The sequence below is a fragment of the Suncus etruscus genome, chromosome 1 (genome assembly GCF_024139225.1).
Source record: "Suncus etruscus isolate mSunEtr1 chromosome 1, mSunEtr1.pri.cur, whole genome shotgun sequence".
NCBI lineage: Eukaryota > Metazoa > Chordata > Mammalia > Eulipotyphla > Soricidae > Suncus > Suncus etruscus.
In genome coordinates this window covers 13,190,943-13,296,326 of record NC_064848.1, presented here as the reverse complement: position 1 = coordinate 13,296,326, position 105,384 = coordinate 13,190,943, and the positions used below count along the sequence as shown (strand labels likewise).

General features: G+C 46.9%; 1 protein-coding gene, 1 non-coding gene and 1 pseudogene across 2 annotated transcripts; 2 read left to right on the top strand and 1 right to left on the bottom strand.

Moving 5' to 3' along the window:
* Positions 1-17,688: 17,688 nt before the first annotated feature.
* On the bottom strand, positions 17,689-76,030 carry ARID3B (AT-rich interaction domain 3B). The gene is made up of 9 exons (XM_049777878.1): positions 75,409-76,030; positions 50,199-50,270; positions 49,856-49,928; positions 27,633-27,816; positions 24,847-25,127; positions 24,279-24,527; positions 22,604-22,702; positions 19,023-19,661; positions 17,689-18,977 (listed from the first exon to the last, which is right to left on the bottom strand). Exons 1-8 carry the CDS (start codon positions 75,964-75,966, stop codon positions 19,501-19,503), a joined length of 1,677 nt encoding a protein of 558 aa, XP_049633835.1. The 5' UTR covers positions 75,967-76,030; the 3' UTR covers positions 17,689-18,977; positions 19,023-19,500.
* Positions 20,869-21,072, top strand: LOC125995300 (small nucleolar RNA U3). The gene has a single exon (XR_007490850.1). It is a non-coding gene; the product is annotated as a small nucleolar RNA U3 (small nucleolar RNA).
* On the top strand, positions 42,821-42,931 carry LOC125995367 (uncharacterized; annotated as a pseudogene).
* Positions 76,031-105,384: the final 29,354 nt, after the last annotated feature.

Genomic DNA, 105,384 nt, shown 5'->3' with positions numbered 1-105,384 from the left:
TCCTGGCTCTGTGCATAGAAGTCGCTCCTGGCAGGCTCCGGGGACCCATATGGGATGCTGGAATTCGAACCAGGTCCGTCCTGTGTTGGCCCCGTGCAAGGCAAAATCCTTACCACTGTGCTATTGCTCCGGCCCTACCTCTTTGAACTCTTAAGTAAAACAACAACAACAACAACAACAACGCTTGCCACTTGAACAGACAGGCTCCTAGGCCTCTTGCAAATCAAGTGCACAGATGTAAGTGAGCGTGAGTGACCCCAGAGGCCGGCAGGGGGCCCCTAATCCTTCCCCGAGGGATTTTACCTTGAGGCCAAAAATTCTCAGTGGATGCTCTTGTGGTCCCGAGGTTTCATCTCCCAGATGTATTGGGAGGATTCTGTGTGGTCTGCTGGACGTTTCCATGACTTAAGGAAACCAGAACCTAGTGGGGAGCCCCTGGTAAAGGAGCTCCAAGGCTCTGATCCCAGACCATGCAATCAGCACCAGGCTTCAGGGGTAAGTGGGGTCCTTTTCTCCTGCCCAAGAGTCCCACACAGACCCTGCACTGCAAGGAACCAAGCAGTGCTTTTCTTTTTCTTTTTTTTTTCTTTTTGTTTTGGGCAACACCAAAATAAAACTCAGGTTACTCCTGATTCTGTACTCAGGAATTATAATTGGCAGGCTGGGGTAATTATTTGAGATGTCAGATGTCAGAGATGTCAGAGATCGAACCCATGTCAGTCACGTGCAAAGGAAACTCTGCCCTCTACTACTGCTCCAACCCCTTGCTTTTTCTGAAAGGGACTGGATAACACAGGAGTGATCCCTGGGATCACTAGGAGTAAGCCCTGAACACAGCCAAATGTGGCCCAAAATATAAAATAAATGAAAAATTTACAACTAAGACTGGAGAGATACAGCAAATAGGGTGCTTGGTTGCCTTGTATATGGTTCACCCCAGTTAGATCCCAGCACTACTTAATGGTTCCCTGAGCACCACTAGAAGTGACCCCCTGAGCACAGTCCAAGTATGGCCCTCTGCGCTCAGACAGATGAAAAATGGGGCAACAATTTCCTTTATTAAGGGGGTAAGGCATTTGTCTTGTATGCAACTCACCCTAGTTGAATTCCCAGCACCATATAGTTCTCCCAAGTACTTCCCAGAAATAATCCCTGACTACAGATCCAGGAATAAACCCCAAATACTGCCAGCCCTCCCCAGTAAAATAAAATAAAATTCATACCTAGAAGGATACAGAATATCACATTGGCACTTTGAAAAAGCTCTGAGTTGAACTATTCCCTTTACCAACACACACCTCAATACCTCCAATGTTACATGACCAACACCATGGAAATTGGTGATCAGCCCCAAGCTTAATCTCTACTGTGCTCAATTCTTCTAAATTGAATTTAGGAGCATGGTACAAGTCCCAGGAAGATAGCCCCACCCAGAAGCCCACCACTAGTCACTTGAGCTCCACATTTAAACTTGTGCCCTTGAGCTCCCTTTTGCTTTTTTTTGGGGGGGGGCACACCTGGTGATGCTCAGGGGTTACTCCTGGCTATGCACTCAGAAATCGCCCCTGGCTTGTGGGGGGGCATATGGGAAGCTGGGGGATCGAACCTCGGCCCATCCTAGGTTAGCGCATGCAAGGCAAACACCCTACCGCCTGTGTTACCGCTCCGCCCCCCCCCCTTCTCTCTTGTCTGCCATCCCTATCTGTGCCTCCCCTGGAGAAGCAGCTAGTTCAGCTACAGGGCTCAACCCCTGACTTATTGTCCTGGGAAAACTTTCCTAGGTTTCCCTAGGATGTAAGTAGATACTCTCAGTTCAGGGCCTCTGTTCACCTCTCAGAAAGGGCCCAGTGCTGTGGGAGGCAGGAATGGTCCATCCATCCTGCCTTACGGCCACAGAAGGTTCCCCCAGCCCATCCCCTATATCACTCTTGTCACTTCTAGTCACTGGTCTGTGTCCTCCCTGTAAATTCATTGAGGAATGCAAGTGAAAGTGGAAATAATGTGGCAGTACCTGAGCGCCCTGGTTCCAAAACTAGTTTGGCTCTCCTCGGCAGATACCCAGATCTGGTCCCAAGTGGGACTGGAGACATTCCGAGCAGGACCTCTGGATGCAGCTGGCAGAGGGCAGGTGGCAGAGGGCTAGGCTACCTGACTACCTGCAAGAAACACTGGAAGCCCTAATACACCAAGCACATCTGCTGCAGTGACAAGAGCATATGCTAGCACTCAGCAGGACCTGATGTGAGCTGCTGACTGGGGAACAGAGAATGAGGCTGCCATTTTCCATACACGCCCAATCTTTCCTCTGTAGCCCCTGAGCTTACAACCCTTCATCACACTGACAGCTCAGGACTGGCCACCACTGGGCCCACATTTGCAGGAGGAGGGCCTGGTGTGGGTATACAGGAGACAGAGGAGAGAAGAGCTTTCCCTAGGGCTGCTCTGGGAAGTTTCTATGACTACTTGCCCCCAGAGATAAGCTTTCAGTCCATTGCTTGGCACAGCTAGATAATAGGCAAAGGAAGAACTAGATCCTAGCTGCCCCCCACCTCACTCACCACCACCCAAACCATTCAGAAGTCATGAGGGAAGTTTAGTTTAGGAGTCAAGAGTTTTCTTTGAGGGGCTAGAGAGATAACACAGCAGTAGGATGTTTGCCTTGCATGTGGACAACCCTGGACTGACCCGGGTTCGATTCCCGGCATCTTATATAGTCCCGTCCCCCTCACCCCCCAAGCCTGCCAGGGGTGATTTCTGAGCACAGAGCCAGGAGTAACCCCGGAGGGTGGCCAGGTGTGGCCCAAAAACTAACTAAATAAATAAATAATAAATAAATAAATAAATAAAAGTGTGATATTTAAAAAATAAAATGTTTTCTTTGAGCCCAATCAACTTTACAGGGAGGAGCTGAAACTGCTAGGGTAGGAAGCCAGCCAGTGCTTAGCCACCACTCCCAGCCAGGCTGAAGTGGCCCGGGCAACAGCTGAAAATGCCTCCTCATGTCCACTAATCTAGTATTCCATGACCAAGTCGCCCACAATCCTGTTGGAGCACTAAAGTCTTTGGCAGCTGGTGGGTGGTAGTGGTGGTTTCAGGAGATGGCACAAGATTCAACTGGAGGAGAGAGGTGGCACCTCTAGAACCTGTTCTGGTAATAACTGGGCAGCCTTTTTGAACCTGGGGCTGAGCCACTTGTGTACAAACAGGGCACAGGTCCAGACAGGGTCCCACCCAGCTGGGCTTATCACAACTGCTGGAGGTGGCTGGGCCTCATGCAACTCCACATGGGGCTTGCCTGCTTTATCAGAGGTGGCAGACACTGCCCTGCCTGGTAGTAAAGGGGCTGTTTCCCCCTTAGGCCCAACCCCCACATCCCATCACCCAATCTTTCCCCAGTATATGGAATGCTTTCTGGATAGTCTGGAGCAGAAGAGGTCCAAGATCCAGGAATCCAGGGAACTGAAGGTAAGAAAGAGGCTAGAGCAGGACCTGGAGGACAAGTGAGGGTGCTGGGAGCAAGTGTGAGATTAGGGTATGTAGATGGGAGAGGAGAGGCAGAATGGCACAGGATGGTCCCTATCCTACTACGCAGGTAGAAGTGAAAAAGACCAACAGTATTTGGACCAGTTGAGCCAAAAACTCCGGGACCCATCGCCCAGTCTGAGGGACCCTTTTGTAGGATGACCCAGAGGCTTCTCCCAGGGGTGCACAGTGGAACCCTGAGCACTGGTCTGCCCTCCATCACATTCATGGCTCTTTATTCATGGGAAGAACTGGGGAAGGAGGTAGTGGCTGCACTTCAGCCCAGGGAGGAACCCCCCTGCATTCCCCAACAATAAGATTGTCCCTCCTGTTTCAGATTAGGAGGTTGAGATAGAGGGTAGGAAGGAGTTTGCTCAAAGTGGTATCTGGAATGGGTATGGACAGACCAGAATCCACTACCAAGTGGGCCCATGGGTGTGTCGGTCACACTGCACTGTGGTGTTGGGGCTGAGCAGGCATCCCAGGCACACCGAGTGTGCGTGTGCCTGCAGATAACACCAGGCCAGGAGCAGAATTTAGTGGGCAGCAGGGCACACCCAGTTCCAGACCCAGAGCCAATGTCCAGATGGACTATGGACAGCCCTGCCTGTACCCTGGACATGGCCTTCTTGCAGAAGCTCATGCAGGTTGGTTGAAGCCACGGTCAGTGTCACCCCACAGGCAGCCCAGGGTGTCTTATGAGCCAGACTGTCTATCAGATGGCAGAAAAGTTGCTGAGTCTGGGTGAAGGTAGGGAGACACTATATAGGCCCCACGGAAGAAGAGGAGTAGGTGGCCCCGCTGGGCATTGGGGCCTTTACACTGCTGCTGAGATGACTCTCTGCTAGCCAAACCCCTCTGCTTTAGAATTCAAAGGTAGGTCATGTTGGAAGAGCCCCACACACAGCCAGGAGACAGGAGGCCATAAAGAGAAGGCTACATTGGGTACAGCCCTAGAGGCTAGTTAGAGTAGACACTGCCCCCACCCTCATTTGAGGTTGTGTAGATGTCTGAGCCACGACCCTGGGTGAATGCGGTGGGGGAATCTTTATAAGAGAATCTGGGAAAAGATTCTTGGGCCAGAGACACCAACAATTGGGAGTCTGCTTGGAACAGCTACAAAAGCTAAGGGGGACCAGACTGTACTGGAGGGCCATGTGCAGGCCCTAGAATCAGAGTGCACACAGCTGTTTAGAGAGGCCAGTGCTGATGGCAGTGCTGGAGATGCCCCTGGGCCAGGATACCTGGTATGTGGCTGCTTGGGCCCACCCTTCAATTTCCAAGTTAGGCCGTGACTGTCTTCACACTGGATGTCCTCACACTGGATGAAAAGTCCCCAAAGACAGAAACTAGGTTAAGCTCTGCCATACAGCACAGAGTTTCAAATCCAGAACCATGTGGCCCAAACTAGACTCCCTCCTGCTAGTCACTTACAGAATCAGCTGGGAAATTTTTTAGCTTCAGAGATTGGGGTGTTGGGTGGACCAGGGAGTTAATATAACTGGTAAGGCATTTTTACTTTATATGGTGCTAACTCTGGAGTTCGAGGCCCAGCACTCTGAGTATGCCAGGAGTAATTTCCCAAGTGCAGAATCTGGAGTAAGCCCTAAGCATCCCAAAACAGTCCATTCTTTCCTACCTTGTCAGGGCCTCTCCTCTTTGTCCAAGTGTGTGTGAGAGGGAAGTGACACATTCAGAGCTGGCTGGCTCAAATCAGAATGCATAGGAGTGGAGCCAGAGCGGTGGCGCAAGTGATAGGGCATCTATCTGCCTTGCATGCACTAACTAACCTAGGACGGACCACAGTTAGATCCCCTGGTGTCCCATATGGACCCCCAAGCCAGGAACAATTTCTGAGTGCATAGCCAGGAGTAACCCCTGAGCATCACCAGGTGTGCTCCCCCCCCCAAAAAAAAAAAAGAATGATTAGGAGTGGATGCATAGGACAGAGATTTGGGGCCAGAGTGATAGCAAAGTGGTAGGGCATTTGCCTTGTATGCAGATGACCCGGGACGAACTGGGGTTTAATCCCTGGCAACCCATATAGTCCCCTGAGCCTTCCAGGAGCGATATCTGAGCGCAGAGCCAGGAGTAACTCCTGAGCGCAGTTGGGTGTGACTCCAAAACAAAGCAAAGCAAAAGAACAGGACAGAGGATGCTGTGTGTAGGGAGCTGGGAAGGAAGCCTCCCTGTCCTAACCCCAGCTCAGCCTGCAAGATTTAGTGAAGGCTTGCAGCAAGTAGGACTGGTAGAGTGGGTGGGAGCTGATCTATACCTCTTCCTGTGAGCCTTGCCAGGTCCAGGAAGGTTCCAGGCCTCATAGGGGGCAATATCTGTTGGAGGAAGAATCACTGAACTGCATCACAAACTTCAGGAGAAGGTGACTGCATTCTGGAAGGCTTGCTAGCACCAAATGGCTTTTACTATGAAATCCAAAGAGAAAGAACTGCAGTGGTTCCAGAGGCTGAGTGAAGCCTGGCCACTACCACTTCCTCCCAACGGTGGGTGGTCCCCTCTCATCTCTCCCTTCCTGGCCCCCTCCCCAATGCCCCATTTTTCCTACTGCAGGCCAGTGAGTACTTTTCCTCTTAGCTGCCCCCAGCTCCTTCCTCCACTTCCCCCACATAAATCTTTTCCTCCGCATGCTTCCCTGTCCATCTAGTCATTACATGTATACCGAGTATCTCCCATAAACCTAATCCTCCACATATGAGCGTTGCACAGGTCTTTGCACACAGCTTAGGGTTTGAGGCACAGTAATGGAGCAGGCCCCTCGAGCTGGAGTGACAGTTGAGAAGAGGGATACTGTGGACTGTGAGGAAGAGTGGGGAGAAGAGTCCTCCTCAGAAAAGAGGCATTTATGAGACTCTGGAACCCTCTGAAGGAGGGACAGACATCCAGGAGCAGAAGGACAAAGAGTTGTCCTGAAAGAGCACTGCATGGGCAAAGGGCCAGAGAGGAGCTTGGTGCAGGGGTCAGTAGTCACTGCGTCACATGGGCAGTGGAGTGGGTGAGGAGAGTGACTGCGACATATGGGACAGGGCCAGAGCAAGATGTGGGTATTCCAGACCGTCTCCCCAATTTCAACTGTAGCTGGGGAACTTCCTCACCCTAGTGTCCTTCCTCCTGTGCTGAAGCCCATGACTAGGCAAATGGACACACACACACACACACACACACACACACACGTCATGTGTATAACAAGATACACATCAGACACATGGTTATATGTACTTCCAGGTGTGCGTGTCACAGAAATATACAGATGTCAGAGAGGTTCTGGGAGTCCCAGACCATCTTCTGGTTGCCAGGAATGGGCAGGAAAGTCTTGGCAGAGGCGCTGACCTGGCCTGCAGCTGAGTGGGCTTAAATTGGTGTCTTTCAGGCTGGGCTCCTGAGCTTAGCTGGGTCCAGGCAGCTGGTGCCTCCAGGAACACAGGGCGACAGTGGTCTCTGCAGCTGCCTGTTTTTCGGTGCAGCAAAGGCTGCTTTTGTCTCTCTTCTAGACCTTCCACTACCAGAGGCAGTTTCTGCATTCAGGGCCTAGCGGGGCTCTGGTTTTTATGACTGTACATACATCTATTTTGGGGTCCTGCAGGCAATGCCAGTAAGATGTCAGGGCCCATGTAATAAGAGCTGGTTTTTTTTTGTTTTGTTTTGTTTTTGTTTTTTTTTGGTTTTTGGGCCACACCCGGCGGTGCTCAGGGGTAACTCCTGGCTGTCTGCTCAGAAATAGCTCCTGGCAGGCACAGGGGAGGGGGGACCATATGGGACACCGAGATTCGAACCAACCACCTTTGGTCCTGGATCGGCTGCTTGCAAGGCAAACGCCGCATCTCGCCGCTGTGCTATCTCTCCGGGCCCAGGGCTGGGTTTTCTGGACAGGAGTATAGTGTCATCTGGGATCCATCCACACACAAGATGCAGAGGCCCTTTAAACCAGTGTTAGACTCAGCCCCCTGCCAGTTGTACCCTCTTTTCCCTTAGGGATTAACCAGGCTGCATTGCTATCCTGTCCCCTAGAGAGAGATCCACAGGGCTCTTTCATGAGCTCATGTTCTTTGCTCATTGGATGACTGGTATTGGGATGGAAGGGGTGCAACACACAGGCTTTATTCCCATACCCATGCCTGTCTCCATCTGTCTCCCTTCTCACTCCCTGGGTTCTATAGTCTTCACTGTCCCCAAATTCATGGTTAAGATGTGGGCTCCCTGGGGCTGGAGCAATAGCACAGTGGGTAGGGTGTTTGCCTTGCATGTGACTGACCTGGGTTTGATCTCCGGCATCCTATGAGTCCCAACTCAGCCAGGAGTGAGTGATTCCTGAGTGCAGATACAGGAGTAACCCCTGAATTTTTGAGTATGGGCTCCCAACAAAAAGATGTGGGCCCTAGAGACTGAATAATGGCTTAACTCCTGTATACACTCTGCTAGCTGTGTGACCTTGGGTAAATTACTTCGTCTTTTTGTTTTAATTTGTTATTTAATTGTTGTTTTTGGGTCACACTCAGCGATGCTCAGGGCTCACTTGGGGGATTATATGGAGTACTGGGGGACTGAACCCAAGTCAGCCACATATAAGGCAAGCATCCTGCATGCTGTACTATTGCTCCTTTCCATTGATGTTCTAATTTTTAAAAAAGTACCAACAGGGAGAGTCACTCTGAAGTTTGATGTTTGTGACGTCAGAGTGTAAATTCTTTTTTTTTTTTTTTTTTTTTTGGTTTTTGGGTCACACCCGGTGGTGCTCAGAGGTTACTCCTGGCTGTCTGCTCAGAAATAGCTCCTGGCAGGCACGGGGGACCATATGGGACACCGGGATTCGAACCAACCACCTTTGGTCCTGGCTCGGCTGCTTGCAAGGCAAATGCCGCTGTGCTATCTCTCCAGGCCCCAGAGTGTAAATTCTAAGGCATTGCTGGCAGTGCCATGGTGCGGTGCATGTCCCCTTCTCAGAGGAAGCCTGGGTGCCACTGGGCGTCTCCGCTGGCTGCAGTCTTCTAGAACTGCTACAAAGGCCTGGACAGAGGTGTTTGTGCAGCTCCGGGTTACCAACTTAGAGCCATGGATGGAACCAGGGCTGCTTGCTCCTGCACCTCTGAGGGAGCCTTGCTTGCTTGCTCCCACTCCTCAGCCCTCTCATCTTAGCCTCCAACGTCCCCTGCTTTTCCTGGGGCAGGTCTGCCGCACATGGTTCCCCTCCCCACCCCAATCCTTTTTCTTTTTGGCTTTTGGTCTATACCAAGATGTGTTCAGGACTTACTCCTGGCTCTGTCCAGGATCACTCCTGGTGGTATTTGGGGGACCATAATGGATTCCAGGAAGCTCAGCTATGGCAAGGCAAATACAAACTATGCTCTGTACTATAGCTTCAACTCCACTTTTGCTCTTTGGAGTATGTGTATGTGTTGGTGTATACCACACTGAGCAATGCTTGGGAGTTACTCCTGGCTCTGCACTCAGAAATATTCCTGGCAGGCTCTGGGGATGCTGAGGATTGAACCTGGGCCCATCTGATCCAGCCACATGCAAGGCATGTGCTTTACTCTAGCACCCCACTTTGTTTTTTTGAATAGAAACCCAGTCACTCAGGTCCAGGACCATTTTTTTTCCCGTTTGGGGGCCAAAACTGGCATTGTTTGTGGGGATATTTCCAGTTTAGTGCTCAGGGGACTGAACCCAAGGCCCCATGTGCAGTAGCCCTTGAGAATCTCTTGGCCACCTAATGACCTTTTCACTTGATTTGTTTAGAATGCCACAGTGGGACACCACACCTTTAGGGAGGTGGGGAGGTTGAAGACACAATTTCATCAGTAATACTCCTCAATCTGCTCTCCATCTTGTTCTGCTGCTCATTTAATTCCAGGACTTTGCCACAGCTACAGAGAAATGGGGGCATCTCCAGGAGGGGCCATGGTGAGTGAGGGGGTGCAGCCAGGCAGGGTCTATCACCATATCCATGTCTGCACAAGGGTAGAGGTCAGGTTCTATTCTGCAGGCCAACCTGGTCTGTGTGGAGTGTCTGCAGGCATGGGGTGGTGGGGCAGGGTGCAGATGCCCTCTCTGTGGCCAGAGCCTGCAAGAACAAAGACATGGGGTGGGGAAATCCCAGGACCCAAATGCAAGGTGGGGAGGGACTCAAGCAGCCCCCAGTGATTAGAATGTTCTCCAAATCAAAGACAGGGACTTCCTGCAACCCCGCAGGGGGCTCAGGGCTATGGGTGCCTCCCATCTGCTCACAAAAGGACAGAGCTGGCACTCCAGAGAGAGCTGATGGCAGGGAATGGAGAGAGGGCAAAGGACAATGTGGCTGGGTATGTCCACACTCAGAACAGGAGCATCTAGGCTGAGAAGCTGAGCAGCAGCCCAGAGGATCCCCAGCCTTCACCTCCTGCCCACCCTTTATGCATAGGCCCCAGCAGACACCAAGTGGATGGTGAACTCTATCCCTATCGTTAAAATGATGGACTCTGAGACTGGAGCAATAGCACAACAGTAAGACTTGCATACAGCCCACACAGGATGGACCTCGGTTCAAATCCTGGCATCCCATATGGTCCCCTGAGCCTGCCAGGAGAGACTTCTGAGGACAGAGCCAGACATAACTCCTGAGCGCCGACGGATGTGACCCAAAAATCAAAAAAGAAAAAAAAGAATGATGGACTCTATCCCCACCCCGTTTCACCTCTCTGGGCACCACGCTGGCACTAATCTCAAGAGGAAATTGGCCAAGTCCACAGCCCTTAGTCCATGGGGAGGATGTGCTGGAATCTTCCATGGGTCACCCAGACAGCAGGGTTTCCATGAGCAGAGGGGGTAGAAAGTCACCTGATGGCCCTGGGTCAGTCCCTTGCTGCGCCTCTGAGTGGTGCAGACAGGAGGGTCATGGACTGTTCCTCTGGAGGCCTCTGACCTTCTTCAGCTTGTGTCTGTCCCCAGTCCGCTCTCCAGCTTTTGGGACCAGGGCTTGTGTCCCACCCCAGCAACCTGCCCACCTTGGTTGAGTGACATTCAGATGTGTGTTCAGAGGGGAGGGAGTCAGGATCAAGCTGTTCTCATAGGCCCCAGAGCTGGCCAGAGCTGAGGTGAAGCCGAGTCAGAGGAGAGGCCAGAAAAGTTCCCACTGGAAAAACAAAGGGATTATCCAGAAGCCTCAGCCCTGGGAGGTGAGAGCTGGTCTGTGCTGGTCCAGGCTGCACCCCTCAGATCAAGTTGGGCAGGAAGTTGGGCCTCCCAGTGGACTGAGTCCTTGTGATTAGGACCTGGAGGATGAATTAGTGAAGGGAGGACAGTCCCTGCAGTGGGAGAGAAAGGTGCCCAGTTTTGTTGGAACCACTGAGTCACACCAGAGGGGACATCACCCAGAATCAGGAGCTCAGCCTTCCCTGCACCATCCTGGTGGAAATCATGTTCTTGTCGTCTGTTGTGGTTGGCTCATTCCTGGGGTAATGTGAATGGGTTGACAGTGAGGGACCATCTAGAGGTTCTTGCTTGCTCCCTTCCTGGAAATTCCACTAACCTCTTGGATTCCACAGGCCCTGACTGTGGTATTGGTACTTTGATAGTAGCATGGGGTGGGGGGTGTTATCCTTGGGAAAGCAAGAGATTAGGGAGGAACCATGGCCCCTCTGCCTCTGTCCCAGATGCCCCTGCTGGAAATGGGCTCTGAGCTGGTCCAGTTGTAGGCCCCATTGTAGAAGGTCTGGGACATGCTGAAAGTTCGGGATTCAGAGATGGATGCTCAACAGTGGACCACAAAGACAGGCTGGAGCCAGGTGCTCGTTTTCCACCTCCTACTTCACCTGTGCCTGTCCAGGAAGTGACCCAAAGACTCCCCAGGTCTGTGCTATGGTTCTTAGGACCTGTCTCCCCTTTCTGTGCAGACTCCTCCAAACCTGCTTGAATCCTGGGGGGATTCAAGGCTGTTCTTCAACCTCCCCACAAGCTGGTAGAGGTCCATGCTGGAAAGCAAAAGCTGGAGTGAAAAACAGAGCTGGAGTTACTAAAGGTAAAACTCAGGTCCTGGGGTGGGGGAGCTGCCCTCCCTCAGCTGTTTCCCTGTGAGTGGGGTCCCAGGACCTGCTACCCAGAGCTCCTACCAGGTACCCAGTGCCCACCTGCCATCTCTTCTCTGAAGTGGGACACACCTGAGATCTGGAAGGCACAGGGAGTCAGGGCATTGGGGTTCAGGGCGAGGGTCACAGGTGAAAGCTGAGTGGCACACTTAGCACCCCAAGCTGGGTGAGCAGTAGTATCAGCTCTGTGATTCAGGCCACCAGCAGTCCCAGCTTCAGAGGGCCAAATGATGGCAAGAGACAATACCCATTTCCTGTCTCCCCCATTACCAGTGGTCGGCAACCTGCGGCTCGAGAGCCACATGTGGCTCTTTAACCTTTATTTATTTTTTTTTTTTGGTTTTTGGTTTTTGGGCCACACCCAGCAGTGCTCAGGGGTTACTCCTGGCTGTCTGCTCAGAAATAGCTCCTGGCAGGCACGGGGGACCATATGGGACACCGGGATTCGAACCAACCACCTTAGGTCCTGGATCAGCTGCTTGCAAGGCAAACACCACTGTGCTATCTCTCCGGCCCCTCTTTAACCTTTTAATTTGGCTCTTCTGTGTGCCGGGCGGCCGCTCCAGGAGTCAGGACTCTGCTCCTAGCCTCTGTCAGTGCGTTGCCCTGTGTGGCTCTCAAAATAAATTTTAATCGTGGTTTTGGTGAGATTTGGCTCAGTTGAAAAAAAAAGGTTGCCGACCACTGCAGTATACCAAAGCCACAAGACTGCCTGGTGGGCCAGAGTGATAGGATAAAAGGCATAGGCTGCCTTGGATTCGAACCTCAGCCTTCCATATGGTGGTTCCCCAAGCCTCGACAGGAGTGATTCCTGAGCACAGAGCCAGGATTAAGTCCTAAGCACTGCTGGGTGTGGCCCACTCCCTCTCATCCCTCCCCTCCTTCCCAAATAAAATTTCCTGCATGTAAGGCTTTAGCTACTGAGACCAGTAGTAACACACCTCTCAGTTCTGGAAGGATCTAGTGACAGTTGTCATAGTACTTCACCACCCGGAGCTAATTTTCTGTTGTACTGGGGCTTGAGTCCTGTCCACTCTGACTCCCTGGCAGGCAAGGCTTCTGACCTCTGCCCCAGTAGTTATTTGGGGGTTCCAGGGAAGGGAGTAAGATCCATGAGTGGCAACCATGTGCTGAGGGAGCAGGTGCTCAGATCCCCACACCCCCTCCAATTCTCCACCTGTTGTAGCAGCTTCTAGCAGCTTTCATTTGGGGAGGACAGGAGTTACCAGCCACTTCATCAGCTCTAAAGGAGCTGCAGTAGGATGGCCACCTAATCTGTGGACTGGCTCCATTTGGCCTAAGTCCACCTGCACCAATAGGCCCCTTCCTGGAATCCCTGACTTGGGACAAAGGGTCATCTCTGCAAGGTGGAAGACTGAATCCAGAACATTTGGAATGTGTCCAGTGTTTCCTTTTTCTTCTCTTTGTGGAAAGAGCTGAATTTCAGGGGGCAAAAGCAGAGCCACCAATTCTGAGTGGAAGGGGATCGTGATAGGCTGGCTTGGTGAGGTGTTTCTCAGATGGCAGAGATATCAGCTCCAGGATGGTCGTGTCACCTGGTCCTGTGCGGGGCCAAAATCCTCTCCTTCCTACTTCCAGGCCTCAGGGGCCAAGGGCCTTGATAGGTTCCTCCTTAGTGCTATTCCAGCTGTTGTCGGGCCTCCACCTGGGCTGGGTGCATCCATAGTCTTCATAGGCCAACTTTGGCCATGCAGGCCTCACTGGCTCTGAGGGCCCTAACCACAGTGAGGAGGGTGCCCAAGTGGCCCATTCCCCATTCCCTTGGTTGGCTTGTCAGTTCTGTCTCAGTTATTGTGAGGAGAGGGGGACCCTGCCCCCCCAAGAATGATCCCTACACTTTCGATCTAGCTTGCTTGATTGGCGCCTTTTCCCATTTATTCTAGCAGTGACTCCAAGCCAGCTGGTAACACCAGCACCACCCCTGAGCAGCCGCCAACATGGTGTCACAGCTGCCTGCCTGGGCACGAGGCAAAGAAAACTTTTTGTGGGGGATTTGTAGTGCTGTGTGGCTGACTGGTCATGGCAGAAGAACTCAACCTCCCCTTGAGCTTCTCCATTCTGCACCTCACTTAAAGCAGCGCATTAGGGCAGCTGTGTTCAAGTCCATTGATCTGTGACTTGGAGTACATCCCACATCCACATTCCTCTCTGTGAAACAAGTTTCAGTGGGGCTGTGAGGAAGTCTTTTTTTTTTTTTGGGGGGGGGGGTTTTGAGTTTTTGGGCCACACCCGCGGTGCTCAGGAGTTACTCCTGGCTGTCTGCTCAGAAATAGCTCCTGGCAGGCACGGGGGACCATATGGGACACCGGGATTCGAACCAACTGCCTTTGGTCCTGGATTGGCTGCTTGCAAGGCAAATGCCGCTGTGCTATCTCTCCGGGCCCAAGTCTCTTTTTTTTTTTTTTTTTTTTTAGATTTTTGGGTCACACCCGGCTGCGCTCAGGGGTTACTCCTGGCTCTATGCTCAGAAATTGCTCCTGGTAGGCTCAGGAGACCATATGGAATGCCAGTATTCAAACCACTGTCCTTCTGCATACAAGGCAACGGCCCTACCTCCACGCTATCTCTCCGGTCCCTGTGAGGAAGTCTTAAAATGAGAAATCATGAAGTGTTTGCAGCCTTTCTTCTGAAAGCCATGGAATCAGCCTAGTTAAATCTCATTAGTTATGGGATCTCAAGCCTTTTCTTTGCCTTGGTTTCTTCCTCTGTAAAATGGGAAGAGTCCCATCTATTTTCTTTTTGTTTTAGGGGCACATCTAGCAGTGCTTAGGCATTACTTCTGGCTGTACTAAGAAATTACTCTTGGCAGGCTTGGGGGAGACAGCCATGTGCAAGACAAACGCCCTATCCACTGTGCTATCACTCTAGGCCCAGGGACTGGTCTCATCTTAAAAATGAGTATAGATGAATTCATTTGTGTGGAGTTTCAACAGTATCTTGCACATACTGACGTCCCGTAATTGGCCATCTCATAGCCAAATGATCACCAGCGCTGTCCTCTTACTGGAGACACAAACCCAACAGTGTGGGCATTAGCTTAAAAACAGAATTGCTGGGGCCGGGCGGTGGCGCTAGAGGTAAGGTGCCTGCCTTGCCTGCGCTAGCCTTGGACGGACCACGGTTCGATCCCCCAGCATCCCATATGGTCCCCCAAGCCAGGAGCAACTTCTTTTTTTTTTTTTTTTTTTTTTTTGGTTTTTGGGCCACACCCGTTTGACGCTCAGGGGTTACTCCTGGCTATGTGCTCAGAAATCGCCCCTGGCTTGGGGGGACCATATGGGACGCGGGGGGATCGAACCGCGGTCCGTTCCTTGGCTAGCGCTTGTAAGGCAGACACCTTAGCTCTAGCGCCACCTTCCCGGCCCCATTTTCTTTTCTTTTTTTTTTTTTTTGGTGCCAGGAGCAACTTCTGAGCGCATAGCCAGGAGTAACCCCTGAGCGTCAACGGGTGTGGCCCAAAAACAAACAAACAAAACAGAATTGCTGAGCTCCAAGGCATGTTTATGCTCTTATTCACTAGATAACAGCAATTACATCCCCCCCAGCATCCTTCAGTCTCCATTTCTCCTCATCTCCTCAAGACCTGGTATGGTCTTGTGCATTGAGTGGTGATCAAAAGAGGCCCAGCCACTTGTATGCACTTGCTCAGGACTTTGTTTGCTCCCCACTGTATTGTTTTTAACAATAAACTTGCTAACATGCTGGCAACTTCTCCTTTGACATTTTTTGGGGGGGGGGGGGGTTGGGTCACACGCTAAGGGGTTATTCCTGGCTTTGTGCTCAGAAATCACTCCGGGATTCGATCCACCATCCCTCCTGGATCGGCTGCTTGCAAAGCAAACATCCCTTGTGTTATCTCTCTGGCCCCTCCTTTGATTCTTAGTGTTGTCAGTGTCCCCTCAGTCTTTTTGCATCATAGTATCTTTGGGGGATAAATTAGAGTGCCTAGCCCAAAATTTTTTATTTGGCTCAACGTCTTTGAGATACTCAGATTTTTGTCTTAGTGTAAAGTAAAATGGCACTTGTAGGGAATATTCCTTTGGGAAGTCCTACAGCAGGAGGGCGCTTGCCTTGCACAGCTGATGTGGTTCGAATCCTTGCATCACATATGGTCCCCCATGTCTGCCAGGAGCAACTTCTGAGTAGAGCCAGGAGTAACCCCTGAGCGCCACCGGGTGTGACCCCAAAACAAAAACAAACATAGTCCTATCCATTTAACAAGATTGCTTCCTTCACTACTGGGTAGTTCCATTTCAGCTGTATCTGGACCCACTCTCTTCCACTAGGCCTCTTCCAACATGAAGATCCACATTGGCATGTGACACCAACTACAGGTGATGTGTAACTATACGTAGTATTGAAGGGTTGATCAGATCAGGGTTTTAAAAAAAATCAATAAGGGACTAAAATAGGTAGGGTGTTTGGCCTTGCATGCAGCTGGGTTCAATTCCCAGTACCCAATATGGTCCCACAGAGCCCTGCAGGACTGATCCCTAGAGCAGAGCAAGGAGTAAATCCTAGGCATGTGGCCAAAGATATACCATCCACACAAGAAGTCAGCTAAAGGCTGTCCCAGAATCATTTATTTTCAAGATGGCAGAGAAGAGGAGTCCGCTTACCTACTATAGAGGGATGATGTTAAGTGTGAAGAATTGAAGTTAGGGCAGAATGATATAGCACAGCAGTAGGGCATTTGCCTTGCATGCAACTGACCCAGGATGGACCTGGGATCGATTCCCAGCATCCTATATGGGTCCCCCAAGCCAGGAGTAACCTGATTATGTGCCCCCCCCCCCCAAAAAAAAAAGGAATTGGAGTAAGGAGCAGAGCAATAGCACAGTGAGTAGGGCGTTTGCCTTGCAAGTAGCGGACCCAGGTTGGATCCTGGCATCCCATATGGTCCCCTGAGCCTACCAGGAGTGATTTCTGAGCAGGAGCCAGGAATAACCTGAGTTTTTGGGTGTGACCAATACAAAACAAAACAAAAAGTTGGAGTAGGGGAACACCCATTTGGTCTTTACCTGTTACCACTAGGTTGTGGCTCATGTGGAAAGAGGGTGAAACTCTGGGCCTTTACCTGAACTCTAGAGGCAGAATTCCAGGGGAATCCAGACCAGCATGGCTCAAGCTCCAAAACACCTAGAAAGGTCCTTGTAAAAGCTGATGTTAGTAAACAGAAAGAGCTCAATAGGCGCAATATATAGACATTAGCAGAAGATGTTAGCAACAGGGCCAGAGAGAGCTCAATAGGCTGCAATATATATGCTTTGCATGTAGTAGGCTTAATCCCCAACCACTGCCAGGAACCACTTGAGTAGAAGAACCAGGAGTGGCTCCCCAAATCCCAGGCTATTCAAAGACACCAAACTCCTTAGTCTGAGATTCTTTCTGGTCTTGGTCCCACTTTTCCCCAACTGCCCTTGCTCCTTCCCATCAACTGTCAGCATTAACACAGTTCCTTGGTGCCAGGCTTTTTCATGCCATGTTTCTGTATATCAGTCCCTCTGCTGAGAATTCTCAAGTCATCTGTCAGTGATCTGTTCTTTCAGTTTAACTGTCAACCACCTCGGTGAATTCCTCCAACAATTTCCAGGTTAGCTGCTTCTCATCAGGTTCCCATCGAAAGCCTGCTGAGTCCCAATCATGTATAAAATTTTTTGTATAAAGATGGTTCCCTGGTCCTGTGTCGACCAGGACACTGATGTGACAATAGTAGGTGAATCACCACCTTCAAGTCTGAGCCTTGCTGACATATGAGGCAGACTGAAGGGCCATGGTCTGGGGGAAAGGGCAGGAAAGAGGCTCAGATCAATCTCTGCTCTTGACCTCCCTTTTTTATTTTCTTTTTTGGGCTGCAGGGGTCACAATCGGTGGCACTCGGGTTACTCCTGGCTCTGCGCTCTGAAATCGCTTCTGGCAGCCATGGGGGACCATCTGGGATGCTGGGATTAGAACCACTGTCCATCTTGGGTCGGCTGCTTGCAAGGCAAACGCCCTATCAATGTGCTATCTCTCCGGCCCCTGCCGTTATTTTTTAATAAAAGGCACTGAAAGCAGTCAGGAAACATGCTGTGTGAAGAGGTAGAGGTTTATTGAAATATAAACATTCGAGAACATGTAAGATAGAAAATAACCACAACATATACAGACACTTGCTGTGAAAGTACTGAGGTATTTATCCACTGCCTAGGCTACCCATGTGCTATCACATGTTTCCTGGTTAGAATACATGGAAGGTGGAGGTGGGGGCCAGAGCTGCCTGGTCAACTGCTGCTACCGAGCCTTGAGGACTGCACCTCTGGCTCTCTAGCTGAGTCCCAGCTGCTGTCCCTGAGGGCAGCGACAAGGGAGATTGCGGGGACAAGAGGGATTCAATGACCAGAGTCCGTGTCCCTGTATCTTCTGGTGGGAAGAGTCTGTCCTTTGTGACAAAACCCGAGACACTGGCCAAAAGACTGCGATTCTTTTAAAGGGGCTCTGTGCCAGCCAGTTGGGCTCTTCCCTTGCACCAGCTGCTCTTTGCCCACTGCTTTCACCTGACTGGTGGGGAGGCTGCAGGAGGCCTGAGAGATCACAGAAGGTGACCATGCACCCTGGAGCACAGGGCGACCCAGCTGAGGTATGCCTTGTGCTCAAGTTTTGGACTTTCTTTCCTTCCAGACAGCACTGCAGGAATCCTGTTGGCACCCCAGGGGAGGGGCCCCCTAGAAGGAGAGATGAACTTATGTGGGAATGGCCCAAAACTCTGGGACTCTCTTCAGCTCTGGTGGAAGTAGGGTGGGGTCCCCTCTGTCCCTCCCCTGGGATCCCTGAGTCACCACTCTGGTCCGCTTCCCTGTCTCCTTACTTCGTTCTCAGGGAAGGGCCGGAGGGGCTGGGGTACCAGATCATCGGTCCGGCTTTGGGGGTGATCTGCTTTAGTTTCTTTGGTACTACAACAATAAAATTTTTTTTAAAAAGTCATCAAAAACATATAAAAAAGCTTTCAGAGATGCAAATACTTCCTGAAGAATCAAAAATCGACAGTTACAAATCTGAGGTATTTCAATGAACCTGATATCAGCAGGCTTTGGGGGGTGTTGAGGCTGAGACAGTCCTAGGAGAAGGTGGGGGACAAGTGGGCAGATTGTGGGGGAGCTGGTCAACATGGACAAGTGGGGAGCATAAGGTCTGGGAATGGGAAGGATAAGGGTCTGTGTCAAGTGGGTGCCAGGGCCTGCCTGGGCATCTCCCGAAGTTCTCTGTAGCCCAACAGAGGCCCAGAAGGCCCAAAGACCTGAGGTTTGCCCTCATCTGTCCATCAAAATGGGGATAGGGGTCCCTTGAGGATTGCATCAACTTGAATTTCAGGACCCCAATCTGGGTCCAAACAAGGTAAGCAATGTGGGCTGGGGTGACCCCAACCCAGGCTCAGCAGAGATGGGCAAGGAAGGAGGGCTCATGGCCCCAGCAGCCCCACACAGGGTTTGAAAGTCTGGGGTGCTGCGCAGGGGAAGAGGCCAGTGAGCTGGAAAAAAGGGAAATAAATAAGGGAAGGGAACTGGAAGGTCTCCAGCCCTGTGTCGGCTCCAGATTGTCGATTCACTGCCACGGAGGGGAGGCAACCTGGGGACCTGGGAGGAAGCTGCATGGCCAGGGGCCTGGCCCAGCCCCACCCTGGACAATCCCTGATTGGACAACGCTGCCCTGTCCTGCTCCCACAGCCTCTCCCTGCCCCCCAAGTACAGCAGGACCTGAGTGGAGCCTGGAATCGAACACGCCCAAACTCTCAAGTGTCCAGCCAAGCGGTGTCTGATGTGGGCTCCAGGAGATGAGGTAAATTCTGTGCATCAACTTCCTCCGCTCCTGACGGGACATGGGGCGGGAGGCTGGGTCCAGCCCATCAGAGGGACCAGCTGGTGGAGGGCTCTGCACTGGGGGTGCCCCGGGATGAGGTAGGACTTGGTGAACAGTGGGAGCTGCTGCTGCTGGTGCTGCTGCTGACACTCTGAGGAGCGGATCCTGAGATGAGGTGGACCACTGGCTTCTGGGCAAACAGCACTCCTGGGAAGGAGGAGGGGAAGGGCATGGCGGTCAGCACAAGGCATCCTGCAGGACCAAGGGGGGTTAGCGGGGCCAGGGAACAGGGGCTCCGTGGAAGGCCAGCTAGGGTGTTGGTAAAAGGTTTGGGAAGTTGGACAAGTTAGATCAAGGGGGAACCATGCTCGGCTGTGGGATAGAGCAGCCGTACGAGAGCAATAGGGAGACAGTGCAGATGGGAGGTGTAAGAGTTCAGTGGTGACACAGTGGTTGATGGGCAGCAGTCCCTCACAGCCCTCCAATCTCATAATTAGCAAGTGAACAGCAGCACTCAGAATGAGTACAGCAGGAGGGTGCAATTTGCCAGCAGAAGAGAACATCCACTCACTGCCCTCCCTGCTTTCTCACACCATCATTCCTGATGGTCTAGCCCCAATAAAGGGCAACAGGTGCCCGAATACCAGCCACTACCCCCATCCTGCTGCACTCCTCAGCACTCATTTCGGCAGCACCTGGTGTCTCTGGGTCGCTCTTTCCTCTTAAAGGAACTCTGTCCCTTCTGGCCCCAACCCTGGAGTCAGCCAAGATCCAGAACAGGATATGCCTATGGGCAGTGCTGGAGGGAGCACTCAGTCCCGGAGCGCCAGGTCGGCTGGCAAAGACTTCCTGACACACCTGCCAGGCCGCTGTGCTGTGGGAGGCTGAGGCCAGGTTCCAGGCTGACTCTCTGCCCCACTCACCATGCAGCCATGTATAGGAGTCAAGGAGAGTCAGAGGGTGAGATTGCTTGGAATGTTTTGGAAAGTTATGGTAAAGCTCAATCAACCCACATTGGGGGATTTGGGGGGGGAGAGGAGATTGGCTAAATCAGTCTTTGCAAGAAATAATGATGGAAGACAGAGACCACGGGATTTTGGGAGGAGGTGGACACGTGCGCACACGATACCAACACCAGTGGTTGGTGGTTGCTCCTGCACTCAGACTTCTGTGACTCGGGCCTTGGTCCATTTCAATAAAAGAAACAAGACTATACTTTCAGGGATCATTTCTTTTTTTCTTTTTTGGTTTTTGGGCCACACCCACTGATGCTCAGGGGTTACTCCTGGCTATACACTCAGAAATCTATTGCTCCTAGCTCTGAGGACCATATGGGACTCAAGGGATCGAACCCAGGTCCGTCCTGGGTCAGCCACGTGCAAGGCAAATGGCCTATGGATGGCCTACCGCTGTGTCGTTCCAGCTCCTCAGGGATCATTTCGATAGCTTGTTATCAGAGAACTTTCTCTGATTGTGAAGAGCATCTGAAACCACGAAGAAGAGTCACAGTATCTACTTCTGATAAGTGTGAAGCTAGTTCTAGGTGTTGCTTTTGCAACTGTCCTTTGCCATTGATGATCATTCTTCTCTTCCTTCTGGAAGGGCTAATCTGAGTGGTTTCTGTCTAGCTGTAATTTGACCTTATTGCAAATCTTTTTTTTTTTTTTTTTTTTTGGCCTACTTCTGTAAGTTGCATTTAAAAAATAAAAGAAATGGGCCCGGAGAGATAGCACAGCGGCGTTTGCCTTGCAAGCAGCCAATCCAGGACCAAAGGTGGTTGGTTCGAATCCCGGTGTCCCATATGGTCCCCCGTGCCTGCCAGGAGCTATTTCTGAGCAGACTGTCAGGAGTAACCCCTGAGCACCGCCGGGTGTGACCCAAAAACCAAAAAAAAAAAAAATAATAATAATAAAAGAAATGGGCAGGAGAGATAGCATGGAGTTGAAGCGTTTGCCTTGCATGCAGAAGGGTCAGTGGTTCGAATCCCGGCATCCCATGTGGTCCCCCAAGCCTGCCAGGAGCGATTTCTGAGCAGAGAGCCAGGAGGAACCCCCTGGGCGCTGCCGGGTGTGATCCAAAAAACAAACAAACAAAAATAAATAAATAATTAAATAAATAAAAGAAACAAGAGGGAATGTTTTAGGAAAGGAACAGAACTGAAGTTAAAGGAAACCTGGGCATTCCGAAGCAATGCTTTTTTTTTGTTGTTGTTAGTTTTGGGTCACAGCCAGCAGCGCTCAGGGTACCATATGGGATGCCGGGATTTGAACCACTGTCCTTCTGTATGCAAGGCAAATGCCCCACTGCCGTGCTATCTCTCTGGCCTCCATATTGACTTAATTTCTTTTTTTTTTTTTTTTTTTTTTTTTTTTTGTTTTTGGGGCCACACCCGTTTGATGCTCAGGGGTTACTCCTGGCTAAGGGCTCAGAAATTGCCCTTGGCTTGGGGGGACCATATGGGACACCGGGGGATGGAACTGCGGTCCTTCCTTGGCTAGCGCTTGCAAGGCAGACACCTTACCTCTAGCGCCACCTCGCCGGCCCCCTGATTCTAATACGATATTCTCTCTTTGGTTTTGGGCTTCATCAACTGCACTAAGGGGTCACTTTGGATGGTGCTCAGGTGATCCCATGCAATGCCAGGGCTCAAACCAGGGTCAGACATGTATCTGGCACTTTCTCTTCTTTTGGGGAGATCCATACCCAGAAATGTTCAGGGGTTGCTACTGGCTTTGTGCTTAGGGACTGAACCTAGATCAGCTACATGTAGGTAAATGCCTTTCCAGATGTACTGTCATTCTTGCCTTTTCTTAAATTCCCATAACTGGCAATGGCAGGGATCCCCAGAGCTATACCAACAGTGTGCTAAGGGTGCATACACAGGGCTGGGGATTGAACTCAAGGCCCTCACATATGCTCAGCTGAATCACAGTCCTGGTCCTCTATCCCAATGTTTAGGGCAGGCTACTTCTCAAACATAGTATCATGTATGATTTATGAGCCAGCCAAAGGGTAAGAGGAAAAGATCTACGTGCCAAGAGTAGGTGAAGGACAGGGGATCTGTCACTGTGGGTAACCACTCCTAGAAACCTCCTAAAGGAAACACACAGGATAGTCCAGCGCTGCATAGAGGCTGTAGGGTGCCTCACCTGCATAGGTGGTGCCATCGATGTCCACAGACATATTGATGCTCCCAATGCTGCTTGTGGTCAAGTTCAGGGCTGCAGTAGATGCCTCTGATCTATCATCTAGGAGGAAGAGATATGGGCTCATTCAAGACTACAGCACTCTTCTTTTTTTTTTTTTTTTTGGTTTTTGGGTCACACCCGGCAGTGCTCAGGGGTTATTCCTGGCTCCAGGCTCAGAAATTGGTCCTGGCAGGCACGGGGGACCATATGGGACGCCGGGATTCGAACCGATGACCTCCTGCATGAAAGGCAAACGCTTTACCTCCATGCTATCTCTCCGGCCCCCTACAGCACTCTTCTGATTCTTCCCTCTCTCCCTGTCTAGCCACAGCAGGCTGAAGCCTCAATGCTGGCCTTGCTCACTCCATGAAAGAAGCTGTTTTTCTGGAGCCATGCCACTCCCAAAACACCCTCAGCTCTCAGAGGGCTGAGTTCACGCTGGCACTGACCCTCCAGTTATATTCTTGGCCCCAGCATGGGTATTTCGCATGTGATTAAGTGAACAAGAGGGGAATCAGGCCCACTCTTAATTCTGAGAACTTGCCAGTGCCTGTCTTGAGAGCAGAGTCAAAAACTCCATCCCTGATAGTGCTAAGCACTCAGAGCAATCCTGACAACATGCCCGGCAGCTCTGCTGTCTGTGTTCCAAGTTATCCCAAGTTGTTTCTGGGCATACCACAGCCAGGCACAAGAACTACCCAATCAGAATAGGGTGCGTGCTCCAACAAGCACCACCAAAGGAGTGGGCGAATACCCCAACTAGAGTGTGATCCTCCTGAGCATATGTGAGAATACCAAGAATACCCCCAAGAATACCAGAGCCAAGTGTCTGAGCATCACAATCTGGTGTAAAACCCCCAGCCAGTGACACAACCTGTGGCCTGTATGAATGGGCCAAGTCTTCTCAGCATCATGGACGGGTATGGGGTGCATAGCTATCTCCCAAGCTGGACACACAGTGCCCTGGCAGTGGCACATGAGGCCTTTTCTACGTCCCCCAGACTGTGCCATTCCATACTCCCAGCACAGGCCAGGGCTGGCTACCCCTGCCCTTGATTTCTTCCCATGTCTGTGTGTTTGAAGATGAGGCATGGGCAAGGGTGCAGGGCCCAAGAAGGATAGATGTGGGATTCACGGGCAGAGGGTGGGTCCTAAGAAAAGCACCATGGCGGTGATACAGACAGCCTGCCTCTTGTGTGCCGGGTCACTGTGGCAACCTGGCCTGAGGAAGCTCTAGCTCCTCACAGAACTGCCAATACAGGTGCCAGTTCCCTACCAGACCTGGCAGTGAGTGCCCTGCGCCTGCCTAGTCCATGCACGAAGAGTGGAGCCCTTTTACCAGATGACAAGACTGACAGGGTGAAAGTTCATCTGCCCTTGGGAGGACAGGGGTGGACAGGGACACACATTCCTTCTTCGAGGGGTTGCTGTTTCCTCTCTGCTGAGCACTGCTTGATACATTCTGGTCTGGAGAAAACGAGCTGTTTGCTGGCTCTGAAAACTGACATCCTAGTGGCCAGGGAAACCACCTGACTTTCTGATTTAAACACCGAGGGTCCTGATCATGGAGGGCCCCTTAGTCTTAGGACCCAAATGAGCCCCATGGGGAGCAGGTGCCGGGGTGGGACGAGCTCACCTCGGCCATTGATCCTTATCTTCATGGGCAGCTGCCGTGCCATGTTGAGGAGGTTGCGCTGGAAGGCCTGCTGTACCAGACGCTGCTCCTCCTCCGACAGTCGGGACGTCTTCTTCTCGGGGGGCTCGCCTGATTCTAGCCGCTCCCGCAGCTGCTCCAGTGCAGCTGTCCGGCTGCCAGCCTGTTGGCCTGCGAGGGCCAGGGGCACAGCCAAGCGGCTTGGCACCGTCGTCACTGGGATCCCATCGCCTGGCAAAGGAACCGAAGCTATATATTTCCCAGAGGGGACATGGTTGGGGGCTTGGCTCTCCTCCCCGTCCTGTCTGTTCCGCCCCCCCCCCCCCACCAGAGCCCTAGATAACTTTTCTTTTTTTTCTTTTTTTTTTGGTTTTTGGGCCACACCCGGCATTGCTCAGGGGTTACTCCTGGTTACTGTCTGCTCAGAAATAGCTCCTGGCAGGCACGGGGGACCATATGGGACATCAGGATTCGAACCAAACACCTTAGGTCCTGGATCGGCTGCTTGCAAGGCAAACGCCGCTGTGCTATCTCTCTGGGCCCTAGATACCTTTTCTAAGAGCAGCTGCAGGGGACATCCGAGGGCTGCTGGCACTGGTGCCACCACTGGTGCCCAAGCTGAGGATAGGAAATCGGATCTTGGGTGGAGAGAGGAGGGCTGGAGCTCCGGTGGTAGAGGCTGAGGCAGCGGCAGGTGAGTAACCAAAGAGGGAGGAGCTATAGCTGGGCCGCCGGCCCTCCCTCCGGTTGCCATCAATGGCTGCCTGGAGCTCAGCTGGGGAACTCAAGGCCTTCTTCTCGCACTCATAGGCATAGAGATACTTCATGTACCTGGGGGGGAAGGAGAGAGGCAGGCTAGGTACCAGAAACCAAACAGTGTATCCTGGGCCTCTGAAAGCAGCCTGAGGCAGGTCCCTAAGACAGAGACTCCCAAACTGATTTAACTGTAAGTTAAATCAATCAAAAACCCTCCAAAACCACTCCCCCTACCCTGTCCCCAGAATCATACTCAAGGCTACTGTCAGCTCTGAGGATTCCAACAGTGCTTCCTAGGGGGCGATCTTACTCACTCTCTGGAAAACACTGAAACAAAGCAGGCCTGGAGGGAGAGAACCACTGAGGGTCCCTCACCTCTGCCTTAGGCCATTAACTCCTAAAGCCAGTTTCCATATTTGCCTTCTTAGTGCCCTGAGAGCTGGGTCAATGTCTGTGACATCTTCTTGCCTCTGGGGAAGGTGTCTAGGCCTTAGCTCATTCTGGGCTAATCTGATCAGAAAGAAAAGACTTTCTCATTGTTGGAGGTGCTGCTGATACCATGGGTCAGCTACCCAAAACATGATTCTGTACCAAAGAACCCTAAGATGGACTGGAGAGACAAAACAAGGGGCTAGAGCACACATAGGCTTTGTACTCAGGAAGCTCAGGGTTCAATCCATGACAGCCCTGAGAGTGGCCCTCTGAGCCCTGACAGGTGACCCCAAATATAAATCCTAACCCCAACAAAGAATCGTGAAGAGGACTGTTCTCCCTAACTTCTCTTTTCTTGGTTTTGGGCCATACTTCATCATATTCAGGGGTTGCTCCAGGCAGAGCTTAGAGATAGTGAAGCACCAAGGCTGGACCAGGGCTCCTACAGGCCATACACATGCTCTCACCTACAGAGCTAGCATACTAACCAGCACCCCATCCACAATTGTGGCTGGACTAGGCCCAGTAGATAAAAACCCTTCTACTTTTCAACAAGGCCATGATGTGTCAGTGAATGATGTTATTCACTAATTCTATCTTCTTCACAGAGCTATTTCCAGAGTTTTCCAATAGAACAGAGGCACTCCACTGCTCCCACTTGACTCACTGCCTCCACTACCCACAAAATGGTCTTGAAAGTTACTAAAATAGGCACCAGTGGAGGGGGAGGGGGATAAAAGGGCACAATTGGGGCCGGGAGAGAGAGCACAGCGGTAGGGTGTTTGCCTTGTACGCGGCCAACCCAGGACAAATTGGTGGTTCAAATCCCGGCATCCCATATGGTCCCCAGAGCCTGCCAGGAGTGATTTCTGAGCGCAGAGCCAGGAGTAACCCCTGAACGCTGCCAGGTATGGCACAAAAACAAAACAAAACAAAACAAAAAAAGGGGCACCAATCTCAAAGGGTCCCATTCAACCTCTTTTGGGTTCTCTGTAGCAGGGCAAGTTGATTCAGGTAAGGAAGGGTAGGCTCGGACAATGCATGGTTTGTCTTTTTTTTTTTTTTTTTTTTTCAAGAAAACAGAAGTGAACCTGAGTTCTATCACTAACACACCAAAGCTAACACCCAGCCCCTAATCTTGGAAACGTAGGCTGTGTTTTTTTGTTTGTTTGTGGGTCATGAGGAGCTCAGGGGTTACTCCCTGGCTCTGCACTCAGAAATTTCCCGGCAGACTCGGGGACCAAATGGGATGCCGGGAATTGAACTGGGGTCTATCTTGTGTTGGCTTTGTGCAAGGCAAATGCCTTACCGCTGTGCTATTGCTTAAGTTTTGTTGTGTCTGTTTGTTTGTTTGCTTTATAGGCCACACACGGTGATACCTGTGACACTCAGGGGTTACTCCTGGCTATGCACTCGGAAATTGCTCCTGGCTTGGGGACCATACAGGACGCCAGGGGATCAAACTGCGGTTCATTCTAGGTCAGTGCGTGCAAGGCAAACACCCTATTGCTTTGCGCCACCGCTCCGGCCCCAAGACTCAAGTTTTTTGTTAGTGTGGTTTTCTTTTTTTTTTTAGTGTTTTGTTTCATTTTGGGAACCATACTCAGAATGTTCAGGGGTGATTCCTGGCTCTGTGTTTAGGAGACTGTGCTCGGGGTGTGGGGCGGAGAACACGTATGGTGCTGGAGACTGAACCAGAATCAGTCTCATGCAAACCAAGCATCTTTTTTTTTATTTTGGTTTTTGGGTCACACCCGACAGCACTCAGGAGTTACTCCTGGCTCTCTGCTCAGAAATTGCTCCTGGCAGGCTCGGAGGAACTTATGGGATGCTGAGATTCAAACCACCGTCCTTCTGCATGCAAGGCAAAAATGCCCTACCTCCATGCTATCTCTCCGGCCCTGCAAACCAAGCATCTTAACTGAGATTTAGTTTTTGGCCTCTGCAAATACTTATTTTTACAGGGTTGACTGTTGAGAGGGAATAATATAGTGGTAAACAGAGGGGAAGAGTGGATGAGAGTCCAAATAATAAGAGTCCACTGAGTATATCGGGAATTCCACTCCATATTCACTGTGCATTTCTTTCCTTCCTTGTGTTCCTCTTGGCCACCCCCACCATCTCTCCCCTGGTGTCCAGGTCACTCACTGTGTCCTCAGTGTAAAGGCGGCACTGGTGATGGAGGTGGGCAGGTTCAGACCTTTGGTGATCTCTCGCCATATCTTCCTGTTGATGATCTCCACTAGGCCCCCCTTCTCTGTCACCAGCTTATACAGCATATACAGGTCCAAGATCTGCTTGGCCATGATGGGTATTCGGTTGATGGGGGTGCCTGTGAATCCAAAGAGACAAAAGTCTATCACACAGCTGTCCAAATCAAGCAGCAGAAGAAGGGGCTGGAACAATAGCACAGTGGTAAGGCAAACGACTTGCATACAGCCAACACAGGACAGACCCTGGTTCGAAATCCGGCATCCCATATGGTCCCCTGAGCCTGCCAGGAGCGACTTCTGAGCACAGAGCCAGGAGGAACCCCTGAGCGCCACTGGGCGTGACCCAATCCCCCCCCCCCAAAAAAAAAACACCAAGCAGCAAAAGAAGACATCTGTGGATGTCACCTTCTGTGTTGGAAATGCATTCGAATCTGTTGAGAAGTGTAGTTTGACTAACGTCCAAACCTCTTTGAAATGATTGGAAAAATACATCCGGGGCTATGTGGTATGGCAAAAACTCACACTCATGCTGAGTCTATTTTCCCCTGTGTGAATGGGAGGGTCAAACCAGGTGATTTAAAATTTTTGATTTTAGCTTTGGCTACCAGTAAGATTCGAGAGCATTTTCGATGATTTGGAACTTACACCTCTGATGCCTTGAGAAACCATTCAGCAGCCCCAGGATAGAGGCAGTCCTGCCAGTACAGCCCCCTGGGTCAACAGTGTTCTCATCTGCACCACCCACTTTCCCCTTTTCTTCTCCAGCTGCTGGGTGGGAGAAAAGGGTTTCCTCTCCTGCGCTCCCTCCCCCCGACCCATGCACAGGAGCTGCTGGACATATGTCTCTAGGGGGGATGAAAGGCCACTCAACAATTCTCTTGCCACTGACCACTCCTCCCCCTCCTCTGGCCTCTGAGAGAGGGAGGGTCAGAGCTGCTTCCGCCCACAGGGCCCAGAAGGGAAGCATGAGGAGCCAGGGACTTGATTAGGAAACCCAGCACCATGCAGGAAGAGTGGCTAATGAGCGCCAGGGGATGCTGGAGGGCGGGGCTGAGGCCCTTTCTAGGGGGCTGGGAAGCTCGTCAGGAGGCGTGATGGATGACTGTCATTTGGCAGGCCCGGGATTAATGATCTGGAGGGCAGAGGGCAGAATTCCACAGGGAAGGGTCAGTGGTCCAGGGCAGGCTATGAGACTTGTTGCCTTTTGATGGCAAGCCCCCCCACCCCTTACTGTACACAGGCAGCTCCTCCTGTAGGCCCTCCTACAGGCTCCATCTGAGGGCCTGTTTGCTTCAGCTCTTCTGCTTCTGCCCCCTCAAGGAACACTGGCCTCAGGAACAGGTTTTTTTTTTTTCCCCCAATAGGGTCCATGATAGTGCTACTGGGATGGGGAAGGGAGTAGAGCAGGGGTCTCAAACTTAGGCCGCAAAGGGCCCTCCGTACAACATTTTGTGGCCCTGCCCTAGAGGAATCTTTTTTTGTTTTGTTTTGTTTTAGTTGTTTGGGTCACACACCCCAATGTTCAAGGCTTACTACTGACTTTGCACTCGAGGATCACCCCGACTTTGCCTCCTGCGGCCCCCAGGTAAATTGAGTTCGAGACCCCTGGAGTAGAGATGGTTATGGGGAGGGCCCAGAGGTGCTTGGGGCCTTGCACCTGCAGGGCATGTGTACTGCCCCTTGGGCAATCTCTGCAGCCCAGTGGGAGCCCCTAGTGTGGTCAGACAGGTCAGGTCCCTCTGGTAAGTGTGGGGAAGGAGCCGTAGGTCTTCAAGACCTGGCCAAGCTGGCCCTTGTTTTCTTTGGGGGTTGGGGAGAACACCTGGTGGTGAGCAGCGGTAACTTCTCTGGGCTCTATGCTCAGGGGATCATATAAGGTGCCTGAGATTGAACCTGGATCAGTCTCATGCACGTTAAATGCCCTACCTACCTGCTGTACTATTTCTCTGGTCCAGGAAGCTGGTCTTTGGAAAGACAAAGGGGTCACAGAGTTAGATTTGAAGATTCACAGGTAGGCTGAAGGGATAGTACAGTGGGTAGGGCACTTGTACACAACTGACTGGGTTCAATCCCCCGATTCCTGAGTCCTTCTAAGAGTGATCCCTGAGCTGGGAGTAAGTCCTGGGCAAAGTAAGGTTTGGCCAAACACCAATATGAAGACTAACAAAATATCAGAGGTTGCTGTATTCCTCCTGCAACTTCTGGGGTCCCTTGGTAAGACAAGGTCAGCACCCCCCACCTATGCCTATGCACACTTACAGGCTCAGAAACATTACACCCTCAGTGACAACACTTGCCAAATCTAGGTAGGAGGACTCTTTCCCAGGTTCCCTCATAGGTCCTGTGAACTCAATTTTCATCCTTTTTGTTTGTTTTTGGTTTTGGGCCACACCTGGCAGTGCTCAGGGTTTACTCCTGGCTCTGCAATCAGGAATCACTCCTGGCAGGACTGTATGGGATGCCAGGAATTGAACCAGGGTCAATTGCATGCAAGGGAAGCACATACGGGTTGTACTATCTCTCTACTTCTGATCTATTCACTTTTGCTACTTCATCCAATGAGGTCTTGGGCACAGCCCTGAGGCAGCTCCTCTTAGTTCCCAAGGGGCACTGAGTCCCCCCTTTGTGGAGCATCTCAAAGGCAGCCCTTTAATAGCCCCAGGACTCGTGGGCTCACCAGTACAATTCACTGATGTGTCTTGCCCATGCCCTTCACTAGCTGCTAGAAAGGAGTCTTCAGAGAAAGGTATAATGGCACCATGTGGCTAGCTTCTTGGTTTAAAAACTTCGCCTCATACATCCACTCTCCTGACCCTTGTTCCCCAAAAATCCTTTAAGGTTCACATATGAAGGGCTCTTTTGGCTCCAAACACATTTTCTTTTTCTTTTTTTTTTTTGTTTTTGTTTTTGGGTCACAACTGGCAGTGCTCTGGGGTTACTCCTGAAATTGCTCAGAAATTGCTCCTGGCAGGCTCGGGGGACCATATGGGATGTCGGGATTTGAACCACCGTCCTTCTGCATGCAAGGCAAATGCACTACCTTAATGCTATCTCTCCGGCTCCTAAACACATTTTTATAGCTTACTTCTCCCATCCACTTAAGTCTTCTCACCATCACCACAACAAAACCAGGCTCAGCTTCCCTTGACTTCTGCCTATTTTGTCACCATTCAAAGGTTCCACTCCAGCCGACCACATTCAGTCCTCACAGGAAGAGTTGTTTTTGCTTTGGGTTGTTTTTTTCTTTTTCTTTAGGGGAAACGGAACCACATGACAGGGATCATGGGTGACCATAAGCAGTGCCAGGGATTGAACTGGGATCAACCACAGAGAAGGCATGTATCATCTCTCCACATCAGGAAAATTTTTATAACTTCTGAGCCTAGGATTCTTTGAAACTGCTGTCATAGAACTGATAAGATTAGACTAGTAAATGATTGTTCTCCAGTGTATCATGAATGCTGTCTAGTATCCCAGGAAAACTGGAAGTGTTGTAAAGGCAAGAACTGTAATATTTAAAACAATGAAACTACTGGGCCACAAAGATAGTACAGTGGATAGGGTGCTTGCCTTGTATGTATGCAGCTGACCCAGATTCAACCCTCAGCATCCCATAAGGTCCCCTGAGCACTGTTAGGAATGATTCTTCAGAGCTGAGCCAGAAATAACCTGACCTCTGCTGGGTGTGGCCCCAAAATAAAACAAGGCCCCCAAAGGTAAATCCCAGAAGAGAATTCTACATTCACTCTGCATCATCCCATAACTGGGATGGCTTCTGAGAAAGATAGCTTTATAGTTATGGGGACTTCATTATAATCCCACCTCTGCCTAATTGCACTAAGTGTGTCCCCACCAGAGAACTGCTCAAGAACCAATAAAAGTGAGCAAGAGAATGGCCCATGAAAAGACCCTACAGGGTGCCATGAAGGCCTGAAGGGTCCTGAGTCAGCTTTTTTCCTCAGGGCTCCTGGGATATCATCTGGGACTCTGTTCTGAGATGAGTGGGTAAGGGTTGCCTGTGGAACCCTTTTTCCATGCAAAATGGAAAACTGGCTCCTGTAACATAGCAAACATGGTATTAAGAGGAAAATTGATAGCTTTACAAGCACTCATCAAAGAGGAAGAAAAATTTACATAAATAACTTAATGGCAGTTTAAGAAATTAGAAAAGGAGCACAATTAAGTCAAAAAGTAGGTAGGCAGAAGGAAATATTAAGACTTAGAACATGGACCAGAGAGATAGCATGGAGGTAAGGCCTTCCATGCAGAAGGACAGTGGTTCAAATCCCGGCACCCCATATGGTCCCTCGAGACTGCTAGGAGCGATTTCTGAGCATAGAGCCAGGAGTAACCCCTGAATGCTGTTGGGTGTGACCCAAAACAAATAAAAAAAAAAAGGACTTAGAACAAAATTGGGTACCGGAGCGATAGCACAGCAGTAAGGCCTTTGCTTTGCATGTGGCCAACACAGGATGAACCCTGGTTCAAATCCTGGCATCCCATATGGTCCCCTGAGCCTTCCAGGAGTGACTTCTGAGCACAGAGCCAGGAGTAACTCCTGAGCGCCACAAGGTGTGACCCAAAAACAAAACAAAACAAAACAACAACAATATAATAATAATAATAATAATAATAATAATAATAATAATAATAATAATAATAAAAAAAGACTTAGAACATAAATTAATGAACTGGACATGCAAAAAACAACCCAGAAGAGTTGTTCTTTGAAAGAAAAAACAAGGGGCTGGGGCGGTGACTCAGGGGTAGGGCGTGTTTGCCTTACTCGTGGCTGACCTAGGATGGACTGAGGTTCAATCCCCCAGTGTCCCATAAGTTCCCCCAAGCCAGGAGTGATTTCTGAGCACAAAGCCAGGAATAACCCCTGAGCGTCACCGAATGTGGCCCAAAAAGCAAAAAAAAAATAAAAAAATAAAAAAATAAATAAAAATAAAAAAAGATAAAAAAAATAAACAAGATTGATTAAACAAAGGGAGAAACTTAATCAACAGAATCAGAATTGAAAAGGGGACTATCACTACAGATATTACAGAAATTCCAAGGATAATCAGATTATGTTATAAATCTTTTTTTTTGTTTGTTTTTTTTTTGTTTTTTGTTTTTTGGGCCACACCCGGCGATGCTCAGGGGTTACTCCTGGCTGTCTGCTCAGAAATAGCTCCTGGCAGGCACGGGGGACCATATGGGACACCGGGATTCGAACCAACCACCTTTGGTCCTGGATCGGCTGCTTGCAAGGCAAACGCCACTGTGCTATATCTCCGGGCCCTATGTTATAAATCTTTAAGCCACAAAACAGAAGAACCTGGAAGAAATGAATAAATTTTTGGACTCCTAGAATCTCCCAATGTTGAACCAAGTTGATCTGGAATACCTGAAAAGACAGACCTATCACGATTGAGGAAACTGAAATGGAAATCAAAAGGCTTCTCAAAAACAAAAGCCCAGGTCCAGATGGATTCACTAGTGATTTTTTTCAAACCTTTAAAGAGGATCAACTGCCAATCCTTTTCAAACTCTTCCAGGAAATTGAAGAAACAGAAACACTCCCAAATAGTTTCTTTTCTTTTTTTTTTTTTTGGGGAGGGGGGGTGTCACACCTGAGGCCACTCAGGGGTTACTCCTGGCTCTGTGCTCGGAAGTCGCTCCTGGCAGGAACAGGGGACCAGTTGGGATGCCGGGATTCGAACCACCATCTGTCCTGGATCGGATGTGTGCAAGGCAAACGCCCTACTGCTGTGCTATTTCTCCGGCCCCCAAATAGTTTCTATGAAGCTAACTAACAAAAGCGCAACACACACACACACACACACACACACACACACACACACACACACACACACACACACACAATTATAGGCCTATATCCTTAATTAACACAGATGCAAAGATCCTTAATAAAATAACTGCAAATAGAATCCAACAACTCATCAAAAAGCTTATACACATCATAACCAAGTAGAATTCATTACAGGGATGCAAGGATGGTATGACACAGGAATTCTCAAACTATGGCCTGCATGCCGCATGTGGCTTGTCGAGGACATTTATCTGGCATACTGGGCGTTTTTGACACTGCTACCTGTCTGTGTAGCAGTCAACTTGACCCAGGCCCTCAGTGTCATGTGTGGGATATGCACCGCACTCTTTGACTCCCTTCCTTCACTCAGTCTCAGGCAGAGATTCTTTTTTTTTTTTTTTTTTTTTTAGTTTTTGGGCCACACCCGGTAACGCTCAGGGGTTACTCCTGGCTATGCGCTCAGAAGTCGCTCCTGGCTTGGGGGACCATATGGGACGCCGGGGGATCGAACCGCGGTCCGTCTCCTAGGCTAGCGCAGGTAAGGCAGGCACCTTACCTCCAGCGCCACCGTCCGGCCCCAGGCAGAGATTCTTAAACTGCAGCCTGAGGGCCACAATTGGGCATATATTTTTTTAAACCATAATCTGGCTCTCCAACAGTCAGAGACAGTGAACTGCCCCCGTTTGAGGACCCCTGATTTAATATATGAAGGTCAATCAATATAATACACTGTAGTAATAAAAGAAAAATAAAACATGAACATATCAATAGATACTGAGAAAGCATTTGACAAGGTCTAGCACCCATTCATGATAAATACTCTCAACAGATGGGAACTGAAGGAACATTCTTCAATACTGTCAAAGCCTTTTATCATAAACCCATTGCAATCATTATACTCAAGTGGAGGAAACTAAACCTTTCCTCTAATAACTGGCACAAGGCAAAATTTCCCCCTTGCCATTTCTATTTAACATAGTACTGGAAGTACTTGTCATAGCAATCGGGCAAGAAAAAAGACATTGACACCAAGGGCATTCACATAGAAAAGGAAGAAGTGGAGCTCTCACTGTTTGCACATGACATGATACTGCTTTTAGAAAATCCTAGTCTCCACAAAAAAAAAAAAAAAAGCTTCTAGAAACAATAGACTTATATAGTAAAGTGGTAGGCTACAAAGTTAATACTCATGGCTTTTCTATACACAAATAAAGGGAAGAAAAAGATATATTAAAATAAGAATCCGGGGCCAGAGAGATAGCATGGAGGTAAAAGGCGTTTCTTGCATGCAGAAGGATGGTGGTTCGAATCCTGGCATCCCATATTGTCCCCCAAGCCTGCCAGGAGCGATTTCTGAGCATAGATCCAGGAGTAACCCGAGTGCTGCCGGTGTGACCCAAAAACCAAAAAACCAAAAAAAAAAATCCATTCACAATTGTGCCTCAGAAAAAAATCAAGTACCTTGGAGTCAATTTAAAGAGATGAAAGATCTGTAATTAAGAAAACTACAGGGCGGGGCTGGAGAGACAGCATGGAGGCATTTGCCTTGCATGCAGAAGGACAGGTAGTTCGAATCCCGGAGTCCCAATGGTTCCCCGAGCCTGCCAGGAGCGACTTCTGAGCGTAGAGTTAGGAGGAACCCCTGAGTGCTCCCAGTGTGACCCAAAACCAAAAAAGAAAAAAGAAAAAAGAAAAGAAAAGAAAAGAAAAGAAAAGGAAAGAAAAGAAAAGAAAAAGAGGGCCTGGAGAGATAGCACAGCAGTGTTTGCCTTGCAAGCAGCCGATCCAGGACCTAAGGTGGTTGGTTCGAATCCCGGCATCCCATATGGTCCCCCGTGCCTGCCAGGAGCTATTTCTGAGCAGACAGCCAGGAGTAACCCCTGAGCACCGCAGGGTGTGGCCCAAAAACAAAAACAAAACAAAAAAAAAAAGAAAAAGGAAGAAAGAAAAGTAAACTACAGGGCCAGAGTAATAGCACAGCACCAGGGTGTTTGCCAACATGGCCAACACGGACGAGACAGACCCGAGTTTGGTCCCAGCATCCCATATGGTACCCCAAGACTGCTAGGAGTGATTTTTCTTCTTTCCCTCCCTTCCTTCCTCCCTTCCTTCCTTTTTTTTATATTTTATTTATTTATTTTTGTTTTTGAGACCACACCCAGCAACACTCAAAGTGTTCCAGCTCCGTGCTCAGAAATCGCTCCTGGCAGGCTCAGGTAGGCCACATACAAAGCAAATGCCCTACCACTGGGCTATCACTCCGTCCTCTCAGAGCGATTTCTGAGCGCAGAGCCAGGAGTAATCCCTGAGTGCTGCTGGGTGTGGCCTGAAAACCAAAACCAAAACAAACAAAATAACCCTACAGAACACTGCTTCAAGAAATAAGAGGACACAAGGAAATGGAAATATATTCCCTGTACATGGATTAGGAGGATTAACATCCATAAAATGTCAATACTTCCTAAGGCATTGTACAGATTTAATGAAATACCTATAATAAAAATTCCCATGAATTTTTCAAAGTGGGTCAGACTCTCCTAAAATTCATATGATGCAATAAACATCCATGAATAGCTAAAGACATCCTTGGCAAAATGAAAACGAAAGGAATCACTTTCTCCGATTGTACTATAAAGCAATAGTCATTAAAACAGGATGGTGTTGGAAGACAGATCAATAAAATAGACTTGAATCAATGGTATCAGAGCAATGGAATAGACTTGAATATTCAGAGATGGACTCATAGATGTATGACCAATTTTTTTTGTTTTTGGGCCATACCTGATGATGCTCAGGGGTTACTCCTGGCTATGCACTCAGAAATCGATCTTGGCTTGGGATGCTGGGGAATCGAACTGCGGTCTGTTATATGTTAGCACATGCAAGGCAAATGCCCTACCATTTGCGCCACTGCTCCAGCCTTGTGACCAATTAATTTTTGATAAAAGGGCAAGAAATGGGGGTGGGGGATGCGGAACCAAAAAAAAAAAAAAGAGCAAGAAATAGAGTAAGGAAAGCCTTTTTAACAAGTGGTGCTGGGAAAACTGGTCAACCACATGCAAATATATGAACTCAGACCTCTCTTAAATACCATGCACAAAGATCAAATGAAAATGGCTTAAAGATCTTGATATCAGGGCCGGCAGAGATAGCACAGCGGTGTTTGCCTTGCAAGCAGCTGATCCAGAACCTAAGGTGGTTGGTTGGAATCCCAGTGTCCCATATGGTCCCCCATGCCTGCCAGGAGCTATTTCTAAGCAGACAGCCAGGAGTAACCCGAGCACCGCCGGTGTGGCCCAAAAACCAAAAAAAAAAGATCTTGATATCAGGGGCCGGAGACATAGCACAGGGGCATTTGCCTTGCAAGCAGGCAATGCAGGACCTAAGGTGGTTGGTTCAAATCCTGGCGTCCCATATGGTCCCCCGTGCCTGCCAGGAGCTATTTCTGAGCAGATAGCCAGGAGTAACCCCTGAGCACCGGTGGCCCCAAAACAAAAGAAAACAAAAAAAAGATCTTAATATCAGAGCTGAAACCATAAGGTACACAGAAGAAAACGTATAACGCTCCATGAACTAAAGCTAAAGGCATCTTCAAGGAGGAAACCCCATTGTCCAATCAAGTGAAATCAAACGTAAGCAATTCAAAGGAAATAGTGACTAGGATACAAAGGCTATGGAACGGGGGAAACTTTTCACCCAATAGCCCTCAGATACAGGCTTAGTATTTAAGATGTGCTGGCATGAATGCGGGGGGGAAAAAAGGACTCGTTTAGTGTTGGTGGAATACAGAATGGTCTAGCCTTTTTGGAAAACAATACAGATATTTTTCAAAAAACTAGAAATTGAGCTCCCATATGATCCAGCAAAACCCCTCCTTGAGATATGCCCTAGGAACACAAAAATACAATACAAATATGCCCTCTGCATTCCTATGTTCCTTGCAGAACTATTTATAATAGCCAGAATCTGGAAACAATCCAAACTAAAGAAACTGTGGGTACATCTACACAATAGAATACTATTCAGCCATTTTAGAAAAAATTGAGGTAATTAAATTTGCTTATACATGAATGGACATAGAGATTATTCTAAGTGAAATGACTCATTTGTGGAATTAAGGAAAATAGCAGTATAGTAGTAATATCCAGAAAAGAAAGAAATGAGGGTCAGGTTGAAAGCTTGGGCACAAAGAGTGGTGAGTGCAGTTAGATTAGAGAAAGGCCTACTATGACAATAATAGCTACACAATAACTGAAAGGGTTCTCAAAGGGGGTAAATTGACATACATACCCCTTCATTAACAAAGCAAACCAGTGTCAAAAAGAAAAGAGGGAGATAAGCAAAATGCTTGCCCTAGGGGTGGGAGAGAAACTGGAGACATTGGTGGTGGGAAGGGTGTACTGGTGAAAGGCGGTGTACCTTCTATGATTGAATATCCCAACTATGAACTATCTTGCAACCATGGTGTTCAAGTAAAGTCCAAAAAAAGTGGCTCCCAATGGTGGCTATAGGGCGCCAGGCAGTGGCTGGGCTGGACACCACCAGCTCTGGGAATGGCTTCCTCACATTACCCCCACACAGGTTATACTGACTACTGATAGGGAAGCCAAAAGCTCCAGCTATAGCTCTTCCTCTCCTCATGGACCAGGACCACCTTCTGGAGAGAATGGGGGCAGATTTTTCCACTGAGCTTATATACCAAACAAGAAAGACTCTATACTTAATATTGGGGAAAGGAATAGAGGCAATTTCCCACCTGTGAAATGAGGAACTGGAACTAAAATGAGTTTCACTTCCAAAGCCTTTTTAGCTTATGAAGAAAAACAGATTGTTGTGGATTATTTTACTACTTTGGTTTTGGGGTCATACTCAGAAATGGTCCAGTCCTAGTGAGGTTCTGGTGATAACATGGATCAAACCTAGGTTGACCATGTGCAAGGCAGGTACCCTACCCAACTGTGCTCTCTTCCTAGCCCCAGACAGAACGATGGCCTAAAGACTGGCTCAATTATAAACTAATGGTATAAACTCTCGGCCCTCCGTACAGTTTGTGGCCCTGCCCTAGAGGAATCATTTTTTGTTTTGTTTTGTTTTAGTTGTTTGGGTCACCCCCCCCCCCAATGTTCAAGGCTTACTACTGACTTTGCACTCAAGGATCACCCAGATTTTGCCTCCTGCGGCCCCCAGGTAAATTGAGTTTGAGACCCCTGACTATAGACAGAGCTGAGACACACAGCATGGCCGGGGGCTGGGACAGCAGATGTACAATTTTGAGTTCTTTTTTTTGTTTTTTTATTTTTGAGTCACACTCGGCAGCGCTCAGGGGTTATTCCTGGCTCTATGCTCAGAAATTGCCCCTGGCAGGCAGAAGGGACCATATGGGATGCCGGGATTCGAACCACCGTCCTTCTGCATGAAAGGCAAACGCCTTACCTCTATGCTCTCTCCGGCCTCAATTTTGAGTTCTTGAATCTGTAAGCAATGGTCTCCCCTACCCCAGCCTGGCCTGGAACAAGGTAACTCTTCACCTGAGAAGGGCCAGGTCAGTCTCCTCATCCAATGCAAAAGCAGCCTGCAGGGGCAGAGGAGGTGGCAAACACCTCTGCAGGGGAGCTCAAAGGGTCACTGAGGTTGGCCCTGCGGGAAGCCAAGCCTCAGCCCCCAACACACCTCTCAGAGGGGGTGTGAGCACCTGATGGGGTGGCCTGCGGACTGTCACTCACTGCTATCAAAGCAGGAGCCACAAGGAGGGCAATTAATCATGTTCCTTCTGACAGGAACCCGGGGCCTTATCTGTACCCCAAGAAATGCCACTGGTCTCCAGTTCCCTCCTCAATAAAGGAGACTGACAGCTCCAACAAAGAGGCCCCTTATCAGATTTCGGCCAGAGAGCCTGAGGCTGCAGAGGGCCCAGAGAAAAAGTTTTTATAAGGGCCACAGTTCCAGGGGCATTAACCCTTGGTGGTGTGGATGCTTCTGGTATCCCAGCTGTGCATAGGATAGCGCCAAACTCTGCCATTGTTCTCTTCATCCCTGGAGGGGTGGAGGATTTGAGGTGACCTCCATGCCATTTCAGGGCCAGGGATTCTGTCAGATATTTCCAGGCTACTCCAAAGATTATGGCTGACAGTTGTTAAACCAGGAGGTGGGAGAGTTTAGCCCTCTGGAAGCAGAAACTGTATTTAGGTATGGGTGGGCAGGCTTCCCAGCAATTCCTCAGTTTACCCCAGGGTGCAGGGCAGTGGCTGATGGGTCTGTCCCCTCTTGTGTTCATGTGTAAAGTCTGACAGTGAGCAATGTACTAGTGTCTGTACACCAGCAAGGGAGAGCAAGGTAGCCCGAACCCCAATACCAGATCCCAAGTGCCGAAGCCCTCTCTCAGATCCAGTTCCCATAAAGAAAACCACCAGCAGGTGATGCGTGGTCCCAAGTCTGGCTCACTGCACTGTCACTGCTATTTGGGGCCTTCTAGGCATCCAAGTCCAATGCCCCAGAAACTGTGCACAGTGTGGGCTCCCCATTTCTCATAGTCAAGCAGTGTTTGCCCTGTGACGGGGCCATCATACTTGTCATCTCTTCCCTAGAGCTGTGAGTGCCCAGCTTTGAGTGCCCGGGGAAGGGTGTTGCCAGGAAGATCCTTATGATGTCTAATGAATACGAGCATTCCTTTCTGTGGGTGTATGGCCAGAAATGGAATTGTTGGGTGAAATTCTAACTCACATGGAACTTTGGAGTGACCAGGCTCAAAATTCTATTTTTACCAGCTGTGCAGATGTCCTGGAAGTTCCACAACCCAAGGGGTGAATTTCAGTCTTCGCCTTGTTTTGGTGTCATGCCAGGTAGCACTCAGGGATCACTCCATGTGTTGTGTTAAGGGACTATATAGGGTGCTAGGGATCAAATCAGGGGTGCCTGCATGCAAAGCCAGCACCTTACTGGCTGTACTAGTGCTTTGGCCCAAGAGGTGGGTTTTAAACCCATAACTCTTTTGAATATTGTAGCTCAATATTTTGCATTGAACAACACTACCCTATTTCAAGGATGAAAATCATGTAAATGGGAATCGAGACTAGGGAGGGAGTCAAGCAATGGTCAGACCTGGGAGAGCCATGGGAAAGCAACAAGGTCGCCAGGAGACCAGGGCCAAGAAAGGCGCCTCTAAATTGCCCAGAAAAGCATCACAGAAGCTGGCACAGGATGTGTGTTCTGCTTTGCTCTGCCTGGCTAGAATGTCCAGGGAAGATGGCATCAGGTCAGGGTCTTGGGGATAGGTGCTGCTGGCTAAGCTTCCCCTGTCAGGGTTCTGCAACCCTGGTTTCATCGTTTCTGTTCTATCCCTTGAACAGTTTGGTCGTTTCTGATTCACAGAGGAACAAAGGAGGCAAAACAACCTAATTTCACCAACTGTTGGAAGTAGCAATAAAAACATTTCAAAGGAGGGAAAAAAGGATTTCAAAAGGGACCAGGGATGTGACTCAGCAGTAGGGAACTAGCCTTGCACATGTGTTATTGGGTTTGATCTGTGGGTGTGATCCCAAAACACACACACACACACACACTCCCCTATCTGATGGTGCTCTCTATTTGGAACTTCTGGGATACACACATACTTCCCCTCTAATATAATGGTGTTCTCTATTTGGGGTTTCTGGTATCCACACTTGGGGATCCTAATTCTTTTTTTTTTTTCCAAAGGAATTTTCTTTTTAATTCCTATTTTTCAGGGTTTTCTCTCATATTTCCTAAATAAAACTACTTGGTCTGAAAAACAACTAGTTTTTAGTTTATTTGGTTTTATTTTTCAGAAGAGAAAGAGGGTACATTTATTTGCTTAATTTTATGGTGCTCAGGCATTACTCCTGGCTCTACACCCAGGATTTATTCCTGATGGTGCCTGGGAACCAAATGGGATGCTAGGGATCCTGGCTGTGTGCAAGGCAAGCATCTCACCCACTGTGCTAGGTCTCCTGCTTCTGAGCACCCATTAATGAGAAAAAGATGGCGCCTCAGACAAAGAACTAATCCTGAAAGATCTGCATTTCCAGCTTTCATTTAGGGATTGGGAAATAGGGATCTTCTGACAAAACTGCCAGGAAGAGAGTCCTGGGCACAGGCTATTTACTGCAAGATACACAGACTAGCTCCTTTCTTTCTTTCCCTCTCTCTAATAAAATGGTTTCTGAAGTTTAAAAAAAAAAAAAAAGATACACAGACTATACAAGAGCCCGCCTCCACCAAAAGGCAACAGCAATATATGTCATTCAAGTTTCCTCACTCCAGATGGATAGATAAGTGCACACAACAGAAGGAAAAACACTCAGATCGCACTTGCAGGCAGACCGGGCCACTTTCCCACAGTAAAGTCTTTGTAGATACAAGCAAAAACAGATCCCAACAATCCCATTTGGGAAAAACCGAGGTCAGTTTGCAGCCTTGAACAGAGCTGATGGGGGAAGGCAAGCCCTCTCTTCGTGAGGTCTTGGATAGATCTGTCTGCCATAAGACTGGGGTTCCTTGGCTTGGTATGCCAGCTGGGTTAGTAGTGCTGGGGAGTCCTGCTCTAGGATCTTTCTAGGGTAGAGTGTACCAAGACACTGCTGTGAAGGCTTTTGTTTCCTTGCCCCGCCCCCTCCCCAGCCTGCCCCCACAGATGGCACCCTCTGTACCACAGTGAATAAGCACATCTGTCCTTCCCTGAGAGGCAGGCCAGGTCCTAAATCAAGTTCTACCCTGGGTCCATCAGCTGCATGCTGTCGGCCCGACCTCTACTGAACAGTGGCCTGGTGAGCAGCCAGAGCTCTGCAGCATTCAGAGGATGGCAAAATTCAGGCTTTCACTGTCCACTCCTGGCATGTGGGCAGCATTTCTCAAGGACAGTATAGGATGGGAAAAGAGCACTGGTCTAGTGCTAAGGTGACACATGTCATCAGCTCTGTGGCCTCATGTGAGCCACTGAAACTGGGCATGGCATCTTCATGACTAACTAGATAACCTCTGCACTCTCTATACCACAGAGAAAGAAGGGAGTTGGTCAAGTGTACAATACAGATGGCAAAAGCCTCCTCCTCTCTCTCATAAGGCCACACTGGGGTTCTCTCTCAAGGGAAGAAGGGGTTCCTCCTCACTAACGAAGGCAGAATGGAACTGTTCACAGTATCTGCTTATCAGACTTTTAAATTAGTCCCCTCACCCTCTACAGTCTGTCCCCCTCACCCCTGCATTATCTCAAAAACCACCTACAGTGAGCAAAGTTAGCTCAAGAATTTTGTTTATGACCATCTGGCTTTATTTTGGGCACAGAGAAGACTATACTTTCAGGGATCATTTCTATAGTATATTTTGAGCACAAAGAAATGTCTATTTTTTAATACACACACAGAGCAAGCTGTGAAGAATAAAAGTATCAGAGTGCTGAGATCCTTTATAGAAAAGCGTTTTAGGGGTGTGTGGTGGAGACAGTCAGTCAGTTTGTTCAATTCAATTTGGCTATAGATAGCGCAAGAGGAACCACAGTAACTCAGCAAGAAAGGAAAGATGGGGTACGTACTTTTTACACAGTAATCTCAATAAAAAGTGACTAACAGGGCTTTTTCTTTCTTCCCCTTTTTTTTGGGGGGGGGAGTTAAAGAGTATATAGCTCATTATCTGCACAACAATCATGCAGACTGTCAAACTTGAAACTTCCAGACGGATTCCTACTCAACTCCAGTATTCTATAGTTAACATACAAGTGGCACCAGAGGAAAAAATGTGCTCGAGACCAGGGGATGCTCACCCTGGTTTTTCCATCTCAGAGGCCTTGCTCTATGCACCTCCTGTCTCCCAGAAGGCAGCAGTGGAGTGGAGGGACAGACAAACATGGGGAGCCCACTGTCACTGCTGTGGCTTTGGTTTGTGGGCTAAACCCAGCAATGCTCAGGTTTTATTTCTGATTCTGCACTCAGGAAATCAATCTTGGTGGTATTCTGGGAACCATATGAAACGCTGGGGACAGAATCCAGGTCAGCTGCATGCAAGACAAGCTGCTGGGCTATATTCTAATCCCCAGGCTCCATTTTTTTCCTCAGGTGCCATCCTGCAAAGGCACAGGAGGGCTGGCTAGTACAAGGCCTGGAAACCTGGGTGAGTGCTACAGGCTGAAAAGCCCATCTGCTGTGACCAATTCACTCCAACATGTCAATGAAGCAAAGAGTCACAGCACAAAGCAGCAGTTCTGGCAGCCCCACCCCCTCCCCTGGGACAGTTTTTATCACCTGCAGCTGCAGTCATTCGGTCATTCCTTCAGCTGTAGCCTGCTGTGCGCTGCCTCCCTCAGAGCCCTGTCCATTTCCTTTGCTGCCAGCAAAGCTGCCCTCCCCACACCCAGCCCAGGGCGTAGCACTTGGCCATTTCCAGGAACTCCCATGATGCGAATCCCCCACCCAGCTCTGTGGACCCCACTAACAAGATCTGGCTCCTAAGTGCCCAGACACTCAGAAACTCCAATTTGAGATTGTAGGTCTGAAAGGGGACCTTGGTCTCAGTGTTTCAAGAAAAACGAAGTCAGCAGATTCCCACCATTCAGGAATTTCAATCTGCTTCCAGCTTCCTTGATTCTACACCTATAACTTAACTGGGCATTTCTCAACCGTTCCAACCATGGCTCCCCTGATCTGCTGGTTAGACGTAGGGACACCTATGTCCCCATTCTCCAAGGCATGTTTACTTGTGGCCTCATGGAATATCCTGGATGCCATCAGGGGGCCAGTAGAGAAATGCTGGTTTAGACAGACAGTTTTCCAGAAGGGCATGGCCCTCCACATAGTCTCTCTGCCTCAATCTCCTGTCCAGCTCAGGGACACACAGCTTGCCGACAGGCTGGCTCTGCAGACATTACCCAGGGTGCTGGGATTTCAGCTCAAAGGACTATAATGCAAATCAGGCATGTGAGAATCCCAGAATTCAATCCCCAGCACCGCAATGCCAGGCCCAGAAATCACCAAGAATGGAAACTAAAAAAGTGCCCACTCCCTGTAGACTCACCTAAACTTCAGTTCCTTGGCTTTGTCCAACAGGTGAGAGCTACTGCTTGGTTATATGTGAATCCTCATCATCTCGTTGATGATGAGGATTAGCTCATCCTGTCTACAGTCAAGGGTTCTTCCACCTCTGAAGAATTCATGTGACTGACCACCAAATGGATTCCTCCACACTTTACATTTGTTACCTGGAGCTGCTGTTCTTCCGGGCCCTCCCTAAGCTTCAGCCCACAAAAGGTCCTAGCACCTAGCAACAGAAGGAATGCTTGAGAAAGAGTTTGACATAGGTCCCAATACTTTAAGGCACCGCTGCTGTAAATGGAGGGGAGAGAATTGCCATTTCATACATATACATATGTATGTATGTATGTATGTGTTTGGGGGCCACTCAGTGGTGCTCAGGAGTTTACTCCTGGCTCTGAGCTCAGAAATTACTCTTGGCAGGCTCAGGTACCATATGAACCCAGAGATGGACCCGGATTGGCTGCTAAGGAAAATGCCCTAACCACTGTACTATCCATCACTCCAGTCTCACCATCAGATATTTTTTTTTCTGCAGAGAAAAATGTAGATGTTCACCCGTTCTCCCTAATCATGCTTCTGTATGGGTGGTTTCTCTGACATTAATAATAATTTAGAGACATCTGGTTACCACAGACTGCCCCATACAACAATGGACTACTCAGTCCCCCAAATCAATATGCTGAGGTTAGGAAACCTGGTCTCAGAGTAACTAATGAGCAGTCAATGCAGCTGAACTGTCGCCCTTCAACCAGAGATGCCAGCAAACTGTGAAATACCGAAGCTAAGTGCTGAAGACAGGTAGATGACCCATGCAGACCTGAACAGCCACAAGCTGACTTGGGTGCACAGAATCACTTACTCCGGGCTTTGGGCTCCTACAGAAAGAAACATACAGGATGGGGGAGGGAGAAGAGGGAGAGACACACATACAGATAGACAGACAGACAGACTTGGGCACACAAATCACTTACTCTGGGCTTTGGCCTCCTACAGAAAGTAACACACAGGCGGCAAAGGGATGTGTGAGTGCCAACCCACCACAGAGCAGAATTTCCATGCACAGCTCTCCAGGCTGACTTCCCATTACAGGGTCCTGTAGCATGTCCTATCCTCCATAAAGACTACACTGGTTACCTTCCTGGACGCCTCTCCAACACTACTGGCACTTAAAGACACAGGAGAGTGGCTGTGCTCAAGGAACCATTCCCAGTGGGAGACACAATACTGATAGCAAACCACGACCCAGTCAATTTTCCTCTTGAGAAGGCTGGAAACACTTCCATTCTCCTTTTTGGAGGCATTCAGGGCTTACTCCTGGCTCTGCACTCAGAGATCCCTCTTGGCAGAGCTCGGGGGAGGGGGGGGAATCATATAGGATGGTGGGGATGGAACCCGAATCGGCCACATACAGACGAGAGCCCTAAGGCTCAGGCCTCCTTTGGTTCTCCTCTACAAGTCCTTCTGGGAGGAAGGAAAAACAATAAAGTGGATAGATAATAAAAGCAGTGTCCCTGCAGTGCTGATTGAAATCTATATTGCTATGGCAGCTCCTCAGAGACCAGGTCTGTGACTGAGTTTGCAGCAGCTGGGCCTGCAGTGCTTGTAAATAATTAAAAGGTAATTGGAACGAGAGACCAAAGTATTAAGTAGATTTCTCCCTCTCAGGGCAACCAAGGAGCTTCGTTGCTTGCCAGTCACACTATCTTTGGGGATTATATATATATATATATTATAGGCACATGTAGCTCCAGAAAACACAGAGGGCTTCTGATCGAGGAAATCCACTCACCAAAAAGGATGGCCTTTAGAAGCAGCCCAGCATTGACAGGGAACATGCTTCTAAGGAGGTGGCAGAGGTTGAGGGAATAAAGGCAGAAGGAGGAGCAAGGCGAGGGGTGTGGAAGAGAGAGCAGTTAGCTGCAGGGGCTACAGACAGAATTCCACCCTCTATTCATGGGTTTCCAGAAAAAGGTAGACACAGAAGCAAAGACCCACGATCAGATACACACAGGGTCACAGGAGGAAGAACTATGCTCTTACGGTTCTATCCTAAGGTTGGCAAAGGGAAGCTGTTCAGGTTTGTTGAGGCCCCTCTCAGAAGAGGTTGAATTCTATCTAGCCAGGTTTCCTAAGGCTTACCTGAGCATGGGACCCACTGATATGGGTGGGAGTAGAGTCACTGGGGTCAAGGCTGGTGGTGCCAGGGTTCAAAGCAGTGATACTTAGGACCATGTTGGGGGGGGGGGGGAAATGAGTTGAGGAGGGGAGAGCAAGGAAGGTAGGGAGAAAAGATGGGTAGTGCACTGTGAAGCAAGGGCCCATAGATTTTTGATAGCAGTCCTCAAACTTATTCTGACCATGCACAGGTGTCTTTTGGGCCTCGTTTTCTTCCAGGGGGCCCTGTCCTGTGCCCTGAGACTCACCCACTTACATGATTTTCACCTATAGCCCCTAGGAATATTGGCTAAGTATTCCTCCCTTTAGAAATGCTTCTCCACAGAAAAGGTGCAGGAAGGCTCAGGTGAAATCAGTAGATGCAAAACCTTGGGGCCCACATCTAAGAAAGACTTTGCTCAATATGAAAAAATTTGTGCCTGCATGGAGGGTTCGGTAGTGTGGATGGGAGATTAGGGACACTTTTGTGGGGAATTGATGTTAGTTAGAACACTGAATGCCTGAAACGGCTGTATTTTAAACGACTTGGTAAATGACGGTGTTAATAATAAAAAAATTTAAATGAAAGACAGTTTAGCTTGCCTTCTGTTTCCCAAGACCATTCCCCAACAAATTCTGAGTGGTCTTTCCCTTCAGCCTGCTTGGCCTCTATAAGATCAGGAAGACCAAGTGTTGCCGCAATAAGCCCCACTTGTTGCCTGACCATAACATCACATTATACCCAGTGTATGTGATGTCTTGGGCTGCTGTTGAATTTGAAAAAATAAAAATAAAAAGCAGGATGATAGCAATAGTATAGCTCTATTGGTCATATACAGGACTAGCTGGGCACTAGTCTTGTATGTGACTGACCTGGCATCAATCTCCACTTGGTCTCTTGAGGCCCTCCAGGAAGAATCCCTGAGTACAGAACCATGAGTAAGCCCAGAGGGTAGCTGGGTGTGAGCCCCAAATAAATAGGTCAAAAAAGCATCGCTGAATTTGTTTAAATAATGAAACATTCTGGGCAAATGAAATAGCATAGCAGGTAGAGCATTTGCCTTGCATGCAGCTGACCTGGGCATCATACATGGTTCCTTGAGCCTGCCAGCAGCAGTTTCTGAGTGCAGAGTACAAAGTAACCCCTCAGGGCCTAGAGTGATAGCACTCGGTAGGGGCAAACCCAGGTTCAACCCCCAGCCTGACACGAGTGATTTCTCAGCACAGAACCAGGAGTAACCCCTGAGCACCATTGAGTATAATAATAATAATAATAATAATAATAATAATAATAATAATAATAATAAACCCGAGCTGAGCCCCCTCCAAATCATCAAACATTCAATTTATAATTATGATATTTAAATTTGAAATGATCACAGGATCAGTTAATCAGAAAAGGGTGGCGGGCCCGGAGAGATAGCACAGCGGCATTTGCCTTGCAAGCAGCCGATCCAGGACCAAAGGTGGTTGGTTCGAATCCCGGCATCCCATATGGTCCCCCGTGCCTGCCAGGAGCTATTTCTGAGCAGACAGCCAGGAGTAACCCCTGAGCAACGCCGGATGTTGCCCCCCCCACCCCCCCAAAAAAAAGGGTGGCAAGAATAAAACAGGATCAAATTTGGGTTTTCCTTTCATTTAATTACTTTCTTTGAGAGATGGGGGCTGCGGAGTAAGGGGGTTAGAAGTCACACCAAGCAGTGGTCAGGGCTTATTCCTGGGCTGGGCTGGGGAATTACTCCTTGTGGTTCTTGGGATCAAAGCATCACACTATGTGGTGCTGGAGATCAAAACAGGGCTGGCCCTGTGTAAGGCAAATGCCTAAGCCTCTGTATTATCTCTCTCCAGTCCTTGTTTAGTTCATTTTGTGAATTAAAAAATTAAAATTCGGAGCTGGAGAGATAGCACAGCGGCGTTTGCCTTGCAAGCAGCCGATCCAGGACCAAAGGTGGTTGGTTCGAATCCCGGTGTCCCATATGGTCCCCCGTGCCTGCCAGAAGCTATTTCTGAGCAAACAGCCAGGAGTAACCCCTGAGCACCGCCGGGTGTGACCCAAAAACTTAAAAAAAAAAAAAAAACAAAAAAAACAATATCTTGTGGCACAGGCACATTAAAATGTGCATAGGCACATTAAAATGGGGAAATAATATATATGCAAACAAGTTCTTATCTAATAGAAATGGGAACATAAATTTGGTAATGTAATTAGGCCTTTTACCCTGAACATTGGCATAATGATTTGGCTCAGGCCTCAGAAGAATGGGCATCACCCATACACCTGAACAATGGATACCATCTATGGAAACAACCACAATTGTCTTCAACATTACCAGGATCCAAGCCTCTTCCAGGGAAGACCTACCACTGCTTTGGTAGTGACTTACTCCAAAGAGTGCTCCCAACACCCAGACGACTCAGCAACAGTCTGCATGCAGGGCAGATTGCTCCGCATTTAATGGTATGTTGAAACTAGAGGATGCTCCACATCAGCCTGACATCGATGAAAGAAATGCACAGAATCCAGAGTCTTTAAATATAAGAATCTGATACCAACAACAGCTAAAGTGTGAAAAAGTTTCACCGGGACCTTGAGAATGACTGGAGTTCGACGGACTGGTTTGCCTGGAACCCAGAGTCTATCTTATGCCAATAAACTGAGGTGAGGCCTTTTTAGTAATCAGGCCAAGGATTTTTTTCCCATTTTCCCCATTTTTCTGGACCTATGCAAACAATGGTTCTTGCTACTATCACACCTTTACTTTTTTTTTTTACTTTTATTCTTTAAGGAAAAAAAATACAACTTACTGAACTTAAAAACAATTGTAGAATGCCTGTCTTGAATACAGGCGAGGGATGGGAAGGGGGAAGGGGGTAATGTTACACTGGTGAAGGGGGGTGTTCTGGTTATGACTGTAACCCAAATATGATCATGTTACTTAAAAAATATATTAAAAAAAAAGAATGAAAAAAAAATTCACTTTTTGTGAATTCAAAAAGTGCTTTTTGTCCTCTCAATCTGATTGTCAGTTATTTAGCTCAAAATGGAATCAGCCAACTGTCATGAGCCACAATGCTGCCACTCAGAAGATATATACAACATATACTCACTGAATGAAATGCACAAGCAGAATGAATACTCACCCCTCTTCTGCATGAAGATAAAAAGATCATCCAGGAATTCTTTCCTTTCCGGGTCACTATCCAGTTCATACAGCTGCGATTCCAATCCCCCCCGGAAAGAAAAAAGAAAAAAAAATATCACACAATGAAAAAGTCCTACACCAGAGATAGATAGATGATAGATAGATAGAGATTAGATAGATAGATATATAGATAGATATATAGATAGATAGATAGATAGATAGATAGATAGATAGATAGATAGATAGATAGATAGATAGATAGATAGATACCTGGGGATCAATCCAGGTACAAGAACCTACTAAAGTTGCCTTTACATTAGCACAAAGGAAACATGACAGACCTTGGCAAAATCTCGAGAGATCTCTCTTCCCCGGCCTCCGTCCACATCATCATTCCAGGCCAATCCACCATTCTAAAGGGGAACAAAGCATAGCATTCAGAAGTGAGCAGGAAAAGCAAGCATTTTGGGAAGAAGCAAGTACCTGTTCTCTCCTTCTGCTCCCACACACACAGGGAGGTTTTGGGGTGGTTGTTCTTTCTTCTTTGGCTTTCATTAAAGTTTTCAAATGAAAGCTGAACTAGGTAGAAGGCTAGAGTGAGGAGCAGAGAGGGGAGTGCACAAAAACCCAATTTCTTTCTTTTTTTTTTTTTTTTTGTTTGTTTTTGGTTTTGGTTTTTGGGCCACACCCGGCGGTGCTCAGGGGTTACTCCTGGCTGTCTGCTCAGAAATAGCTCCTAACAGGCACGGGGGACCATATGGGACACCGGGATTCAAACCAACCACCTTTGGTCCTGGATCGGCTGCTTGCAAGGCAAACGCCGCTGTGCTATCTCTCCGGACCCACAAAAACCAATTTCTGAGAATCTGCTAATCCCTTGGTGATCTTCCAGGAACCCCTCCATGGTCTATCACTTTCTGTTGGTTTTGGTGGCCTATGCATTTGCAACAGTGTGTGGTATTTATGACAACATCTTGTCTGGTCTCCCACAATGCATTCACTCAAAGTAGGGCCAAAAGTGAGCACAGAATCAGAAGTAGACACTAGCATCACCAGGTGTGGTACCAAAATCCACTCTCCAAAAATGTGGGTCATTGATAGTTAAAAGGAGAACAGAGGCAAATAAGTTGTGTTCTCCTGGTTAACACTCACCAAGATGAGACTCAGCCTACTGGCGAGAAGACCCCATCTAAGTCTCAAGGCCCCAGGGTCTGAGTCTATTCCCAAGGCACAGATATCACACCACACCACTCTGGCCTTTTCATTAGGGAATCAACAGAAACCTAATCCTATCTAATGAATTGGTATGTTAAACTAAACAATTCAGTGGAAGGGGAGAAAATGGCGACACACCTTTGTGATAGTCTTGAAGCCCATTGAAAGCTGTGTAATTTAGTCCTCAAATCAGACATCACCCTCTGGGATGGGAGTTTCTCAGCCTTTCCCCAATCTTGTTCTCTTTACCATCTTGTTTCCTTCCTGTGGCCCCTCATTTATGTGATTTTTTTTTTCATCCATGGCTCCATGGAATATCCTGGGGGACCATGTGATGAGAAATGCTGCTCTAAAGAAGTCTTCCTTCCCTTTTCTCCCACAGGCACCAAGTCCTCTGAAGGCAAACTTTCCATTTCCAGTTTGGTGTCACCTACTACCCTCACCATGACAGATACTGAATTCTAGTTTACAACATCTTAAGAGCCTGGTACTTCATAGGACTTGGGCAAACTAAGATCACTGTCAAAAAGCATTAACTGGGTATTTAAACCAATTAAATTCAACATTCAAGGAGGGTCAAAAGGCCCTCTGCTAGTGGGGAGTAGGATAGGGTACAGGAGTGAATCTGCTCATTCAGGCCCTCATGATCCATACAGGACCCAGTGGATGGCACAGAACTTTTCACACTGTCCTCCCCCATGCCCCAAGAGCACAGAGACACATGTGCATGCACACCCCTCCCTGGATGAAGTGTCTAGCTGAGGCAGGGGCCTGTGGGACCTAGCAACAGGTTTCTAGGGAAGGCATTCTTTGGGATCTTGTAAAAACCAAGTCTATATAAGATGAAAGGTGGGTCTAATTCCACTCCTACTCACCTACTCACCTCCCCTTTCACTTGAGTGCCTGAAAGCAGGTTTTTACTCATTGTATTTGGGGCCATACTGGGCACCCCTAACTCCCTACTGAGACAGGCTCATGGTTCCTAACAGCTGCATGCGGTGCCCTAAGTACAACCAAGAAGTGACACCATGTCAGGAAGAATGAAGCAGATGGCAACAGACTTTCTTTCCCTGTTTATCTGGTGAAGATGTGTTAAGGATGAGCCAATGAATGCTTCATGGGTGGGGCTCAGCATTTTTCCCCCTGTTGACAAACTCCTCCCCCACCCAGCACCTTCAGCCTAGGGAGGCCAATTACCAGGTCTGAAGATAATGCTCAAGCTCATCACCCCCATCTCTGCATTGTATTTACAGTCAACAAAAATCCAGGCATCTGGTGGCAAACAACACAATGAATAATATAATCAAGATGAATTATGCCTGTCAGTTCAGCAAAAACAGAGTTACAATCCCCCTTTCAAAGGAGGCTGTAGGTTGCCCTAATGCCCAGTGATTACGTTTGGGCCAGTAATTCCTGCTGGAAAGTCAATTATCCTAGGAGCCCCTAGGAGCTGAAAGACATTTAATGGGGAAGCGTTGCTGCTTCTGTTATGTCAGCTGTTTACTGTGGCAGCTCAATTCCCAGCTCTCCAGCACTAGAGATCTGAGGCAGACTCTGTTCACAGGAGGGCTCTTACTCAACCAGTCATCAAGAGAAGAAAACACAGGTTTTTGCTAATTACAGTGATTTCCAGGTATTGGGACAGTTACTCAGAAACTATTTAACACTCAGTTGGGTGGAGAGGACAGAATCCACAAGACTGGGCTCTCCACAGCAGGAGAGGGGAGTAAAAACAAGCAGCCAGTGTGACTATGTGTGAAAAGAAACATCCAAGTGTGAGAGTCAGGACAGGGAATGTCTTACAGCTTGGGGCTGGCAGCTGGGGGGTGGACTGTGTAATGTCCATCTCCCCCACTCCAACTCTGCCCAGCTGCAAGAGATGGGAGAAGTGGTCACTGGATTTTTGTGCCAGCAATGGTTTATGATATGTGACCCACTTAGCTACGTATCTGTTCAGGGACATGAGTGGACAGGAAGATGAGGCAGATGGGGCTGGGACACGCAGTCCTGAAGTCACATCGTGGAACCCTGTGCCACAGAAAGAACCATTCTATCTCTTCACCTCAAGATTTGGCTAGTGCCGAAGGGGGAGGCATCCTCTCTGCATCGCTGTGGTCTCTGGGCAGTTCAACTTTGGCCATATTTCACAGGATGTTATGTGGAATGTGTACCTGAGCTGCTGTTGGCCCTTGCCCCCTCAAATCCCAGCTCAATATTCAATCCAGAAAAGCGGTGAGTTCAACAGTGGCTATCCAAGAACAGCCCTTGTCATCTTATGGGCAGCAGTGCTAACAGCTCAGGAGCGTGTGTGGGAAGTCAGCAGTAGCCAGAGTGGGCCACTTATTGCCCTTTACAACCTCCCAGCCTCTCCTCCTTTACCAGCTTTGATCTCACTAGGAGATCACAGGAAGCTGACAGTTCACTTCCAAATACCCACCCAAGACTAGCAGAGGCTACTTAACCCCACACTCAGCTCATTTCCCCCAGGGAAGCAGAAAAGAGAGCCCACCTGCACCTCCTGGAAGCTGGAATCGGGTCAGGAATTTAACAAGCATTTCTCATTCAATCCTACCATTCAGAGCTGGGGAAACAATGGCTGAAAGAGGGGCCAGAGAGATCGTACAGTACAGCATTACAAGACACCTGCTTTGTACAGGGTTGACAATAGTATGATTTCTGGCACCACACATGATTCTCTCCCATTGCCCCGCTTGCCAGTAGTGATCCCTGAGTTAGGATTAAGTCCTGGGCACCACCTGGTGTGGCCCAAAAGAAAAAAGAAAAAACAATGTCCAAATAATTAGCCCAAGATCTCCAGTCTCTGAGTGGCAGTGCCAGGTATAAAACCAGTTCTGGCTGGCTCTTTCTCCTGCTATGCTGTCTCATGGGTTAAAAGTAAGCAGTTAAGTATTCTAGGTGAGGAGAATATAAAGAGAGTGTGGAAAAGAAGTCTGAAAGCTCTACAAGGTTCAAGTCATGGCCCTGGGGGCTCCAGTATCAATGGGAAAATTAGTTATTCCTTGATTCCTCTCACTGGCTTCATCCGGGAGTACAAGTAAATAAACATCAGGAGCCCACACATACTTGCCTGAGGAGATATATCTGGAGGGACCTACAAATGGCAGACATGCTCACAAATAGAACACCCTGCACAGGATCTGTGTCCTCAAAACTGCTCTGAGGGCAGTCAGGCAGGAGGAGAACTGGCACGAAAAGGCTTCCAACCAGGAAATCCCAAACAAACTTGGCTACTGCCCTTCTCCACAGAAGAGTTGCTTAAGCGCCCTCTTGCAAACCTACCTTAGTCGAGTAAATCTGACTGCACACTCCACTATCCCAGTGTTCCTCCCTCCCACTTGGAAAGACCACAGGACTGCTACTGACAACGACAATCCCATTTAACAGCACTGAACACAGAAGAAAAGATTGGAGGGGATAGAGTAGTTAGTTACCTGTGATCATCTAAACGGTTGCTGTGCATGCATTGTATGTGAATGTTTGTGTGTGTTGCATGTTCTTTTTCTCTTTCCTCCACAAAGCCCAAGATGACAAAAGTTACTTGGGCAGCAGAAGAGGGGCTGTCTGTGCAGACAGAACTACGCATTGATGGAGCAGCAGTTTCACGTCTTTAGGTGACCATCTGTCTGGGATGCTGAGGTAGGGAACCACACAAGAAAGGGTTGGAAAAGAAGATTTAAAGGGGGACTGGAGCGATACAGTGGTAGGGCATTTGCTTTGCATGTGGCTGACCTGAGACAGAGCCTGGAGCGATTTCTGAGCGCAGAGCCAGGAGCAACCCCTAAACCAAAACCAAAAAACAAACAAACGAAAGATTTAAAGGGACCCCCTTCTGTCCCGAGAAGCCAAATACATTACAAATTTCCTTAGAACATGTACAGTGTATTACAAAACAGAAGGAGAGAAGAAGGTGTGGTTTCTGCCACCAGGAGTTTTGGCGCCAGGATGGGAAAAAAAAAAGTTGAAACACACAGACACAGTCCCCAAACTTCAGGAGGTGGGGCTGCAGCAGAGGACTGAGGAAGATTTACAGTGTCAATGAGAACGGAGTGGGGGATAAACAAGGCATGTTTTGGCAGGGAGGATGCAAGCCTGAATAGTGAAGGTGGAAACAGGCTGTTAAATGCCTTGAATACCAGGAGGAAATGTAAACTCTAAACTTTAGTAGTAGTTCAGAACAGTAGTGCTTGAGCATTAGACAAGCACTAGATGTTTTCTGAGCAGAAAGAAAATGATTAAATCAGCACTTTGGAGAAGTCTAATGATCTTTTTTTTTTGTTGGAGTAAACATAATAGAAACAGTCTAATGGATGCCATATGGGATGTCAGGGATTGAACCCAGGTCAGCCATGTGTACTCTCTATAGCCTCTCCAGATTAGATTAATTTTTAAATAACTTGTCAAGATCCATTACTTTCTCTCTCCCAAACCAGAATAAAACTGGAAGGATGGGGAGATGACTCAAGGGTTGCCCTCCATGTGGGAGGCCTGGGCTCATATCCCTACCTAGCACACCATGTTTCCTTGAGCACCTACTAAAGTGGGGTCCAGAGGACAGATCTGGGAATAATCCCTGAGCACTGCAATGAAATTAATGGAATAACTCAGAGACCTGACATTTTCATAAGAGTAATTTGATGGTGTGCTGGGGCAGCTAAGCCCCATTTTTCAGAGATCATTCCACTGGGGTTCAGGGGACCATACCTGTTGAACCAGAGGTGGAACTGGAGTCTGCCTCATGCAAGGTAAACCATTATCTTAACCACCAAGAGTTAGCCTTTTGTTTGTATTTTTTTTTGGGGGGGGGTCACACCCGGCAGCGCTCTGGGGTTACTCCTGGCTCTACGCTCAGAAATCTCTCCTGGCAGGCGTGGGGGACCAATATGGGATTCGAACCAATGACTTTCTGCATGAAAGGTAAATGCCTTACCTCCATGCTATCTCTCCGGCCCCCAAGGTTAGCTTTATAAGAGAGCACTAGGACTCTTCCTTTTCCAACACTGATGTATTTCCTTTTTTTTTTGGATTTTGGGTCACACCTGGCAGTGCTCAGGGTTACTCCTGGCGGGCTCAGGGGAGGGAGGGAGGGAGAGGGGAAGGGAGGAAGAGAGAGAGAGTCTGTCTGTCGAGTCAGACAGGCTGACGGAAAAAGTGATGAATAAGAACAACTTTGGTCCTTGGAGAAGGCAGGCAGGTAAGACATGGAAGCTGCTGCAGCAGGAGTTAAAGGCTCATTTTCAAGCTTTCTAGGAGAAAGAGGCTGGTTCACCAATTTCCCCAGACTCAAAGCTACCTTGGGCCTTTCTTTTTACTGGGGTGGGGTGGGGGAGCCCCACCAGACCACGCCTCTAAGATCTTAGGAGCCAGCACTGCATTCCTTTGAGCGGTGGTTCCTCCCCAGAGACAGGAGCTCCTGACTTTAAAAGCAATTAAGTATCTAGGCTATTTTAGGATTACTCCTTGACCACCTGGAATATCTTATTAAAGCACAGCTCAAATGTCCAAAGCAATTTCAGTCCCCATTCCTCACTTCAGCCAAAAGCAGAGAGTTAACCCTTTCCTCGTACAACCAACTTAGGCTCCAGGCAGGAGCCTCTATGAAACTGTCCTGTCCTCAATCACACATTCTGACCACTTTCATGGAATTTCATGTGTTTACTCTCTGTAAACACTGAGCCCCAAGGTCAAGGATCTAAGCCAATTCCTAGGACCTGATTCTCAATAGCAAAACCTACAGATTCCAAAGGGGCTGATCTCAAGTTCTTTTCTTTTCGTTTCTTTTTTTTTTTTTTTTCTTTTTTGGTTTTTGGGTCACATCCATTGGTGCTCAGGGGTTATTCCTGGCTCTGCACTCAGAAATCGCTCCTGGCAGGCTCAGGGGACCATACTGGATGCCAGGAATCAAACTCAGTCTGCTCCAGGTCAGCCACGTGCAACACAAATGCTCTATCACTGTGCTCAGGCCCCTGATCTCAAGTTCTTAAGTGCCCAGTCAAATGGTCTGAGGTACAAATAAATAGGAAATTAAATACTTGGGCCGCACCACTATTATTTCAAAAGAAGTGGCCTCCTTTGCCAGCCTTGAGGCTCTAGGGGTGGTGCGTCTCACCTTGTGACTTCTCTGCTGCTGGGTGATGCTGTCCCACTGTGCGTCGTCAAGGAGCATGGCAGGAAGAAATGACAAACATCTTGCCCTGGCACCAGTTTTAACTGATACAAGGAGGTAATAAGACGAGCACAAGCAGGTAATGGGTAGGCTTAGAGGAGAGCCCTGAAAGGGGAGAGGCGCCCTGGGAAGTAAAACAGATACTGTTATAAGCAGCACTGTTGGGCTACAAACCCTTCAGATAAGATCAGGATTAGGGCTCTTAGTTAAACACCCAGGCAAAGGAAGAATGAGAGGCCTAATTATGAGATGCACCTCCTTCCGCTGTCAGGTAATTTTAGGAGGAACCAGAAAGTACCTCTCTCTACCTCTACTAGCAACAAAGCTCAATTCAAAGTCAGTGGCTTGGAAAAATAAAAGAGGGAAGGGACATTTTTTGATTAGTTGGGGAGGCCTAAGTATCTTTCCCTGTAGGCACAAAAGCAGTCCATGAAATAATTAAGAGAGCTATCCAGAAATGGGCTACCAGAGAAGGAAGAAAAACTCAATTGCCAGTTTGGGGGTGAGGACACCTTTACACCAGAGAGAAGAGAACAGGATCCACCCCCAGCCATGCTAGTGCATGAGAGTAACAAAGACAACCAACTCTAGTCCTATGGACTCAGCCAGTAGCTCTGCTTCCAACACTGAGAGACCTACTATTTGTATGTCCATGCTGGGTGCTGCCAACCCATCCCTACTCAGAACCTAAGAAAGTGACAGTCGGGGCCAGATGGATAGCACAGCAGTAAAGCGTTTGTTTGCCTTGTACGCAGCTGATCCAGGACGGATGTGGTTCGAATCCCGTCGTCCCATATGGTCCCCCTGCCTGCCAGGACCAATTTCTGGGCACAGAGCCAGGAGTAACCCCTGAGCCTTACGGGGTGTGACCCAAAAACAACAACAAAAAAGAAAGTGATAGCTGAAGACTTCACTGGAGCAAACATTTATGAGAACCAACCATACAACTGAGTATGAAGAGTGAAGAGGGGCCTGAGTGATAGCACAGGCTTGTGCTTTGCACATGGCTGACCCAGGTTTGATCCCTGGCATCTCAAATGGTCCCCAGAGCCTGCCAGGAGTAATTTCTGAACCCAGAGCCAGAAGTAATCACTGAGTGCCTCTGGGTGTGGTCCCCAAAAACCAATTAAAAAGAAAAAATAGGAGCCGAAGAGATAGCATGGAGGTAAGGCATTTGCCTTGCATGCAGAAGGATAGTGGTTCGAATGGTCCTGGCATCCCATATGGTCCCCTGAGCCTGCCAGGAGCGATTTCTGAGCCAGGAGGAACCCGAGTGCTGCCGGGTGTGACCCAAAAACCAAAGGAAAAAAAAGAAAAGAAAAAAGTAGAGAAAAAGGTAGAGCACCTATATATTTGCACAGAAAAAGGTATAGGTTATTATACCACTCCTAGGAATATACCCGAGGAACACAAAAATACAATACAAAAATCCTTTCCTTACTCCTATATTCATTGCAGCGCTATTTACAATAGCCAGACTCTGGAAACAACCAAGATGCCCTTCAACAGATGAGTGGCTAAAGAAACTGTGGTACATATACACAATGGAATACTATGCAGCCGTCAGGAGAGATGAAGTCATGAAATTTTCCTATACATGGATGTACATGGCATCTCTTATGCTGAGTGAAGTAAGTCAGAGGGAGAGAGAAAGACGCAGAATGGTTTCACTCATCTATGGGCTTTAAGAAAAATGAAAGACATTTTAACAGTATCTCAGAGACAAGAGAGATGAGGGCTGGTAGGGGCAGCTCATGACATGAAGCTCATCACACAGAGTGATGAGTGCAGTTGGAGAGATGACTACACTGAAAACTATCATAACAATGTGAATGAATGAGGGAAGTAGAAAGCCTGTCTCGAGTACAGGTGTGGGGGGGTGGGGAGGAGGGAGATCTGGGAAATTGGTGGTGGGAATGTTGCACTGGTGAAGGGGGGTGTTCTTTACATGACTGTAATGATACAACTATAATCATGTTTGTAATCATGGTGTTTAAATAAAGATAATTATAAAAAATAAAGGTATAGGTTAGACTTAATAGTCAGGCTGACTTAACATTTCATTTATTTATTTATTTATTTATTTATTTAGTTAGTTAGTTAGTTAGTTAGTTGGTTTTTGGGTCACACCCGGCAGTGCTCAGGGATTACTCCTGGCTCCACGCTCAGAAATTGCTCCTGGCAGGCACAGGGGAATATATGGGATGCCAGGATTTGAACCAATGACCTTCTGCATGAAAGGCAAAGGTCTTACCTCCATGCTATCTCTCCGGCCCCTTAACATTTTTTTTTCTTTTGGGTTTTTGGGCCACACCCAGCAGTGCTCAGGGGTTACTCCTGGCTGTCTGCTCAGAAATAGCTCCTGGCAGGCACAGGGGACCATATGGGACACCGGGATTCGAACCAACCACCTTTGGTCCTGGATCGGCTGCTTGCAAGGCAAACACCCGCTGTGCTATCTCTTCGGGGCCCTTAACATATTTCTAACACAAATAGTCACTATAATATTGAACATATTCCAGGGTGACAATATAGCAGGTAAGGCACAATCCTCATATACCCCCACCTGGATTTAACCCTGAGTGCAAAGCTAGGAGTAAATTCTGAGCACTGCCAGAGTGATTCACAAATCAAATCAAATCAAAACAAAACACACACACACACACACACAAAACCAAACAAACAAAAACATTTGAAGGTAACACAGGTGAGGGGCTGGAGTGGTGACGCAAGCCATAAGGCGCCTGCCTTGAGTGCACTAGCCTAGGGCGGACCACGGTTCGATGCCTCGGCATCCCATATGGTCCCCCAAGCCAGGAGTGTTTTCTGAGCATAGCCAGGAGTAACCCCTGAGCGTCACCAGGTGTGACCGAAAAACAAAAATAAATAAAATAAAATAACACAGGTGAAAGACAGTCTGAGTCTGGCATGTTTTCCAAAGAACACCTCACACTGAAATGCTAGATACAAAGATACCCTCTCATCTAACAGGGTCCAAGGAATAAGAGGGCCCTTGAAACAGAAACAGGCCATTCCTGCATAGACAAGACTCCTAATGCACACTATCCCAAACCAATGACAATCAGCAGAGGTGAAAACAAAATTCCCCTGAGAAGTGACTCCATTCATTCAAAGCACATGGAACTCTCAAATACAGCCTGATGTGATAATGCAGCAGATAGGGATTTGCCTTGCACACAGCTAACCTGAGCCTTGGTATTTCATATGGTTCACAAAGCACCACCAGGAATGATTCCTGAATGCAGAGTCAGGAATAATTCGAGTTAAAGAAAAAAAAAAAAGCAATAGGTGGTGCCTGACATAGCACAAGCTATGTCCCATTCCTCAGAGAGCTGCCCCCTAAAGCATATCAAGAAGTAGACTGTACTGCTGGGTGTGGCCCAAAAACCAAAAGATAAAGAATAGCAGTCAAGGGGAAAACCAGCAGCCACAGGGGGAGAAAGACACAAATCAGCTAGAAGCAAATCAAGTAGGACAAATGACAAGGCTACAAAAACAGCAGCGTTCACAGTAAAATCTTGAAAGTTTGAGAGAAATAATTATATGGATGAGAATTAGACTTACAATAGACTTTACAACAGCAAGAACAGTGGCCAGAAGACAGTGTAATCATATCAAAATAAGGGAAATAAGTTACTCTAGAACCTAAAGGGAAGGGTTCCGGGGTAAGAGTACAGTGGGCAGGGTGCTTGCCTTGCATAGGGCTGACCTGGATTCTATTCACAGCATCCCCTGTGGTTCCCCAAGACAAGTACCGCCAAGACTGATTCCTAAGTATAAAGCCAGGAGTAAACCCTGAGCATCACCAGGTATGGGGGAAAATAAAAAAGCTAATTAACTCAATCCTACAATGGAATATTTAATTTACCTTTCTCTGAAACTGAGCACACAAACTTTGATAAGATTTAAATAACACACTTGGATTCAACAGACAGTCCCACATTGATTAAACAGAGAAAATATTATCTAAGCACACTCAGAAAGTTTATAGGCAGAACACAGAATATCTTTTGGTTCGTTTGTTTTTTGGGCCACACCCGGCGCCCCTCAGGGGTTACACTCCTGGCTCTACACTCAGAAATCGCTCTTGGCAGGCTCTGGGGACCATATGGGATGCCGGGATTCAAACCACTGTCCTTCTGCATGTAAGGCAAACGCCTTGCCTCCATACTATCTCTCCAGCCCCAGAACACAGAATATCTTAACAAATTCCACAAAACTGGAATAATTCATTCCCTGATCACATAAAGATATATTAATAAATGTGTGTATGTGGGCAGAGGTTCAACTCAAATATTTGGGAACTAAAAAATTTACTGCTACGGCTGGAGCAATAGAACAGCAGGGAGGGTACATGCACTGCATGTGTCTGACTCGGCTGACTCTTAACTTCCCCTACAGTGCTCTGAGCCCACCAGAAGTAAATCCTGAATACAGTGGCAGGAGTAAACCGAGCACCACCAGGTGTGGCCCGAAAAACCAAAACCAAACAAAAAAGTTCTGTGAACAATCTACAGGTTAATAAAGTGAACACAACTAAAAATTACAGAATGTTTGGTGCAAAATAATCAAAGCATTGCAGAATTCTGTATAAGAACATCTGCAATAGAGTAAAACTAAGAAAAATCCATAGCCTCTGTTCCAGATCAATATTACAGTGAGAAGGGCTCTTACCTTGCATGCATCAATCTGAGTTCAATTCCTGGTATTCCACATGTTCCCCAGAGGTCTACCAGGATTCCTGAATGCAGAACCTGGAGTAATCCCCTCCCCCAGCAAGCCACAGTTACAAACAACAACAACAACAACAACAACAACAACAAAACCACAATCCCATCAGAGGTTGGAAAGATGTTCACAAAGCTGGAGATTTGTGGGAGTCCCCAATGCTATCCCCAGCAAAGCTGGGAGTAGTCTCTGAGCACTCCACAACACCAATTCAGGTGTCTCCCCAACCAAAAAAAAAAAAAAAAAGTTATTGAAAGAAACAAAACAAAAAGCTATCATCAAGACAAACTTGGCAAAGTGTACAAGTGATCCATTCCTCATTATTTTAACGATGCATGTGAAATTACAATAGTCTCAAAAGAAATTTTCTTTGGGTTTGTTTTGTTTGGGGGTAAGTAGTGCTCAGCAGATCAAATCTGGAACTACTGAACAAAAAGCACACACTTGTTTTATTTCTCTAGAAGAAAAGTACATATCAAGAAATACTGCTCAGGGCCCGGAGAGAAAGCACAGTGGCGTTTGCCTTGAAAGCAGCCGATCCAGGACCAAAGGTGGTTGGTTCGAATCCCGGTGTCCCATATGGTCCCCCGTGCCTGCCAGGAGCTATTTCTGAGCAGACAGCCAGGAGTAACCCCTGAGCACCAGCTGGTGTGGCCCAAAAAACAAAAACAAAAACAAAAAAAAAAAAAAAAAAAAAAAAAGAAATACTGCTCATGGCCAGAGCAGTGGTGGTGCAAGCGGTAGGGCGTCTGCCTTACATGCGCTAACCTAGGACAGACTGTGGTTCGATCCTCGGCATCCCAATACGGCCCCCCCCAAGCCAGGAATGAATTCTGAGTGCATAGCCAGGAGTAACCCCTGAGCGCCACTGGGTGTGGCCCAAAATCAAAACAAAACAAAACAAAAAAATACTGCTCAAGTAAAAATAAATGGCTCAGATCCCTAAGATTGGGAGACTAGATGACAGTACCCTTGCAAACAGCCTACCTAGGTTTAATCTTGGCATCCTCTATGGTTCTCTGAGCTCTGCTAGGAGTGAAACCTGAGTGCAGAGTCAGGAATAAGCCTGAAATACTGCTGGGTACGGCTCTAAAACAAAAATAAACAAAATCCCAGGCTAACACCAAGGAATGCTTGGAAAGGTGCAGAGTTTCATTCATTACTGATGGAAAAGCAAAATGATATAGCTATTTTGGAAGATAGCTTATCTGGTATGCAGAAACTAAATATAATCTTCCTGTATGATTCAGCAATCACTTCTAGGTAGTTACCTAAATAAACTGAAAACTTACATCAACACAAAAACCTGTCCATAGATATTTATAGCAGCTTTATTAATAACTGCCAAAATTCTCCAGGCGATGAATAAAATGTGGTACATTACAGTATTATTCAGTGCTAAAAAGAAATAGGCCACCAGGCCCTGAAAAACTACCTGGGAAACTTAAACACAAATTAGTGAATAGGCCAAAATATGTAAAGGATTTTGACAAGTCCTCATTTAATGTCATCAACAGAGTTTGGGAAATTTCAACTTTAGAGAGAAACAGCCTAACATGAAACGAGGCCCTTTCTTCATTTACATATCAGTTGGAATTTCTTCTTCTCATTCATGTTATGCCTCATGTATCTTGTTCATCCATGCTGAATGAGATGATGTCATGATTTAAGGAACTATGATTCCGAAACTGGAGATAGTGCAAGGATCAGCATTTACTGCTGGGGGCTGTGAGCACAGGCAGAGCTTCAAAAATTTTAAGGCAGTAAAATTATTCTGTATGTCAGAGGATATAGTTCATCATATATCTCTCAAAACTCACAGAATATATAACATCAAAAAGGATCCTAGGACTAGAGCATAGCAGGGAAAGCTCTTGCCCAGCACAAAGCTAACCCAGCTTTGATCCTCTGCATCCCACGTGGTCCCCCTCCCACATGCACTGCCAGGAGCCATCCCAGAGTGTAGAGCCAGGAGGAACCTCAAAATGTGGCCAGCCAGGTGTGGGCCCCAAACAAACAAACATAAGCCTGAGATGCAAACAGAAAATTGGGAATGAATCCACTCAGCATAGGAGAGAATCAGGGACTCAAACAATATCACTGGGGTTAGCAGCTATCACAAGTATTTTTATTGGTTTGCATTTTTTTTTTTTTTGGTGGTGGGGTTATTGGTTTGCATTTGAGCTTCACCTGGAGGTGCTAAGAAGGAGGCTATGCTACTCCCAGTTTGGAACCAGGTGATGTCAGGCATCCTGTATATAAAGCCTTTTGAGTCTTCTCCCAGTGCCACTGCCGCTAGTTCCACTTAAGCCATTAAGAGTGAAAATGCTCAAAGAATATATCGAGAAGAGGCCTTGAGACAGAGACCCAGAGGGAGCTTATGGGGCCAGAAAGAAACCAAGAGAAAGGAAACAAGTGGACAAAAGGACTAGGGCAACCAGAAGAGGTGGAAGCAGGATGGGTTGGTCCTCAAACTATTTGTATTTGTATCTGTTGTTTCTTCATTGCAAAATAAGATATATGCAGTGTGCATTAAGAATTCGTTCATAAGTTTTGTTTTTACTATAGTCAGACCCTCCAATGGTCTGAGGGACAATGAACTGGCCCCCTGTTTAAAAAGTTTGAGGACCCCTGTAGGAGATTGGAAACCACTGGGGTGGCCATAGTAATAGGAGGCTTAGTGACCTGGAAGAGGCAGAATCCAGCCTGGAGTGTAAAACAAAGGCGGAAGGAGGGCAAAAAGTTCCTAACAAATTTTGTTTTCAAGAGTGAGGGCCACTGAGGAAGAGGTTGAAAGGCAATGTGTAGTCAAGGGAAAGTTCTAGGGAAAATGAGAGCTCAGGGTGGACAAGTGGCTTAAGGAATAGAGCACAAGTCTCCCCTAAGTACCTGGTAGTGGCTCAGTGGGACCATATGGGTTGGCCAAACACAAGGCAAAAGCCCTGCTAGAGCTACTTAGCCAGAAAACAAGCCTTGAATGTCTCAGGTTCAATCCTCAGATAAGGGAGATCAGTAAGGGAGGGAAGGAGGGAGGGAGGGAGGGAGAGAGAAGCAAATATAATAATTTCTCCACTGAATCGAAAGTATTCTGATTGCCTTGTAACAATCAAATGAGGTGGATTACCAGTACCTGTTAGGGGACTTTTAAGTTGTGTGAAACAGAACATGTACAGTGGTGGCAAAGGCTTCGGAGAGAAGCCATTGAGTAAGGAAATAGTGAATTTGGGCCGGAGAGATAGCATGGAGATAAAGCGTTTGCCTTTCATGCAGAAGGTCATCAGTTCGAATCCGGTTTCCCATATGGTCCCCCGTGCCTGCCAGGAGCAATTTCTGAGCATGGAGCCAGGAGTTTCCCCTGAACACTGCCAGGTATGACCCAAAAACCACACACACACACACAAAAAAAGAAAATAGTGGATTTGCTAATGGATAAAATGTCTGAAAATCAGAAACAATGGGGTCTGAGAGAGGGAGAATAAGTCTTTTGCTTATAAGGGTAAAGACTCTAGCTATTGATCATGTATTTATAAGAATTCAACATGAAGCTTACTTCTACCTAAGAAAAAAATAAGCACAAACTTTAGTTTCCCGTATGTTCCCTGTTAGTGATTCCTGAGTACAAAGCCAGGAATAACCCCTGAGCACCACTGGGTATGACCCAGAAAGCAAAAATAAATAAAATAAAAATCACTCTGTAAGGGTAAGAGTCATAACATTAACTACTAGTGCATTATTGAGCAGGTCTAGTCATGTTTTTGAAATAACTTCTGCCGTTTCTACCAGTAAGCACAAGTTACCGCACTTTTCTTATTAATAGCTTTCCCTCTCATTTTTACATTTCTGGGAGTTCCGTGTTCGGGATTTCCAGGGGCCCCATCTGTGATTCTAGGCTACTTGGATGGGTAGTTATATGTAAGGGGTGGAGGATGTGATACTGCATCACTTTGCAGTGCTGGGAATACCTGGGCCACTGTGGTCAGGAATCAAAACACATGTCAAGGGGTGGGTACAACCCCCCCCCCAAAAAAAAAACCAGATCAGGCATATGCATGCTAGGCATGTACCAAACTGCTGAACCAGCTACCCCTCCTTTTCATTTTTAGAAGAATAAGCACTTTTGGGGGGGTTTGTTTTTATTTGAGAGCCATACCAGATAGTGTTCAGGAGACTATATAGGATATTGGGAATCAAACCCAGGTTGGGACCCATGCAAGGAAAGTGTCCTACACACTGTATACAATCTCTTCAGCCCCATAATAGGTGCTTTCCTTTTGAGAGGGTTAGTTAGGCCACACTCAGTGGCGTTTAGGTGTTACTCCTGGCTCCACACTCAAGAAATCATTCCTGGCAGACTCAATGAACTATATGAGATGCTGGGGATCGAACCCAGGTTAGCTGCGTGCAAAGCAAACACCCTACCCTCTGTACTATCACTCTGGTCCTATTGGCTATTTTCTTGACCCCTTAACCAATTCTGTGATTAATGAATATGTGGAGGTAGCAACTAGAATATAATGAAATGAAAAAAATGCAATACCACATTAGAAGTCTAGAGATAGGGGCCCGGAGAGATAGCACAGCGGCGTTTGCCTTGCAAGCAGTCAATCCAGGAGCAAAGGTGGTTGGTTCGAATCCCGGTGTCCCATATGGTCCCCCGTGTCTGCCAGGAGCTATTTCTGAGCAGACAGCCAGGAGTAACCCCTGAGCACCGCCTGGTGTGGCCCAAAAACAAAACAAAACAGAAAAAGAAGTGTAGAGATTGAAACAGCAAATTGCATTCACATGGCATAGCTCATATCCACAACACCTGTTTTATGACTATCAAAATCAGGTTGTGCTGGGATAGATAACACAAGTAGTGCACTTGCTTTACATGCAGCCAATCTGGGCTCTATCCCCAGCATCCCAGCACCACTAGGAGTGATCCCTGAGCATTGCCTGGTGCCCCCTCCCCCAACAAATCCAAAAAAAACACATCAGGTTGTGCACATCTTCAATTGATCCACTTCTGTAATAACTTGGTGAGGAGGGTAGAAGTTTCTCATACTCTGGGACACATGTATTCAGGGGTTTCAAAAGGTGTGTTAGGATATCTGTCCCAAGAAGTGTGACCAAGGGCCAGAGAAATAGCACAGCTGTATGGTGTCTACCTTGCACGTAGGTAATCCAGGACTGACAGTGGTTCAGATCCCGTCTTCCCATATGGTCCCCTGTGCCTGCCAGGAGTGATTTCTGAGCATAGAGCCAGGAGTAACCCCAGTGCCATTGGGTGTGACCCTAAATCGGAAACCCCCCCCAAAAAAGTGCAACAAGCAAGCACTGAAGTTGGGGTGGAAAAGCCACAACTGTTAGCTCTAAAAACAATGTATATTAATAATTAAGTATGTTGGGGGCCGGAGAGATAGCATGGAGCTAAGGCGTTTGTCTTGCATGCAGAAGGATGGTGGTTTGAATCCCGGCACCCATATGGTTCCCCCCACCCCAGCCTGCCTGGAGTGATTTCTGAGCATAGAGCCAGGAGTAACCCCTGAGCACTGCTAGGTGTGACCCAAAAACCAAACCCCCCCAAAAAAATCTCTTAAAAAAATTAAGTATGTTACTAAGTAATGAGTGTGCTGAGGATTTGCATCTTAATCTGGTGGTGTGAATATCTTGAAGGACAACCAAACTAGTTCACCATTCACCATAAGGTTTTAAACACAAAAAGTGATAAGATGAAAGAACCAGCAGTGGATCCCAATAGGAAAATTCAAGTTCTGGAGCCCTATCCTCTCCCACATCTGTTGGTGTTCATCTGGAAGACTCCAGGAAGAGTTGAAACTCTTCAGTTATCAACATCTACCTAACTCTTCAGTTATCAGAATCAAAATTAGAGTCCCAGGCACTCTAAATTGAAAGTACAACACAAAAAAAGTTCTTCAATAAGAATCCAACACAAATAGTTCTCTCTCTGACTTCAGACTACTGCGGGCTTTCCCAGCTTTGGCATAACTTACATTCGGTGAACCCTTTGCTGAGGAGGACACATTGTAGGATTTTCCCGGGTTTTCTTTTTTGTTTGTTTGTTTTGATTTTTGGGTCACACCTGGCAGCGCTCAGGGGTTACTCTTGGCTCTACGCTCAGAAGTCGCTCCTGGCAGGCTCAGGGACCATATGGAATGCCAGGATTTGAACCACTGTCCTTCTGCATGCAAGGCAAACAAACGCCTTACTTCCATGATATCTCTCCAGCCCCAATATTGTAGGATTTTTATCCCAGGCCTCTACCCACTAGATGCCAGAAGCATATACCCCACCCTCAATGACAAACAAAAATGTCTCCTTACATGGTCAAATACCCCCAAGGGCATGGTAGGGAGTTACCAAATTTTATCCAATGGGAGAACCATTTGATCTTCTGATTCTTCCCAGACAGTATAAGCCAAGAGCATGTAGACCAGCCCTTCAAACAAAATGAGGAAAAGGAAATAGCCTTATCTTCTCAGGCAATACACCCGGCACAATCTTTACATGAAACTTCTGATGTTCCAAAGACCAGCAGTATGTACCCAGAAAAATGAGAATCTCATCCAAGTGACCATAGTTGACTACTTAGAGAACTCTTGGTTGTAAATTCTGGAGACCAGCAGTAAGTCTTTCTTCAAACAGTCACTAGCCAAGTGAAGACATTAGGCACACAATGGCTTTCACAGACTTATCAAGCAAATCCTCATCTTTGGCTCCACGAATGGGCTCAAGACAAAGCCTGTACAGCTTGCACCCTCTCCTAAGAAAGCAGATGACTGCTGCTCCAGACCAGCAAAACGTGTCGTTACCCTCACACACACACTTTGGTGGCATGCTGACAGGGCTCTACCAATCTCTTTCTGAGAGAAGGGACACTCAGCTCTTTGTCTGCTGCCTTCTTTTTTTACAATTATTGACTCTCCCCACTGAATATGATGGGCTTTAAATGTTTGGCTCACTGGCATCCATCTTCCATCACTCTGGTGTCAAAGAACACTCTCCTCTTTTTTTTTTTTTTTGGTTTTTGGGCCACACCTGTTTGACGCTCAGGGATTACTCCTGGCTATGCGCTCAGAAATCGCCCCTGGCTTGGGGGGGACCATATGGAACTGGGGGATGGGTGGGAATCGAACCAACCGCAGTTCATCCTATGCTGGCGCTAGCAATGCAGACACCTTACCTTTAGCGCCACCTTCCCGGCCCCACTCTCCTCTTTCTAATGACCCAGATCCTAAAGAGCAATTATTTCCTAAGAGTTTTTTCAGTAAGAATGCATAAAATCGTTCTTTTGTTTTTTTGTTTTGTTTTGTTTTGTTTGCAAAGTCAAATTAATTTTATGGACTCTTATTGAAGAAACTCTGTTGCTATAGAAAAAACATTTTTGTTGTTGTTGCTGGGCCACACCTGGCAGTGCTCAAGGGTTATTCCTGGCTCTGGACTCAGAAATCACTCCTGGCAGTCTCAGGGGACTATATGGGATGCTGGGGATTGAACTCAGGTTGGTGCGTGCAAGGCAAATGCCCCACCCACTTTGCTCTGGCCTCTGCTATAAAAATATTTTAGAGCCAGCAATAGTACTGCAGGTATACTCCCTACAAAAATAATAAAAACAAATTAAAACAAAATGTTTTACCTTAGTGTGTACATATTTGAAAAACTATTTATTCTTTTGTGTTTTTTGGGCCATAACGGTACAGTACTCAGGGGTTAACGCCCTGGCTGTGCACTCACGAATCATTCCTGGTAATCTACATGAACTATATGGAATGTCGAAGATCAAGATCGAGCCCAAGTCAGCTGCATAAAATGCAAGTACTCTGCCTGCTGTACTATTGCTGACCCCCAAGACACTTGCTTAAAAAAAACTGTTCTGGGGGCTGGAGAGATAGCATGGAGGTAAAGCGTTTGCCTTTCATGCAAGAGGTCATCGGTTCGAATCCCAGCATCCCATATGGTCCCCTGTGCCTGCCAGGAGCAATTTCTGAGCATGGAGCCAGGAGTAACCCCTGAGCACTGCCGGGTGTGACCCAAAAACCACAAAAAAAAAAAAAACTGTTCTGGGGCCAGAGAGGTGGCAGAAGTGTAAGGTGTCTGCCTTGCCAGCGCTAGCCTAGGACAAACCACAGTTCGATCTCCTGGCGTCCCATATGGTCCCCCAAGCCAGGAGCGATTTCTGAGCACATAGCCAGAAGTAACCCCTGAGCGTCACCGGGTGTGGCCCAAAACAAAAAAACAAAAAATTGTTCTGTGGCCAGAGTGATAGTACAGCAGTAGGGTGTTTGCCTTGCACGTGGCTGGCCAGGGACAGACCAGGGTTTAATTCCCAGAATCCCATATGGTCCCTTGAGTCAAGAGATTTCTGAGTGTAGAGCCAGGAGTAACCCCTGAGCACCACCAGGTATGGTCCAAGAAACGAACAAAAAAAGTAAAATTAATTAAAAAAGCTATTCTTGGGTTGAACTGACTTAGGACAAAAGAAAACCATTTCACCCCAAGACCCAGGCTTACTCAGCCCAGGAAGTCAGGCTCAGCTCAAGAAGCCTCTATTAAAAGTCTGTTGTGTAAGCAAAGAAAGTGACCACTCAAACACATCAACAATAAGTTCGTTTTGTGCCAACTGCAAAAGATCTGTCATTATTGCTGAAACAAGGGACAGTCTATTTCTGCTCTCCAGAGGTTTGCTGCTTCAAACAAGAGACTTCAAACAAACAAAAAAGCTCGTCTCCTGGGTTGTACTGGTTTCTAAAGTACTCTCCCTAAAGATTGTTCTGGTCCTTTACTTCCAAAGCATAACTAGAGAAAGTTTTAAAGCACTAAGGTTTTCTGTGATTTACTCCATTAAACTCAAGATTAGTCAGGGGCAAAAAAAGAGCTCAAGGGACTGGGGCATATGCTTTGGATGCAGGTTCAATCGCAGGTACCCCTATGGGGCCAGAGCAATACACACCAGGTAGGGCACTTGTCCTGCACTGGACTGACACAGATTCGATTCCTGGCACCCCATTATGTTCCACTGAGCACTGTCTGTAGTGATTTCTGAGCACAGAACCAGGAGTATGTCCGGAGCACTGTCAATGGGACACTACCCCCCAAATCTTGGGTACCCCAAAGTCCCTGAATACTGACTTGGGAATAGCCTGTAAGCACCATTGAGATGACCCAAAAATCAAATAAAAATATAAAGATTCATCAAAGGAGGACAGAGACCTTACTGACTTAAAAAGAATTTAACTTCAGGGGTAAGAGCGACAGCACAGTGGATAGGACATTTGCCTTGCATGCAGCCAATCTAGGTTCAATCTCTGGCAACCCATTTGGTCCCCAAGCACCACCAGGAAATGACCTCTGAGAATCATCAGGTATCCATCCCCCCAAAAAATTTATAGTTCAGGGGCCTGAGCTATAGTACACCAGCCGACCTGGGTTCAATCTCCAGCATCTTATACGGTTTCCCATGTACTGCTAGGAGTAACCCCTGAGCACTGACAAGTGTGGCCCAAAAAGCAAAACATAAAAAAATAAATTAAAATGAAATTTTAGGGGTCTAGAAACAGTGCAGCGGGGTAGAGTGTTTTGTTAGCCTTACATGCAGCTGACCCAGCGTTGATTCTTGGCATCCAGTATGGTCCCATGAACCTGCCAGGAGTGATCCCTGAGCACAGAGCAAGGAATAAGTCCTAGGCACCACTCAGGGTCCCCCCCTATAAAAACTTTAAATTACAGAGTTCAGATAGTATAGATATCTGCTTTGCATGTGGAACAACCGAGTTCAATCCCTGAGAACAGGTGAGTAAGGCACAAAAATCAATCAAAAATTATATACCGGGGCCGGAGAGATAGCATGGAGGTAAGGCATTTGCCTTGCAAGCAGAAGGACTGTGGTTCAAATCCCAGAATCCCATATGGTCCCCCGGGCTTGCCAGGAGCGATTTCTGAGCGTAGAGCCAGGAGTAACTGAGCGCTGCTGGGTATGACCCAACCCCCCCAAATTTTTATATTCCAAAGGAAAAAAGAAGATGCACATTTGAGGCATTTTTGTTTTGGTTGAAGGGATGAGGCATCAGTCCCAGTGATACTTGATCTATCTACCCTGGTGGTGAAAACTGACATGGCTTAGAGATCTCCAGGGCTGCACCCAGTGATATCTGGGGAGCCAGATGGGGTAGGGGATCAAAAATGGGATGGTTGCAAAACACGTGATTTAACTCCTATACTAAATCTCCCCATCTAAGGCTTTAGGTTATTACCTAAACCTAAACCAGTCCCTCACCTCCATATCCAGAGGGAAGAAAAATTAAGAATGCAATATGAGACTTCGGCCATGTGGGCATTTTTTGGTTTGTTTGTTTTTGGGTCACACCCGGCAGCGCTCAAGGGCTACTCCTGGCTCTACACTCAGAAATTACCCCCAGCAGATTCGGGGGAACATATGGGATGCCAGGATTTGAACCACCGTCCTTCTGCATTCAAGGCAAATGCCTTACCTCCATGCTATCTCTCCGGCCTCCATGTAGACATTTATAAAACACTTGGTAGTTGCTCTGCCAGGCAATCTATAATTAGTGAGTGTGTCTCAGAATAATAAAATGCACTAAAAGACTTTCAGAAACCAACAGCCAGGAACGCAGGCACTGAGCCACGCAGCCACGGTACTGCCGCCACGGAGATCTGGCAATGGGTGCCAGCCCAGGCACACACATGCGCTCGCGCAACATGCCAGTTCTCAAGAGTCCCTGTTTTCAAAGCTCTGACGGCTTGACCTCAACACCTGCTGCACTTCCTGAAGACAGACAGGCTCTGGAGCCCCACTTGTTCCTCGCACGCGGCTGCACTTTCTAGGAACGACCGCACACACGCAGAGGCTGGCCAGCTGCCAAGGTGGGGGCAGCCAGCAGCCTCGGGCCTGAACTTTCCCAGTGCTGTCAGGGCGGGATCCCGCCAGGCGCTGACTCAGCGGCCGGCATGGAACTCTGCCAACCATACAGCAGTGCGGGGGCTGCCGGCAATCACAGATGTTTTCCTAAACCAAAGCAATCATCCAGGCGGCGAGTCTGGGCCAGGGGCCAGGCTGCTGCTCTCGTGGAAGTTGGGAATCTCCCATCCAAGTCCGAGCTCTCCAACTACCTCCCAGTACACAGAGGGGACATCTCTGTCCATCTCAGCAACTTGCAGTCTCTAGTTTGAAAGGATGAAGTAAGAAGCTAAACTCATCATGTGGAAGAGCAAATGGAACATTTACTGCCCAACTTGTGCGAGTTCAGTAAATGATTATAACATCCTGGGGAGCCTTGCTTCATGATTGGAGTGGTGAGGCCAAGGAAAGTTATCAAGGATTGGGGGCCAGCAATCAATCCTGACAATTCCTAGCAAATTGGGCCAAGGAACTGAATGCTAGGGCCTAAGGATATGACAGAGCTGCTTGGACCCTGCAGTAGCAGGTGTCAGGGATCATATGCTACACCAGTGTGTGTGTGTGTGTGTGTGTGTGTGTGTGTGTGTGTGTGTGTGTGTGTGTGTGTGTGTATCTAAGAGAGTTCAGGAGCCACTGCCAATGGTGCTCAGGGGAAACATGTGGTGTTAGGATGAATGAGCTCTCTGAGCCATTCCCCAAGTCCCAAATTCATTACTTTTATTTCACAGATGAGATGGCATGGGCTCAGAGGAATGAAGAACCCCTAGTGAAATATCCCAAGGGTAAGAACAAATGGAAGAGATGGGACTTGAGCTCCACTTTACAGGCCCTAGAATTGCCTGCAGATGGTGCCACTGTAAAGACACACTGCAAGTAGCTCCCTGACCACAAACAAGCTGAATTTTCAGGTTTCAAAGACCCTTTCTTACGTAACTTTCACAGTTGCCCTATGTAAACTCACAGATCTTCACAAACCATTTATGGTGTTGTTCTGGGGACACACCTAGCAACACTCAGCGGTTACTCCTGGCTCTGCACTTAGAAATTACCCCTGGAGGTGCTTAGGGACCATACAAAATGCCAGGGATCAAATCCAGGTCTGCAGCAAGCCAGGCTCTACCTGCTGCACTCTGGCTGCAGCCCAATTCACAAACAACTTCTAAATCAACTAGTAGACCAAGTGAAATGCTGATGGGAATACCCAGCAATCACCAGCTTCATTATAAACTCCAAATTTTTTTTTTTCTTTTGGCTTTTGGGTCACACCAAGCAGCGCTCAGGGGTTACTCCTAGCTCTATGCTCAGAAATCGCTCCTGGCAGGTTTGGGGGACCATATGGGATGCCAGGATGCGAACCACCGTCCTTCTGCATGCAAGGCAAATGCCCTGCCTCCATGCTATCTCTCCAGTCCAAACTCCCAATCTTTTTTCGTTACTTTTATCATCACATTGCAGGTTTGAAGAGAAAACAAACTAGACATTAAAGGGTTGGTTGGGAAAATAGATTTCGTAGAGACCACCCTGAGATCATTTGTTAGGAACCTGGAATCTATTTTTCCACATTCCTAAGATGACAGATACTCAGCCATATTTGAAAAACACTGCAGCTCCCTGTGTATAACAAGGGAGTTTTAAGTTTTACTCTTCCCTGTTTCTAAGAGGGCAATGAAAGAGTGAAACAAGACCATGCTATTAGGCTCTCAATTGGAAAATGCATTTTTTTTTATCAATTAGCACCCATTCGATTTCTCTCCCCATCAATTACAATTAAATGCCAAATAAAACTATCCTTAGGGAGCATGATCCCACGATAGCTCAGAACAAAAATACAGTCTGAGACTGGACTGTTCCCTGTTCCCAGGAAAGGGGGAGATAAAAGACTGCAGGGGGTCCTGGGAAATGGCTGGGTGCAAAAACCTGTATGTATAACCTGAAACTGTAAGACCCTTCTACACCCATATATGTAGTGGCATATAGCATGACCAAGCATGTGAGCACCATGGCCACAGAAGTGCCAAAAACCTGGTCATCACAACCACAGCAATGAAGGGAAGTATATATGTGGTGGGGGAGTATTGCGGGAGTGTTTGAGCATAATTAAAACAACCTTGTTTTTCTGCCTCCGAAATAAAGGTTTAAGAGATGCTGGGACCTGAACGGGGGTTGGCTGCATGCGAGACATGGGCCTTGATCCATGGACTCTCTCTGCAGAGTCCTCCACTCCATTTGTTTTTTTAATTAACAAAAGAGGCTGTAGTGACATTCTCTTAAATTAAACTGGGAAGAAACTAGATTAGGTGTGGCTCACAGGTTTAATTGCTTTAATCACTCCCATTTAACTGCTTTAACGACTCCCTTCTAGGCTGTTGGACACTAATGTGGGGTGAGCGAGCGCGAGCCCCTGCCGCTGGCAGTCCAGCACCCCATTCTCACTAACCCCTTCAAAAGAACAAATGACCCCCACACCTACCCCAGAAACACTGACCTGCTTGAGCTGCTCTTCCAGATTCCAGCCAGGCTGACCGCCTGCGGGGCCGGAAGGTGGGGCCGTGGAAGCCTCTTTGGTTCGATCTTCTTTAGCTTGCTGTCCGTGGGGCTGGAGCCCAGGTGCTGGAAGCAGACCAGAGATGGGGCCCACTCTGGGATCCTGGCGAACCCCTTTCTGCGTAGGAAAGTATTTCACAGTTGCCTGGCCCTCTTTCTCAGACACCTCTGCCACATCTTCATCCCCATCATCCTCCTCATCCTCTTCTAGCCCTCCTTCCTCTTCTTCGGGTTCTGAGTTCACAGTGCTGCTTTGTTCAATAGCCCGGGCTGGGGCTGGGGGGACCCTGACTACAGGCCCCAGGGCACAGCTGCCGGAAGACCTCCCAGGGGTAGCTGAGAGGAGAGTCTGCTGTGAGACCAGCTTCTGGGTATATAGGAACTGGGTGTCTCTCATCTGCTTCCCCTGCTTCTCTCTGGCATCCATCTGCTGCAGAGAAGTCAGATGTGGAGGCTGCGGCTGCTGCGGCGGCTGCTTCTGCTGCTGCAGGGGCTCCATCGCGGCCTCCAGCTTCACCCACCAATGGGCATGGCTCCTAGAGGGCACAGCCCGGCAGACACACAGGCTCCACACCTTAAATGGTTAATAAACACCACAAAGGAGGAGAAAGAAAAGGGGGAGGGGAGAAAACTATGTAAAACAGGTATAAAAGGGCTCCCTTTTCCAGTAAAGGGCCCGGGCTGCTGAACACTAAAACTAAACATTTGCTCCTAAACCCATGTTTTCACGGGAAGTTGCAGGGTTTGGGAGCAGAGGCGATTAGGCAGCGTGTGAAGACCAAGATTAAAGAGAGGGGAAAAAATGCAGGGATGGACTCTGTGGGTTAAAAAAAAAGAGGCCAACCCAGACATTCTCTAGAAGACAAACATCCTGATCTTTCCCCCTCAACATCACCAAACATTAATCTGTTTATTACTGAAGACAAACCAGGCTTGCATTGTACAAAGGTCACTGCTCATGAAAACCACAATAATTAAAAGCCTAGAGGGGTCTGTGCTGGCCAAAGAGAATAACACAATGTTCCCAGGCCCATCAGAGGAAGACACTCGTCTCCAAAGACTCAAAGATACTAGGCAGAATGGTTTCTCTCTCAGGGAAAAGACAGAGCCTGGCACACACTCACTGCCATTTAAACTTTCCCACATTTCCAGGCTGAATGGCCAATCGGCTTTGTGAGTGGGCTAAGCCACAATCACTCGACATTACAGTCTCAAAACAAACGCACTTTCAATAAACACACCGGCTGACAAGACTTCCGAATTGCAGTGGTCACTCAAAAGCAATCCAGGGAATCCATCTGGAGATTTCCTTGTTAATGAATTTAAAACAGATATCAATATTGGCCAAACAAGAAGTTAATGCTGCTTGCTAATTTTCTTTTTTTTAAAGGAACAGTCCAGTCACTTCTATATTGGCATTTTATGACAAATACAGAAATCGAAAAGGCTTCAGACCACAAAAAGTACTCTGGGGGCAGGTTTATCAGCATTCTTAGAAAATCAGTCTCCAAACACACACCTCTTTCACACCCTTTCCTCTGCTAACAACCCCCCTTTCCCTTCTTTTGCAGATCTCCACCCTCAACTCCCTCCTAGCCTTATTTCTTATTTCCTCAACAAGTCTCTAGAACTGAATGAATGATTACACTCACCACACACAGGGGGGGGTGGGGGGGGCGGGCAAGGCAAATTTCAGGTGAACGGGGACTTGCAACAGGGTGTATAATATTGTCACCAAAAGAAAAAAGCTTTATTTCAGAGCTCAGAGCTTGATAGTCATATTGTTCCACTATTTTTAAAATATTATGTCTCTAGTATCTTCCAAAATTCATGAAGAAGAAATCACAGGACCCACTAAAAACCGCGGAGGTTTTATGATGTTTTTAATGGGCTAGAGGGGAAAAAAAGGAACTTTTTTTTTTTCAAAGCTACGCAAAATAGTTATATGTTCAGGAAGATCGTACACTGAGTTATAGCGTTCGCCTTGTAAGCAGCCAAGCGGGGCTCGACCCAGAACCACGGATGTTCTGAGTCCCAAGCAAGAGTGAAGATTCCTGAACAAAGCCCCAAGTAAGCTCAGAACATCATAAGGGTGTGGTGCAAAGAAAAAAAAATAGAGATCAAAAAGGAAAATCATAACTTTCTGCTTTAGAAAAAATTTAGAATTGGGGCCCTGGGAAATAGCTTGGGGGAGAAACACACTTGCCTCAAATTTGAGGCCCTCAGGTTCCATCCCCCTAAAAAGGCACAACAGAACCAGAACCAGGGAAGACCTGCCTTTGTTTTTGGTTTTTTTTTTTACCTTTTGTATTCGGTGAAAGATTCAAATTCCAATTTGCCTCTTATTGTCTTGACTTCCTCTCTAAGCACTTTATTTAGTAAGGATGAGTTAATGCCTGAAGCAATACTTTTCTGCTTTACACAGTAACAAAGCAGGAAAAGATTTCCGCTCAGATTAAAATCCAGTTAACCAAAAAAAGTCTTCCATTAAAATAAAACCAAAGTGGACTCAGGAAAAGTAAACAAAAGAGTAAGGCGAGGCTGGGGGGAAGGGGTGGTGGTGGTGAAGGGAAAAAGGAGGAGGGAGAACGAAAAGAAGACTAGGGTTGGAGGGAGAGGCGCCAGCCTGGGATGTGGCAGACCTGGGGTGTTGCAAGATGCCCCCCAACATCACAGAGGCTCCCCAGGGGAGGAGGGCTTGCCAGATCTGAACATTTCCCCCCCCCCCAGAGCACAAAATCAGGAGTAAACCCTTGAACACCCCCAGGTCTCTCTCCTCGTGCTCACCCCTGACCAAAAGAATCAAGGGAAGAAATAATAATAACAATCGAGCTTTGCTTTAATTTCATTAATTTCCCTTCCGATCTGAAACTAACCATCACCCACCCACCCACCCAGTGTGGGGTCCACTTAAGTCCTGGATTGGGGGCACCATCTTCGGTGCATGCTGTCCCCAGCAGAGAGGGGGGAGGTGTGTGTCTCGAGGCCTGGTTCGAAAGCCCAGGATGACTCAGGACTACACTGAGACACACACATACCCTCCCCACCCCACCCCAAAAAAAAGCCCACTGCCCCTTTCCTTCCCCTCCCTTCCAGGGCCTGCAGATCCAGACAACAAAACCACCTGCCTCCCTCCCTCTCTCCTCCCTCCCTCCCTCCACACTCTCCTCCATCTACGACTTCAGCCCCTTCATCGCATGCTCCCTTCTTTCCCCAGATCCCCCCAAAATCTGCAGACCCCCGAACTCGTGCAACTGGGCCCCCTTCTGCAAGACCCCCACCTCCACCCTCCTCCAGGTCCAGCTGCCTCCCCCACCATGCAGGCCGCCTCCATCTCCCTGCCCTGATGCTCTGACCTTCCAGGCCCCCCTCCAGCCATCATCACTTCTACCTGTCCCAGCCCATCCGCGAGCCCCCCAACTCCACCTAAGAGCCTCCCCATCGCGCCCCCCAGCCCCGGATTCTCTCTTACCTGGTTCCCTAATTGTGCACCAGCCCCACACCTGCCTCAGCTCCCTCCACCTGCCGCGGCCCGGGCTCCCCGATGCGGCTTACCTGTGCGGGGCGCTCCGGCTCTGCGGGCAGCGATGGAGGAGGAGGAGGAGGCGCAGCTGCAGCGTCAGCCACTCCGCAGCAGCCGGGGGTGTGGGGGGCCAGAGCCGAGCCGGGGCGGGGCCCGCACCGGAAGCGGGGCCGCGAGGGGCCGCGGGGGCTTGGAGGCCGGCCCGGGGCGGGGGTGGAGGAGGTCACCTCGGATGGGCGGGGCCTGAAGCCGGAAGCTACCCAAAAAAGGGAATAGGCGAGGGAAGCACCGAGCGGAAGTGCTCTTAGGACCGCCTCCTTCCCCGCCCGGCCCAATCGCGAGGTGGAATGGGCGGGGCCCGCTTGCCGTTTCGGCCAATGGGAAAGCGGCGACACGAAAGGACTTCCGGGCGTGGGCACTTCCGCGGGCTGTTGGAAAAAAAGAACCGGGCTGGGAGATAGCTTTTTCTTCGGCTTGTTGTTGGGGTGGATGTTGCGACTTGCTTGTCCGTAGGGAATGATCTTAGAGATGCTCAGGAGGACTATGTAGTGCCAAAGATGAAGACTGGGTTGGTCACATGCAGGGTCCCCCCTGCCTGTTGTGTTACTTCTCTAGCCCCAATGTTTAAGGCAATCTACATTTTTGTTTGATTTGGGGGCCACACCCGGCCACACTCCTGGCTCTGAAATCAAGAATCACTCCTGGCACTGATGAGGACCATATAGGATGCAAGGAAAAGCAAGCGCCTATACAGATGTATTACTACTATTGCTCAGGCCCAAAACTGTATCTTCTAAGCACCTTGAGTTTTGTTTCTGAATCTTTCATACAAATACTCAAGAATTCAGGAGGCAGGTATAAACCCACTTTTTATAACACTACATTACATGCCTTAGGCAAGCTAGGTCCTGACTTCCATCCCCACCCAGCATGGGGGCCCAAACACCAATCTGCTCCCAGAGTCCTAACACCCCAGAGGTGAAACCCAGGCTATGTCAAGTTTCTCAGCTCTTTCCACTCCCTCTGCGGATTCATCTCTTCTTCCTTTGGTTTATCTCTCATAGAGGTTTTTTTTCTCCAAACTCCATTCCTAGGATGAGTCCTAGGAAACCTGAGGATGATACACCCTTTGCAATTAGTGTTCCCGCTTGCTAGGAGTAAAAAACAAAACGAAACACCACCGGCTTCTCCAATTTTTCCACTCGGCTATGAATTGAGCCGTTTTGATGGAGGTCATCTGCTTGATGTATCCTGATTTTCTCTTTTTGATCTTTGCAAAATCTGTAGACACTCCTGACACAGGGCCTCAAATCGGCCTGCCTCCCAGTCCACCAAAACCTGCACCTTATCATTATCATCAGAAACGCCCATTCCTCCAGGAATCAGTCATGGGCACTCTGTCCAATGTTCAATCCTGTTCTTTCATCTTTGCTGGGGAGAGTCACCATTTTACTCTCATTTTTATCAGAACCTTTAATCTGCTGAAAGCCTTAGCTTAATCTTTCATTGTCACCAGTTAGTTATCCTAGATGCAACTGGTTACATTACAAATCTCCCTTTGACATTTTTTCCTTTTTAAATATGGGTCACCCTCAGCGGTGCTGAGAGGGTACAGGGCCATTGTCTAAGAGACTCACTCTGAGGTGTCCTGTTCTGGCCTGCTGGGATGGAGGGCTTTGATCCCCAGGGTCATATCTGGGGTGCCAGGGCTCTGGGAGCAGATTGGTCTTTGGGCCCCCATACTGGGTGGGGATGGAAGTCAGACCTAGCTTGCGGTAGGCATGTAATGTAGTGTTAAAGAAAGTGGGTTTATACCTGCCTCCTGAGTTCTTGAGTATTTGTATGAAAGATTCAGAAACAAAACTCAGGTGCTTAGAAGATACAGTTTTGGGCCTGAGCAATAGTAGTACATCTGCATAAGCGCTAGCTTTTCCTTGCACCCCATATGGTCCCAACCACTACCAGGAGTGATTCTTGATTGCAGAGCCAGGAGTGTGGCCAGGTGTGGCCCCAAAACCAAACAATACTGTACATTGTCTTAAAAATCTAGAAATTGAGGCTAGAGAAGTAGCACAACAGGCAGGGAGACTAACCCAGACTCCATCTTTGGCACTATATGATCCCCCTGAGCATCTCCAGGATTCCTGAACATAGATCCATGAGTAAGCCCTGAGCATTGCCAGGTGTGGTCCCAAAAGCAAACTAAATAAAGTTTATTGTATAGTTTAAATAGATGGGTGCGGACTCCTTCTCCCCAATGTTCAGGCTTCTCCTCTTAACCTCTGTACAGCATCACTTGTTCTGTCCCCTGTGCCCCGTGCAGATAACCATGCCCTGGTCTTGTCCCTATGCAGTTCTCTATCCAGTGTACACATTTCTGATCTGAAATCAGCATCTGGAACCCTATAATCTGTGTCCCTTTGCTGGGGCTCTTTGCTCAGTAATCTGTCCCTGGGCCTCTCCAACTGATCACTGACTCATTATCCCCTTAGACTTTCTTGGTCTCTGGCCATGTGCTCATGGGTAAGAATCTCTGGTTCCCTATCACCCCCTTGGCATAGGTGAGGGGACAAAGAGAAGTTGTCTACCTGGTGGTCTTCCTTTTACCTCTACTATTCTACTCCCAGCTATTCTATTATCTCTTGTGACTAGAATCCTTTTCAGTAAGATTTAAAATGGCCAATTAAATTAACTTGTTATCCTGGAGTCCCTTCACACTGCTTCCACCAGAACTTTACCACTTGAACTTTCTGTGTGTGTGTGTGTGTGTGTGTGTGTGTGTGTGTTTTGGGTCACACCCGGCAGTGCTCAGGGGTTACTCCTGGCTCCAGGCTCAGAAATTGCTCCTGGCAGGCACGGGGGACCATATGGGACGCCGGGATTCGAACCGATGACCTTCTGCATGAAAGGCAAACGCCTTACCTCCATGCTATCTCTCCAGCCCCACCACTTGAACTTTCTCCCTAGTTCCTTTCTTACTTACCTTCCATATAATTTATTCAATAAAAAGTATTTATTAGGGGCTGGAGTGGTGATGCAAGCAGTAGGGCGTTTGCCTTGCACATGGCTGACTTAGGACAAACCATGGTTCCATTCCCCGGTGGCCCATATGGTCCCCTAAGCCAGGAGCAATTTCTGAGTGCATAGCCAGGAGTAACCCCTAAGCGTCACTGGGTGTGGCCCAAAAAACAAACAAACAAAAAAAGTGTTTATTAAATCTCACTGTGTGCCAAACAAGGAAGTCTTCTAGGTGATCAACAAAAGTCCCTTAACCTCAAATATCTTTCTAGCATTGGAAGACAAAGTATGTGAATGTATGATGAGGAAAATAATCTGTGAAGAACAAATTAAGGTGAGGGTTAGTTGTGGAATCAGCTAGCTGCTCTTAGATATTAGAAAAAGCATCATTAGTATGGGAAACTGTACAGAAACTAAAATTGACCTTATAGAAGATATATTTGAGCATATCTAGAGAGAGAGAATGATCCAGAAAAAAAGTCAGTACATTCAAATGTTTGGAGACAGAATATTTTTATTTTGTTTATTTATTTTTTGTTTAGGCTTTTTTTTTTTGTCACATTTGTAAGACAAGTGCTCTCTCTCCTAGAATGATCCTTTTATAGATTTATCAAGTCATTCTGCTGTTCAAAATTCTCTAGGAGTTTCTCTCATTGGTAACAATGCAGATTTGCCACTGTGACTTTCAAGACTCTGCATCTTTCTTGAAGTCTACCTGTTCTCATCTCCTACCACTCTTCCACGTATTTTATATCAGTCAAAGTAGTCTCCTTGCTATTTCTCTGAAAAGTCAATAATAGTTATGCAGGGACTGGAGAAATAACCCTTGCACATGGCCAACCCTTGTTTGTTCTCCAGCACCAAGTATGGTCTCCCCATCAGCACCAGGAATAATTCCTGAGTACAGAGCCAGGAGTAAACTGGGCATCGCCAGGTTTAGCCCCAACCCAAAATAATGATGATTACGATGATGATAGTGTTTGCTGAGTTAAAGAATTAGTTTCCAAGTGACACTGTTGAGAAGATTAAAATAATAGTATAGAGATTTCATCAGTGGTTGTCAGAGGGGTGGAGGGTGATTACAAAGGGATAACTAAAAAGAGATGTTTGGAGTAGAATTCTTGATATAGAACTCTGTGTGCTGACGGCAGTGGAAGTTGCATAAATTTATATGTGTGTTAAAATCCATAGCAACAAATACAAATTTTTATTGTAAGATACACCTGAGCTTATTAACCCACATAAATCTTAAGCCAAATTTGACATGCATATTCAAATTTCTTCTAATTCTCATACCACCCCCAAACTTTTAGAATTTTGAATATGTCCCATCAGTATTCAAATTGTATTCTGTGACTAATAAGAGCATCATTACTCATTACTTTTGTTTTTTTGAGACACTCAGTGGTCCTTAGGACTTATTTTCTGGCTCTGCACTCATGGGTTCATTCTGGATGGTGCTAAGATGACTATGTAGGATGATGGGTGTCTGTTCCAGGTTAGCTGCATGTAAGGTAAGCATCTTATCCTTATTACTCTTGTTTAAATTGTAGACTGTGAGCTTTGCTGGGTGTGACCCACACCGCCCCCCCCCAAAAAAAAAGTTGACTTGTATAACTATAGGATATCATGTATATGTTTTGTTATAAATTTAGTCTTACATGTACAGAGAATAATAAATTAAAAGAAATAATGTATTAATGGCCACATTATAGAATAATGTAATTAACCTTTATTTTGTAGTTTTGATAGCCAGTGTTAATTGACAGTGTAACTGTATCTGTCAAAATGAAGTTTAGGGCTGGAGAGATAGCATGGAGGTAAAGCATTTGCCTTGCATGCAGAAAGTCGGGGTGGTTCGAATCCCGGCATTCCATATGGTCCCCCAACCCTGCCAGGAGCAATTTTTGAGCATAGAGCCAGGAGTAACCCTGAGCACTGCCAGGGTGTGACCCAAAAAAAACCCAAAATAAACAAACAAAAATAAGTTTAGTGTTGAATGGGCGTCAATTTTGTAATTAGGGAGCAGATAAAATATTTTCCCATTGAAATTATACTGATAACATTTCCATCATGAGTTGACTCCATTGGAGGTTTTTCAGAATTGATCACCCTGATTGATAAGGCAGGAAAGGATCATCCTGAAGTTACTGTACCTCTTTACTGTCATGGGAAATTAAGAACTAGCAGGACTATTAGGTTTCTCCTGGTCCAGAGATCAAGGTATAGCCTCAGGAGCCTTGATTAGCCTGTTGAAAGCCTCTGCTGAGTAAACGGTATTGTATTGACAGGAGTAAAGAATTGCTAGTCTAGGGGTCCTGAAAGGACCCAGCTCATATTGCTCAGGAGCGTGAATGTGTACAGCATCTACAGAGAAGCCAGCAAGTTTCCCCACAGAGATCAGGCTAACTGCCCAGTGCCCAGGCCTCTTTTTTTACCCAGAGCTTTCTATACCCAGTGATGCTTAGGGTTACTCCTTAGGAATTACTCCTGCAGGGTACAGGGAACCTTATGGAATACTGAGAATGGAATCCAACTTGGCCTTATACAAGGCAAGTGTGTTACCTGCTGTATTAGCTCTACAGCCCACCAAATTCTGTTTTAAATCTTTACTTGGGGCCAGAACTATCTGACTCAATGATCATGGGCACATACCAGACTCAAGTTCAAACCACAGCATTGCATACCCCCAAATTCTGGCTGGGCGTGTAGTGCTGGAGGCCTGTGTGCATTGTTGGGGGTGGTCCTGATGATCCCCACCATGTCTAAGCCCAAGCAACTCCACACCCTTGTGTCCTCATGTCCTCATTTTAAACCACGAGATCCAATGGGTCAAGAATCACTAGCAGTTGTCTCTGGTCCCCTGAGTCTTCTTGGGAGTCCTTCCTGTGCACAAAACCTTTCATTTCCAAATATCAACACTTAATTGTTGAATTATCAAAGACAACAGTATACTTTTTTAAAAAATATGCTTCACCAGGTCTATAAATACAAGAAAGTGGGTAGAGCACACAGTCCACCCAAATTCAATCTCCTATGGCCCCTATGGCACCCCATATAGCCCCCAAAGCATGGCCAGGAGTGATCCAGTAGTAAGCCAGGAACAACTCCTGAGCACAGAAGTATAGCTCAAAACCCAAAAGAAAAGCTTCACACCCAGCAATGCAGCGGTGACGGAAGTGTACATTAATTGTATCAGGGGTTGAGCTCAGGTTTCATACATGCTGGCATGTATTTGCTACAACCCAGACACATAGATAATACTATGCAAATATACTGCCAGAATTGGCCAATACTCCTATTGTCTCTGAGTCAAAATTTTTCTTTGTTTCTTTTTTTTCTTTCTTTTTTTTTTTTTTTTTTTTTGAGGAGAGGAGGCACATCTGACAGTGTTCAGAACTTACTTGTGTTACTCCTGGCTCTGTGATCAAGGGTTACTAATAGCAATGCTCAGGGGAATCATTTGTAGTACCAGACTCAAGCACCTTAACCCCTATACTACTCCACTCCTAAAATTAACCTTCCTTCCTTCCTTCCTTCCTTCCTTCCTTCCTTCCTTCCTTCCTTCCTTCCTTCCTTCCTTCCTTCCTTCCTTCTTTCCTTCCTTCCTTCCTCAGTGATGCTCAGGAGTTACTCCTGGCTCTGCACTCAGGAATCACTTCTGGATAGGGTGCTGGGGATCAAACCTGGGTCAGCAGTGTGCAAGGCAAGTACCCTACCTGCTGTACTCTCTCTCTCCAACCCCAGTTTAGAACTATTTCTTCCCTAAATTTTTTTTGGGGTCACACCCGGCGGTGCTCAGGGGTTACTCCTAGCTGTCTGCTCAGAAATAGCACCTGGCAGGCACGGGGGACCATATGGGACACCGGGATTTGAGCCAACCACCTTTGGTCCTGGATCGGCTGCTTGCAAGGCTAAGGCCGCTGTACTATCTCTCCGGGCCCAGTCTTCCCTAAATCTTAACACAAACAAGCCAAGTAGAGAAAAGTGGGACTTCCTGATATTTTAGCAGTGGGTTTGGAAGCATTCTCTGTCATAGAGCTAGGGAGAGAGCATAGAAGGGTGGATTGTGTGTTTTGCATGCATGAGTTCCCTCCTTCCGCATGGTTCCCTGAACACTGCTGGAGTAGACCTAGTGGCTCCTGAGCATGGCCTGAGTAACACTGGATCACTGGACTGAACCCAAACTGTTAGGCTGTTATTGCTAGGTATGACCTCTGGGTCTCCCAACAACCAAGAGGAAGACTTCTAGAAAAAGAGGGGAGGGGGCACACCTGGTAGCACTCAGGTATTACTTCTGGCTGGCTCTGCTCTCAGAAATCACTCCTGGCAGGCTTGTGGAACCATTTGGGATGCTGGGGACCAAACCCATGTCAGCAGAGTGCAAGGCAAATGCCTTACTTGCTATGCTATCACTCCATCCCACTAGAAAATATTTTTTTCTAATATAAAAGGCTGATAAGACTAGGGCAGTGGTCGGCAAGCCGGAGCTCGCGAGCCACATGCGGCTCTTTACACCTTTAATGTGGCTCTTCTGTGTGCCGGGCGGCCGCTCCAGGAGTCTGGACTCTGCTCCTAGCCTCTGTCAGTGCGCTCCCTGTGTGGCTCTCAAAATAAATTTTAATCGTGGTTTTGGCGAGATTTGGCTCTGTTGAAAAAAAAAAAAGGTTGCCCACCACTGGACTAGGGATATGGCTCAAAGGGCTAAAGTACATATATGATGCTCATGTTCAATCTCTGCCTCTGGTCTGCCAAGTGCCAGTGAGATTGAGCCCCAAATACTGAGCTGGGAGTAGCCCCTGAACACACGCTTTGTATGCCTGAGGCCTTGAGTTCTATCCCCAGTACTGCATGGCCCTCAAAGACCTACTGGTATAGCCCTTATGACCCTCCCCCTGGTACTGCCAGCCCAAGCAATTAACTGTCTGATATGTCAACAAGGTCAGATGTCACAGGGAGTGGTACTGAGACCCAAAGCACTGCTGGGGCTATCCCTTCCCTAAATAAATTTTTAAAAACTTAACATGATTTTTTTGTTTGTTTTTTGTTTTTTGGGTCACACCCGGTGGTGTTCAGGGTTTACTCCTGGCTGTCTGCTCAGAAATAGCTCCTGGCAGGCACGGGGGACCATATGGGACACCGGGATTCAAACCAACTACCTTAGGTTCTGGATCGGCTGCTTGCAAGGCAAGCACCGCTGTGCTATCTCTCCGGGCCCTTAACATGATTTTAAGAAAGATTATATGCTTTCCCTTCAGTCATTACTTTAATGCAAGATCACATATCAAATACTTTAATTTAAAGCAGTCTTAACATTTTAATTTATTTTAATTTATTATTATTAATTTATTTATTTTTGTTTTTTGGGTCACACCTGGCGGAGGCGCTCAGGGATTACTCCTGGCTCTAGGCTCAGAAATCGCTCCTGGCAGGCTCAAGAGACTATATGGGACGCCGGGATTCGAACCACCGTTCTTCTGCATGCAAGGCAAATGCCCTACCTGCTATTTCTTTGGCCCCAGTCTTAACTTTTTTTTTGTTTTTGGTTTTTGGGCCACACCTGGCAGTGCTCAGGGGTTACTCCTGGCTGTCTGCTCAGAAATAGCTCCTGGCAGGCTCGGGGGACCATATGGGACACTGGGATTTAAACCAACCACCTTTGGTCCTGGATTGGCTGCTTGCAAGGCAAACACCGCTGTGCTATCTCTCCGGGCCCAGTCTTAACTTTTTTTAATCTGCTGCAATTATATAGGACTGTTAGGTAACTTCCTTCACAAATCTGGTGCAGAAACTCTATCTTTTAAAAATTCATTTTGGGGGCCGGCGAGGTGGCGCTAGAGGTAAGGTGTCTGCCTTGCAAGCACTAGCCAAGGAAGGACCGCGGTTCGATCCCCTGGCGTCCCATATGGTCCCCCCAAGCCAGGGGCAATTTCTGAGCACTTAGCCAGGAGTAACCCCTGAGCATCAAACAGGTGTGGCCAGAAAAACAAAAAACAAAAACAAAAAAAAATTATTTGGGGGGCCATAATGATTTCAGCGGGTAGAGTGCTTGCTTTACATGTAGCTCAGGAATAATTTCTGAACACAGAGCCAGAAGTAAGTCCAGAGTACATCCAGATAAGACCCCAAAACCAAAATAATAAACAAATAAATAAATATGGAACCAGAGAGCAATAGTGCAGTGAGTAGGTTGCTTAACTTGCACAGGGCCAACTCAGATTTGATCCCCAGTATCCCATAGGGTCCCCCGAGCACTGCTGAAAAGTTCTTGAACACAGAGCCAGGAGAAAATCCTGAGCAATAAAATAAAGTAAAATAAAATAAAATAAAACAAAGACAAAACCAATAAAACTGAACTGCATTTTCAGACTCTCTAATTAAAGGGAAATTTTAATTTGATAATGCTTGTAACTACGCAGACTAAGTTGGCATAGAATCTAGCAGTTATTAACTAGTCAATTTAATAGTAACATCATCCTGACCTCAACCCATTCCCTCCGCCTCACAACCTTTCTGCTTAAAAAAAAAAAGGGGTGGGGGTAGGCAAAATCCTTAGATCCACACTGTGGTCATCAAGCGTCCAGTCCTTCCTAATATGGACAGTTAAGCCCTTCTGGAATTCAAGAGCCCGGAGAATGGTATTTACATTTGTGTACATTTCCTACAACCCTTCCCTCCTCACTTTCCAAAGCCATGAAGTCTCTGTGGTTTGCTTGAATTATGGCATTTGCTATGATCAACACTCAACAGTACAGAAGCCGCTCTAACTCAGTTCAATCCAGTGCTATCTGCTGCTAGATTCAAATTCATCATCACAGAATGTGAGGACTCTCTGCTCATTAAAAAATGAATGGGGGGGGGGGCGCGGAGAGATAGCATGGAGGTAGGGCATTTGCCTTGCATGCAGAAGGACTGTGGTTCAAATCCTGGCATCCCACATGGTCCCCTGAGCCTGCCAGGAGCGATTTCTGAGTGTAGAGCCAGAGTGACCCTGAGTGCTACCGTGTGTGACCCAAAAACCAAAATAAATAAATAAATAAATAAAGTGAAGTGGGGTCAGAATGATATAGCCCAGCAGGTAGGGCTTTTGCCTTGAACGCTGCCGACCTGGGTTCAATCATCGGAATCCCATATGGTCCCCCAAGTCTTCCAGAAGTAATATTTTTGGGGTGCCACACCTGGCAGCCCTCGGATTACTCCTGGCTCTGCATTCAGAAATCACTCTTGGCAGGCATGGGGTACCTTATGGGATGCCAGGGATCGAACCCTGGTCTGCCACATACAAGGCAAATGCCTTACCCACTATGCTATCATTTCAGCCCCATGCCAGGACTAACACCTGAATACCACCGGGTGTGGCCCAAAAACAAAAATAGTAGTTGCAAATAAAATGAGTAAAACCACTAGAAATAATGTAGTCATACATTTCTGCCCACATGGGAGGATGTTAGAGAAACTAGCAAATTTCAGAAAAGCCTGTAAATAATGTCCAATTTTTTGGGGGGTCACACCCGGCAACGCTCAGGGGTTAGTCCTGGTTCTGTGCTCAGAAATCATTCCTGGCAGGCAAAGGGGACCATATATGATGCCGGCATTCGAACTGCCCTCATCCGTCCTGAATCAGCTGTGTGCAAAGCAAATGCCCAACCGCTGTGCTATCTCTCTGGCCCCAATGTCCAATTTTTTTATTTTGGTTTTTGGGCCACACTCAGCAGCGCTCAGGGGTTACTCCTGGCTCTGTGCTCAAAAATCGCACCTGGCAGGCTCAGGGGACCATATGGGATCCCGGGGATTGAACCCGGGTCCGTCCAGGCTGTGCTATCACTCTGGTCTCAATACTGTTCAATCTTTTTTTTTTTTTTTTTTTTTTTTTTTTTGGTTTTTGGGCCACACCAGGTGGTGCTCAGGGGTTACTCCTGGCTGTCTGCTCAGAAATAGCTCCTGGCAGGCTCGGGGGACCATATGGGACACCGGGATTCGAGCCAATCACCTTTGGTCCTGGATCGGCTGCTTGCAAGGCAAACACCGCTGTGCTATCTCTCCGGGCCCAATACTGTTCAAACTTAACAATAAAGAAGATTAGGATGTATGTTCTCATTTTAGACTCAAGGTTAATTTTTGCTTTTTTGACAAAGATTACATATCAGGAGGCCAGAGTGGTAGCACAGTGGATAGGCATTTTCTTGCCTGGGGTTAACCCTGGTTTAATCCCTGGCATCCCATATGGTCCCATATGGTTTTTGGGCCACACCCAGCTGTGCTCAGGGGTTACTCCTGGCTGTCTGCTCAGAAATAGCTCCTGGCAGGCACTGGGGACCATATGGGACAACAGGATTCGAACCAACCACCTTTGGTCCTGGATCGGCTGCTTGCAAGACAAACGCCGCTGTGCCATCTCTCCGGCCCCCAAAATTATATATTGTATGAGGCCCTGGGTTCAATCCCAGGAACTGCCAAAAACAACAAGAATAACAAACAAAACAAAACAAAACACACACACACACACACACACACACACACACACACCCCCTCTAAAGTTGTTCTGGTGGCCTGAGTTATTGTACAACTGCGTAATATGCTTATCTTGCACACTGTTGATGTCTGACATCCCTATGGTCCCCTGAGCGCTGACAGGAATAATTCCTGCGTGCAGAGCCTAAAGATTATCCCCTAAGCATTGCCAAGTGTGGCCCCTCCAAAAAATAAATAAATAAATAAATAAATAAAAGTTGTTTTAAGGACAGGTGTTAGCTCAAAGGAGTATAGCTTTGCATGTAAGAGCATTGGGTTCAATCCCAAACACTAAGCTGGAAGCTGTTCCTGGTTACTGCAGGGTATGCCCTAAAACAGTTAAAAATCATATATTAAGTAGGTATCTACTGGGCTCTAGAGATTTTACTGTTGGCCAATCTGGATTGGATTCCTGGCACCTTATATGGTCCTCTAAGCTCTCTATGAGTGATCCCTGGGCACAGAACCAGGAAAAATACCTGAGCACTGTCAGGTGTAGCCCCAAAATAAAACAAAAACAACTACAATATTTAAAAACTGATAGTATTGCTGAGTATTTCAATTACACAAATATTTAATGCTTTAATATTTAAAACACACAAACCCATTACAGGTGAGAGAATTAATGTTCATATAGCTTGTCCCAAATTCTTTTTTATTATAACATCATGAATACCAATTTGTTCATAATACAGTTGTTTCTGGCATTAAATGTTACACCAAACCCACCATTATTATGACCTCCCTCTTCCAAATGTCTTCAGTTTCCCACCAACCATCTCATCCTACCCTCTTGTAAGCATAAACAAGTTTACTTCATATTGTTTGTTACAATATAAAGGCAAGTGGAATTGTCAAAATTTAGATTAATAATAGGGCCAGAGAGATAACATGGAAGTAAGGTGTTTGCCTTGCATGCAGAAGGATAGTGGTTCGAATCCCAGCATCCCATATGGTCCCCAGAGCCTGCCAGGAGCGGTTTCTGAGTGTAGAGCCAGGAGTAACCCCTGAACACTGCCAGATGTGACCCAAAAACCAAAAAAAAATTTTCAATTAATAAGAGTCAATGTGTAATAAGCATTATATCTCACATTTTGTTACTAAAATATTGTCGAGGATCTACTGTTGTGGTTGGTGCAAGTTGAGGCTTCTATGTTATTGTTTAGACTCTCTGAACTTGATAGTCTTTTATGCAACTTTCCTATCATATTTTTACTTATTCTACTGGGTTGATAATACTTTGAAATTTGAAGGTCTTACATGTCTGCATTTGCAGCCACACAGTCCAAGAACAATTTCATAGCTTGGCAGTTTGATGAGGTTCAGTTGTTTCTCTGTTGGAGGCTATTGGGTGTGTCTGTGGACTGTTGTGCCTTCAAGAAGAAAGGGGTGTCTGCCTGCCCTCATTTCAAGAAGGCCTCAGGGTTGTCAGCCCGGACCTATCTACCTCTGAAGAGTCAGTAGTATTATGTTCTTTTGGAGATAGGTTATGGAGCTAAGTCTGTTTCTCTGTTGGCAAGAAGGCCTTGTCCAAGATTTTGTTACATAGTTTGTATAGCAGAACTGGAATTTGAACCCAGGGCTGCCTGACTGTAATCAAATTATTAACCATCATCAGTATAAATACATGATTTGTAACTTTTTGCATTCACTTTTGAAAATACATTTGACTTCAGTATGGTCACACATTAACCTTGTGGTCTGAATCAAAGAAATTAAGTAAACCCTTAAAGCAGAGAGTGCTTTTAACTCAACAGTGCTTGAAGTGGAGCTGATCCATACCCTAACTTTGCTTTTTTGAGCAGGAGTTGAGAGCATGAGACACTAGAAAAAGATTAGAAACAGTCTAAATGTCCATAGGGAACTGGTTACATAATATGCAGCAACCAAACATTTGTAAAAGGAGCCAGGGTGATAATACAGGTTAAGGTGTTTTTCTTGCACATGGCCAGCCTTGGTTCTATTCTTAGCATACCACAAAGTCCCCAAAACCCCCACCACCACCACCACCATCACCACCAGGAATGGTCTTTCAATGAAGAGCCAGGAGTAGTAGTAAGCCTGAGCACTGCCAAATGTGACCCAGGAACAAAAACCAAAAACAAGGAAAAAGAAAAGAAAAATAGTCCATTTTTAATGTATTGGTATGGAATACCATTAAGAGATTAAATGGGTTATGACAGGGTGTTAAGGGATGTTGCCATTAGTAATTAAATTTCAAAAGGATGAACACATGTAATCATTATGTTGAACAAGCATGACTCATGGGGTGTGTGGATCAGTTAATGCAGGCAAAACTGACTGCAATAAATAGATCTGAAACAAACTCAGCAAAATCCAGCTGTGCCCAGAGGCTGTTTCTTGCTCTGTGCTCAGGAATGGGCCCTGGCAGTTCTCCAGAGACCATTTGCAGTACCAAAGACTGAACTAGAGTTGGGTACGTGTGAAACAACTACCTTTTCTTCTCAGTGAGCAGTCCAGGATAGATGGATAGATGAAAGAGGTGGCTCTCCTCCATTGCTCTCATTAGCATCTAATCTCTGATCACCCCCACATCTGTCCTGTGGATCTCCTGTCATTAATGGACACACCCAATTTAACTATGGGCTACTCTCTCAGCCTAAAGAGAATAGTGTCAAGGGACAGAGAGATAAGGCTCTTTCCTGCCTTGCATGCAGCCAACTCAGGTTCGATCCCTAGTACCTCATATGGTCCCCTGAACCCACCAGGAGTAAACCCTGAGTGTAAAGATAGGATAAGCACTGAACACAGCTGGCTGAGATCCCAAAACAAAACAAAGGAGAAAAATGGCTTTTGGTAGGCAGAGAGGTTTTGGCTACTAGCATTTACTTTATAAACTTATCCTTCCTCCAACAAGGGAGATGACCAAAAAGTCCCCTCCAGTGTTTACATTCTTTCCCAGCTCTAGATTGCAGTCTTTTTTTATCTCACTTGTATGAACTTTCTCATGGTTCAGTAAGCTCTGAGAAGCCAAGTCATTACCATTTCATTGTGTGGTGTTGGGGATCCAACCCAGGGTTCCTACTTACAAAGCCTATGCTCCAGCTCATTTTACCATATCCCTCTCCTGCTTTAATTGTGTGTGTGTGTGTGTGTGTGTGTGTGTGTGTGTGTGTGTGTGTGTATGATGCCAGGGATTGGAGCCAGAACATCACCCATGTGAAGCATGTACTTTATTGCTGAACCACATCCAGAACTCTTAAAACTCCCATTTGGTAAAAGGAGAATGGGAAACAAGTCAGTCAGGTTCAAAGTCATTACAGAACCTGGCTAGGTGTGTATTATATTGTGATTTGGGTTTTTTTTGGGGGGGCGGGCAGGAGTCTCCCAAGCAGTGCTCAGGAGATGCAGGAACCCTACTGGCAATTTTTGGACAACTGAGCTAACAGTTAGTTCAATGCAAGAATCTAAGATATGGAAAGGTATATGTCTTATTTCCCATTCTATTTCTCCAGGCCCTAGATGTACATTATAAAAACATCTATATCTGGAAGTGAAGAAATTTCTTGGATAAGAACCCATTTTGCTCTTTAAGGAAAAAAAATGATCATGTCATTGTTTCCTTATCTGCAGGTTCTAACCTCTGCCGAGTTCTCAGCCATTATATGGGAAATGGTTATCAGGGACCACATAGCTTGGAAAAGACAGCTGGCTGATGGTGCAAGTCTGGGTATTCAAGTCTTGTCTTATGGCTTTACTAATTTTTTTCCATGAAAGGTACGTGGATTTTTGACAATATAGATACTTTAGCTCTGTTTGCATGTGAGCAACTTCTGGTTCTAGAAATCATGACTCAAAGTGTTTTTTCAAAATATAAATGTCAGGGGCCAGAGCGGTGGTGCAGCGGTAGGGCGTTTGCCTTGCATGCAACTGACTTAGGATGGACCATGGTTCAATCCCCCGGTGTCCCATTTGGTCCCCCAAGCCAGGAGCAATTTCTGGGCGCATAGCCAGGAGTGGCCCCTGAGTGTCACTGGGTGTGGCCCAAAAACAAAATATCAGTACAGTAATAGTATCTGAATTTGATGACTGCCATCGCATATGGTCCCCCCAGTACTGCTTGGAATAATTCCTAAGTGAAGAGCCAAGGGCAAAGTATTGGGTGCTCAAGGGCAAAAAACACAAAAAATTTTTTTACATAAAAGATATCATTATTGTGTTGGGGTTTTAGGAGTGATAGAGCATATGCTTTGCATGTGTGAGGTGCTGTGCTTGGTCACTAACAACTCCTTCCCCCAAAAGATGTAAACATCAACTTGAGGTTTTTTTTTTTTTTTTTTTTTTCCTTTTGCTTCATGCTTTACTCTTTCTCCTTAACAGCAACTACAGTAAGGACACAGGAAACAATAGACTTTAGTGGAAAGAAAGTCTTAAAATTGTTCTATAGAGTAGTACTGAATTCTTCTGCTAATGAAGTGGACCTTTCAGTAGATATTCCTGCCATGTGAATTCAACAGCTTCTCTATTCCTTCAAGGCCCTGTTCTGCACTTCCTCAGTTTTTTTTTCAGTTCTGCTTGCAAACCAGTATATTCTTTTATTATTAGTTTCCCTCTATTTTCTTCCCTCTTTGATGCTGTTGGTGCAGTTACTAAGGGTCACACATACACATCGTTGTATGGTGGTTAACACATGGTGGTACTTGAATATTTGGTTGTGGTGCTAGCCAGGAATCACATTTCCTTAGTTCCAGTGTCTTATTTTAGTTTTTGGCCCCCACCTGGCAGTGCTCAGGGTATTACTGGGGGACCATGAAGTGCCAGAGATTGAACTTTAGACTCCTGCATATAAAACTCATGCTCCATCCCTTTGTTCTACCTCCCAGGCCTTCACCACACTCTTTAGTTGTGATGTTTGCACACATTCAGGTTGTAGTGTTTACTGCAGTTCTCAAAATAGTTTTGTTTTAGCCAAAGTACTTGCCAGAGGTTGCACACTTTTTTTTTATTTTGTTTTTTTGGGCCACACCCTGAGCTGCTCAGGGGTTACTCCTGGCTGGATGCTCAGAAATAGCTCCTGGCAGGCACAGGGGACCATATAGGACACCAGGATTCGAACCAACCACCTTTGGTCCTGGATCGGCTGCTTGCAAGGCAAACACTGCTGTGCTATCTCTCCAGGCCCAGGTTGCACACTTTTAAATTTTGTGATGTTCACAATATATACCTGGCTTCTATGTGGCTGAAATTGGTTTTAGTGCCTGGATCACAGACAGCATGGATTATGTTTGGTTCATTGGGGCAGTACTGATAATTAGACTTTTCTCCTTACTCAGGTCATTTGCTTTAGTCACTGAGTCCTCCTGCCCCCCTGTTTGCTTAGGTTTTGTTGTTGTTGTTTTTCCTTTTTGGTTTTGGGGCCACATATGGTGGTTCTCAGAACTTTATCCTGGCTCTGTGTTCAGGGATCACTCCCAGTGGGGCTTAGAGGACCATATGTGGTGCTGGAGATTAAACCTGTCTTGGTCATGTACAAGGCAAGCATCCTGCCACTCTGCCCACTCCCTCCTTTTACTATCTTGTTTAATACAGACATCAAAAAGCACCCTTAGGGGCCAGAGCAATAGCACAGCGGGTAAGATGTTTGCCTTTATGTGGTGGACTTGAGTTCAATCTTCATCATCCAATATGGTTCCTCGAACCTGCCAGAAGTGATTTCTGAGCGCATAGCCAGGAATAACCCCCGAGCGCCACTGGGTGTGGCCCCAAAGCCCCCCCCCCCCCCAAATGAGGAGAGGCCAGAGCGGTGGCGCAAGCAGTAAAGTATCTGTCTTGTGCACGCTAGCCTAGGACAGGCCATGGCTTGATTCCCCGGTGTCCCATATGGTCCCCCAAGCCAGGAGCGATTTCCTAGCGCATAGCCAGGAATGACCCCTGAGTGTCACTGGGTGTGGCCCCAAACCAAAAACCAAAAAAAAAAAAAAAGGGGGGGGATTTATTTATTTATTTTTTGGTTTTTGGGTCCCACCCGGCAGCGCTCAGGGGTTACTCCTGGCTCTATGCTCAGAAGTCACTCCTGGCAGGCTCGGGGTACCATATGGGATGCCGGTATTTGAACTACCAATCTTCTGCATGCAATGCGAACACCTTACCTCTCTGTTGTCTCTCCGACCTCAAAAGGGAATTGTTTTGTTTTGTTTTTGGCTTTTGGGTCACACCCAGCAGCACTCAGGTTTTCTCCTGGCTCTATGCCCAGAAATTGCTCCTGGCAGGCTTGGGGGACCATATGGGATGCCAGGATTCAAACCACCGACCTTCTGCATGCAAGGCAAATTCCCTACCTCCATGCTATCTCTCTGGACCCAGGAATATTATTTTTGGGCCACATCCAGCAATGCATAGAGATCAAGAATCATTTCCGGATCTAGAGTGATAGCATACCAGTAGGGCAGGCCTACCAGAACAGGCTTGGGTTTGATTCCTGGCATCCTTTATGGTCCCCCAATTCTGCTAGGAGTGATTTCTGAGTGCAGAACCAAGAGTAACCCCTGAGCACCTATGGGTGTGGCCCCCAAACAAACAAAAACAAATAAATCACAATAGTTTCTATAAAATAAAAATAATAATCAGGGGACAGAGAGATAGCACAGAAATAGGGCACTTGCTTTGCATGCAGCCAACCCCAGACAAACTCCAGTTTGATTCCTGGCATCTCATATGGTCCCCCGAACCTGCCAGGAGCAACTCCTGAGCACTGCCGGGTGTGACCCTAAAACAAAAAATAAAATAAAATATGGGGCCGGAGATATAACAGAATCATTCCAGTTCTACAGATCCTGGATTTACACCTCCAAATTTCACAATACTCACAGCCCAGCAAGTTAGATAGGAAAGTACAATAGAAACCCACTAAACTCAAAAAGTAAAAACAATAATACAGAAGGCTCATGTGGCTACAAACAGCTCAGTAAATCCTCAGACAAAGATTTAATAAGCCCATTGTGAACTATAACAATTTTTACAAATACACTGAACTATTTTTTCATAGTTCCATTTACCATTTTGTTGTAGAAAGCAGTAAAAATAAATTATGTTGTGCCTAGTAAGGGAGTAGGCTTGAGAAGGGGTTAGATGGGAACTTTGGTAGAGGGAAGGTTACATTGGTGGTGGAACATTGAATGTCCAAAATAAGTGTATTGTGAACAACTTTGTAAACTACAGTTTAAAAAAAAAAATTCTAGGAGTTGGGAAGATAGTACAGCAGTTAGATGCATATGCCTAACTTGTATCTAACATGGGTTTGATTCCTGGCCATTACATGTTCCCCCAAGCACGCAGGAGACTCAAGACACCTCTAAATGTGGATCTGTAAGTCACTATAAGTGTTGAGCTGGTCCAGGTATTCCCAGCACTACAAGGCCCAAGCATCATTGCCTCCTTGGGCCCTTACACTGAATCAACAGCCCAGTTGTCTGAGAATCACTTATGGGGTGCCTGGACTTCTGAGTACTGCTTGTGGGTTCCAAAAGAAAAATTTCTAATGATAAATATCCAGTTATCCTGCCTTTTTATTTTCACAGTTCAGGTCGAGAAGAGGAGTTTTTCAAAAAATGTGTTTGTAAAGCTGGAGAGATAGCATGGAGCGAGGGCATTTGCCTTGTGTGCAGAAGGACGGTGGTTTGAATCCTGGTATCCCATATGGTCCCCTAAGCCTTCCAGAAGCAATTTCTGAGCATAGAGCCAGGAGTAACCCCTGAGCACTGTCGGGTGTGACCCAAAAATCTCCCCCAAAATGTGTTTGTTTGTTTTATGAGCCACATCTGGCAGCTCTCATGGGTTACTCCTGTCTCTTCTTGGAGTCCCCCACTCTTGTAGGCTCGGGGAACCATATGAGATGCTAAGGATTAAACCTGGTTCAATTACTTGCAAGGCAAGCACCCTACTCACTGTGTTATCACTCTGGCCCTGCTTTTTGGGAGATCTGATTGATAAAAACTCAGATCATGATTTGAGGAAATGTGCCAGTACTTTTCCTTTATTCTAGTTGCATGTATTTTTATTTTATTTTAATTTATTTTGGTTTATGGGTCATACCCAGTGCACTTGGTTTACTCCTGGCTCTGCACTCAGAAATCATTCCTGGTTGGCTTGGGAGACCATATGGGATGCCAAGGATTGAAACCTAGGTCAGCCTCATGCAAGGCAAACACCTTACCTGCTGTGCTATTGCTCTGGCCTCATGTGTATTTATTTTTAAGTTTATAGTCATATATGGCCACATGAGGGTGTTTGAATGTGATATTATTTTTGTAGCCTTACATTATTTGCTTATTTAAAAAACATATTTATTTAAAATACTTATTTTATTATTTAAATAAGTTTTAAATGATGTATTTATTTAATAAAATGTCTTATTGTTTTTTTTTTGGGGGGGGGAGCCCACCTAGCAGTGTTCAGGGATTATGCCTGACTTTGCACTTAGAAATCACTCCTGGAAGGCTCAGGGGACAATATGGGATGCCAAAGATCAAATCCGGGTCAGCTGTGTGCAGGTAAACCCTCTATCTGTTATGCTATCAATCTAGTCCCAGGTTTTATTTTTTACTATTAGTTTATAATATAAAATTTCAGGGAGTTAACAGCGGTAAGGGGTAGGGGCCATGGGCATAGAGACAGTATAGAGGTGACACAGTATATTCAAGTCACTTAGCCAGCAACACTGCAAGCAGGAAACCCAAACTCCAATAGCCAAACTGAAAAATGTACTTGCCAAGGAGGCAGGTTTGGAGGCTGGCCATGAAGCTGGTGGAGGAAGTTGACACTGGCTGTGTGATGAATACTGGAACAATATATGCTTGAAACTTTATTGTGAATGGCTTTGTCAATAAATCATGATGTCTTCATAAAAAGTAAAGTTAAAAAAAAAAAAAAAACTCTTCTTGTCAGAGGGTCTCTGAGAGCTGAAAATCTATATCTTCCTGAGACCTGAGTAGCTGCAGTCAGAAGCCTTGAAGCCCCACTCCAATGCCACAAAACTAATAAATTAAGTTATACCATAAGTACTAGATACTATTTGTCTTCCCATGAGAAAAATAGAAAGTAGAGAGGCTCATGAGCATTTGAAAGAGGCAAAAATAACAATTGATCTGAAAGCAAAGCTTTCATGGATCCTGCTGAGAAACTACAAGTAAAAAAAGACTTTTTTGGTAGTTGTTTATTTTGGGGGGGCTACATCCAGTAGTGCTTACTCCTGGCTTTACACTCAGGGATCATTCCTGAAGGGCTTGGAGTGCCATATGGATACCAGGGATGGAGCTTAGGTCAGCCATGTGCAAAAGCAAGCCCTACCCACTGTGCTGTACTACGGCTCTGGCCCTGAAAGAGAATCTTAAGAGGCACAAAAAGAAAAAGTATAAAGAACATTATTGGGATATTGCAGTTATCCAAACAAGGTCTTAAGGCTGAAGAATATTATATCAATTTTTTTTAATTTCATAATTGTGCTATCTTGGTATGTAAGAGAACATCCCTGTTTTAGGAAATGCACACTAAAGTATTTAGAGGTAAAATAGCACCATACCTGCAATTACTGTCAGATGGCTCAGAAAACAGTAATTTTATGTTACATCTATATAAATGTGTTTTAACATACTACATAGTGTTAGAGCAAGAGAGACAGAAAGCAACATGGTAAAATGTTAATACTTTGGCATTATGTAAAAAAGGTTCTAGGAAGTCTATGCATTTTTGCTTTGGCTTGGGGCTTCCTTTGGCTGTGCTCAGGGGCAACCTCCAGCATGGTGTGGTGCTTGGGGGTTGCTCCCAGCGGAGCTCAGAGAACCACAAGCTGCTGGGAATGGAACTAATGAATTGAATCCTAAATACTTCTAATTCTGACTCTCCCCCAGAACACAAGTAATCCAGCAATTAAATCTATTCTTTTTTGGGGGGAGTACCACACCAGGCAGTACTCTGGGGTCACTCCCATTGTTGCTCAGGGGATCACATGGTGCTGAATCCAGACCTCCCACATGTGAAACATGAGACCGAGTTCTTTTTTTTTTTTTTTTTTTTTTTTTTTTGGTTTTTGGGCCACACCCGGTGACGCTCAGGGGTTACTCCTGGCTATGCGCTCAGAAGTCGCTCCTGGCTTGGGGGACCATATGGGACGCCGGGGGATCGAACCGCGGTCCGTCCTAGGCTAGCGCAGGTAAGGCAGGCACCTTACCTTTAGCGCCACCGCCCGGCCCCCCGAGTTCTTTTTTTTTTTTGTTTCTTTGACTTTGGTTTGGGGCCACACCTGGCAGTGTTCAGAACTTACTCATGGTTCTGTGCTCAGGAATTACTCCTGGCAGTCACCAGGAGACCATATTCCCATATTTTAGGAACCGGATCCAGGTTGGCTATTTGCAAGGCAAAATACTTTAACTGCTGTACTATATCTCTCAATCCCAAGCCTAAATTCTTTGAACATCTCCCCTTAAAATTTTAAAATTAAAATTTTTAAATTTTGGAGCCAGAGAGATAGCATGGAGTTAAGGCATTTGCCTTACATGCAGAAGGACAGTGGTTCAAATCCTGCCATCCCATATGGTCTCCCGAGCCTGCCAGGAGTGATTTCTGAGTGTAGAGCCAGGAGTAACCCCTGAGCACTGCCGGGTGTGACCCAAAAACCAAAAAAAATTTTTTTTTTAATTTTACAAAATTGCTCATGGTTATAATGCTGATCAGCAAGTTCTGTGTACAAGATGATAAAGATTAAAAAGAAAAATTTGCATTCCGTAGAGTACAGAAGAGATAATATAATGGTTAAGGAACTCACCTTGTACTTGGCTGACATCCAGTTCAGTTCACCCAGTTCAGTTCCCAGAATCCCACCAAGCATCACTGGGATCTTTGAGTATAGATCCAGGAGTAGTCCCCAAGCATTTAGTGTATGTGTCAAAGCCTCAAAAATAATACAATCAAAGGAGGGTCACAGAGATAGTACAGTGGGTAAGGCCCTTACCTTGTGATTCCTGAGGCCAGAGCCAAGAGTAAGACCCAAGTACTGCCAGGTGAGGCCCAGCTCCCTTCCCCCAAATAGAAAAATAAAAAATAAAATAAAATGATAGTTTATAGGGGCCGGAGAGATAGCATGGAGATGGAGCATTTACCTTGCATGCAGAAGGACGGCATCCCATATGGTCCCTCGAGCCTGCCAGGAGCGATTTCTGAGTATAGAGCCAGGAGTAACCCCTGAGTGCTGCCCGGTGTGACCCCCGCAAAAAAAATTGGGGCCGGAGAGATAGCATGGAGGTAAAGTGTTTGCCTTTCATGCAGAAGGACGGTGGTTCAAATCCCGGCATCCCATATGGTCCCCCGAGCCTGCCAGAGCGATTTCTGAGCCAGGAGTAACCCTTGAGCGCTGCCTGGTGTGACCCAAAAACCAAAAAAAAAAAAAAAAGTTTATAGACCTACTATGATAATTAACTATTATGATAATTAACATCTGAATAGAGTGCGAGCCATTATTCAGATGTAATGTTTACATCAAATGATTATTTTCATTTCGGCTAAGTAGGTGATTTTCACTGGAGTGCAGTGAAGATGAAGGTTGAAAGAACATCATGAAACACCTATTCAAAAAAATATTGCAGAGGCCGGAGAGATAGCAAGGAGGTAAGGCATTTGCCTTTCATGCAGAAGGTCATCGGTTCGAATCCCGGTGTCCCATATGTTCCCCGTGCCTGCCAGGAGCAATTTCCGAGCATGGAGCCAGGAGTAACCCCTGAGCACTTCCGGGTGTGACCCAAAAACCACACACACAAAAAAAAATTGCAGGGCCGAGAGATAGCACGGAGGTAGGGCGTTTGCCTTGCATTCAGAAAGACGGTGTGTTGAGCATAGAGCCAAGAGTAACCCCTGAGCACTGCCGGGTGTGATCCATAAACAAAACAAAATAAAAATACATTGCATGTCTGGCCTGGGGGTTGGGATTTGTAGAGATCAGTGTCAGGAGTACTGAAAAAATCAGTGCTTGACAAACAGATTGACAAACAGATTGAGGGAAATGGAATTTTTCTGTTTATGTTTTTCAGCCACACCCAGAGGTGCTCGGGTTACTCCTGGCTCTGCACTCAGAAATCACTCCTGGCAGGCACAGGGGACCATTTGGGACGCCAGAGATTGAACATGGGTCAACCGCATGCAAGGCAAATGCACCTGCTGTACTATCACTTAGGCTCATATATATATATATATATATATATATATATATATATATATATATATATATTGGTTTTTGGGTCACACCCGGCAGTGCTCAGGGGTTACTCCTGGCTCAGAAGTCACCTCTGGCAGGCACAGGGGATTCGAACCACTGTCCTTCTGCATGAAAAGCAAATGCCTTATCTCCATGCTATTTCTCCAGTCCCCAGATTTTTTTTGGTGGGGGGCCACATCCAGCATTGCTCAGGGTTTACTCCTGGCTGTCTGCTCAGAAATAGCTCCTGGCAGGCACGGGGGACCATATGGGACACCGGGATTTGAACCAACCACCTTTGGTCCTGGATCGGCTGCTTGCAAGGCAAACACCACTGTGCTATCTCTCTGGGCCCCAGATTTTTTTTTTAAGGTGACATTATCTGGCAGTGTCCTGGGGCTACTGCTGGCTCCATGTTTGGGAATTGCTTTCACTGGTACTTGGTGGTATGAATGCCGAGGACTGAACCTCAGCTTCCCTCTATACAAAATATACACACTCACAACTGAATTCTTTTTTTCTCTATTGGTTTGCTTGTTGGCTTTTTTTTTTTTTTTTTTGCCATGCCTAGAGATGCTCAAGACTTGCTTGCAAGGCTGTGCTCAGCAGACCATATGGTGCTGGAGATGGAGCCTGGGCTTTCTGTGTACAAAACCTATGCTCATGGGCTGCATAAAGAATATAGGAATTGAGAATTATAACCTTGCACATGGCTGACCCCAGTTCAATCCCTGGCATTACGTATAGTCTCCATAAAACCTGACAGGAGTGAACCATGAACATGACAGTATGTGGCTCACAAAAATGTCAAAAACAAATAATTATTAAAATGAAGAACCAGTGTTTATCAGTGCCCCATTTTTTGTTGTTGTTGTTGCTATTTGTTTTTGGGCCACATTCAACAGTGGATAGGGCTTACTTCCAGCTCTGCTTTTAGGGATAATTCCTGGTGGTGCTTGAGGGACCTTACAGGATGCCTGGGATCAAATCTGGATTGATAGCATGGAAGGCAAACATCTTACATATTACTCCGGCCCTGAAACTTCTCTTTTTTGTATGTGTGGGAGGAATTTGGATCACACTCGATGGTACAGAGCTTATTCCTGGTGGGACTCAAGGAACCAAACATAGTTCTAAGAGTCAAACCAAGGTTGTCTACTATAAGACAATATAGCCTGAATTAAAAAAAAAAAAGCCTGGAGACCAGAGTGATAGCACAGTGGTAGGGTAGGGCATTTGGTTCAATCTGCAGATTCCCATATACTCCCCTGAACCTGCCAGGAGTAATTTCTGAGAGCAGAGCCAGGAGTAACTCTTGAGTGCCACCAGATATGGCCTAAAACAAAAACAAACAAATAGCCTGCACTATCATTCTAGCCCTGATAACAAAACATCCTTTGAAAAATTATTTGCACATCTATGATATTAAAAATTAGCCCAGTGAGAAAAAGGGCAAAAGATATGTAGACACACTTCTCATAAGAAAGCTATGCAATTGACTGATAAACATGAAAAGTTCTTCAACCTCATTAGTCATCGGGGAAGTGCGATTCAAACCACAATGAGATTCCATTTCATACCAATGAGAGCAGCTAAAATTAAAATGACTGATGCTATCACGTCTGCTGAGGACATGAAACAACTAGCATCCTCATTCTATCCTTCTATGAGGATGATTGGGGCAGCCAATTAGAAAGATCTCTGGTATGACCTTGTAAAATTTAACATATAACTCAAACTTGGCTACTTAACCCTGAGCTTAACCCTCACAAATACCCAGCCGGGTATACTAGCAGGCATGAACAAGAATATACATAAGTAATGGTGAGAATTACACTCATAAGGAATATGAGGTTTAAACACCCAAATTGCCAGGAGTAATTTTGAGTGTAGAGCCAGGAATAACACCCGAGAATCGCTGGGTATGCCCTCCCAAAATAATCATATCTGGGGCCAGAGAGATAGTACAGAGTTCAGATACTTGCCTTGCATGCAGCTGACTCTAATTCAATCCCCAGCCTCATTTATAGTCCCTCTAGCACCACCAGGAGTGATCCCTGAGCACAGAGACAAAAGTAAGCCCTGAGCACTGTCAGATATGGTTCCAAAGTCCTGCCCCTCACCAAAATATATTCTTTTTAAGGCAAATCAGCCATGTGAGTGCCAATGTTATCTGCGGATGGGCCTACCTATCTCTGAGTCTGCTCGCAGGTGCTTACCCTCACCCTGCCTTCACTTCCATTTCCTGCCTCTCAAAGGTGTGGCCTCTCTCTCTCTCTCTCTCTCTCTCTCTCTCTCTCTCTCTCTCTCTCTCTCTCTCTCTCTCTCTCTCTCTCTCTCTCCTCTCGCCATACACAGTACTGCCTGGTGGGTCTGCAGTGCATCCAGCTGTGCTAAGTTTTGGGGATTGAGTTCGGGACCTTGCATGAGCTAGGCAAGTGCTTTTGCATTTGCGATATTTTCCTGGCCCCAACTTGTGTTCTGGGTAATGGATCAGCATGCATTTGATGACAAGGACTTCCTGACTAATGGCCGCCAGCCTCTGGAAAACTACCTATGAATCGAAAATATACCAATAGAAGGGAATGCTCCAGGGGGCCCTGGGAACCAGAGGCATGTGGAAGGAATGGTAGCTATTTGCAGGATGAAATTGGATGGCTAGA

Bases quoted from the DNA above. Each gene is read 5' to 3' on its own strand.
- ARID3B (XM_049777878.1), bottom strand. From the start codon at position 75,966: ATGGAGCCCCTGCAGCAGCAGAAGCAGCCGCCGCAGCAGCCGCAGCCT. The intron at 49,929-50,198 runs GTCTGTCATGTT...TTGGAATCGCAG, and splicing joins TCTCTCGAGATTTTGCCAAG to CTGTATGAACTGGATAGTGA. The intron at 19,662-22,603 runs GTGAGGCACCCT...CCTCCTTCCCAG, and splicing joins CGATGGCACCACCTATGCAG to GAGTGCTGTTTGCCCAGAAG.